Here is a 123,684-nt window from a genome sequence, read left to right on the forward strand (position 1 = left end):
GAAAGGGCTTGGTGACAGAAAGGGCTTAGAATGTTCTTGCCCCATTACACGTTTCCCAGTTGCCATCCCGAGCTGGCTCTCCATCCTTTGGTTTTTGTGTGTGTGTGTTTTTAAGCTGGATCAGTTCCCTGAACTGGATGACAGACTGATTTCACAACTAGATGGGCCAGCACAGGAAGGACTGCGGTGCATGGAAGAACCAACGTGGAGGGAGTCCTGGATTGCTGGAAACCACGGTTGCCTCAAAACTCGCCATAACGTGAAGCCGCAGATAAGGTTAGTCATAGCCTGGGACGTGCAGCTGATGACCGACCCCATGGGAGAATCGCTTCCCAGCAGCGTTGTGCAAGGGGCTGATACTCTGTCTTCCTAAATCCTGGAGGGCTGAAGCTTATTTGTACAACAAACAAGGCCCGGTTGGAGTTTACCATGCAGAATTGCCCCTCTCTAATATAATTCAGCTGTGTATGTATTTCATTGCAAAGAAAATATAGCTATGACTTCTACCAGGTTCCTTCATTAGCGGCCATTATATTAGTGCTAAATGTTCGTTTGTCTTATATGTGTTAAAAGAAGTGCATTGGGCAGGATTCTGAATAAATGCAAATCAGAGGTGAATCATCTAAAATATTTGGAGTTACAGGCACAAGTGGGATCCGAGTCAAGCCACTTGTCCTAGTTTCTGTCACACAAACACTAACCCTTTATAAATCATTAATTTCCAGACTGTTTATTATCGGGGGAAGTAACAAAACAGTAGTATCACATAACACATCCTAAGAATGCCTTGTTCATTTTAAGAGCAAATAAAACTAAATAGCACCAAGTTGTTAGTGATGCAGCCTACGAGACCAAGCCGAAACACAAAAAGGGGACCTTAATCAGGCTGAGGCCACAAAATAAACAGGGGAATGGGTAAAAAAAGAAAAAAAAAAAAGAGGTTGGAGAAGAGTGACTTCACACAGACTATCTTCACATAGATATTCTTTGTTTACTACCACGTGGAAATTGTCTCTGCTCATTACATGGCGGGGCTTTCACCGGGAATGCCGCAGCAGTGCTATTAGAGTGCGAATGGTTTCCACAGCTGCTGCTGCTGTTACCCTTAGCTGCCTTTCTCACAGGAATAATTTAACACCTATCCATAGGCAGAGAACAGAGCAGAGCCACCGTTTCAAAAAATAATCATCAAAATTAATTACTCCGTCGAGAAAGCAAACTTTTTGTTGTTTTGTTAGCACGGCCCCTCCTCTAATGGGTTTGTCATATGTTGCCCAGGAGCTGCTTGTGATGAGGTAACGACATTAATTCCCATCTAAAGATGAGGCAGAGAAGGAGCAAGAGCGATGTTTATCTTTGCTACAACTTCACTGAAGTTCACCTTTCCCTGCAGCACTGGCTCCAGGGGAGCGGAGCAGCTCCCACCGTGGGGAGAGGATGCTACAAGCCACAGACGCTGCCAAGGCACGAACGTTCAATCGTGCGCCTTGTTCCAAAGTACCGTGACAGAGTTGCAAGTAGGAAGACGAGAGACAGATAAAATGGGTGGAAATTCCAATTTATTTTGTAACCTTTCAATGGACAGCGCTGACAGCTGAGAAATGCACAGTTATGTATTCCTTGCAGGTTTGCTAATGCAGCAATGCCAGAAACCGGACTGTTTCAGTACTGTCGAAACTCACCAGCACAAAACATACTGGCTTTTTGTCAGTTTGGCTTAAATCACTTCCCACTTTCACTAGTAAAAAGTCCTTTTCTGGCCAATACTACTGAGCTTATATTGAGCTGGCTTTTTTGCTGGCCTTATTTGTCAGTGAAGCACTGTACTTCTAAACGTGATGTTAGCAAAACTGTAATCCAGGCCTCACGCATTATTTTGGTCCAGATGTTATTTATTTTAGTCTCTTAAGGTTCCAAAATACTATATATTTACAGTTGCCTTTAAAGTTATCGTTAGTTACAAAATATTAGAAACATAGTTTCATCTATAAAGTGCATAATTAAATTAATCTTTACCATACTTTTTTTACATCACACAGGAAACGTTTTAGTCTGATGAATACCATGGACATATAATTAGTACTTTATACCATAAACTAGATTATAACTTACACTGTCCACCCTGGCTCCAAAAATCCTTGCAGATTTTAATTCAATTGCTGCACTTTATCTGGATGAAAGCATTTGAATTCAATTATTATTATTCAGTGTGGATTTGTGCCTTTATATAGGTTAGATGTGGTAGTAGTTTTAAAACAGGAGTTTAGTGGAAGTCTCAAATTAGGCATTTGCATCTATATTTAGGCATCTACCAGATTTTAAATGCCGAACATCTGATTTTCCTAGCTGAGGTTTTCTTAAGTTAGGGTTTAATGGGAATCAAGACTGGGAGATAAAAGTAAAGGGAAAATAATTTTGAGGTATTTCTGAATTTCTATGGGAACTGGGCACCTGACCTGCTTGGACTCTTTTGAGAGCCCTCTTACATGCCTATCTGTACCTTTCAATGCCTAAATACCTTTCAAAATCTGGCAAGACACTTTGAATAAATGTTTAACAGTAAACTCAATAAAACCTTCTTGTTCTCTTTGATTTGTTCTTTCCACCGCCTAAGAAACTTTTAGATATTTTTGGCACTGAGACATCCCTTGAGGTAGATCTGCCCTTTTTAATTTTAGCTGAAGATAAGTTAGATGTGGTTGCAATTTAAAGACATTTTAAAAATGGGATCCTGGAATTAGCCATGTGCTTCTATATTTAGGCGCCTCCCAGATTTAAACACCGAACGCCTGGTTGGGGGGATTGATCCTCCGCGGTCCCCGCTCCAGCCGAGGGCTCCGCCGGGCGCGCAGCCTCCGCAGGGGCTGCTGCAGGAAGCAGAGCCAGGCCATTTATTCTCCTATTACAGGGCCATTCCTGTGTTTATACCATCTTGTTTAGCTTACTCCTAATGCACATCCTAAGATGTACCTCTAATACACATCCTAAGACATGTTTATGAAAATTCTTTATAAGCAAAATATTTTACTTCCATTGAGTAAGTTCAGATACAGAACAGCCTCAGCGCTATAGGCCAGTTCAACTGCACTCTTGCTCTCTCCCTGTGCATCTTTTATTTAAAAACTCAGCCTTCAGCCCACCCACATTACCGCAGCAAGACCCAATAATTGTAACATACGGATTCTCGGCCAATCTTGTGCTGTTCTTGCTAACATGCTTGCAAGCAGTAATTATTCTTCAGAAGATTAAATACTACTTAGAGCTGCAGAAGGTAAGCTGTTAGCTGGAGAAGCAGCAACTGGGGTTTGGACCCATTTCGGGGTTTAATTCTTTAAATGCTTCTTCAGAGCAGATACTGTATCCCTTTATGAAGCACGTATTCCCAAGGTGTGATCCTCCGCTGTCTGCTAATTGGGAAGTCCATTACATCAAATGGGCTCGAATCAATGGCATCATTGAACTGGCTGAGCATCAAAACCATGCCTTGATCTTAAAAAGATCTTGAACATTTACAGAGCCCACTGACTCCGTTTGTGGGTGCTCAGCACTTCTGAAAATCAGGCAAGAAGCTTTTAAAGATTAAACAATAGCCTGACTCCAGCAGGAAGAAAAATCATTTAAAATTTGAAGAGAGACACATAAAAAGGGGACGTGACATTCAAGAGATATTTTATTATATAAGACAGCAAATTCATAGGAAATGCTTTTTCAGTGAACTGATTTATTGCACTGTGGGACTCCTGGCCACCAATACAAGGATTTTAAAAGTTTCGTGCACAGACCAGATGACAGAACTATCTTTATTTAACTCTTATTGCTAATGGTATTTCTGCAAGGGTTGTTTAACCTCAGGCATCAGGGTCTAATCTATACTCTGATTTTCAGGTCAAGATGACACCTAATGTGGTGGCTGATTATCTTGCCTTGTCTTTTACACCGTCTTGCCTGAGCATCAAATGATGTCCAGCATCAAAAGCGGTTATTGAATGAGATGATAGGCACCTTCCCATTCCCCTGGTTTAGTACCACACAGTAATTTCTACTGTCCTAAAAGCAAGTTTTGGTATTCAGACGCTGCAGGAAAAGTACTATGCAAGTGCCCTGCAGAGGGATTCTGTCTCTAGAAGATAGAGACGATGAGCTCTACAAGCACAGCAATAACCAGCTACTTAGATAAAAGTTTTCTTCCCTGGATGCCATGATTTGTCCCCAGACTCTTACTCCGCACACACCCAATCCCACATGCCCAAATCTCAGATGCATCAGGATTCAGGTGGGTGCTGCTTCCACACCACTGAACTCAGCTTTCTCCTGCATTATTTATGTTTATTCTTTCCGGGGGCTGGGGGGGGGAAGTAAAGTAAAAACATTTTACATGCTTTTTAAACTCATAAATACAATGAATCAAAGGCAATTTGGCAAATCTGTTTTATGGCTAGAGGCCCACTGTGGATCTGCCCACTTAGTTAAACTCAGTCTTGCTGAGGCATCTTTCTGCCTCCAAAGGATCTGTCACTTGGAGCCAATCGATCACGGTGACGTCCCGCCCCGTCCTTCCCCAGCATTAGAATGTGTGTTTCTTTTTATTTGCCCATTACTTCAGTTCCTGCCATCTATCTCCCTTGAGGTTTCTTTTCCTTATTTTTAATACCTCTTCCAAGTTGTATCTCCACAATCTATTTACCTGCTGTGATCATCAGACTAAAACCAGAAAGAGATTGAAGCTCGTGTTCCCAGCAGGCTGGGATCTGATTTCCTGCGCCTGTTTTATTCGCATATCATTGACAGTATCTGGACAACTGAATATACATTGGGTTTGGATGAATAAATTTCACATAAGAGTGAGCTAAACATGGCATTATGCCTCACAGGTATTCAGAGAAAAAAAAAAGAAAAAAGAAAAAAAAAACACCACAGAAAAAACAGATATTAGCTTCAATTACCCCAAAAGCTCCAAAATTATCTTAAAGTCCTGTGAGATTTATACATATATATACACACACACACACACACACAGGATATATATAAATACTGCAAAGATATATATACTGGAAATATATATATACTTTTATTTTTTTAACATATATATAAATACTGGAGAGATATATACTGGAAATGTTCTGTTTACTTTCTGGGGGTTTGTGACCTTAGGGTGAACCCCACAGAGACCCCACATTTTCAAGCTTTTCTTTATTATCACGTTTTAAGATTACCTTACAGATCCACAGAAGGCAGGCTTCTCTTACAACCATTTGTTTCTCTAGGAACTTCAGTTCTAAATGAAACACCAAATATCATGGGAGTTAGTAACCCGAAACCAAACAGTTTGTATCAAGAAACTGCTTGATATGAACATTGAGTGCTCTGAATAGCAGTCATTCATTTTCAGAAGTGCCGTCAGCTGGCCATGTAATAGTAGGTTCCCAAAATTATGGAAGTTTGCATAAATATCTCCTCAGACAGGCACTAGTGAATTAAAACTTTTTTTTCTCTTTTCTTGTGTATGCATGGATGGAATTTCCATACTATTTCACACATAATTACATGTAAGGCTTGATTAAATAAAATCAGTTGTTCTTGAATAAATGTTGAATGTAGGGGGTAAGACAGAAGAGAAGCTGATGGGGCAGCAGGGGCCAGAGCCTCAGCTGTTACCCGTTACGCTGCTGCTGTTGGAGCCCATTTATACCCACCCCATCACCCCTGAGCTCCTGGCCGTGTCTGAGGAACAAACCAAAGGCTTGGAGGATGCGTGTGGGAGAAGATGCTGTTCTCTGGCTATGGAGTAATGGTACAAAGGAAGAGCTGGACACCCCACTCCTTAGGGTTTTTATGAAGACTAAACAGGTGAATTTATGGATGAATTTATGGTCCTTCCCCTCCTGTATTACAGTAGTGTGCTTTGGCTAGGCTGACTGCTAGTGAGCTAGTAAATCAGCACCTTCAGGATTTCTCACTGGTGCAAATTCATTGCAGAGCCATGGCAGAAATTGGAGGGGAGGCTGCAACACCCCCCTGGGACAAGCAAACCTGGTGTCTGTGCTGTGACATGATCAAGCCTTTCCTTGTTTCATGAAATTTCAAATCCTTCAGTCTTTATCTACATGAAGTCTTATTTTGGAGTCACTGCTCCTGATTAATGCTCTGTAGATACCCAAATATTTGAAAAAGCTGCTTAACACCTCTGCAAAGAGGGGGAGCAGGGTATTTTAAGAAGAAAAAAGTTATGCCCATACTATGCAACTCCATGACTTGAGGTAAACCCAGCCTAGCCCAGGAAACTGTATCCTGGGTTACTCATTCAGAGTATTTCTTCCAAGAGGCTGTTTGTTTGTGTATGGCTGCCCCGGGCTATTGCAGCAAAATTCCTTGTGCTGAAGCAACTTCATTCATACAGGCAGGACCTGCAATAACGCACAGTGAGGCAATGTGCAGCTCATCAGTATTAGTCAGTAGCTGCAGATGTAAACCCTAACTGATCTGAATTCAATTCTCTGTACATACATCTTATTAATGGAACTTGAAATACAGAGAAACAAAGCTGGAGGGAGAAATTCCCATCGTTTATATTTACACCATGCAACCAACAGACCTCCCTCTTTTCTGGAAGAGTTACAGAACGCATTAACTGAGCTTCAGGGTGGCTGATAATGACTTAATTACAGACTAATTTCCCCTTTTCTAGAGGTGAAGTTACATTGATGGCAAAAAACCTGCACAGCCTTCTCAAAAGCAGAAATGCTCTGGCGTATGTGAGACCTGATCCTGCTCTGTCCAGGGCTATATTGGTGAGAACCTAATAAAAGGGAGAGAACTAGGTGGTGTGGCTGGCAGGAGGCTGCAGCCCATGGCTGGTGTGGTCCAGCCCCACGTGCCTCCCCTCCTCACTGCATGGACCCACAAGCAATTTGTGTGGCTGTGGTCTGAGGACATGATCCAGCTGAGATAGCAACTTTTTTTTGTACTGGGTTATTTTTCAGCCAGTGCAGCATAAAAAGAACAAAAGAGAGGTGGGAGCACAGGCTGGTTTAGCCACGATGCTGTTTAGTGCTGATACTCAATGTCGTCAAACTAAACTGGGAGGCTTTGGCTCTGTGAACATGAAAACCCTGTCTAAAGACTTGGTGCTACCATCCTTCCTCTTCCCATCCCTGGTTGGAAACAGGGATGGCAGCAAGTAGGTATTCTGGCTCACCCCAAACTGTAACTTCACCCTGAGAGAAAACACCAGGTCTCCTGATGGTAAACCATTTGGGCTTTGTCATCTTCTGTGTTTAAACAGTTCTGAGCACACTGGCTGCCCAAAATAAATAGCAGGGGTGAATGAGGGTGATGGACTGCTCCCTGATTCTTGTGGGTGGTGATACCATTTCTGAGAGCTGCATTAGCATTCAAAATTCAAGCTATTCAGCCTTGATTTCACCATTACTCCCACTGAGTTCAGACAACCACTCTCTTATAAAGCCTGCCTGGGAGAACCGGCATTCAGTATTTTGTATACGGTGGGTGAGGATGTGCCACCTCGGCACTGAGTTTTTCTTTACCTCTTTACGGAGGTAACGCCCTGCATGATGACACATGATCAGGTCCTTCAACCCTCAGGCAGTAACTTTATACCTTCTTTGACATGGCTGTAGGGATGATAAATATGCGTGTGTTTCTTAAGATTACTTCAGGTGGTCTCTGAAGGCCTGAGTTCTTCCTACTCTTTTGCTTTTCCCAAAATAATAAGAAAGATTTCTCAGCCATCTTAAAACCTATCGGGAGGCCTAGAGCTTCAGACTCAAACTGCAACTTCAAAAGGTTTGTAGCAAACAAGTCTGCAAATGTATTTAGTGTATGAAAAATGATTTTCTAAAAAACATACAAGATGTTCTATTTCACCTAATTCTCTGTATTGATTTCTGTGGCATCATCTTCTTCCTTCTCTTTTTCTTCTTTTAATGCATTTCTATTTCTTCAAACACACAAAACCCTGTTTCTTTTACAAAAGAGAACAAAGAAGTTTTCCTTCCCAATCAGTAATTTCGTTTTCTTTTGTAATTGTAAAAAGAAACTCCTGAAAAATCAATATATTGTTGCCAAGTCATACACAATTGGGGATGGAGCAAGCTTAGTAAATAAAGGGAATTGCAATTTTTTGCTGTCTTTGGTCACCCTTTAGCACGCTCAAGGTGACTGCAATCTCTTTGGTGCTTCTGGTTTGCTCCCCCACCCAATCTATCCTCCCCTCCTCGCGGAAAATTTAAAAGTTAATCTCGGAGATGAAAAGAGAAGTTTGAAAAGAATTGTTCTTGGAGTCAAAATGCCTGATGTCCTAAATTACAGCAACCCCCACCCCGAAGTGATTGGCTCCTGAAGGTAATCTGACCCCTCTCAATTAACTAGCCCAGAGATAAAGATTGCTCATGCTAAAGTTGTCACATAACACCAGGCTTAGAAATTGGAAAACCTCAAGGAAAAGAAAGATACCTGTTTGGCTGTATCAATAGTTTCAACATATATCAATATTTGGATACGATTTACTCTCTTGATGTGCAAAATTGAGGGAATTTATGCACCTAACCTAACAAGAAGGGCTTCTTGTTGAATAACCGCTTTAATTAAAATGTGTAAGAGACCATTTACTAGCTGAAGCTTTGAGAGAGCTAGGATCTGCGTTGCTTTTTTCAAGGCACAACTGTCATCTGCAAAATATACACGTGGAGTTTTGAAGCTCAGATGTGAGCTGCTTACAGATCCAAGGGGGGCAGAAAAAGATGTTTTACTGACTTGATTTGCACCTGCAATTAAACAGATACACAAGCTAGGCTAATTTACACTGAAACTTAATTGCAAGCATAAATCTTGTGTATACAAATGACATATAAATAAAACCTCTCCTAGATATCCACGATCTGTTACACAAAGGAGCCAAGAGTCCCATATCTCCTTTTTTTCACGGCTATAGGTCTCACTTTGGGACACGGAATTACTTTAAAGCATTTGTCTTCTTCCCTGAAAATACCTAACTGTGGGATGTCAAAAAAATAAATCAGGATCCAATTTGTCCTGGACTACCTTTAAACAGAGATGCTGTTAACAATTAATCAGCAAAAAGAGTGTGGGGAAACACAAGCATGAGGGTTACAATTTATTAACTGTAATTCCAGCTTGTTTGAGAGTCCTGCAAAGGTGCTTTGCTGCTCACGTTTTTGTGGAGGGAGCCAGGGCTGAGTGGCATAAGGAATGGGTCAAGGGATTATAGATTTGCTGAGGCCATTTTTATCTTCTAACCAATATTTCAGTGTAGAAGGCACTTTGAGACACCAGGGGTGAGCAGTATATGGTTAGACCAGCGTTCTTTACGTGAGTGGCAAGTTTTTGATGAAGCCTAAAGGAGAAGCTAAAAAAGGGAACATGCAAAAAAGAACAAAAAGCAACCCCAGTTGGATGTTTCTCCTGGAAATACCTCTCACATAACAACTTATTCCCATATAAACTTGAATGTTTGGGGGCTTTTGATGTGCCTGGGTAAGGAGATCGAATGAGGCTAAGATGTAGAAGGCTCAAGAGACCTAAAGTAATTTAATGCCTGGACCAGAATGGAGCACCCTCTCAATAATGTTGATATCTTTATGGAGGCTTATGTTAAAATACGACTAGATATTTTGAGGGTTGAATTTTAATTTCAGTTTGTCACATGGCTGATCAGTTAAAAGGCTGCTAGAGTTGTTCTGTTTCTCTTCCACAAAATGTATTCTCCAGGTTTTTCCTACTTGAGTTATGAGCCTGCTGTTACTCTGATAAGCCTGTTTATGGTGTGACCTACTTAACCAGAGCTCTGGTGACTGGAGGCTCACAGTAGTGCAAAGACTAAAGGCCACAAACAGGAAAAGATATCATATGAAAAAAAAAAGTTTTCAGGCTTTTGTCCTTTACATGCTGCAAGGTGTCAAGCACTGAACTAGGGCTGAGACCATTGTTCAACCAACTGCTCTTTTCAGATGGAAATGTCTGCAAAAGCCATGTCAGCAAAAGGAATTCTTTGCTTAAACTGTGGCTCCTAGCTTATATCCTACAATAAAACCTGAGGCCTATTAGTCCATACTTAGGACTTGTTACTAGGTTTTAAAGCTCCTTTCAGGCACAGTTTTAGCCTAATCTGGCTGTATCACTAGCACGGGCAAGATTATCAAGCTGCAAGGTTATGTTGCCTTTGACTTGCGAATGTATGTCAAAAGTCTGGTTTATAGTTTCCACCAGTGCCATTGTCTTTTAAAAAATATCTTTCTGCAGAAGGCACGGGAGCGACACAGGACTAGCTACGTCCACGCAGGAAACAGGATCAAGGATTTCCAAAGGTCTGTTGATTTTTCAGCTTTCAAGCTCTGAAGATATATTTCCTTTGAAGTGTCTCAAATAGGGTAGTATCCAATTATATTTGTAATCCCAATCTAATTCAATCAGGGACTCCAATTATAGCTGGTCTGTCTCTTAATCTAGTTAAAGTCTGTAGAGTAGACTGCACCTTAGCTAACATAACTAAATTAAAATTCAAGCTGTTGAATGCTTGTAATCAGGGATAACCAAGTTACAGCCAGAACTAGCTGAAAAGTGGGAGGTTTGCAGGGGAAACGGGCTGATCTTCATTTAATGTCCAAACCCTGCATCAGTTCTACTTGCAGCTAACTCCCTGCCAAGCTTCTAATTATAAAGGGCCTTAAAAAGTACTTTTGGGCTGAGCCAAATACAACAATTTTAGCTTTGTCTAGTTGTTTTCTTCCTCTCGAATGCTTCATCCCAGCTTCCCCAGCAGTGGGCTCAGGGACACTAATGCGGTGCCACTTGCACAAGTGCATCACCTTGCAACTCCGTGGAGCATGTGGCCCAGCAGCTGCTTGGCATCTTACCTGCTTATTGTGTGGCCATGGCATCTGGAGTAACCAGGCAGACACCCAGGTCTCATAAATCCACCCTCACCTGCACACCTCCATGAAAAAGCCTCACCCGGAGAGCCTCCGTGCTCTTGAGCGGACAGCGTGCATTGAGGGAGAGCAGGTAGATGATCTGACGTACATCGGTGACGTGCTATGGTTATGGTGCAAAATTTACACTACTACAGGGAATAATCAGACAGCGTTAGGGGTCTTGTAGGTATAAAAGCAGACAGATTGTAAAAAAGCTCTCGGGGGAACTTTACAGACAGCGATAGCCCTGCTAGCCAGTCATGCTGCATCAGTGTGACTTCAGAAAACACATCACTCTAGTTAACTAACCAATGTTAAAACCAGCAGGTCCTAAAACAGTTTGATGAGCCAGTGCGGATGGGGTTACAATGAAACAACTGAGCTTCATAGGTGGGAATACTTTAGGGTTGCGGGTTTTTGTTTTGGTTGTTTGGGTTTTTTTTAATTTATACCAGAATTGGCTGGCTGAAGTGACTTTGGCCAACAAAACAGCAAAGATGTCCTATTGTGTTTAATCATACTTGGGGGCAGCTATTAAATTTAATTAGTTCTGTCCCAACTGCCAGTTGCTCAGTTTCAATGTATTTACCCACCAATTCCAGGCTTTCTCAGTTTTAAGGGCTGTGTTTAAGCTGCCTTGATGAAGACTAAAGTCTGTTTCAACCATTTTGGGAGACAAGGTATGAACTAACACTCAACAATCATTTCCTTTGTTTGAAGAGAAAATTGCGTAGCAATACTGTCTTTTGCTGAAAGCGGGGTCTGACAGCAGGAACACCTTGCAGAAAATGTCAGTCTGCCCCAGTTTGGCCTGAACTTTCTGAGCTAAGACTCGTTTAGAAAGCCATATACATTCTCTTAAATACAATAATACAGCTACATGCCTATACAGCATCCAGACTGAATAAACACTCCAGGATTTATAGCATTATACCTGTAGTTTGAATTTTGGTGATGAATCTTCTTGTGCAAAAAAATTCAAATGTAATTTTTTAGTTGTCCAATCTAAGTAGAGATACTGAATGATATCAAAAGTGTAGTCTTAACTTTGGTAGGCTCATTCTGCTGTGGGGCTTCAGCATCTGCATGAAAAGCTAGACAAAATCCCTTTAATCATTCATTTAAAAGAATGGTATTGGAAATTTCATCAAAACTGGAGATACGAATTTAAATCAGAGTTTTCTTGAAATAGTATTACTTATGGCAGACGGGACATACTACCATCTTCAAGTCTTGCTCAAGAATTGATCTGTAAGAAAGCTGGAACAAGGAGAAGGAAGGGATGAGCTTCTTCCATACTTTATTCAGTACAAGATCCATAAATTGTGAAAATAGGGTACTGCTCACAGTAAATTGTGCAGATGTTCAAGAGCGATCGTACTATTATATGCCCTCCATTCCCCCCCACCCCCCCAATTCTTGGCATAAAGAGTAGAGTACTAAGCTTGATCATTTTAGATATTTAATTCATCATTCTGCAACTAAGCTGACATTTCACCAAAAAAAGTGCAATTCATAGATTTTTGTCCTTTTTTTCTTTCAGGCTGTCATTGGGATAATTTTTTGTTGACTTAATTCTATTCATGGTTTTAAGTGTTAATGTTTTGGTTTGTTTTTTTCCTATTGCCTTCCAACCATAACAGTTGAAGACAGGGGGCTTGGGGATTTTTCACTTGTTAATTTTTGTTATTTTTTAACTCAAAGCTGAGCTATCAAAGACCAGATAGCACCTCCAAAATCTGCTAATGCTCTGAATCTCCACTAAGAATTGGTTGCTAGTCCTTCATTAGGCATGGCATGAACCAAATTAATCTACATGGAAACTAGCCGAACTTTAGGACTGGGATATAACTGATAAAAGTAATTGGAAAAACTGCTGTAGCAAAAGAAATGGAATTAGGTCTACAATGTAAAAAAAAAAAAAAAAATCTTACTAATCATAGTCATAAAAGCAGAAAATGAGAGCTAATTTTACTAAGTAAAAGACCCCTGCTAAGTGGTATTTTGACATCTGAAAATAATTCAGTTTCGATCTTAGTGCTTCACTGACACGAACAGGGAAATTCATAATTCTCTCTGCGAGCTGTTGTTTCAAGCCGTCTCTGCAGACGATCTCAGACCACTCGAGCCCAGCTAGCAGATTTTCTTTGCAACCGTCAGGAACACAGACCTGGGAAGAGACCTTTTAGAACCAAGCTCAGTCCTTTACTAGGACAGGCAACGTGTTCCATGTGTCTTTCATGAGCTGCTTTTTAGGATAACATAATGGCATAATGTATCGACAAATTGATTATGAAGCAATACTACATGCGGTTCAATCATGGTTATCTGAGATGATAAGGATACAGGGGGAGGTTGTCCTAATTTGTTACCTACTAAGTTGTATTTAGTATTGCCATCCGATTAAATATTTCACCATCACATTCAGATATGGTTTGGTATTCACTGAAAAATTATACCTCATAATCAAAACCTATTAGCCTAGTTCCTAATTATGAAGGGGATTTGCCACAGGCAAATGGCAGCCCTGATGCACTGAAGGCAGGGACTGCCAGCTCACAGAGGTTACTCCAAGAACCTTACACCACTGCTGGCCCTACAATCCCCCATAAAAAGGGATAATAATTAGACATCTCCAAAGGCTCCATTACAGCTTAGTGCTAAAACAAGGTTTGTGTACCTTGTCTGGAAGGAAATGATCTCACAGGATTCCTGCTACTATCTGCAATGTGTCGTCGGGTCATGAAATTCAGTGAAGACAGCACCACAACAACAAGTTACACTTACCTCTGGTCTTATGTTTATTCAGAAGCAAGTAAGTGTTTGAAAAATGAACAAATATTGCACAGTAGGGGGAATGCTATTCACTTAACACACAGTTAATCCATTCCTTGAAATACTTGGTTTGTATTCTTGGGCAAAGCTGGATCTCTCGTTCTCCAGGTTGCATCTGCCATCTAATACAAGATATTACACGAGGACACTTTTCATGCTGTGAGAAATAGAGCTGATAATGTTTACTCTTGCCTAGATGAAACGCTTGGACATTTTAACAAACATCCAGAGATTTGTTTGTTTACCTGCCTAGCCCACATGCCTCTCATTCCTCCTGGCTGGGGAGCCAGTTGGTCGTTCTTTCAAAAAGTTACCATTCCTATATTGCTCCTTCACTTGCTTGGGAGAGATAAGGTTTGAAATTAAGTTGTTTCCCGCATCTTCGGTCAGATGCATCTTTGGTCAAATGCATTTTAGATGTAACAGCCTAGAACCTATGGGAATCAGCAGTCAATTAGTTGCATTAGGAATACTATTACGAAGGTGGTATTTCTTTAGTGTTTATAAAATCCCAGAATTGGCAGCTTTGTCAGCCTCAGTACAAGAGACTGTGTTTACAAGAGGGAGGGCAACTATGATTTTTACTTGTTACACTCCCATATTGTTTCTGTCTCTTTCACCTTCCCGTGCTGTAATGGAGGTGTGAAGATCTTGCCACCTCAGAACTCCTCCTCCCCTCTTTAGTCTCATCATCAATGGCTAAATATTATTCCTAAAACATAATAATGCAAAATAATGTAATCTCTTCACAGTAATCCCAGCTAACGGAGCTGGAATGAACAGTGGGAATGGGGCAATCAGATGACTAAGCAGAGTCACAACCACTAAAGCAAGAGGGCTTGCTGCTATCAGAAAGTTTCAAAACAATACTAATGGCTGCTCACACTTAACAACTAGTTAGTAACTAATAACAGTTCTGTGGTGCTGTTACATGGACACTGTGCTTGTATAGTGATGGGAGGAAAATATGAAGCTCTGTTAATACCTTTGTTGCAGCTCTTCATTGCTGTTTTACTTAATATTGGGGCTCTTAAATATTTAGGACTGAGTGTCCAAGGGAATTCAGTGCCTAAATCCCTTTAGGATGTTCAAAGGAATTAGCATCAAAGATTTTACCACAGTGATAAAAAAACTGGAAGCAAATTCAGGAGAGTTTCTAAATTTAACCTAAAGCTTATTCGTGAACAGGTCTGCCCCTTAATTATATTGGCCTGCAAGTACATATAAAGTAGGAGCATTGCTCTAGTGAGGGCAGGTGTATTTGTATTAACAATTCCCACACGGAAGGTACGTAAGCTGTATTGTGGCTGTGTTTAACTGCAGCTGTACTGAAAGCACCACTAGGTCAAGAAGCAAGTTGTTCCCTGAGTAGTGGGCTAAGGAAGCCTCTTTCTAAAGGTTTGTGCTGCATCATTCTCCCACTCCTTGGTGTTTTCCTTGCTCAGTCCAATACCCAGAACCCGTGTGGGTGGTTGGTGCCAGTGCGTGTGCAGATCTGGAGCAACAATTTGGCTGATTGATAGCACACACGCATTGCTGGCCCATCTGGCTCGCTGGCTGCCATGCGGGTAAGGTTTGAACCATGATTCTTCCTTTCAGTGAGAACATTAATTTGGATCTTTCTTCCCTATCCAGATGCTGATTGTCTCACAGCTTGCAAGAACTCATGTCTTCGAAACCACGAACTGTACTACCAGTTTTGACTGAAGTGGGCAGCAGGTTCAGCAGTCGTTTGGAAGATGGATGGATGTACAGACCATGGAAAAATGTAACCTTTATTTTCTTATAAAGTAGGAAAAAATATGTCCCTTAATCACCATAGTTATAATGGTATAAAAAACTGTTTAAAGAGAGCGTCTCCTGGTTTTGGATTCAGTTAGTCTAGTCTGGAGGAGTCATAAGTACTTACCAACATGTAATTTAACGTACTTATTAACCACTTCAGAATTTGAATGTCTGGGTGTCTGCATTCAATCTTGATTAACTGGCCCAACAGTGAACATTAATTACCCTGATTTACATTGCCTACAGAGCTATGGTCAACTTGATATCAGCAAACTTGAGGCTTCCTGAACATGTTCCAACAGGGTGACATTCGAGTCGTCTTCCATGCAGTGGAGATAAGCCCTGAGAGCCTACGCTGGGAGATCTACCTTGCGATGAGCTGCAGTAAGGTACAGGGGGAAGAATATGGGAGGAAAGTGAACTGGTGTGCCTCAAAGTATATTAAGACTCTTTTTTTTTTCTCCCTCTCCAAGCTATAAAGATGTAGGTAATAAATAGTGCAATTTAGGAAAAGGCATTTTTATTTACATTTAGATTCTGAATATCGAAAAAAATATTAACTAAGTTTTAAATGTGTGTGTTCTTCCCAGCAATAAACTGAGCTGATCAGAGTAGGACAGCACAGGATTTAAGACAATGTTCTTTACCTTGGTGGGAGTTAGTAAGCGTGCGTATGGAGATATGTACATACACACGTGTATATCTATATATATAATGTATATACATCTCCCCACAACCATACTTATCAGATTTTCCATAGTCCTAATCATTTTGCAGTGGCATTCCTGAAGGCAGGAATTTCCCGGGCTGGGCAGAGCTGTGGTTCCCTGCCGCTGGCAACAGTTTCTTGTGGCAATGAGTTCCACGTGCTCGTACCGCATGGTGTTAAAAAAGCTTCCTTTTATCAGCTTCGAGGGTGGGGCTGGGCTGCTGTTGGAAGTATGCCTATCAAGAATGATGCCTCAGCTCTGTTGGTGGTAGAAGATTGTTCCTCTGGACTTTTCTTAAAAAAATAAATAAATGTCAAGCCAGAAAAGGAAGCCTGCTATTTTTCAAATCCAGAAGCTGTAATCATGCTAATCCGTATGATCGTGCTAAAGCCAAGCAACATGCCTTTTGCATATGATGTAATCATTCAGCGTAGCCTATTTATAATCACCACTGGCTGGGAACACCTTCCTAGAAAAATATAATCAGGAGAGATTTCCCTTGGTCACATTCCTCCTCTTCCTCCCAGTCAATTGTGCTCTTTCTCCTGCTTTTGCTGTCTTCCCAGCCTTATATACAGCAACGTCCCCTGCTTTTTTATTTTTCATTTTAAACTAACACTTTCCACGTCTTCTATTCTTTCAGTGTGTTAGAGCCATACTGAGCGAAATCCCAGTCCTCTGAAATCAATACCAAAACTTCCATTGATTTCATGTAATATATTCTTTTAAATTCAGTACAAATGCTCCACATGTCATCTATTTTAAATATGGATCTACTGTACAGTGCTGTCTGTCTCTCAGCTTGATACATAAAACAGCGCATTTAATAAATTCGCTGGTGTGGGTTGGTAGCATTATGTGTAATAAATGAAAATCTGTTGGTTATACCGAGCATATCAAGTGTAAAAGGAGAAAATTCGTCAATGTAAATATCTATCTGTGGATCAATTGGTATCAATCTTGTTTAACAGTCTGTTTCCTCAGGACACACTTTGGAAACAAAGAGCATTTCAAACTGCTGGTTAAACAAACAAATATATAGAAGCTCTTTGGGCAACATGGGGGTGGAGTAATCACCAGATAAAAATGGTCAGCAATTATGTACCCATGAATCTCTTCTATTTTATATTAGTAAATACAGAGTTTCTCTTGATGTAACACGTCCATTAAAGTGCATCACAAGTAGGGGTTTATAAAACCATTATTTGCTTGCAGAGGAAAGGGCAAGGAAAGTGGTCTGAAAACCAAAATTTGTCCCCTGACCTCCATGTTCAATAATTGTCCAAAGAGGAGGGTGATACCTTTGGCTCTGAAAGACTTTTTTCTAGGGTTTGTATTATCTTTAGCTAAATAAAACCCCTTAAGAGGCACTGTAAAAACAAAACCAAACCCCAAGAGGATATATAACTAATTAGATCATGATGCGCTGTTTACCTTGGTCTACAATGTTAAGATCTTTTCACGGCTGTCCCGTGCAAACTACAGCTCCCCCCTTCTCAAGCATCACAAACAACAAAAAAAAAGACGTAATCCTGAGCAGTGCCATGGACACTTGGCATGACTGCACGCAGAGGCACAAAGTATATATAATAAATGTTGTACAAACCCCAGGGTTTTTGCAAGGTAAAAATGACGGTAAAGTAACCGGTAAAGTGAGACTGTGGTGTTGTGCAATGTTCTGTGGCAACTGCGTGGTGGCCTCATTAGGTACCATTGCTTCCTCTCTCCGCCTTCCTGCTGTATGGCAAGATTTGGGTTTTCCACCTTACATCACCCTTCTGAATCCCACGTAACCTCAGGTGGATGTTTATCCTCACAGCAGCTTGCAGCTGGGGAAACGTCCTCCTCAGTTCACCAGTGGGAAACTGAGGCACGGACCCTGGTAAATTGTTTGCTGATGAATGCAATGGCAAGTGCCTATTGATTCCGACTTCGACTGAACCTAGATCTTCTGAACCCTTACCCAGCGCCCTGCTCTTCCAAACCAACAAAATCATCTCTTCACCAAATCAGTCTTCTCTCCGACGTCTTTTAGCAATCCATTTCATTTTTCATAGACAGATCCGGGCGGGGGGGGGGGGCAGGGGTGTTCTACATGAAAACAAAAAGAAATCATGTCTCCCACAAAGATTTTGCAACCCACGGCTCCATAGACTGGAGGATCCTCCCGGTTGTGCTGACGCAAGGTCCAGCTGGCTTCAGCGGGGTCGGAGGGGGCGCGGTGCTGCCCTGGGACCCTCGGGGTTTCCCAGCGGAGCAAACCCCAGCCGCGGCTGAGCGGGGCCCGCAAGCGCGCCCAGCCGCCGGGGCTCTGCCCCCGGGTGCCACCAAGGCAGGGGCCACCCAGCGGGGGCCGGGGGGGTTAAACGTGGAGCATTTTCAGGTGGAAGCCAACGGCAGAAGAGGGGGGTAAAAATGAAAATGATTCCGCTGTGTGCTCACACAGCCAACTTAGTACAGGCAAACGCTTTCAAAGTGGTGTTTTTTCACTTGCTTCAAGTTTTTCGCATGAACCTTTTACATGTCTAACGTTTTTATTTGCTGTTAAAAATACAGTGGCTCAATTTTGTCGGCTTCCCAGAAAGCGAGACTTAAAAGACGTCTTTAAACAAATGCACCAACGCCAAGCGTAATCACGCGCCGTCTGGATCCGCTTTTAAAGCCCCTTAACTGGCCCACACCACCAGGAGACCCCGGGCTCGTCCATTCGGACAATCAGTGCTCCTTCCTTTCCCACCTTATCTAACGACAAAGGGAAGAATTAGCATTGTCCCGGGCTTCTGCTTGCTTTGGGGGAGGGAAAAAAAAAAAGGCGAAAAAGAAAAAAAGTCTTTAAAGCACAATATAAAAAGCGCAGGTGAGATAACAAAGGTATTGTCCCTCGCCAGCCTGGAAAGCCGGGCTGCCGGCTTGTTTGTTTACTCTCCAAGCGGGCCCCTGCCCCCCCGCTGCCCGGGGGCGCTGCCCGGGGCGGCCCCGGCCCCCGGCCCGGCTCACGCCTTTGTCGCCCGCCCGGCCGGGCCGGGCCGGGCAGGGACTACATCGCCCAGCGTGCCCCGCTGCGCCCTGATCAATGGACCTTATTTGAATAATCTGTGAGCCCTTGGACTCAGGCCAATCAGCTGTCAGGGACCCATGATAAATCGCAATGCATTATTGATAATCATAATTACTCTGACATGCGCATTCCGCCCAATGGGGGTAATTTCCCAACTCTAGGAATTTGTTGTGAAGAGGAAAATAATTGCTACTATTTTGCTCCCGATGCTGGTGCACCATGTCGCGACGGAAGCAGGCGAAGCCCCAGCACATCAACTCCGAGGAGCAGCCCCCAGATGCTGCAAGTGGTGAGGCGCAGGGGAGGGCGCGGAGCCGCCGCGCGTCCCAACTTTCCTGATGCGCGGAGGGGGCGGCCGGGGCGGCGAGGGGCGCTTGCCGGGGGGCTTTTTCCACCCTCGTGTTTCACCCCCCGCTCTTTTCCCCCCTCGAGCTCTGCCCCCAGCTCCCCGCAGGCTTTTGGGGGCATTTAAATCCCTGCGGAGCCCCAGCGCGGTGTTGTTCCGCGGGGCTGAGCGGGGCACCGGCCCCTCGGTATTTCCCGGAGGGGGGGGCTCGGCTTTGGACCGGAGCGCGGTGCTGCCCGAGGGGTCCCTCGCCCTGCCCGGCTGGCGGCCCCCCATTGCCCCGCACCCCCCCCCCCCCGCCCCGGGTCCCGCGGAGCCTGCGCTGGCCCCAGCGTGGGGGGAGCGGGGCTGCGCCGGCCCCGCTGCCGCCGCGCCCGGGGTGCAGCCTCATGGGAGGTGAACCCCAAAGCCTCCCTAAGGCGGAGGGGATGGGGGGGGCAAACGGAGGGGGGGGAGAGGATGGAATTGCGAACAATCTTCTCAGGGGTAGGAAACGGCTCGAGTTTGGTTTCCCCGATCTCTATTTAACACTTTATCGGTAGTTATATGAGAATTTTTGTGGGGCTTAAAAAAAAAAAAAAAAGGCGCTGGGACTATTTTTGTTGGAGATCACAATCGCCCTGGACCTTTTGTAGCTTGACCTCCAGCCATCTTTGATTTCCGACTTCCTAAAATAACTCCGGTGAGCTAATGTGGGGTGTGCGTGAGCGCTTTGTATTCGGGCGGTGTGGGGGATTTGGCTACCGCGAATCGCTGTCCCTCCTTTTAGGGGAGCTCGCAGCCCTTTGCCTCGCTAAGGGAAGAGGAAAGTATAAATTTGCGCTCGAATTAACCCTGAGCTCCCGGTGGGGGTGGGCGCGCAGGGGAAGGGGTGGAGGGGGCACTCGATTGCCGCTGTCCCCCGCCGGAGCGGGGAAGGGTCGGGGCTGCCGGAGGGTGCCCGGCTTTCCTCGACGGAGCAGCATCTTCCCGCGGGGGGGGGCGGCGGCTCCCTGGGCTCCCCGCGGGCTCTGCCCCCGCTGCGAGCGCCCGTGGTGCCGCGGGGGTGGGGGAGCTCCCGCCGTGCCCGTCCCGCGGCGAGCGGGAGCGGGGCCGGGAGGGCACGGCCCGGGCGGGGACCCGGAGCCCGGCGCTGAGCTGACGGGGGCTGCGTTTGTTAGGAGTTGGTGCGGCCGTTGTGCCCAAACACTTCTGTATGTCCCCCGAGAACTTTCTTTGGGTTCTCTGCCTTCCTAAGGGACTGGTTTTGTGGGGGGGGGGGGGTTCCATCCCTAGAACTGATCAGTACCACTGCACGTTACAGGAGCTGCTTATTCCCAGCCCGCGGGAGGTTCGGGCTCTTAATTTTTTCCTCCTCCCCCCCTCTCTTCTTTGAGTCGAAATGTGCAATTGTTGGGTCCGGTTAATGGTGACTTAAGAAACAGCAAGCTGGCCAGAAGGCAATAAATCCCATGTTTAATGCATGACTGTTTTCCTTTGTGCATATGGTTAGGTTGGGGGATGGAGGTGATGTTTCCACATGTAAATCTCTGCCCACTGCTGGAAAGCCACCTCCGGGGCTGCGCTGAAACAAAAGGGTTAATAACTCCTGATGCGGCCCGCTTGGGGCGGGGGAGGTGTGCAGGAGGGGAGAATCGCTACACACCGTGCTCTCTGGGGCAATGGCCAGCTGCTTTTTTGTTGTTGTTGTTGGGGCTTCCCCCCCCCCCTTTTTTTTTTTAACAACAAAACCCTGGATGAAAATCCCTCCGGGAGCCGGGGCAGCGATTGCAGGGGCCGGGGGGGACGTGGCGAAGCTCTCGCCCCGCCGGAGGGGGCTTCTCCTGCCGCCTCGGATGGGGCCGGGGGCTGCGGGGGGCCGGGGTCGGGGCCGCCGTGCGCCGCCCCGCGGCCGCGCTCCGCCGGGACCCTCCGCTCCGGCCCGGGGGCAGCGGCCGGGGCGGGTCCCCCACTGGAACCCCGTCCTGCGTGATCTCCGTTTGTGCTTTCGGAAATAAAACTTGCGGCTCCGGTGCCTCTTATCGCCCGCAAATCTCCAAAACAGTCCTGCTATTCCCCGCTCCAGGTGTGCCCGTAAATAACAAGTGATGAAGCTGCATAACAAAGTCGAAATACCGCAGGGATTTGTCTGGGACATTATCGAGTGTATACATAATCGTAATAATAAAATCAAGCCCTTATCTCCTCTTTTGCAAGTGTTCCTTTTTTTGCAAAGCGATTTGGGACCCACCTCTGTGAACAATGCAGCGTGTTAAGAAACGGCTCTGCTAACCTGGTGATCAATTAACAGGTCAAAAAATCAGCAGGTGGTCACTGGAGAATAATACTACATACTGAAAATTAGCATTTTCACAAAGGGGTTGAAAATGCCCATTGTGCTGGATTGCTGCCATTAAAAATCTGATTCATTCTTAAAAATACAGTATCAAACTGCAACTTTTTCTCAGGGTAAAATTGGAGATCTCCTTTCTTCAAATCCCCGGTTCGTGCTTCGAGCTCCGCTGAAGTGGAGAAGGCGGGGGTGTTTAACGAGGAAAGCCAACTTTTGTGGTGGTTTTCTTGTATTTACCTCTAACTGTAGGTCGCCCGGGGCTCGGCCGGCGGGGCAGGCTGGCCGGGCCGGCGGGGTGGGTAGCGGCCCCCGGCCGTGCGGCGGGCTGCGCCCCCGGGCTGTTGCGGCGCTGCGAAGGGTGAGAGGGTGCCTGGGAGCCGGGGGCGGGGGGGCGATGCCCGGCTTGTTTTTCCTTTTACGTAAGTGAAACATTATATTGGTTGTAGTGATGAAGCCCTTTTGCTGGGCTCGGCGGCATGTGACGTTTTGACAGAGCTGCTGCTCTAACCTTTGCCTCCTCCTGCTTGCTGTGGGTGGTAAGTTGATGTCAGGCTTACAATTAGGACTCTCATGCAATTGACCTTGGCAGCGGGGTTTGTGCCGTTTAGCTCGGTCTTAAACACTGTACTAGTGTTAAGTGTGGTCCGGGGCCGCGCCGGTGGGAGGACCGGCCGCCGCGGAGGCACCGCCGCCGAGCAGGTAGGGCCGAGGGCCTCTGCTGCTGCTTCTGGGGTGAAAGCGCTGCTTTTGGGTTATTTCTTCTCGAACCAGGTTCGGGAATCGCCCTTGGCTTAAAAAAAAAAAAAAAAAGTCATTCTAGGTGATGTCTGGGTTGCCGTTTGGGCTCAGGTGGCTGCTGGGGGGGGAGGCTGAGCGGGGCCTGCCCCGTCCGCGCTCCCCGGGGCGGCCCCGCCTGGCAGCACCGCCCGGGGGCGGCCGGTTCCCGGGCCGGGCCCCGGGGCCGGGGCGGGCAGCGCAGGGCGTGAGTGCCCTCCACCGACCGGCGCCGGGACGCGTGTGTGTGTGTGTGCCTGGGTGCCAAAGGCTTCGGGGTGCGCCTCGGCAGGTAACGCGCAGACATTTTATAAAGGGGTTTGTCAGGGCGTCCTGCAGCTCGGGGCTCTCTGAAGCCCTTTGAAACGACTTGGGGGGGCGATGGTGCGGGGAGCGGGGCTGCGGGGGCCTGCTCCGAGGGCTGCAGCCAGCGCCCTGCCCGCCCTCTGAAGCCAGCGCCTCTGATCTTAACTTTTCCTGCGTGTTTTAACGCTTTTTGCTCTTCAGGTGGGTTTGCTCACAATATTCTGGCCCTTCTCTTTGGTGGGTGGATAATCGAAATCAAAAGGGTGAATCAGGAGGTAGATAATAATCATAATAAAGAAAAAAAGCCTTGAGAGAACCTGAAAGCATGTGAAAGCCTAATTGTTAGGTGTAACACGTTTCTGGCTCATCCTTGGGTGGAAAAATGCTGCTGATAAATTTGGTGTAGAAAACATCAAGGGCTTTTAAATATTTCTCTAAGTAGTCGGTCGTGTATTTTGCTTACCTCGAGGAAGTGATTTTTCATCGTTAACGTTTTAAGTGGCGTTTTATAGTGGAGGAAGAAGGGAAATTTTGGACAGTTTAAAGTTCTTGGAAGTCCTAGCTTTTCAGCTGGGAACAGGAAAAAAAAAAATCAGGGAAGCACGCTGCCTGGGAGCCGCAGGGAGCTGATGGCAGAGGTTTTCACGTCTAGGACTGGAGTGGATACTTGCTAATCCTGCATGAGTTAATTTTAACCGTGGAAGTGCATGGTTATGTTAATGTTAAAGTAAAAGTAGCTGATCAAATGTAGTCTGTGAAAAAGTAAGCTCACCAAAGGTATTAAACTCTTGAGGGGAAAAAAAAAAGCATAAGGGGGAAAAGCTTGAGCTCTGACCATTTCCTCCCAATTCAAGTCAGATATAATTTTATCACAGTAGAAAAAAAAAATAAATAGGTCACTAATTGCTCAGATGAGTGGTAGACCAGCAGCACCCTTTCTGAAATCACATGAAACCAGACAAGACTTATTTCACTCCTCTTTCACTGGTTCCTTCAAAAAAAAAAAAATTAATTCGAGCTGTGTGGATTTTATCAGCCTTCCTTGTCGATGACCGCCTCGTCCTACACAATAGTGGATTTTTTCCATCCATTTGCCAGTGATTCAATCTAACCCCCCTGCTGGGTTTACTGCATTCTTCTAACTTATTGGATAACTAGATGCTGAGAGATAACATTCCTGAAATTCGGGGGTGGGGAGATAAAAAAACCCAGTAGAAGTCCTATCCCTGGGAAGCCTTTGGAGAGGGTTAAGTGAAGTGCACGAGCAATTGTTGTGGCAGGGCTCCCTGCTCCCCGGCAAGCCCCGGTACAGTGCGAGGACAGGGCCGGCTACGGGGAGGCTTCTCTGCGGAGAAAGCCCACGTTTTCAGACCGTTAAGTTCGTGTCAGTGCTCACCCCTGCGGGGGGAGGGCCGGGGTAAATGAGGTGCTCTGATTGCAGGCGCTGGGTGCTCCTTCTAGGCTGGGGAGAGGATGTAGCGAGAAATCAAGATGAAGAGTTTCACAGAAGCTGTTGGGTTTTTTTAAAGAAACAGTAAATTGCTCCTTTGTTATTCCAGCTACTACAAAATAACCAAGCGTCCTGCTTCTACTGACTGTACCTCAAACCCTTTTTCATAGAATCATAGAATGGCTTGGGCTGGAAGGGACCTTAAAGATCATCCAATTCCAGCCCCCCTGCCATGGGCAGGGATGCCACCCACCAGGCCAGGTTGCTCAGGGCCCTGTCCAGCCTGGCCTTGAACACTGCCAGGGACGCAGCGTCCACAGCCTCTGGGCAGCCTGTTCCAGTGCCTCGCCATCCTCTGAGTAAAGAATTTTTTCCTAACATCTAATCTAAATTTCCCCTCTTTCAGTTTGAAACTGTTCCCCCTTGTCCTATCGCTATCTGCCCTTATAAAGAGTCTCTCCCTTCCTTTTTGAGATAGGGGAAGCTATTATACTCACTTTTTCTAAGGTAGAAGGGAAAATAAGGCATAACTCTTCCCTACTTGGCATGTGGCAAGTCGGTACAAGCTGGGAATTCAATTTACTTGTCCTGAGCTAGTGCCTTACTGTCAGATGGGAACTGGAAACTAAAACTGCGCGAGCGTGGCAGCGGGCAGGGGCAGGGCTGCCAGCCTGCCTGCTGCTGCCGAGCACAGGTGCCTTCCGTTTACTGGAGTTTCTCTCTCTGAGGTGGCAACTGGTGCTTAGGACCAGAAAAGTTACCTCTGGAGCTCCTCAGAATTGTGAAAATTAGGAGCATAGGTTGTGCTGGAGTTTGGAAAAGGAGGCTTTGAGTTTAGCGTGGTCTTATCAATGGGAAAAAAAACCTGAAGGGACTATCAAGGGAAGGGAGATGATTAGATGCTTTGAAACAGTTAAAGTTTGAGAGCTTGTCTAGACATAGTTATCCTGGAATATCTCCTTGGGGGTGAGCAACAGTCTTTCATGTGGACGTTTCTACTCCACTTGAAACATTTTGCATGGCCACTGCAGAGGTGCAAACTGCAGGGTGAAATGCATGCGCTCAGGGAGGAGAGAGTGTGGAAGGAAGAGCTTTGTGCCTTCTAAAGCAAAACCTAAGGTTATTTTGCAACACGGGGAGACTGTATACTTGGGCCTGGGAAACTGGACTGTTAAAGCCCTAAATACTAAAGCATTTGGGAAAGAGGTTTTGATGTTTTAGCCTATGCTGTGAGATACCCGTTGGATGGATGGAAACAGGAAAGTAGTCAAGTAAAGTCCTCTGAGTCAGTGTACGGAGTAGTTATGGAAGCTTCTTGTCTTTTTTCAACACTAGTCTTTTCTTTCCCATTATATCTGCTCAGACTCTTGCAAAGATGAGTTTAAAAACATCCATTCTTGACCTCAGTTGACTCTATTTATTGACTGAGTTCTGAATTGTGTACTACTTGTCTGCAGACTAGATTTCTCTGTATATTTTTCCATAGAGTTAAATCAACTTGAGAGGCATCAATTTAATGATATTTGGGGTGGGAAATGTGTGCTAAAACTATGCTTTTACTCTTGTTTCCTTCACTTGTGGAAGTTGCTTGGGCTGAAGAAGCGGGGGGGGGGGGGGAGGGAAGTATTTAACTTTCCTTCTTTAGATATGAGGGATCCAAATGGTTCTGATCATAGCTGTGCTGAGAACACCTTTCCTCCTTGTTCAGGGACTTGTAACCCCGAAGTGTACGTGATAAACAGAATTGCATACATACAGATTTACATTTCTTGCTCTGCAGACCATGGCATAACAGGCCTCTGATACTTGCATTTTTTAATTGATCAAGTTGTTTGTTTTTTAAAAATAAACTTTCACGTGCACTTTCTGTCACTCAACATTAAACAGTTGAAGTCTGATTTGTTGAATATGCGTATAACACCCTTGTTAACCTAGCAAATGTGAAAGTTTGCAATATCCTCCCTTACAGAGCTTTTACACTACCCCGAAACAGTAAGTCAATGTGCTTGAGTTGTTGCTTGGACATGCTTCCCCTCCACCCTGCCATGTACAGGATATACACGTGTATCAGATGTGTGGTTCAGTTACACCTTTAAAATGAAAGCCGCAAGTAGGTCCTGTGCTTGCAGAGTCTTCGGTTCCACTTGTAAAACAGTGTGGGCTAGTAACGTGGAACCGGAGCTGAGCCCCGAGATGAATTACTGAAGATGCAAGACCTGAATAGAAGAGATCTTGTAATATAAATTCTCAGTTGTGGCTGAGGTCTGCAGCGTGCCCCGCTGGGTGTGTGGGAGGTGAAGTACTTGGTTGTTGTGCCCTTGGCACCCATCAGAATTGGACCAGTTGATGTCAGTTACAGGACATTTCACCTGATGGGGGCTGTAATACATCTGCAGTCCGTCCCGCTCCCCCCTCAGCTGTACGAGCCTCAAGTTCTGCCTCCTGAATACTCCTGCCTCCCATGCCCCATGTGCTCGCCCGCCTCAAGCTGGTTTGTTGTTTGAAGGATGGCTAGACTGAGCAAAAACATCCTGTTTTGCTTTAGAATTTCTCTTAACCTCTCTTCCCGTTCTGATAATTTCCCTGAATTATTTTTTTTTTTGGTCCGTGTGCAAATTATGCCCTGTCTAATCTGTGGGGCAGTGGTGGAGGAAGGGCAGGAGCGGACTTGCAGGCCAGCTTCGCTTTATCTCCCCCTTCCTAAAAGCGGGTGATTTGCGGATGCAGCTGAACACCCTGTCCTGAGCGGGTCTGAAACGACTTCGCGTGTTTTGCAAGCAGGACTTGTTGCGTCGCTCTCTAGTAATCATCAGTATCAATGTAGACTCATACCTCCGTGTGGGGTTCTGTAAGTTCATCATCTCTTCTTTACTACTGTGGCTTTTTAGAGGTTGTTTTTTATGTGAGTGTGCTTTTGAAGTATTTAAAAACTAATATTGGACTTACTTTTGCTTTGTCAGCCCTCTTTGGTAGTAATTACTTCCATAATGGTGGAGTGAATGTCCTTTAATAGATCAGTGTACAATTAAGAACTGCTCTGAAGTTCTTCTTTTAACAATCTTACATGAATTTCTGTGAGATGGGTAACTAAGGATTACAAACTGAGGTACAGACACAAAATAAGCTTATGTGATGCTATGCTCAGTGTTACGATGCCTTCTCTGTCTGCCTTGGGTCGTGTTCCTTTTAAGCTGTTTTGCAGGTGCTAGTTGACTTGCTGCACTGTGCCCTTTTTACCTGTATAAAGGGATTTGCAATAAACGTCTTTCCATCATGCCTTGTGAGATTCCTTTTCTATTATTGGTTTTATTGAGAACAGAACCGAGATGCACGTTTCTTTGGGGCTGCAAATGAATTAGTAGGAAAAGAAAAAGCAGGACTTAAAATTGATCTGCAAACTTGATTCCAGTGTCTTGTATCTTTAACTTGAAATTCAGGTGAAGTCAGTGGCCTTAAGAATAGGAAATAGTCTAAATCTAGCTATTACTAATGTGACTTTCTTTTATTTTAAGGGAGTCCACGAGACGTCCCAGGTGACGGAGATGGTGAAATGAGTTCCAAAAGGTGCCGCACGGAGGAAACTAAAATCTGTGAGAAATGCTGTGCAGAATTCTTTGATCTCTCTGAATTCCTTGAGCATAAGAAAAATTGCACTAAAAATCCACCTGTTCTAATCATGAATGACAGTGAGGGAACAGTACCCCCTGAAAGCTTCTCTGAAGCTTCTCTAGGGAGCTTTCCCAGCGATCGAATGGATAGCAGGACACGCAAGGACATTCAGGCAAAGGGCTGCACTGGTTCTATGGAAAAGAGAGAAGGAAAAATGGATGCTGAGTCGGTAGGAGGAATGTACCTTAAAATAGAACCCCCCGTCACGCCTGCAGCTCCTGGGCTAAGCTATCTACCAAAATCCAAAGTACCAAACACTAATGTGACTTTGCAGACGATACGTGGCACTAAAGTGGCTGTGAACCAGCGGACCTCTGATGCCATCTCTTCTTCAGCAGCCAGTTTTAATGCTATCCCCATGATCCTGGAGCAGCTCGTGTGTTTGCAGCAGCAGCAACTTCAGCAAATTCAGTTGACGGAGCAAATTCGCATTCAGATTGCCATGATGGCTCCCCATGCCCTGCATCCTTCTATAGCAGCTGCTACTGATCCACTAAAAGCTCTGGGCGCTCACATGTCTCAGCAGCTGTCGGCTGCTGTTGCTTTAATCGGACAAAAAGCTGGAAGCCAGAGCCTATCACTGGAATCCTTGAAACAAGGAAAACTACCTCATTCTAACACTGGCGTTGCGGCCGCCAGCTCGCTGGCTGCTGGGCTCTCCTCCTCCTTCCCCTTGAAGCCAGAGGGAAGCAGAAGCCTCCCCGGCTCCATTTCTCGGTTCCCAAATCCTTTGCTACCTCAGTCCTCCAACTCCGTCATCTTCCAAAATCCGCTTTCGGCCGTTTCTTCTGTAATAGATTCCTCAAAGAAGGGGAAGGGAAAACCTCCCAACATCAGCGTGTCTGAAAGCAAACCGAATGCAGAAGAGCCGTTCTTCAAACACAAGTGTAAATTCTGCGGCAAGGTCTTTGGCAATGACAGTGCTCTGCAGATTCACCTCCGTTCCCACACCGGTGAAAGACCCTACAAGTGTAACATTTGTGGTAACCGCTTTACAACCAAAGGAAACCTTAAAGTGCATTTTCAGCGTCACAAAGACAAATACCCCCACATAAAGATGAATCCTTACCCAGTTCCTGAGCACCTGGACAATGTACCCACTAGCACTGGAATCCCGTATGGGATGTCTGTGCCACTGGATGAGTCTAACCTAATTGTGGATAGCAAACCTGTCCTAACAACTCTGCCTACCTCTGCAGCCACCAGTGCACCTCAGACCGTCTCCAACCTAGCAGGCATTAAGGAGTCTCTGCCTGGTACGTTCTCAAGCGACCTGCAGTCAAGGCCTTCTCCAGAAAGTGAGGGTGGCTCTTCCTCATCAGGGGCGGTCGGTCATGAATCGGGAACAGAGCAGAGCTTGAGTTCACCACAAGCTGCCTGCAGCGTGAGCATCTTCCATGTAAGTGGGTCAAATGAGCAAGGCTCAGAAACATCGAAGCTTCAGCAACTGGTTGAAAATATCGACAAATCCACTGCTGACCCCAACGAGTGCCTCATCTGTCACAGAGTGCTGAGCTGCCAGAGTTCACTCAAAATGCATTATCGTACTCACACTGGAGAGAGGCCATTCAAGTGTAAAATCTGCGGCCGTGCCTTCTCCACTAAAGGGAACCTTAAAACTCATTATGGTGTCCACCGGGCCAATACTCCTTTGAAGATGCAACATTCGTGTCCTATTTGCCAGAAGAAGTTTACAAATGCAGTTGTGTTGCAGCAGCATATCCGCATGCATATGGGGGGACAAATACCCAATACACCAATGCCGGAAAACACCTGCGACAATACTGATGTGGATCCTGCTGTAGCTGAGAAGAATGGAGATATCAGTCGCCCAGATGAGACTGTGGAAAGCATAGAGATGGAAGAGGACCTGGACTCTCAGGATGGCCCTAGGAGTTCTTCAAAACCTCCTACTCCGTACGATGCACAGTCAGAATCGCCAGCCACAGCAGCTACCTTCTCTGGTATTGCAGCACTGGAGAATCAAATGAAGATCGTCAACTCTGCTTTGAACTTGCAGCGGCAAAGCAGCTTGAAGTCCAGTGACAATGGCTCTGCAGAAAGTGATGGCATGACAAATGATTCGTCTTCTGTGGCAGGAGATCCAGATTATCAGAACGGCAGGAGTCCTGCTGCCTCCGAGTCTGCATCGCTCCAGGCTCTGTCCCCAGCCAACAGTCAAGCTGAGAGCGTAAGGTCAAAGTCGCCTAACTTCAACAATCAAGAAGATACAGGCACGGGAAATAAATCGGAGGGTCCTGAGAACGCTTCTGCAGAAATGGAAGGGGTTGTTGGTGCTTTGGATTTAACTTATGGCAATATTGGTCGAAAGGTCATTAAAGAAGAACCTGGGTTACACTTTGCAAATGGAGAATATGGTAAGTAATATGAAATGCTGACAATAACTTGGGGTGGGGTAGTAGGACTGGAGGAAATCTGTCTCTAAAAGGACCAACAGGAGTCAAAACCTCCTCAGCCTTCCCCTCTTCCTTCTCCTCTATTAGGATAGGAGCATATGTCCTGTAATGTTTTCCTGACTCAGTCAGACTCAAAATTCAGCAAAATTCAAAGACTTAAGTGCTGTCATCTCCTGCAAGGGGTAGCGTAAAAGTTCTTAAAATAAATAGAGGTTATGCACTTACTATCATGGGCTCACCTGATACCTCCCTATAGCTCTCTAAAGATACGCATTTGTGTTTCATGGAAAACTGCTTAACCCAAGAATGTGACATGAAAACTCTGGAATCTTTTGTGGGGTTTTTGAGCTCTTTAGCATTGAGGCTCATGTTGATCTAAATTTGACCTGAAAGCGAGGCTTTCGAACTCCTAAGCTCACCAACAAAAATAGGCATGAACTGATTTCTTTCAGAGCATCCTAGCAAGTGTAATAGCAGCCCTACCCTGTGTCTTTGGAGGGCTTTGCAGGCATGCTCTTCAGGCACGCGCAGCTCCAAAGGCAGGGCCTCTGGTATCTTAGCCGGATTGAAGCTTGGAAGCAGCAGGTTGGGATAAATGTTATCTTTGCTTTCTTTCCAGGTCGAAGTAGTATTCCAGCTGCTTTTGTTAGAGCCCCACCAGCCCTCATAAAAATGGAGATGCCCAGCGAGCGTCCCATTAGCACTAGCCATTTCATTGGCCCACCAGCTCTCTCCCCTGGTGTTGCCCCTCTCCTCGTGCCACGACCGAAATTCTGCCGTCCCGCCAAACAGCACATCTGCACTACGTGTGGGAAGAACTTCTCCTCTGCCAGCGCCCTTCAGATTCATGAACGGACCCATACTGGTGAAAAGCCATTTGCCTGCACCATCTGTGGGAGAGCCTTTACAACGAAAGGAAACCTGAAGGTAAGTTGTCTCTTATGTTGTGGTCTCCTTTGTCAGGGAAAGTCATACCAGAGACAGAAAGACCGTTGCTAATATTTGTCCTGCCTTTGGGGACAACTTTGATTTTCTGTTACTTCCTCAAATGGTTCTCTTTGACCTTTGTCTCCTTCCTGAGTTTCTTCTCACAACTTGCTAAACAGTGTACTGAGATCAGCCACAGAAGTCTTTGTTGCTGTCCTTGACTTTCCTTTTTGGATGGTAGGGACGGCTTAGCCCTTGCTAAGCAGATTGCTTTATTTTCATTTGGATTTGGATGTGTCAAGACATAAACATTTCATAGACTGAATGCTACAAAATGATGCCTACAGAACACATGCATTACACTGCACTGCTCGAAACGCCATGCAGGACGAGGAGGGATAAGACTGAGAGCGTAATCCTGAGATGGCACAAAGTACTTGGGGATTGTGTCTAAGCACTTGCTGAAGAAGCGCTGCAAGTCTGTCCTTATTGTCAGATTAAGCCATTTGCCCTGTAAGGGACTCGCAGCTCCCTCACTCACACAGGGGCTTCTCGCTTCCCATGAGAACCTCTTCAGGCTCTTCAGTCCTCTTGCATAAATGCTGATGGGGAGGGAAAACACTCTGCAGTTTGTGAGCAGTCACTTGCTGGAAGCACTAGCAGTATGTTTGTGGTGTGGAAGATTTTAGTTTAGGTGTAACCTCTCCTCCAAACACCTTGGTGAGGGTTTTTGGTGTTAACTAGTATTTTTTCAATGTAGTCTGTTCACAGCAAATAATGTGGCTTTTATTTTTTTGGTGGGAGAGGGGCATCTTTGCCAACGCCACTTATGCTAAGTGTAAAAACACAGTCCCACAAGCACTTCAGCAGTAAACTCCAGAGAGCCATGGTGATGTCGGGCAGTAGAATGACTGTATCTTAGACATGCCAGGAAGAGAGCAAAGACAAGAACTAGCCAGCTTAAATACTTACCTGAGTGCAAATGCAACATACGTGACATCTTTTGAGCAACTTGGCTGTAAGCAAAGTAGAACTTGGGTATACCATAAAAGAACTGCAGTTCTTTTTAACGATTCTCTTTACTTTTTTCCCCTCTGGAAGGTCCATGTAGGAACTCACATGTGGAATAACTCTGCCAGGCGGGGAAGAAGGCTTTCGATTGATAACCCCATGGCTCTGCTGGGGAATGATCCCAAGAAGGTATCTGAAATGTTTCCAAAGGATATAATGCCTCCTTCAGTGAGCATTGACCCCACAGTATGGAATCAGTATGCAGCGGTACTCAGCAATGGCATAGCAATGAAGACTAACGAGATCTCGGTGATCCAGAGCGGTGGCTTACCTACCCTTCCAGTCACCATCGGGGGTGGTTCGGCAATAAATACTGCTACGGTCTCCAAAATAGATGGGACCCAGTCTGGGACTGGTTCTGATACGGAGAAGGCCAGTGGTGCTGCTGCAGACAATGTGCCAAAACACCAGTTCCCTCACTTCATGGAGGAGAACAAAATTGCTGTTAGTTAAAATTTCTAGTGAAGTTGACGTACAGAAAGAACAAATATATATATATACGCAAACATATATTTTTAAGAGATTCCACTTCAGCCTCCTATTTTCCTATTGACGTGCAAATGATTTTATGGTTGTCTTTGTAAGAGTTGCCCAGAGTACAATCATGATATTGCTTTGCAAATAGTAAATAATAAAGAATAGGATTTCCTTCTATTTGGAAAGATGCGGGTCTTGCAAAGTAGTTCTTACGTGTGACTTTAATGTGTACAGCCTTACAGAAGTTTCTACAACTTGAAATTCCAAAGGTTAGAATATTTACCTCTTTGTTTAGAGTGAAATACTTGGGGGTTTTGAATAGAGTGGAAACAACCTACTGTTGATGGAAAAGCTTCTATTTACTGATGAGAAATGAAAACTATTAATGCGGGTAAATAGCCTAGAATGTCTGCCACCCTCTTAGAAATAGTTTTTCTGTTTGGATTTTTGGCTCTGTGTGGTTTCTGAATGTACTTTTTACTATAATGGCTATAAAAACTACAGATTTTTTTTTAATTCCTTTTTTGCCTCAGAAGTTCTATGAAAGAAAGTTGCTGTTTTTCTTTAATCACTGCTCTTAAGGAATTAATTCTCTGTATTGTTGACTGCTGCTTATTTAATACTACTACTAGGACAGTCCTTCAAGTATAGTGCCAAAACTCCTACTTCCAAAGATGTGCAGTTTTTCCTAGATGTTTTGTTTCAATACCGAGAGCCCCAAACAAGCATGGGTGGGTATGTATATACTTTTTTTTTTTTTTTTTTTCCTCCTCTCTTGAAAGGGAAGACTTGCCTTGGGAAGTCAGGTCTAAAAGCTCTGCAAGGAATCTCAGGTGACTGTTGCAATTAGGCATGGGAACTGGTTTCCTTAGCAAGAGACTTTTTTATTTTTATTTTTTTTCATTTGGGTAATTTAGAAGATCAGTCTGTGTAAACCTGTATTTAAATATGAAGTATTCATGCTTAGGTTAAATGTTTTGTGGGTTTTTGGATGGCATTCCTACTCTGGTCATTAAGTTTCTTGGTGGTCTGTGAATTTGCATTCTACCAAAATGGTAATTAATGATCTATGTGTATTGTATGAAGGTTGCTGGGATAGTCATCTGGATTCTAAGTTATCTACCTCATTTTTTCCTTTTGTAGTTGTAGTGTCTATTTTTCTATTAATGACCACTGTAATGAACTGAGATTCAAGCAGATGCTTCCATGCACTATCTGAAACCAAAACCTGATGTATTAGTGGAAGCACCTGAAGACTTAGTGGACTGACCTTTCACTATTCCTCCAACGTCTGCTGGAACTGTATGTGTAATGGGATCTAAACCAGACTGGAAAGTGAGCATTTGGTATGGAAGGACTAAACGATGGAAAGAAGTCTAGCTGTGGACTGCAGGAAATCTTCAAGTCCAGTCTCCGTTGTGGAAGGCTCCAAAAATGCAGATTACCAAAAGTTTGTGTAATGTTGTTGCACCTGATTCTTGCTTATGATCTCTGTATGCCGAGTTGTGCCTTTCCTGCTGGACTTGTAAGTAAGAACATACCAGTACCTGTTTACACTGTAAAATGGATATTGTTACATAGACCATGCAAAAGGCATCCCAATTGTCAAGTTTCTGCGTTGTGAATGTATGACTTTTAAGAACTCTGTAGTTTTGAGTATCTACTGATGCGTTTCTGTTGACATTTTGAGAATAAATTTTGGGATGGCTTTTTCACACCTAGTGCTTAAATTTTTCTGGCAAAGCATTTGTCTCCTGAAGAGCAAGTTCAATAGGCAGCATGCTGTCTCACTCCAGTGACTTTTTAAATCCATGAGTTTGTTACTTAAAACAACAGAAACTAGGTAGCAGCGGAGGAGTCTCTAGATTGGTTTCTTGGGAACAGTTGGGGTTTGACACAGGGATTGGTACTTGCCAGGGACGTTGATTCCCACACTAAAATAGAATGACAGTAATATGTGCAGTAATTCCTGTACTGTGATCACCCTAGAAAGGGAGCGGAATACTAAGTTATCAAATTGCCAGTGCCTGAAGGTGCTGGCTGCATAGAAAAATGATAAATAGCTTTCCCTAAAGAGCAAAGGAAACCAGAGTTTTGAAAACAGCCCTGATATAGTGGAAAAGCGTTGAGATTCTGATACTCACAACCTAAACTAGCAAATGTGTTTTGCGCTTGGGAGGTAACAGTGGGGAAAAATGGGGCAGAACCAGTGCACCCTTAAGGTGCACCCTTCCAACATTGGTGCTGCCTGATCATGGTGCCCCTTGCACAAGGCTCATACTTGGGAGTGGGGAAAAAAGGCAGAAGGGAAACTTGCTCTTTAGGCTCTACCACAAGCTCTGGAGGAATGAATAAAAGGAGTGGGGAGGACAGGACCAGGTGTGAGGTGGTCCAGGAAGGTGGGAAAAATAAACATAGGAGCAGACGGAAAGGTAACAACACATGGTGGATGTGCAGGGAAGGTAGAAAGCATGCAACACCTAACTAGTCTACGTGGACCATGCAGTTCTTCAAAAGTGGAGCTATAGTTCCAGGAGGCAAAGTATTTGGTGCAAGAGAAGACATGACCCTTCTCTGCTCAGGAAAACCAAGGGATTATAATGGGAAGCACAATGGACGAGGAGTATAGCAAGAGGCTTCTAAGTGGTGATAAGTAAAAAATAAACCGTACGCTCATGCTAGCGTGGATACTGTTCTTGACCGCTGAGCTTATAACTTGCTGAGAGAGTTGCTCTGGGTGCCTGGGTGGGCTTGTTGCCAGAGCTGCTGCTGTGTCCCTTCAAACTCAGGGCTGGATTTCTGGCTGGTTCCTTATACTGGTGGTGCTGGGCGCCCCATGCAGAAGGTGCTGCCTGTGCAGGACTGACTGCAGCAGCACTAGGAGCAATGTGGTGTGAAAGAGGAGGTGTTGGGTGTACAGGAAAGGTGGATCACATCTGAAGACATGCCCTAACTGGGAAATCTGCTCTCCAGCATGGGCCAGTTGTGGATATTGTGAAAAATTGGCCTGTCTTCAAATGAACCTGCGATAACAAGCCCGCTTTCCGCCGATAGCCTGATACCAAGTGGTATCACGATGATGAAAATATGTCAGCAGCAGGAGGAAACGAGCAGTTTTGCCAGCAGGAAGCCAACAAAACTTGCTGTCCTGGGGCTTTGTACCTTGGTAGTAGCTGTTGATGTTTCCTCATCCAAACAGCTCCTGAGGATTGGGGGTCTCTTTCTTAAATGTAGATTCTGAGCCTGTCCCATGAGGGCCGAGCTCACATTACAACTTCACCTCAAAAGGTGCCAAGCTGTGGGCCTCTGATGGCCTTTTCATGACCATCTATAAGAACGTAATTATGTATTTAGACCTCTGCCACCTTTAACTTTATTGGTCAACAGGTTGGAAATTTAGGAGAGATGAGGAGGGAGGAGGAGTTTATTAAAGCATGAGCTCTGGTCTAGAAATAAAATGCCAGGAAACTGCTGGAAAACCAGGACAAGAAGAGGTTTTGGCAAATAGTTGTACGATACCCTGCAGCATAGGGTTGCTCAGGAATCTGGGAGATGCAGCTAGGGCCTGCCATGGCCGGGCAGACAGCAGTGAAAATGAAACGACGTGACTTGGCACAGAGTCACTGCAAGGCTTTACTCTCCAGCCATGGTAAAGTGGGCTCTCGCTGTGCCCAAAGCTGTATCTCACAGCTCAGTGACAAGGCAGCTCCAGGCTGGAGCGTAGCAGGAGCCCTAGCTAAGCCACTGTGGGCAAGTCAAGGATCTTATCACAAAGCCTGAAGAATGGGTAGGACCTATCTGACCACTGTCCCCACAGCAGAAAGCGGGCTGTGCCATAGGGGTATTTCTGCTGGAGGCAGCTGCTGGGGGAGACTGTTTCCGAAGCAAGCAGGACTGGGAATTAGCTGATGTCCTGTGCACAAGAGCTGAACCAACACCTTCTGAAACTCAGCATGGTGGAGCTCACTGCGCTGGCAAGTGTGTACAGTTTACAGTAACGTTGCATCTTAACAATTAAAAAAGATGGCTGATTCTCTTCCTCCCTATGCTGATGTAAATTAGGAACAAGTTTACTGAAGCTAATATAGCTACGTCGGTGTGAGAGCAGAAGAGAGCATGGTATGTGCGCTGTCTCTGCTCATTAGCCTCTCTTCTTGCCTAAAGGACTCTCCTGTTCTTATTTGTTATTTCTTACGTTGCTCATCGCATAGAGGATTTACCCAGGCTGTTGCTTTTGTGTAAGTAGCATATTTACTTGCACGAGCTAAGGTAAAGGCTGGCTTACTTAAAATGTTAAATTTGAACTTAAAAGTTGCATTGGTTTAAAAAAAAAAAAAAGTGCATTGGGTTTACCTTAATGTATTAGCTCTGTTCCTCTGAAGAATCATTTCTCTTGACCTACCCTTTCTGTTCAAAACTTTCCAAAAACTCAATGGGAACTTTGAGGAGTGAGTTTGTCTGAAAATCATGCAGATAATCAGCTCTCTGGGCTGAGCTCAGCGAGGCTGATCGCCTTTCCAACAGCTGGCAGCAAGGAGGTGGGACCCTTCCCGGGGCTGCTGATAAATACAATGTGGAGCAAAGTGCAAATGACCATTGAGCTTGCATCTGCAGAGGGGAAAGGCCCTGGCTGAGGTGCTTGAGCTGATGGGATGGCAGAGAGAGGCTGGAACAAAGGAAAAGGGATGAGTATTGCATTATTTTTTTATTTTTCCTGTTGAAAGCCATTATGCTCACTGCAGAGTTTGCAGTACATTTGGTATCACGAAAGATGATGGCTTTTGTTTGCAAAATAACAGCTTGGGCAGAAAGCCTTCTTGGTGTCTGTGTGATCCCATGAGGTTACTGCTACGGCCTGAGGCTTTCTCGGTCTCTTTTTGTGTTGTGTGGTCAGATGAGGAGGCTCTTTGCGTGCACTTTCCATCGCCTCCCCGCTCACGCTCACTGGCGAGTGCTCTACGTTAGCGTGGTGTGGGCGAGCACTGGACTCGTGTGTGTTTGACTTCAGCTCACATTCATCACTGACCTAGAAAAGCATCTGTTGTTGCACAGCCACAGCAGGACAGGAAACGTAACTCAGAAGCAGAGAAAAGAACCGGCAATTACACACTCCTGCCTATTATCATATTATCTGTTTCATTATCATATCTTCTATTTTCTGCACTTCGAGTTAATTGCTTATAAAGGGCAGTGGGTTTTGCAACCTTTTGATTGCTGTTAATACCACTGATACTTGAAGCTGTCTGATTTACTGGAAAACATGCTTTTTTTAATGCCTATTATAACTGAATGATGTGCTGGCTGTCCCAGCTGATCTAAAGTAGCATCCCTCTCCTTTCGAACTTCTTTATTAGCCTCTCTGGTTGTCACCTCTTGCAGTCCAAAGGTTAACTTCTCTGATTCAATTACTTCATGCAGAAAATGTCTCGATTCAGAATGAGAACAGGTGGATCTCATCGTGTGCCTTATTTTCCAATACTTCATTTAGGCAAAATCCAGGCATTAGAGAGATACTTTTACACAAGCCTTTAGTAAAGAAAACTAAAAAAACCAAATCAAGTAAAATTCACAGTACTTAGCGCTATTTTTTATACATATATAGTTGGTTTTTTTAGTCAAACGTAGAATCTAAATATATGGAGGAAAAGCAGAGGTACTGTCCATAATGTCAACACAATACTACAAGAGCCAAAGAGAAGAACAGGGTGAAATACAAAGACCACAACCTCGAGCAGCAATGGGCATCGGTGCAGAGTCAGGAATACAAAGCCACTCGTGCAGTATTTGAATCCCTTTAACAGTGCGGTCACAGTTTCTAGAGGCTTGGAAGCGTGAAAGCCATCTCTGCTGAAAATAGGCTGTCAGACTGATGGTGGCTAAGGGACTGCCGGAGCAGGAGGGAAGGCTGAAGAAGCTGAGGCCTGTCTGCCGGCAGGGAGGTGCTCCCCGGCTCCTCAGCGATGCCAGCGGCTGGCTTCAGTGGGCTGATACCGCACCTGAGCACTCCTGGTAGGTCAGGACCCCTCTGTGTTCCTCCTTAGTCTGGTTAAGCAGGACACATTGAACAGCATGAACAAAGTCATTTTAAAAACAGTTTGATAATTGTTGTGTAGAGATGTTTCTAAGCTTCTGCTTACATAGGTTTAGGGGCAAATATGATTCAAAGCATAAATAAGATACCGTTTTTATTAATAATGATTTTGTTTATACTTCAATAAGCTCATTTAAGCTTTCAAATAAAAAAAAAAATCCAACAAAAACCCAAACAATAAAAAGCGAAACAGTGAGCTGACCAAAAGTCAAAGCACCCAGCTTATGAAACCATGAGAACGTGAGGGCCAGGTGCACAAACCATGGTGTGTTGTGAACAGAAAGGTGATGCAGGAGGAATATATGCGGTAAATAACTACTTGACAAATAACCTGTATTCTTATTGTAGTAATATAGAATCTGTCCTGAAACCTTTTATGCACATTACTTTCCTAGATCCTCAATGGCTTTGCAGTCCTATGTACATGATGACAGAGGATGCTTTTAAATCAAGTTAACTGAATCGGCCTAACAGCCCTTTACAGTCCTGTAGAGCCACTTTGTGAAGTTTGTTTTAGAAAATTTATCTCCATGCAGTCTAGATGTTCAGAATACCAAACTTTTTTTTTTTTTTTTTTTTTCCCCACACACTGGTTGTTTCCATGAAACCAGTTTGATTACTTAGGTCCTTCAAGTTCAGCACACATTCAGGTGATTTGCTGCTTTGGGGTAGCTAAATCTCTGTACATATTAAAAGTACTCCAACCCTCTCAACTCATGATGTCCGGATTTGGAAAAAGTCAAATTTCCTCATTGCCTATTCTTCTGTTCCCCCATCAATTCTTTCAGTCTTAACTGGCAAAATAACCACTTTATGTAGGGGTTTTTTTTGATAAAATTTTCAAATATAAAATGTGTAACAAATACCAATTTATTCTCAGTTTATAGCTTTACATTTTTTATCTCACCCTCAGGATGTGTAACACAAAAATCAGTATGGTGAGAATTCACAGAACAGCTACGGCTAATAGCAAAATCATTTCAAGAGCTAACGTAATAAAAATGTGAGTTTATTTGTCTAGAAAGCTGCACCTTTTTCTTTCTTATTTCTTATATTTGACAGCTGTCCCAGATGAATGACAGTTTGACTATTACTGTTTTGAAAATTAGGTACTGAAGGGTTGTTTTCTTCTTGTTCCACAACATACAATTGTGCAAGAAAGAAAAAGATCCTATACAAATAGTACACTTCCTCAGATCAACATGAGAAGTATCTGCTCTGAAACTTCATTACGAGAATGCCAAATGTTCTCTCGATAACAGAGCCTATGGCAGTATGAGCTTTATTGTAGTTTCCCTTAGCAAGTGTTGATGGATTTATGGAGGGCTTCATTAAATATAGGCTTAAAGGATATCCGCTATCGCCCACTTGTCAAAAGAAAAAATAATATCAAAGCCATCCGTGCAGATCAGAGATGCAGGTGTTAACAGTGCATTATAATCTGGTAGTGTTTAACTTGCCAATTAATTGCAGTAGCCTTGTCTGAGTTCAGACCTTTAAAAGATAAATTTAAAAGATGAATGCATCTTGTGTAGGCTTAGGGCACGCGTACAATGATACCATATTGCTAATGATTCTTGCTTCGGCATCCCAGATCGTGTTTGCGTTTCTCTTCCTGAAATGCTCCTTCCTAGCAATGACTGTGTGCGTGCGGACGCTAAGCCCCAGGAATGGGCAGCTTTGGCACATTTGCTCTTATTTTGAGGGACTGAATGTCACAGCCCGAGCCTATTTCAGTATTGCCTTGAGAAAGAGCGATGTTTCACCACACCAAACCCACCTCTTTCCTTGTCATTTGCAGGAGTGAGTCAGTAGCATGGGGAAATAACGCAGCGTACGAGGCTGCCTGCTGCACAGTTACTGCATGACTGCAAGTTTTTAAGCCCTTAGCAACCAAATCCCTGCTCCTGCATGCTCGTCTTCCTTACAAATGGTGCAGCTGCAAACACAGCTCTGAAACAAAGCTCAAAATACCATGTGCAGTGGGCTACATTTTCAGACAAAGAAGATGCACCCTGGTATTTGTAGAATGTGCACTTCTGAAATCAGATAATAACAGGTACAAAGAATAACGTCACAACCTGAATTGCCTGTGGAATCATAAACATTTTGTGCAACCAGTTACACACTTATAGTCTGAGCCATCTCCTTAGATGTCGGAATTACCTATAATTTGATACTCATGTTTTGGGGAAAAAAAGAAATAAATGACATACGCTAAAGCAAATGTAGTTCCAAAATTGAATTAATCTTCCAGCATATAAAAAGTCAAACAGAATATTATTATTCTGACCTTCTACAGTGTTCATCAGGCAAAAACACTGGAGTCCTATGCATAAAAAAACAACTCATTTATTTAGTAGCACAACTAAAATGGAAGAAAATTTATAGCATATTGTGCTAAATAGGTAATGAGTACAATTTGCAAGTGCATTGTCAAAACCACCATCCATTGTTTGAGTGGGAACCTGGCACTAGGACTTGCTCCTTGGAGGAATATAGGCACACCCCCAAACTAATATTTACATGTTCTTTAATCGGTGGAGCTTAGAGACCTGGATGCGTTTGAGGATCGGTGAAACACATAGGAAGGCATCACCTGGGGGTGAGAGGCGGTGTCACAGGCAGAGAGAGGCAGAGAGGAGGTGGCAAAGCCGTGGGGACAGGAGGTCGTGGTGCTCTGTAACACAAAGGTGCAAGGGCGAAGTGGGGGAGAAAGGCAAAAAAGGCAGGAAGGCTTGCTGCCAGAACCCTGGGAACCACTGCGGTAAAGGCTCACGGACACAGAAGTTTCTGGTTTGATTTAGGCGCACCCAGGCAGCCAGTCGTGTCCGCAGGCTGTGCTTTGCCAGACTGAACTTTCACTTCTCTTTGCAAGCTTGAATGGCAGACCGCAAGAGACTTAGGACTACTCAGTGCATAAAATAGTCCTACTTGCAAAACAAGTGTGCTTGCGCTGCCTGCTCTGGGAAAAGATATTAAATCATTCCAATCAACAACCTGGTAGTTTTGTACAACCCTTCGTATTAGAAATGGGGGCTCAACCTTGGACTTGCCTATAAACAATTTCTGGTTTTGAAATGGGATCTATAACGTGCAGTGATGAAAACACTGGCAGCATCTGATAAACTCTCCCTACAGGACAGCCTCGGGGAGGCCAAGTGGTCCAGAATTGGTTCTATGGCAAATCGTATCGGGGAGGGGGGGAGAATAATACACTGTTTACTGTGGTGTTAATTTAATCATCTGGGCAAAAAAAGTCCTGGGAGAAAAAACATAGATAAAGATTTAAAATTATGAAAAATAAATCAGCTCCTTTTAATTAGCAGTTGTGCAGTATGAATTCTGCAGCTTGCAGGGCTCTTTTCTGAGCCTCAAGTTCTGTGCTTACAGAAACTGAGCATCAGAAGAACAAGCCACTGGCATCAGAAAACCCCAAATAGGTTTTATTTCACTTGATTTAACAAATCTAGCATCTCAGTCTAAGGCTGGAGGTTTTCCTTTGGGCATTCCTTCTCAACAGGCAAATGAAAATCAAAGGCTTGGAGCTCAGGGGAGCACATACCTGCTGTGAGCGGTGAGATCAGATGTAAAATCTTTACAGCAAAGCTAATGCTATGCAAGAAATACGTCAAGGAGTGGGTTTAGCCTATGGGGCTACAGCCTAGTCTAAATAGTTCATAGTGATTTTCTAAGTAAAAATCAAAAGCGTTACAGTACAAGGCAGAAAATCAGAGTGCCTGTAAGGGAGGCTTTGAAAGTTTGTCTGAACCCTGAGATGCTGCGGGAGTAAGTCTGCAGGCTGCAGTGTCACTGTCACTTGATTTCGTTATCGCTGATTATGCAGACACATGGAAACCTGGCTGTGCATCCCTTTGCTCCTCTTTCAGGATTATTGGAATTGAGAGTCACTGTACGACAGGCAGGTGTTTCTCCTCCCATGTTCTTGGATGGCGGAATTGGGTAATGTGCAGAACTGATGTGAAGGAAGTTTAGCTGCTCTATATAAAGGAAGGATGTCATTCATTTCTGTCTGAAACACAAAGATACCAAGGGCCAAAATGTGGTGTTTAAAAGAACGTTGGCTGTGTTAAAATTTAGTGCCATTTCCACCTCAAAGCAAATAACAGTGACATTTGATAAGTTTGATTTTAGTTGCAGGTAGAGCCTCAAGGCTGGAGGCTAGGATTATCATTTCAGCCCGTTACAGCATCAGGCCAGTGAGTTTGTGGCCATGGTGTTATCACTTGTGACAGTTTTGGTCAAGCACAACATCCTGGTTAGGTTCTTCAGTTGCTCCTTTTATTAAATCATCATTTGAAGTGAGTTCTATCACCACATCTTTTCTCTCATTTAAAAAAAAAAATTATTTCTGCAGTTGAATATGAGGAAAAAATTGAGAAAATATGTTTCATGAGCTGAAATATTTGTGGGAAGAGAAGGGATTTCTATTTCTACTTCAGTTGTCCCCAGGAGTGGATAAGAACAGTAGATTGAGAAGTAAGAAATTAAAACATGGTATTACTATATTGAAATATAGTCTAAAAGTCAGTTCTGCAAACAGTCGAAGTAATAAGGCTGCCCTAGTTAGAATGGCACTGAGAATATCTGCCAAAACATTCTCAGTACTGGTGCCTGAAACTGGTGGAACTATTAATTATGTTGCTGAAATGTCCTCATTACAAAATGTCAGGATGACTCTGCTTCAACTGTAAAGAAAAAAATTAAATGACAATTGCAGTTTTAGTGCTGGTGTAATCCACAGTGTAACCTGAGCCAGAACGCAGCGAGGGCAGGAAAGAGCGAGCTACCCAGAAACTCTGATACGACTCGCTATTCTTTGCTTTTCTTTTTTTACAGATATTCTTTGGTTTTCTTTTTTTAATAGTTCTCATTGTTCACTGAGAAAATGCTAACTATTATTTAAGATTACCTGGAGCTCATTTTAAGATACATGCAAACATATCTCATTTTAAAAAAAGCAGTTTGGTATATGCTACTTTTTAGTATGCTAAAACAAAGTCAGTGATTTTGATCTTACGCTCGGGCTTACCCACTCGTTCTCTGCTCTTGGTCACTGGGATTGTGGTATTTCAGCTCTGCAGAACCATGAGCAGTTTAGATTGACGGTGCAGGCAGGTGAGATCTGGCAGCCCAGGATAGCAGGCAGCTGTAGGGAGTAGCTACAACAACTGAGACACACGTTGTAAGTGGTCTAAATATGGCTGCACGCGTAAGCAGGCATGGTGAGTCTTTGCTTCGTGAACATTTCCGAGCAGGTTATTTGTTAAATGAAGGATTTTGCAGACTGTTTGCAAAGGCATGAGAAATAACCTGGCCGTGCGCTAGAAAGAGGTTCAGATTTTGTGGTGACCGGGCCTGCAGTGTAAGATGCTGAGATGGATATGTAGATCTGACTATTTCATACGATCCTTATCTGCACTGGGCATTTCCTTCATCTGTAGAGGTGCGCTGGCGTAAATCTTGGTGGTTTCAAACAGGAAGAAGCTACGCTGGCACGAACGACAGCCTGCAGCAGGCCTGCTGCCCTCACTGGTGTGCCTGTGCAGGTGGCCGGAGCAAACCTGGACAGGCAATGCCCACGGCGGCTAGCGCACTCTTACCCAAACGCTGACCCTGTTGGCTGGATACTACCAGCACCCACGGGCGCCTGCCTGCAACAGCCACAGCCGCAGCTACTGCTCAGTACAGGCAAGGCTTCGGTTACAGAAAACGTCTAACACCCACGTTATGATTTCCCTCGAGGCGAATCCAGCTGAAGAAGCCCCGGGCCCAAGCCCGTGCCCTCCCGAGGCTGCGGCACGCTGGCTGGCGCTGCTTGGCTGCTCGCAGGCTGCGTTCAGCATCCAGCTCCTAATGGGATTTGATTGAAATAAATAAATAAATAAAGGAACTCTGCCAGACAGATGATTTTTGTCAAACCTGTGCCCTTGCAGCGCTGACTTAGCGCACAGCCACGCAGAGGGGGAAGCGTTACAGGGGCAGGACGAAGTGGGAGGAAGTCATTTGAAAGGGGTGGGGGCTGGATCCGCGTCGGCCAGCTGTGACACCGTGACACCGGGCCATCGCCTAACTCGTTACACAATCTGCAGCAATTTTTTTCTTTTTTACTATTACTGACATTTTCTCAATCGCTTGTTGGTTTTCTACGCTAATTTTAACCGAGCTTCCACTGGGCTATCAGCACAGCTTCTCGTGGCTCACCCGATACCATTAACCCTGTTAGACTTCCCTATTTGTGGTTTTCTAGATGTCATTTAACATTCCACATTTTAAGAAGGATATGTTACATGAATATTTGTCTTGACCAATTTTTTTCATGATAGTGTCACTAGAAAAGTGTACTTCATTTGAATAGGACCATTGCAGTACCAGTGTCTAATCCTCCTGATGAAATACATCTTTGCCACTGGGAATTTTGTTTTTCGTGTTTGAATGAAGAATAAGGTCAACAGCATGAAAGGTACACGGGCTGGAGGTGAGCAGGGTGTGCGGTTCTTAGAGGATTCCTTTGTTTTCTTGTTTATGGCAAAGAAGAACATGAAGATACGGAGGCAGCGGGAGGAAAACGCAGTGGAGGTAGAAGAGCTGGAGCGAAGCAAGATGAGTGGATGGAGAATATAGAGCAGGCGTCAAAGCAGCATTAGGCACAGTTTAGCTGGGGCAGGAATATGAAGCAACTGGTGGGAAAGACTATCGTGGCATCCAGGAACCCTGCCTGAGAAAATACAAAGTTTATCACCAGGCCAAGCATGTCTCAGCTTCTGTAGCCCAGTGCTTTATTGGAATCTGATTTGTATACTTAGTTTTAACGAAGATTGTCACCGTGATTGTAAAGAAAAGCTTGAAGTTATAAACAGAACAGAAATGCTGGGGCAATTTGTGCCTAAATTTGCAGAGGAAATCTGAATCAGGATCCAGAAATGAGCATTGCCAGAAGTGGCTGAAGGTCCCAAGCAAGAAGGGTCCAAGCAGCAGCACTGTAGCGCACGGCCCTGTACCGTGGCCGGTGGGATGGTATAAAGAAAGGGAGATATAACTTATACCGCTGCGCTGGCTGCAGAAGGCTGAGGACACAGGGGATGTGGCGTGGGCCTTTTGCCTGAGGTGAAACGCAGGAGGGCCCAGGTGTGGAGGTGGTGGGTGTAGGCAGCCAACGGTGCGGGTACGGCGCTGCTGAGCCCCCAGCAGCGACCCGGGTGGGAAACGGAGACGGGGTGCGGGGCACCGAGGGGAAGGGGCAGGCTGGAGCACGGGGAGGGCAGGGGCGCGGGCAGCCCGGCAGGACTCGGCGCGGCGCCCCAGGTGCGGGGCAGAGAAGAGGCGGAGCAGGTGCCGGCCGGCCGGGGCGCGGGCGGCGGGGCCGGGCTGCCCGGGGCGGGGCGGGGCGGGCGGAGCAGAGAGGTGCGGAGCGGGGCAGGAGGCGCGAAGGGAACCGGGCCGGGAGGGCGGAGCGGGCGCGGCACCTGCGTGCTGGGAGCCCGGCGGCGCCGAGCCCGGCCCCCTCGGCGGCGCCGCCAGACAGCGGCGGGCCGGGCCGAGCCGAGCCGAGCCGAGGCGAGGCGCTGCTGGGAAGCGCATCCCGCCCCGCTCCGCCCCGGCAGCCGCGGCCATGACCGACAACATCCCGCTGCAGCCGGTCCGGCAGAAGAAGCGGATGGACAGCAAGCACCGCAGCGGGTGAGCCGCTCCGCGGGGCGGCAGCGGCCGCTGCCCGCCGGCCCGGGGCCCCGCTCCTCTCCCGGCCGCTGCCTGTGTTGCGGGAGACGGGCGGGCGGCGCGACCCTCGGCCCCCTCGCCTCGGGGCGGCGGCGGGGACCCCGCTCGGGGGCCGCTGTGGGATGCCCGCGGCCGGCGGGGCGCGGAAGCGCAGCGGAGGGCAGGCGGGAGCCGCGTCGTCCTGCGCTGCGCGGCCGCGGTCCGAGCCCGGGAGGAGGAGGAGGAGGAGGGGGAGGCAGGCAGGCGCGCGCTGACAGGTTGTTCCTGACGCCATTGCCGTGGCACGCCCGGGCGGAGGGCAGGATCCTGCCGGGCGGTGCTGAGCTGCGGCCGGGGGCGCCGGGGCTGGGGAGAAAGGGGCCAGCCGTCAGCCGCCCGTCAGCAGCCCCTTGCGTGGGGAAAAATCACCCCGGCCGGCCCTTATCCTCATCGCCTTCTCCATTAGAGCCCTCCAGACAAAGCGGAGCCTGGGCGGCAGCGAGGGCGGCCCGGAGAAGTGGGGCGACAAACGGCCGCGGGAATAGGAATGGCCACGGCCGGGCTGGCCCGGGCGAGGGGCGGTTGTGTCACTGCCTGCCCCGCACCAGCCCTGCTGCCGGGCCTGGTTGTCATCCCTGCCGCCGCGCTTGGCGCGGGGCTGGAGAATTACAGGCTGGCGCTGGGGCGAGCGCTCGGCCTTTGCCGAGGACGAGCGTTGGACCAGAAATGGTGTTGGTAGATCTGTAACAAAGGTCTCTGCCTAAATGCAGAAGGCTCTGTTTAAATGTATCAGTTAAAGCAATACAATATCCTTAGTGTGGGATGTTGCAAAATCCTGGGTGTGGGATGTGTTCCTAAAGGAGATGTATGTATATATTCATCCCGATATTCTCATGCAGGAAGTTAAATAAGAAGAATGATCCTTTAATACTGTTTTGGTAGGAAATTGCACCACTATCCAGACAGGTTGGTTTGTACACAGTGGGGTGTACAGGGTATCCAAGTTACCTGGCTGTCGGTTATTGCAGTGCTTCTTTTGTCTCTGGATAATTTGTTTTTTTAAAATGTGGTGAGTGATATTATCAAAATAAACCAAAACATCAAAGGAAATCCTGACTATTAGAACAAGAAGAAATTGATACTTCGTCCCTTGTCTGATATGTTTTTGGTTTATGGCTTTGATTCAGATTCCTATAACTGAAATTGTTCTACGTAGTGTATTCATTATTGGAATTATTCCTTATTATCAACACTGTTTCTAATAATTGATGTAGCGGTATCCGTGCCAGCTGATACTGAGCTGGGAGATGCGTGTGATGCAGCAAGTAATTGCCCAGCGCCTGTGTCACACGCGTCACTGGGCGAGTTCCACGAGGTGCAGCCACCGTGGCATTAAATTTGGTGACGTGATTGAAAGGGATCAGGGAGAGGTGGAGGCCTGAGAAATTTCTCAAAGCTTCTTGAATGATTTCTTTTCCTGAAGTTCTCTAATCTCCACCAAGACCCTCTTGGGTATTACGATGTGGTTAGTAGCATCTAACAGAAATTGTCCTTGTCTAACCTAGGCTATGGGTTGTTGGCTGGGGACTCTACCTGATTAGCAGTCACAGAGATGACGCTTCCTGTGTTAGCAAGAAGTTGTGAAGGAAGATTGCTTTGGATTTTTCTCAATAACGGTCTGAATAACTTGGATTTAGGATTTCTATTTGGTGCATTAACTCTGGGGATGGGACTTATGGTATGTTGGGAACTCTTGTTTTACTGATAAGTAGCCTGTGATATGTTAGTAATTTGATCAAATGATAGTGTGGATAACAAACCATTGAAGTCCAGCAAATCCAACAAAGTATTATAAACCAAAGGAGAAATCAGCCAGCAAATCATGGAGGGTCCCTGGTGTCACGTCCAGGATGGAGTCCTGGGAATCCTAAGCCGTAATCAAGACCTTCTTTCTTCTGTTCCCTCTGAGAAAAACCCGAACAAAAGCACTTCCAAGTCATCTTCCTTGGTATATATGAAAACCCAAGGATAAGCAAGTCTTGGAAGACTTCACCTTAGCATAGCCCTGACTGCAATTTCTACTGTGGGAGTTTCCCCCCACCAGCGGGGGGGCAAGTTCTCAGACAGATTTTTGTCAGTGTGGTCTTCTGGAGCAGGGGACAGATTTCTGTTCATGTACTGAATGACTTCGTAGAAATCTTCATCTATGTTAACAAAAAAGTAAGAAATGCCTAATTCTTATGTAGGCAGCAAAGGGCAGGTGTCATCCAAGCAAGGCTTTCGTTACAGCCTTAGCCTGTAGCGTACTTTGAAGAGAAGCCGGGGAGGAACTCGCGCAGTAGCCTTGCAGAGATAAATGATGGTACAGACAGCTGAGATCTGTGTCGAAGAGAAACCGTGTGCTTAATAAACCAGTGGGAGAAGTGGTTATCTGTTCCTGAGCATAACTTTAACGTGGATCTTCCTTGCTGCAATCAAAGGCTAAGCTCTAAATTCTGCAGCTGTATGCCTTGAATTCAGCCATATTCTTCCAAATGCTTTGCAGCACTCTGAAAACCACTATGAGATATGTGCCAATTAGGAGGGAAGGATAGCATTAGCTGCAGCGGGGCTGTTGGTGGGATGGCAAGCGAGTCTGAGCTTCCCAGGGGCTGAGCTCTGCCGAGAAGGGAGCTCCTGAAGCACCCCAGATGCTCCGTTCAGTGCATGACACCAGTTTTTCCTTAAATAGCTTATGGGCTCAGTCCACAATCCTGCAAGGCGTTTTTTTGAAACTGGCAGACTGCTGTGCTCTTGCTGCCTCTGCAATGTAGAAAGGCCTTGATCCAGAAATGCGGGGGGAAGAATGGGGAATGAGACGGGGAAGGAGGAGCTTTACAGTAACATTTCATGCGGCCATTCCCTTGTACGTGTGTGTGTACTCTTTGGCTCTATTTAAAATGTCAACAGAGAGAGATGGGAGCTCCTGCCCTCCGTCTGCCTGCGTGTGGGTGTGCCTCGGCGCGTGCAGAGCTGGGCTGGTTTCCCAGAGGGGAGCTCTTCTGCACCGCGGCCCTTGGTGGATGGGCAGGGGTGGGCTGCAGGAATAGCAGCGTTCCTGGCCCCTTCCTGAGCCACCCCACGTGCGCCGTCACACAGTCTGAAACAGGAATATTTGGATCATGTGGAGGTGCATAAAAAGGCTAGGTTTGGCTCTGTTTTTTTTTTATCAATGGAAAATTCTTTATATGCTTTTAAAATAATGAAATGTGGAAGGTTGGTTTGTATATTAAAGGTGCCAAGGACTTAACAGCACAGCCTGTGAGAAACATGGAAACATCATCTGAGAAATGTACTTGTTGTAGAAGTGATTAAATATGTTGATGAACTTCAGCACTATTTGACAAATACTACCCAAGCATTAGACAAATGCGACACTTTTTTTCCATTAGGTTTGTTTTACGTGAAAAATGCTTATGAAAGCATTTTTCATTTGCTCTCTCAAATACTTCATCAAACATGCTCATATATAAATAAAACCTGCTTCTTGGTAATGGCTGTTAATCTGGCATCTGACAGTCAATCAGTCATATTGCTGCTGCTTACATCATCACTAAGAATGCGGTTTTGTAAACAAATATCATCCCAAGTGAAGTACACAGCAGACCTGCTCTTCCACACCTTCCTTTCATTTAGATCCCTGTGCAGGTTAAGGGCCACGTCACTTATAGGACTCAAAGTTTCAGATACAGTTCACATTGAAAGAGATGCTTTTGAGTGGTTGTAATTTTATTTGGGGATTCGTGAGTTTGGTTTTATTATTATTTTTGCCAGGTTATGATTTAAAATGTGAATAACAATGCTGTATAGGCTGCACCATATAAGCTGTCTTCATATATTTTTCATGTTCTTTCTGTAAGATAATGATTTTAAAAAGTTCAAGGTGTACGGTGACTTGCTAGTTTACGGTACTTCAGGGGCTATTGCAATGCTGTTCTTCAATGCTTCGGTTGCAAAACAGAGAAGGAGAAATATTTAGGAGTATCTATTCCTAAACTTTTATAGAAAACTGCTCACACTTCTGTAACTTTGTGATTCCCATTCCTGGAAAGTGTATGCTAATTTTATCAGCATCTCTAAGCAGCAATGTAAACTTCCAGCTTTTTTTCTAAACAATCTGTCTTTCCCTTTCAAGGACATCGTCTTCTGATTTCCTGATGGAAAGTATTTTATTATTCCTAATAATGCCAATAGTTCTCTCCTGCCAGAAACAGCCAGCTTTCTCCAGTGACACTGACCTTGCCCTGAGCAGAAAACTGGAGTAATGTGATGGCCTGAGCAGCCCCTTCCCTCCTCATCCATGTCTTTAAGCTTAATACCCAAAAACAGGGATGGTACCCAAAGAAACAGTAGATCACAGAACTGTGCAATGCCTGTAAAATTCTTTCAGGGAGGAACAAGTAAGTTAACTGGGAAAGCCCCAGTCAGAAGGACTTTTTACTTAATGAGCACTAGGATAATCTGAAAACACGTTTGTGTACGTGTTTGTATGTGCTCCGAGTGCTTTCTTGCTGGTACCCAACTAAATGGATTTGCCAGAATGGTTTTTTTTCAAGGTTGAGATTATTCAGTTTGAATGTTCCTTGTTAGGTTCACCACCCATCCTTCTGCGTCTTCTTTCCCTTTTGCTCTCAGTATGAATTGCGTTTTGTCATCCCAGCACGTGGGCATCCCAAGTCGGATATTTAGCAGCATGGCCCAGGACTTTGCGCCCTAAGCGTGGCCGTCTCTCCCCGCTGTACAAGTCCTTGGCAGCTCTGGGGGCTTTTTCTTTGGCTCCTGCGAGTACGCAGCAGCCGTGCAGTGCCGGCGAGTGCCGGGCTTTCACCAGTGTCGCACCATGCCAACACAACCTGGTGCAGTAATAAGAGCGGTTGTGGAGACCGGTGTTTACTCACGTGACAACATCGGCATGGGTAAGACAGAGAGGGTTCAGGTAGTGAACCCGTCCTGTCTGCATGTGACCCTGGGTAGGTTAATGAAACCTGCCTTGAGTCTATTAAAACACGATCTGCCATTGCAGCCACTCGTGTTTGTGTAAGGCACTTTGTAAGGATCGCAGATGTCATATAGAGGATTTTAAAGCAGAAGTAATGAGCTTAGTAATGTATTCTTCCTTAATGAAGTTTAAGACATCATTGAAAAGTTTAAAAAAATAAAAATTATGGCAATGCAATATCTTTGCACGGGGTGAGAAACACCTGCCTATAAGAACGAGCACATGGTTCTGTGCTTGAGAAATGTCTGTGTTCTTACCAAAAGCTCCTTTTCTAACTTATTTCAACAAGCCATGGGCTGACACTTGCGCAATTAATGTGCAGAGATAACTGTCGCCGCTTAACATTCACGTTAGCCCGGGGTTTGGATTGTGGGGGTCTGGATTGTGGGCTTCTGCTCTGGGCCCGCCCGGCAAAGCACAGGCAGCTGCTGGGTGGTTTGTGGAGGAAAAAACAAGGTCACAGAATAGGTAAGAGTTAAATGCCAGCACTGGGGTTGACTAGGTGCCTTCATAACAAAAACTCTGGGGATCTTTGAATGTATGTGGGATAAAGATCAGCATTTGCTGATTTTTCAGGATTTCCTTGCTCAGCATTGCACGTTCTGGAGGAGGCTTCGAGACAATGACGTAATGGGATTCCTGAGCGCTGATAAACCTCCCCAGCTGAAGTGTTGCAACGTGGGACTCTGTTATTGCTGGTTGTAGTATTGTGTTCATTGGTTGGACTTTTTTTTTTTTTTTAAAAAAAACAAATTCCTTTACGTTGCATAGAAACCTTGTGCTAAAAGGCTATGGAGGGGACTCCTTAGTAGAAATGCTGGATATTCTTTACTTGAGCATTGATACTACTGATAATTGCCTTCAAAAACTTGCTCGGCAGGAAGTTTTTCTTTTGTTTGTCTAATTGTGTTTTCAGTTTGCTTTCCCTGTAATTCAGGGGGTTGTGAAAACTGTGACTCTAGCCAGGCAGGAATTTCACAAAACTGTTATTTTTACACAGCAGATTCTCCCATGCTCGCTCTTGCTTATGCTTGGAACTGCGTTATTTTTGGATTGATTCTCAAACCTTACAGTAACACAGCGTTTGTAAATTAAAATTGTTACAGCAACAAGTATCTTTGTGGTGGGAATGCTACGAGAGGTCATGGCTTTGATTGCAGAACAAGTACTAAATTCTGGGTAATGTCACTCTTGTGCAATTGCCCTCTACTTCCCTGCCTTTGTAGGTGCTGTCAGTACTGGGGGCTGCTGTCTCATTTAGAACTAGGCAAGCATAAGCAATTTTGTAGTGCTAGGTGTTAGCATTCACAGACTAGTGCGTTCATAGTAATTTGGAAAAGAAAATACTAAAAGCAATATAATTGTATGTAAACAGTTGGGCAGAGCGCACTCTTCTTTCGATTAGTTTGTGGGGTTCATTTGCCGTTTTCTTACATGTTCATCAAGAAAATGATGATAAGTTGTTGAACTTATTCAAATGTCTGGAAGTCTGCTTTGGAGATTTAGGTATTGGTTTGAAGATCTGCCCAGATATTTGGAAAGTTCTTTGGAGCACATCAGTGAATTTTACCTTGTAAAAACAGTTCCTGGCACAAGTAAAAAATATATTAAATTATAGTAGTACCATCTTTGAGCCTTATCCTATTGTAAATATTATGATATAGGTGCATAGGTATTTTTGCTATTGAGTACAATCCCTAGAAGAGGCCCAGCCTAAAAAATAAACAAAGGTAACTGGTTTCAGATGTCTGATTACAAGGCCCAACTGACTCTCTCTCTAACTGGGAAGCACGTTGTGATGAAACGGGGTGTGTGGACACCAGGTTTGCTCCCTTGGGCAAAGCCTCTTATTTGGAGCTTTATCATAGAGGTCATTCTGAATTCACAGTCATTAAAACATGGAATCAAGGCTAACCTTGTGTGGTTTTCACCATCGTGAAAGAAGGAAAACAACTTTCTTTTTTCTTTTTTTCTTTTTCCTTTTTTTTTTTTTTCTTTCCATAGAGCATATCTATTTTCTGTTGTGAAGCAAATACTACGATTTTCACTATTTTCCACTAAAATATATTTGGGATACAAGTGACTATTTGTCTTAGGTCTTCATCTGCAAACACAAAAGAAAACTGCAATTAAAAGGTATCAACCTAATAAAATATACTTCTGAAGTAGAGTTTATGAATTTGGGTGTTTAACACCAACTTTACTGTTTGTCTCATGTTGGTAATCGCCTTTCAGATGTGGGTATTATACACAATCGTGTGGGGAAGAAAGATCTACTAGTTAGTTTTTCTTAACAAGAAAAATGTTTGTTTATTTGACAAAAATTGATAGTTTCAGGGGCAAGTGTAACTTTTGAAGTGAGTTACATTTAGGGTACTTATGTTAATTATGGTTTTATGGTACTACCTAGGGAATAGTTAAAGATGGAAGTCCATTGTCTTAGAAATGTTAAAAATGCAGAATAACAGGCAATGTCCCTGTCTAAAGGTAAGCAGAGATGGCAGTGGTGGTGCTGCAAGTCTGTAGGAAATCTGATGCTTCTTGTATATACTGGAACAGTAAAGCATCTCCAATTATTTTATTCTAGTAATTTGCTTTAGGTGTGCATTGCTATCAGGGTTTTGAACTGTTCACATTACCCACTGTGTTTATTTCTGTCAGATTTTCCTGCATTCTCCTAATTTTCTCTTCTTCAGCAAATGAACAATTTGCAAGTCAGAGTTGACAACTGCAGAGGCTTTGATATCGCTGACCATGTAGAGGGCAGCTTTAAATGTGCGTAGGTGAAAGCAATGGGATCGTTATTGAAACTGGGGGACCTTACAAGTACTCTGGTTTTGGAATGGAGACTTTGACTTGCATGGAGCTGGTAAGAAACTATTTGGCACCATCTAAAACTTGTGATTTCATGTTCCTTCAGTAGCGATGCGTGGGTGCTATGTAGTGCTCTGCTGTCTTGTCAGCATTTCGGGCTGAAAGCTGCTTTGAGCGAGAAAACCTTCTCTTCTGTGTTTGGGTGGGCACCTGTATGCTTACGGCTTAGGCTGTTCTTGAGCACAGACTAGAGAAAATCCACCTTTTCAGGGTTCCTCTGCCACTCTTCATGGAATATAATAATGTTAAAGTAATTTGATTATGCAAAACCCTTCTTGTCTAGTTTTAAGAGCTTGTGAGAAATTATCTTGCGAGTCAGCCTTGTGAAGTTAATGTCTATGCCTGCTCATGGGGCACTGAATCACGTGGCGACACCTTTTCTTTACTTCTGGAAGCAAAGTTGACTTTTATTCGTCTTGTCTACTGAAGGAACTGACCTAACTGGTAACACGTCCTTCTGTTTATTTGCATCCAGCAGGGCATAAAACGTTAAAAAAAATGCTGTCTTTGTAGGAAATCACCTTCTGTGTGGTGAGTTGTAAACTCTGTTCATCATGCTGCATGTATCTTCTGGCAAGACAGTGACTTCAAGAGCAGAATGCTTTGTGTACTTCCTTAAATAGTTATTTCTTTCAGTTAGGCGTGTATTTAACTGAACTTTTGTGGCAGAATGCCATGATTCAAGAACAGATCTTAGAGGTGGTTTCTGGAAAGATGTTTGTAAGAGCTCTGAAGCTTTTGGTTATCAGTCCGGCTGATACTGACTTTCCCAAATGTCAATGAAATTCAATAGGGCTGGTTTTAAAGGAACAAGGGGGATTGGGAAGAGATTGGCTTTCAGTACGAAGCAGTGACAACAGAAAAATAACCCTTTTGGGGTTTGGGAGGGTACAATGCTGCAATTTTGAACAGAGAGGCTTTTTCAAGGTACAAGAGGGATCACTGATAAGTCCTTGTATCTCCCATGAAGTAACCGACGCTCTGTTTGATTCATTGCCTCAAGTAAGGATTCATTACATCGAGCAGTGCATGGTTTTATTTGCTAAAATTTGTGAGAGAGCTGAGTTTTTGGTGGCCACGGCAGCCAGGGTGAAGGCCCCGCGAGGTGACTTGAGCTGGTGGCGGGTGGGCTGGGGCGGCCTGGGGGCTGCGGCAGGCGGGCTCCGGCCTGTGCGAGGAAAGTTGCAGCTCTCTGATGTTACCATTGCTTAATAAATTATGTGTTAATCCTCCACGTTTTTCTAGAGAATAAGTGTTTCCTGTCACCTCATCCCAGGGTCTTTTAGTTGAGAAAGCAGCATCTAGCCTGAAGTTTGTAGGCAGCGCAACGGTTTCCAAAACAGGGAATATGGTTTTGTTATGTATGACACCCAGCTGTGTGCTGGATGAGATTTTAACTTGGATAATTTCAAATATAGGTACCACATGCCATCGCAGGGATTTATGTTGGCTGAGGCCAACTGTATGAGGTTCAACAAGGCTCAGTGCCGGGTCCTGCACTTGGGGTACAACAACCCCAGGCAACGCTACAGACTGGGGAGGAGTGGCTGGAGAGCTGCCTGGGGGAAAAGGACCTGGGGGTGCTGGTCAACAGCTGGCTGAACGTGAGCCAGCAGTGTGCCCAGGTGGCCAAAAAGGCCAACGGCATCCTGGCTTGCATCAGGAATAGTGTGGCCAGTGGGACTAGGGCAGTGATCGTCCCCCTGTACTTGGCACTGGTGAGGCTGCACCTCAAGTACTGTGTTCAGTGTTGGGCCCCTCACCACAAGAAGGACATGGAGGTGCTGGAGTGTGGCCAGAGAAGGGCAGCGAGGCTGGGGAAGGGTCTGGAGCACAAGGCTGGTGAGGAGCGGCTGGCGGAGCTGGGGTTGTTTAGCCTGCAGAAAAGGAGGCTGAGGGGAGACCTTATCGCTCTCTACAACTGCCTGAAAGGAGCTGTAGCGAGGTGGGGGTCGGTCTCTTTTCCCAAGCAACAAGCGAGAGGACAAGAGGAAATGGGCTCAAGTTGCGTCAGGGGAAGTTTAGGTTGGACATTAGGAAAAATTTCTTCACCAAAAGGGCTATCAAGCTTTGGAACAGGCTGCCCAGGGGAGTGGTTGTGTTCCCATCCCTGAAGGTATTTAGAAGACGTGTAGATGTGGTGCTTAGGGACATGGTTTAGTGGTGGACTTGGCAGTGATAGGTTAATGATTGGACTTGATGATCTTAAAGATCTTTTCCAACCTAAAGGATTCCATGATTTATAGACTGCAGAGCTCCCCGACAGCAGCAGGGAGAGGTCGGGGTGCCCGCCGGGCTGGGGCTGCTGAGGGGACTCTCGGTGAGGTGTTGTGTACTGGTGCTCGGAGTACACAACAACACAAATACACAACAACAACAACAACAACAACAAAGTGCTCGGAGAGCCAGCTTAGCTCACGTCTCATAGCCTGGATTTTAACTGTCTGCCCCGGAGAGAAGAGGGAATCCTTTAGTAACCATATCAGTTTTAGTGAAGTTGATTTGGCTTTCCTGAATTCCCATGTAACTTTTAGCAAAGGCCAGAAATGATGTTAAATAAATGGCTTTAACATAAACCTGAGTTGAAAAAGTAAAAAAATCAGCATGCCAACGTGTTCATATTTTATTTATTTTGAACAATTTTTGGAAAACTGGCGTTGCAAGATATAAAAAGTAATTGTGCTGGATAATTGAAACATGACAATATTTAATGGAACAAGAACAGATACTTCTGACAAAGTAGACAAAAATGCAGGAAAAAAAATTAGATCAGAGGTTGTATTGAACTAATTGATTGAAAATAGGATGAACTTCAATCCCTGCAGCCGTTTCTCTGGCAGTTCGGGTTTGTGGTGCTGGGTCCAGGCGTGGGTGTGGGCTGCCCAGACTCACAGCCTCCCCTGTGGTGCTGCAGTGGGACTGTCGCCTGACGAGCTGAAAATACGAACTACTACAGCTAAAGTAACAAACTGAGACTGCGTAGCTGTATCTACAGTGCGTGTTCTCAGCCAATGCGAATGTGCGTTATTCATTAGTAGTTAGCATACAATTTTGCTGTTAACATAAACAGACCTAATGACTGTAATGCTGTGTAAAAATAAAATCAGTAATAATTTTTTATCTATTTTCAGATTCCTCTTAAGGTTTCATTTTTAGAGGATTGTAGATTATTATTCCTTGGCAAGACTTTTTAAAGTGCAAAAATATGCAAATATTAAACCCTTCTATTAAAAAGGTATGAATTACTATGAAGTAGGAGCTGCAGGGAAGGAGGAAAATCGCCGTCTGTCTCCATCTCTTCTTTTCTTTAGGACATATAAGGTCACTTTACATACATGGATTCCTGTTTAAGTTCAGTTTGTAAATGGGAAAGCCCCCTTTTGTTTGAGGGAGTTTCCATACACCAACAAGGAAACAGAAGAAATAATAGAAAGCACCTATTACTATTGTTTTTCATGGGAGCTTTCTGGCATAAAACCTGCAATCCAGGATCAGTGCAAGGGGACCTTTCTGCCTGTACCCCACACCTCCTTGCTTCCTGAAGCCCTTCCATTCACAGGAGGCAGAAGCTCTCCCAGCAGCTGGCACTGGCTTGGTGTAGTGATGAGCTCGGTCCGCACTTCTCCATGCATCGTTTTCTTGAAAGCAAAGCGAGGAGCTTCCCCACCCCTCGTTGCAGCAGGCATGTTTCTAGCACTGCCGCAGGCCTGCCCAGCTTTGAACACGTGGTTGCGTGAGGTTTTAGTAACAGCTCCAACACGTTACAAGATGTTTGCTCATAGCTCGGCAGACTGCGGGGCAGGCCCGTAGTAGCTGTAGCAGGTGGAGTGTCTGTATTTGGTAGAAAGTCAAGCTCTGGGTTTTAAGATGCTCGTAATACAGTGGATAATTGACAGATGAGAGGTGGTGAGTGACAGATTAAGAAGTGATGCTCAGCTGTTCTGCCTGGCTGGTGGAGAGGGTCTGGGGTGCATACGTGAGTCATAGAAACGTGTTAAAAATTAACCCATTAATTAATTAATGTTCGTTCTGTAGGTGTTGTGAGTGCTTAAGATGCTGTGGGAGGAGAGACCCAAGGCCTCGTACTGTTTGGCTTGGCCATCCAGAGAAGAGAGACCAGAGATACCCTCGCAATGTGATCAACAATCAGAAATACAACTTTTTCACATTTCTTCCTGGGGTAAGTGTGAAGAAAGTTGCTTTTCATCATCCCGCCCCAATGCTTTCCCCAATTTTAGTGGTTTTACAGTAGACAGGTGCAGAACCTGGAGCTGGAGGGCATAATTAATGTTTGGGTTGTGTTTGGTGGGCCTCCTGCAAAGGCTGCCTTAAGGCAGCAGCAAACCAGACACAAATCTGTCCTGAGTGTCCAGGACTACTGTAAGACTGCCCTAAGTTAGCATTTAGACACTAGAAGAGCACGCAAAAATGTTTCTGGTGGTTAGTTCAATATGCATAACTTCTGAACTCCGTTAATCTCTTCCCTCCTCTTTTTTTCCTTTTTTTAGGTGTTGTTTAACCAGTTCAAATACTTCTTCAACCTTTATTTCTTGCTTTTGGCCTGCTCTCAATTTGTTGTTGAAATGAGGCTTGGCGCACTTTACACATACTGGGTTCCTCTGGTAAGTCATTTACGGCTTATTTATTCAAGAAAGTTTCAGTGTTTGACAAAATTCCTTGTGCTGCCTTTTCTCTAGGATGTAAGTTTGCACCTTAAATCATTTTGTTAGCTTACTTCTTCAGGCCTGCTCCATACATGTAGTGTAGATGCCTGTTCTGGCCTTCAGCTTTACTTTGTAGAAGTTTGACAGGGATGTGCGAGGAGTCTGCCCCCAGCTCGTTCACCATCACAGGCACAGAGCTGTCGCCACTGGCCACGGTGACGGCGAGGGCAGCGGGGCTTCGTGAGTAGCATGCGAAAATGAATGGAGACCAGAGCAAATATATTTCCCTGGCAATGTGTGTGTTGTTCACAGCTGCATCCGAACATAGGGTGTGATCATGGAGGGTCTGCGTGGGTTGTTGCGCCCTCCCAGGGTGATCACGCAAGGGCCAGCGCTTGTGGGAGCTCAGACCAGCCTGTCAACTGCAGTGAAGGACTGAAGGGCACCTTTCAAAAGTGACCTTAATGAGTGGCCATATGCGCAATGACAGCAAATTGTGCTCCCCTGCCAAACAGTTTGACCTGTGCCCTTGGGATAGGTCAACAGGCTGCTTCATAGTTTAACCACATTGTAAAAAACAAATGAAAAAGCTGAGAAACACCCCTCCACAAACCTCCCACATATAAAAATAAATATACAGAGACATAGTCATACTCACTCAAGGTGCAGGTACTCTTTCCTTCCTGTAAACTATTTGCCCTTTTCTTTTGATAGCCATGTGTTTCACCCGCAATCAAAGGAAATCGCTAATAATCAGTTTTGAGGCAGAAACTCCAGTGCTGTCAAAGGACAGAAATAGGAATAATTGCATAGAATGGGCTTCTTAAATCTCTAAAATGCACTGCATGAACCAGTTGCAACTGCTTAAATGCTTAAATATAGGTACCTATATATTTTTTTCTTTTATCCCAGTAAAACTATTATTTTTCTTTCTATGTGAATAACTTCTCTGCTGCACTTCAGCTCATAGCATTGTAGAATAGTTTTGGTTCAGAGGGACGTCTGGTCCAATTGTCTGCTCAAAGCACGGCTGTCTTTAAACTTAGGTTGGTTTAACTCATCTGCCTGAGTTTTGAAAATCTCCAAGGATAGACATGCTTTTTACTTTAAAGAAATGACACAAAACCAACTGAAAAATGATTAAAAAAGCAGAGGGCTCTTTCTAAGACACTACTTGTGCACTGATTTGAGAAATAGTGGTGGTAAAAATTTGTGGCTCTATTCAGGGAGCTGAGGAGGGGCAAAGGAAATTTTTCCTGCCTTTTAGACTTCCAGTACAGTGAAACCCCTGGTAAAAGCCAGAAAGAAGTGAAGGGGAAGCTTTGGGACATTGCTGCTAAAATTTTGTTTGTGGTAAAGCCTGGATCTTGCTGAATTCTCTCTCGAGTGTGTGCTGTATTGCATTTGCTGTATGAATCTAAGGCTAGTTTCATAAGATCCTGTCCTATAAAGTATACATGCACACAGAGGATCTCTCTTTCTGGGTTTTGTATAGGCAGTTCTGACTTGTCTGTGCCAGGTGAGCAATTAGAATTTGGCATATGAACTGCCAGAAAGCAGGATAAGAAAGGTCTTTGTTCGTTACTGGTTGCTAATACGAGTGTTGGGGATGGAATGACATATGAGATGACACAGTCAGTTGACACATGTGGGAATATTTTGGGGCAATTATTTGAAGACTCTTCAAACAGCTGAAACATAAGTTGAAAATAACTGGTGCTTTTTATTTTATTTTGGAAAGCAGATAGGAATTTCTAGATAAATGCACAAATGCAACTTGTAAATAGAAGAGAAATGTTCATTCTTTTCTTGATTTGTTGGTTATGGGAACGAGAGGTCTTCCACGGTGGTGCAAAACTGGTGGTCATGGTCCTGAACAGCAGCGGGATGAAACCCTTTTCTGAAAATATTGTATTAATGGCTTCTTACTTTCAATGTTTATAATTACAGGATTGAATACAGGCATTTTTTAAAAAAGTAAATGCCCGTCCTTGGGTCTCTTTATGTGTCTGCATTTTTAAATACTGCAGAAACATACTATATTGCATTTCAAGACTGTTATTAATTAATCTAGGTCATGCATTTAGATGCATATGCGTGTACTAGAATTAGGGACTATTTAGGCTTATTATAGGATTGTGAGAGCCAGCAGGTGAAGCGTACCTCAGTATTATAATAATTAAAGAAACTGCTCTCCTTCAGTCTTAGTAGCTCTTAGGTCATTCTTCATCATTTTTCTTTGTTTAAAAAGAATGTGAGAATTTGAATTACTATTGTGTTGGGTAGTGTTAGCAATGCCCCACAGCAAGACTTCCCTGAGGTGGCTGTGGAGTCCAGGTTCACAAGTTCTTTGTGCCTGGCTTAACAACTCGTACACATGGTTTTTGGAGGTGTGTGCACAGCCGTTCTTTCTAAAAATGAAATTACTTAGGTTGGAAACTGCAACCCACTGGCAAAATCTGTTTGGGTAGGTGGGTATTTACAGACATTTTCATGTGTTTTTCATGTAACCCTCAGTTTCTAACATCACCCTGCCCCCTTCGTAAAATAAAAAAGTTTCATTGACAGAGAGAATCTGTACATGGGTGCAATTTTCAAGAACACAGGTTGTAAAAAGTTCATTTTTCTTCTGTAACGGATGAGGAATGGTTTAACTGTTAGTGAGTTTGAGCTGAATAGTGCCTAACAAAATAATGACTTTGTGATACCAGCCCCACAAAGAATTGTTTTGCATTAATTTAGTTATTTTTTACATAGTGAAGGATGTGATGTGGGCATTTTCTTCCTGTCATGAGGGAATTAAATGACTGCTCATATTCACAGAAAAGTAGGACTGAAACCATAATCAGACAAATGTGTAATTATACTATGAGTAATTCACATTAATAAGTTTAGAGTGCTTATTTGTGTAGGTTGAGTGTGTATACATAGACATGGATACGCACGCATCTGTATATATAAAAAGGGGTTATAGAAATTTCTATATAGATTTCTATATAAAGAAATCTCCTAGATTAGGTGAGCTAACTTCGATGGCTCGGTGGTGGAGAGAGTACTGAGATTTGAGGGATCCTGTCTTACATTGGATTTTTGTGCAGCCCCTCTCAGTCTTGGGTACTCACCTGGGAAGTGAGATGAAGTATATTATTTACACTCTTCAGATAAACTTTACAAAGATTTGCTTGGGGGGTACTGGCAGAGCGTCACGGTAAAGCTAAGAAATGCAACCATAGTTTTTTAAGCGACAAGTCTGTTGTCAGTTTGCTGTTGGGAGTTCTGGACAGCAATGCATAATATTCCTATAATGATTTAGTGAGAGAAAATAGAATAAGGAAACGCAGATTGTTGGCATTGGTACTGATAAATATTGCTCTTATTAGAGGCAGATGTGATTTTTCCTGACCTTTTCATCCATTCTGTTCTCCCCCCCCCCCCCGCCCCGGCTCCATTTAGGGATTTGTGCTTGCTGTTACCATCATCCGAGAGGCTGCGGAGGAGATCAGATGTTACATGCGCGACAAGGAAGTGAACTCGCAGATCTACAGCAAGCTCACAGCGAGAGGTCGGCTCGGCGGCTCCAGCGTGCCCGCTGCATCCTGGCGCGGCTGCGGCAGCGCCGGGGGTTGCAGCAGCATTTGATTGAGTTGACAGTCAGAGAAGCAGAGTTCAAGGAATGGGGAGGGGGTTATGGGCTCGCAGGCACGTGGCTTCGCGGCCACGCCGCCGCTCCTGCCGCTGTGGGGGCCTTGGGGGTCCGGGTGGCTTCTCGTGGATGGCTCCTCAGTGGGCTGCAGTGGATGCTGGGCTTTGCTGAGGGTTTCCCAGGGAGATGCACAGCTAATGTGAGGAGCGTGTGTGTGTTAATTGCTTCAGATAACTTCAGAGCATCATCTCGGTGACTCGAGGCATGGGCAGCGGGCAGCCAGTGCGTTTGCACACGCAGGAGCCTGCTCGGTGGGCTGGGAGTTCACCGCAGCCAGCACCAGGCAGGGGTGAACTTCCAAGCTGCTGATGTGATATTTTTAAACTCTGCTTGCTCCTAACTGCGGTGTAGGCCAGAACTTCTTTCCCAATTTTTGTCCCTTCTTGGTGGGTTGGAATCACCAAAGAAAATGAATCTGGATCTGAATTGCTATAGGTTGTGGAGGTGGATGTTTCCAGAAGGGAAATGTGTTTTCTTTCCTGCAAAGCTGTGACATGAGAGAAGAGCTCTGTAATGTTGCATGGATGAAGGGGGGGAGAGGCAAATGCAGCAAACAGCATAGTAGGAAGAAAACAAGAATGGAGCTATGGCAGATGTGATATGTTGTTGTTGTGGGGTTTTTTGTTTGTTTTTCTTCCAATTTTGGTAATAGTGCATCTGTCTTCCCCATGCATGTGTTTTTTTGCTTGTTCACCCTGTTGGTGAGACAGATGTAAGAAGGCTTCCTATAAGCTACCAATCCATATTCTTTAATGGAAACAACAAATGTGTGCTTAAAAAAGGGAGGAGGATCCACATAGGCAGATAATTTGCAAAAGCACTTTACTAGAAGAATTAAATCTAGGTCTGTGAAATTGTCAGAAGATGGTTATGCAGAGGTAGACTCAACTAATGAGGGTGAAGGTAGGCTGTGTTCTAGTGTCTAGGACTGGGGACCCTTTCAGCACAGGCACCGCAAATCATAGTTAAGTACAAGTACTCTGTACTGAAGGAGCTTGTGAGGGCATGCGTTAAATTTAAGGTGACTTGCTTGACATACCGACATGTTCCATCACTTATTGAACATGCAATACCAGTCGAGTTTCATCGTTTTTTCTGGGTTGTACCAGACAGGGACTTGCATCACGCAAGTCCTTTGCTAAAAGAGACTGTATGATATGTTACCACATCTTTTGTGTGTTTCTGTCGGCAGCGACTGATGTAGTTCCTCAATATTGGCAATGTCTTCTCTTGTATTTTTTTGTATACATCATCTTTAGCCCCTTCCTCCAACTGTGAGGAGTTTGGAGACCTCGTTTGTAAGGGAGCCTAGGCTGCAGCTCAGCTGTGTCTGATCCCTGGCTCTGGCCATTGTTTACAGCTGTGCCGTACCTAACAAAGACATTTAAATTCTCATTTGAAAAATCGAATGCTGCCTCACTGTGGAATCACTCCTAATACCATGACAATGATGGTGAGGCCAGGGTTTTGTTTCTAAAAAGAGAACGAACTGAATTGAAGCAATGTCTTTTTTTTTTCATTTCCAGTTTCTTTGTTACAAAAGTTTCTACCCCTGAATTAAGATGCAGAGAACTAGGTATAGTAAAAATATGCTGCTTTCAACACTTGTGCTTTTAAGAATAAAGTTGCTTTTAAAATGTAATTGCTTAAGGCTGTATATATTTCACATGCTGGGAATTATGAGGCAACTCTGAACTAGGGAGTTTGAGTTTCTGAATATTAAATCCCCTTTTAATAACGTGTTCTTACTACAACACTTAAAATGCTTGGCAACCAACAAAAGCCTCATCCAAGAGGGGTGTACTACATCTATTTAAAGATATAAAAGAGTTGCCTTCTGGATTCTATTCAATGATCTATAAGGGGCCTGACCTCTCCTTTAGTTCTTTTCATATTGCTATTACGTTTCCCATGAATGATTTCCCTCCCCCCAGTCCTTTAACTTTTCCAATTTTGTGAAAGAAACCAAGGAGGATTGGCAGCTGGGCACTAGCTGAAAATCTTAAGCCACTTTATTTAACATGAATTTGGTGCAGGAACAGGAATGAGACTCTCTAGCAGTATAGTTTAGAGTAGGAAAAACACAGAAAATTATTTATGATTGTCCCGTGGTTTGGGGAGAAAAGTAATTTTCTGTCTCTCACTGAATATCAGTACTCAAGCTTTTCAGGAGACCTGAACATCTACTTTTCCACTGATTAAAATGCTAGCACCTCTGAGGATCACCTAGGAGTAGGGAAGTACCTTGTGAGGCCACCACGGCTTGGGGGGTGGAAGTGCGTTGGGTTTGTTTTATTCTGTCTGTTAGTACAGTTAGAAAAAGTAGGCAAGCTTCCAAGGAAGCCCTTCCTCAGGTCAGAAGTAGAAGCAGCAAATAGCAAAATATGTTGAAAACAGCTGATCTTAATAATTAATTTTCAGTGTAGCTGACAAAACTCCAGGTAGAAATTGCCTTGGACTGTTTACAGGCTGTTTCTTTTATTTTTTTTTCTTGAATAGCATGGTTCATGCTTCAGGATATTGGCGCAGCCCTGCACTGAAAAGGGGCAGTGCAGAAGGGTACTGATGCACAAAAGTCCTCTGAAATGTTGCTATATAACTTTTTCAAAACTTGACAATAGTTTCACCTCTAAAGCCAGTGTTTTGGGGGAGGGGGATTAGGTGAGGCTCGACACTGAGCACTGCTGTCTTGAAGATTGGCTATAATGGATCTAATGGAGCGCTGTAGCTTTCTCCAAGCTATTTTTATTTCTCCTGAGTATTTGCACTAAGCTGCAGTTAAGGTGGCTGGAGAATAGTTTTTCCCATCTCCAACCTGAGCCTCCCAGTGCAACCCCACGGATGTAAATACATACTTAGATCTGAATGAAGTCAGGGAGACTTAAGCACATGCTTATATGCAGTTTTGAATAGGGATAGAAGTAAGCAGAGATTTAAGTGCTTTCCTGAATTGGGATCCTCTTGTCCTCTTTGTGTGCGGTTCCTCACGCCCTGTGCAGAGCCGTGGCTGCAGCGTGGCCAGGCACAGCTCCAGGCACAGCTCCGGGCACGGCTCCTGCCACCGGCCGGGAGCTCTCCAGCTCCAGCCCACCCGCCAGCCTGGTCCCCCACCCCTGAGGGGTTATTTTGGATTTGCAGCTTTGCTCCTGTACGTGAAGCTTTTTTCATGCACTCTTCTTGTTAAGCTTTTTAAGATTCACTAAGCTGCTTGCTTTGTAGAGAAAAAGGGAGAATCCTCTTTGGATCATATTTTATTTTGAATATGGTTGCTGAATTCCAGGGACTAATCTTTTTGGAGGGCAGCGTGAGGCAGAGTAGACAGTAGTATATTATTTTCTGTGTTACTTTATTTTACGTAACATCAAAAAAACCTCCACCCTGAACCTCTTTTTCTCTTTCCACCGATATGATCCATTTATGTTCCAAAATGATGAAACCAGCAGACTTCTGGAAAGCATTTTTTTTAATAGAAAGCTCTCCATTTAAAGGACAGTTGTTTGGATTGTAATAAAAAATAATCAAATTTCAATCCCCTATTCATAAACCTACAAGCTGCCTTGTGTTCAGAAGTCTGTGTGCTGACTTTCTGCTTGATAGAAAGCTAGAACTGTGCTTGCAAATTCTTGGTTTGTTTTTCTTCTCTCACAGCCCCCCTCCCCGGGTAACACTGCATAATAGAGAGAAACTCCACAGAAAGAAATGGGAAGAGACCTCCTACTGCGGGGTGCTACTTAAGATACAGATCATTGGCATTTACCAGCCATATAAAAACAATATTTTCCCAAACCCTCTGAGTCCTGCTCCACAGTTTATATAGCATAAGGCTGCAAAAGCCAAAAGTTTGGTGCAGCACATCCAAACAACCCTTTTTTTTTTTTTCCTCAGATGTATTTGACTCATTTTAATAAACCTCTGGCTTCATCTTTAATGCCAAATTAAGTGGTTTGATCTGTACCTCAGTGAAGCTCTGCAGATCTATTGTGAAGTCTTGACTTAAGTGCTCGCATGGTAGAAAAAGGCATCTCTTCTGGCTAATATATTTAAGACTTTAGATAATCTGCTTTATTGTACATCCATCATGCCGCAGATTTGGTGATAATTCCAAAGGCCATAGCTGAAGCTGCAGCAAACCATTTGCATTTTATTGTGTTTACTTTTTTGTCTTTAAAAAATATATAAATCAGGGTACAGTACAGAATGAAACAAATATCAATCAAATATTAAGAACTGATTTTTTTTTTTTTTAAATCAGAGATCAAGACTAGTTGCTTTTTTAAATTGTGTTAATCACTGACTTGTATTCTGGTTAACTTCTGAAAACATAAACTGGAAACATTGTAAATGCTAAATAAAGCTGTGTGTATTTAGAGAAAGCATTTATGAAAGCAGTAATTTATTATTACAAAAATACTTTAATAGCAGAGCAATATTGGGAAATGAAGCAGTTGTGTTATTAGCTAGTTTCTTAAACATGCGTGAGAAAACATCTAATGTTTAGGAGGTAGTTTCCCCACAGAAAGAAAAAGGAATTACAGAATTCCCAAGATCAAAATAAAACTAATTCAAGTAAGTTGCTTTATGGGAGTCCTGAGTCAAAGGAAACATCTGGTCCCGCGCCTTCTTAGCAGGACATATGGTACATGCTGCAGAGATGTCATCCATGAGAGGCCAGGAGCATGGCTGGAAAAGCAGAATTAGCTTTGCTACCTAAAAAGGGCATCTCATTTATACAGGAGTTATAAAAATGTGTAGTGGTTAGAAAGGTCCTCTCTTTTACCTTGAAACAGCTGAGGCTGGGAGGGTTATTGAACAAGACAAATCTGCTCCAGCTGCTTTGATTTTTCTTGTATTGGAAAAATTCTAAAGCAGATGATATTGTTTTCAGAATAATGGTCCAAAAAGCCTTTTGTGTGCATAATGGTAGGAAATCATCATGTCGTAGCTTTGTCCAGGTGTTAATTTTTCTTTTCCAGCATGCATTTACATCATTAGGGAAAGCGCTACAAAAATAAGTTTCCATTCTTGAACCCTGCAGGTAGTGCTTCCTATACTGACAGTTAGCAAATAAATCCTTGTGGTCTTTAAGAGAAATACATGAAATATGGTTAAACAAATCCACCTCTCCTTCCAAGAGCTCTTTTGCACAGTGGTTGAGGAATTGCTGTGCCTGTGTGGGGAGAGCACACAGGGGTTTTTTTTTCCTCCTTTGCACAGGAGAATATTCAAAAGCGCTTTTTGTTGTTTCGTGAATAACCGTATTAAAAGGGGAGGAAGAGATGTTATCTGTCAGACCCTTTTAGTGTCATAGTACCTAACTTTGTATAGCCCATACAGAAGACTGCCAGGGATGCTTTTTTGGATCCTCTTGGAGTGCGGCTTTTCTTTTCAAGCCTCTGCGTAATGGACTCTTAATCCCGGTATGCTTCCTGCCCGGCAGAGATGTCTTTAGCCCAGCATTTGTTTTGTTTACCCTTTTTTTTTTTTTTTCCAACTAAAAATCTCGCAAGGCAAAACCCAGAATCCGCGAAAGACCTATGAGATATTTGTGAAATGGGCCATGACTGCTTATAATTTGTAGGAATAATTACAGCATGTAAGGAAGTCTGCATTTATTAGCAGCAGTGATGAAGCATGTTGTTAAGCACACAGTGTGTCACCAAAGCAGCAGGCTGCCGGGAGCCCAGAATGGCTTTCATTGTTAATTTGGAGCAGAAACACTGAAGCATATCCTGAGAAGGATGCTAATGAAGGGACTGCCAGTAGTAAAATTCTAGTGACCTTTGTGCTTTGTGCTAATTTCTGTTCCCCCTCCCTTCCCCCTTCTCCTTTCCCCCTGAGCTGCTATCTGGCCAGTTAGCCCCTGAATTTCGAGGTACAGTAGGAGTGTTGTCTGTGCCGGGGTGAGCTCCACGTGCCTCCCCCACTTCCACTCAAATCACAGCAGATTAAAGAGGCTTTTGTTGAAATATAACAGACAGACACATAGAGGCAGGGTTCAAATTAGCTGATTATAAATCACTGGTTAGTCTGAGAAGCCAAATCTAGAGCTGGCTAATGATTTGAAATTACTAGCCAATTGTTAAATTAATCCCCTGTTTTAAAGCAACTGGGAAATGTTTGACAGCTGCAAAGAAATAAATATTTACGTGTTTTCTGTAGGGCCTGTACTCTGCAGGGCTTGTTCAGGCTGTGTCTGCCGAGAGGCAAAGGAGAGGTGGTAGAGCCGAGCCAGATACAAGAGCTGCAGCACGGGAGGAAACGAGCCTGGCTTTTAAGATGGGCCCATTTTACTTATGGCTTCCAGCTCTTGGCTTGAGAGTTGAGCTTTGAATTTTCAGCCACCTAGGGAAGAGGAGTCAGGAGCTGGTGGTTCCCTATTGTAATTTTTCCTGTTCTTGCTCTGTTGTCTGCCTAACGCCAAAAGTATTTTCAAATTCCTCAATTAAGCAGTATGCAAAGAAGTTTAAGAGCTTGTTTCAGAGCTGTCACTGGAGAGTGACCGGGGTTTCTGACTCCAGGGCTGAGGTCTGGGGCTGTTGGAGGGGAGGTTTTCAGCCCTTTTCACAGGCTGAAACCTACTGCTTTACCCAGTGGGAGCAGTAGGCTTGGTAAATCTTTACAGGGCAGCGTTGCCTAATGCCTGTGATAGAAACGCTACCCATTTTCTCCAGAATAGTGAAGTGGAAGGAAGAGTAAAGAGCATCGCACAGCACCCACAACCCCTGTCCCGCTGCTGCTCTAATGCACTGATACCTTTCCTTTGCAGGGACTGTGAAGGTGAAGAGCTCTAATATACAAGTAGGCGACCTCATCATTGTTGAAAAGGTTAGCCTTTATGTGTATCTTTTCTTTGTAAAGTACTTTTTTTGCAAGACCATAGAAAATAAAGTATTTTGAAGTCACATTTGTTTTACAGTAAGCTCAGAATATCAAGTGCTGAACACTAGTTATAATATTTAATCACTTTTCAGGGTTTCTCCCTCTCCCCTCCCACCCCCTTTTTCACACATTCTCTGTGCAAGCAGCTCTGTCCCCTAAAACGATTAGACTGAAAATATGCAGTACAAAAAAAGACAAATGGTAGCTGGAGACTCCAGATACATGCTTTCTTCTAGCATGGGACTTCTTGAAAGGAAAGCAGCAGTAGTTTAAAATTTCTTCATACTTCTAGAGTTACTCACTAGCTCTTTTGTAAACCTAGCTGTTGGCTGGTCTGGTCAGTGGGAGCTGGCACCAGTTATTATTTTGCACTTGGAATTCTGCAGGGAAGCGAGTTTAGGATTCAAAGCAAAATGAATGCCAAGCTTCAGTTTGACAAAGAAATCCTCTTTCTCTTCCATACCCCCTTTGCTTGTCACGGTGGGGCTGTGGAAGGCGGCTGCACACGCGTGCAGGGGTGTATGCACAATAATGGCCTTTCTTCTCCTAACAGAACCAGCGGGTCCCTGCTGACATGATCTTCCTGAGGACATCGGAGAAGAATGGTAAACATCTGGAACCAATTGTCAAAATAGCCATTAACCTTTCACTGGTTGTTTAGAGAAAATTATCTTTTGGAAATGTGAAAGAAATAGATAATAGTAAAATTTTAGAGAGACAGAGGGTTCAAATGCTTTTATGGACCACCACTTCTCAGGATGTTATACTCCGTTTTCATTTGCTAAGCAAAGAATGTAGGTAGTTGAATCCGGGGTAAATGAATCAGGTTGCACAATGGTTTGCATTAAAGATGTAAATCATTTTACTTGCCATTCAGGTTTGTTTTGTTAAGTGTGGGATAAGGAAATGTTTGATCAGAAGCATTAAAAAACATAGAGACTAATGAGAACATTTCAAATGTCTTAAAGATACAGTGCAGAGTCTCACTGTGTTCTGGACTAGTGAAAGGAAATGAATGTGTGATGTATGAATATCATTCTTACGTTATTAACAAATGTTACTTGAAATCAGATACTGTTGCCAAAGAAAGAAGGGTGTCCTAGGTGTACAGCTCATTTCATGAGCTATAAGGGTACGTAGGACAGATCTGGAAAGGGCACTGACTGGTGTTGAAAATCCGCAGGGTCTTGCTTCCTTCGCACTGACCAGCTGGATGGTGAGACAGACTGGAAATTGCGGCTGCCTGTTACCTGTACTCAGAGACTGCCAACTGCTTCTGTAAGCTGCCTTCATACAAAATATTCCACTTGGTAAACACGTGTTATCTCTTTTACCTGAAAAACGTTCAGGTGCTTCAGTTAATGGGCTGTTTTGAGAAACAGGTTAATGCAGCATTGTTCTGCACAGGGCTCAGTGCATGTTACAGATTAGCATTGGCAACAAGAATACAGGGGTGAGCCAGCTCTTCCCGAGCTCCGGGCAAGAGTTCAGGTGAGGTGAAGCTAGGTGTGTCTGTGCCGCATGGCTGTCGCCGCAGCAAGAGAATGACCTTGCAGCAGGAGGTGGATAATGGTAAGATGCTCCTATATTCTTTTTCCTCTCCATAGACCATTGCAGTAACTGACTGCAGGATAGGTCTTGTTGCAGGATAGGTACCCTTGTTGTGGTACTTCTCAGGTGCTCCCATTCATTCCTCAAACTGCAGTATGTTCAGAGGCACAATTCATGCATTTTCATGAAATGGCTTCAGAGGCAGTTAAGTTTTCATTGCTTGCCTTTATGAAAGGAGGAGTGTCACCAGGGAAGCTCCACTGTGTGATCTGAAATAAGCATATAACCTCCATCAAACATGCTGTTTCCCAAAATGTCTAGCTAAAGTAGTTCGTGTGGGTTTTTTGTTTTTGTTTTTAAAAAGGCAGGGGAGGAGAGGAATCTAAGTACCTGTGTTATTGATGTTCTAGCTGTAAAAAGTGCAAGAAGTTTATTTTACACAAAGGCTTTGAAGCAAGGCATTCTCTCCATGGAGCAAATAGTTCATGCATGTGTAGGAGTCAGCAGTGAAAACACTGCGCAGAATTGGCATATCTTCTTGTCACCACAGAACTGTTCCTAGTGACACTGGCATCTTGAACTAAATATTGAGTGATAGGGTGTTCCTTGGTTGCCTTGGAAGACTAGTCCAAACCTTCTTTTCTACGAAGTAATAAGTGTCTTAGGCTGTCTTAATTATTCAGGCTGAAATTTCTTTTATGGAGCACCGACATCTAAGTAACTCCTAGGAGTCTCTTAAGTATCGGTTCAAGAAATAGTCTTCAGTGAAACTGGTACAACAGTTGTATTTTCTCTTCGACAGTTGGGCTCCAGTAAGTAATATAATTTAGTAATTATCTTAACTTGATAAATAACTCTTGCTCAAAGTATTTGGTAGAAACATTTGTACATTATTAAAATGTCGTCTAACTGTCTGCCAAAACATGTCTGTTTTATAGGACCTACTGCAAATTCGATCCTATGTGTATGCAGAAGAACCCAATATCGATATACATAATTTCGTGGGGACCTTCACAAGGGTGAGTCTTGCTGACATATGCTTGAAATCATATATGTAGTGTTTGCTATGCAAACCTGCTGAATGCTACAGGATGCCAGAGTTTTTCAGGAGAAATAGTGAAGTCTCTCTTGCCATTCCTTGTCTCTTCTTTATTTTTTTCCTTTTTTTTGCTTTTTTTCCTCTTTTTTCTTTTTTTTTTCTTTTTTTTCCCCTTCATAAAACTAATGAAATAAATCTGAAACAAAAATGTGGTTTTTGAAGCTTTGACTTGGAGACAATGTCATAGGCTGTTTGGGATTAAGGACGTTACTCTGAAGGTATTTGACCTGAACATTGGGACAGAGATTGGTAGCTACGTATTCGTGGTGCCTGTTTAGAAGGACATCTGGATCACCATGGATTCCATAGGATTAAATTCCTTTAACTGTGAAAAGACAGGGGATCTTAGCTACATCAGGCAATAGCAGTCTTAATTCTGAGTCAGTTGGGTTTTTGCCTTCAATTGCATGCAGCCTATGTGAACTGAGTTATATCTGCCCCCTATTTCAGAGGGCAGCAGCTCAGAGCCAGTGTGAAATATCACCATTAAAAATATATATCTTTTGACTTGTTGTGAAGTTGTGAACTTTGGCTACTTGGGGCCAAAGTTTGGTTTTTTTCCCCTCTCACTGGGATTATGAAAGTTTTGAGAGATTCATCTAATACCCTTGGGGAGCTTTCAGAGGACAAATGGTTTTGTAACAATTAGGAGACAGTTACAGCTTTTTAGAAGTTGTTTGCTCGTATTTGAGTTCAAAATTGTAGGTTTTGCCTTTTTGTTTTTATGTGGCATGGTTTAATCTGTTTTTTATGTGGCACGGTTTAATCTGGTTTAATAGTGCTGGCATGGGCGAGTGGCTTGGGGAGGCAGTTCTTGTATAAAACCTGCCCAGACATTAATTTACTTTCTCATGCAAAGGTACAGTTGTGTAGAATTAATCTTTTGGTGCCTAAGACGAATCGCTCTTTCTTGTAACTGTTCTCCGGTGCGTATCAGACAACTTTCCAGGCATCACTGAGCAGTCCAAACAGGTTCTCAGCGAGATCTTACAGTAGCAGGTGACATGATATTAATCTGCATGAGCTAAGTGAGGGAACGTTTTCCTGTAGTCCCTGGAGAGCTGCTGCCAAATCTCTTTCTCATTTATGATTCCCAGGGACCTTCAGCAGGCAGAGGTATCTTAATAGATTTTTTTTTTTTTCTTTCCCTCCCCCAATCCGTCTGTTCTACTGAAACAAAGTTCTCATGTTTTTAACCCAACCAGAGATTTACCTGGGTTTATGGAAATCCTCCATCCTATCAAGAAGCCCTCTACCAACTCTCCCAGCATCCCTCTCCAAACACCTCTGTGTGACTCTTGGCATCCACTGGTCTTTTGCATTACTGACAAGTTTGCTTATTTTTCTTTTTATGCTGTTGTAGGAGGACAGTGACCCTCCAGTAAACGAAAGTTTAAGCATAGAAAACACCCTATGGGCCAGCACAGTGATTGCATCAGGTAAGATGGAGGCATGTGTAAATTTTTTTTAAGGGAATATGTTAACAATTTTTAAAGGTCTTTTTGTAATGGAGTAATAATCTCTGTCAGTTGGAGAAATTAGCAGTTGGAATGAGGTTTCCCACTTGTCCTAACACCTCTGGGGAGCTGAGCTGACATCTAATTGCCTCTTGGACATTCCTAGATGAGAAAGAATTGGAGTGGCCTTTGGGCACTTCTTTAGCATCTAGGACCAGAATAGCACTTAATTGCTCTCCACATTGACATCCTAATCTGTAACAGAAATGGTGTCAAATAGATTCTGGTAACAGAAGCTAAGATGAAAGATTCCCAGGTAAGTGCTTCCATTGAGTTCATCTTCTATACTTTTTAAAAAGGAAAAAAATAAATTCCTTGACAGATTTTGGCTTATATATACGATAAGCTCCCAAGGCCTGAAATGAATCAATGCCCTCTTGTAGAGGCTTGTCAAAGTAAAAGCCCTGTTCCTCTCCTGTCCAGCATGTTTGCGAAGTTTGCAGGGTGGTAGCTGGAGGAGAGTGAAATTCTGTAGTGCAGTTCTGGAATTAAAGTTGTTGAATGGAGAGACTTGACAGTGCGGTACCAAGGTGTACATGAAATTAATAATAATAGGAAGGAACATGAACTTCAAAAGATTTTTTGAAGCACTGAAAAGATTTTGATTTGCTCTTTTAAAAGCAGAAAGCAGTGAATAAATTTTATTCCTGTATGTTTCTACCTAATCCTGCTCTGGCTCTGCTTTGAAATGTATTACAGTGTTGTCACAGTGCTGTGACCAACGGATTGTGGAAAAACCTAGTTGTCCAAATACAATTTAATTAAGGTCCGAATAAAATTTAATCAAGTAAATTATGTTCATAGGTTAGTAATTGCCATGCAGTAGGTAACTTACCTTCCTCCCCTCTGAGTGTAGACACATGTAGTCAGCCTGGCAGCTTCAAATACCCATCAGGCTCCTTAATGCATAAGTCTCAGCTCATCCTGCTTTTGAACAAAATAGGCGGAGAAATGGAAAACCACTTTTCTTGTGATTCTGTCCTGTACGGCTCCTCTCCCTGCATCTCCTTTCCCAGGGGGCCCTTCTTGCCGCTTGTATGGAAGCTTTAATTTGTACCAGCTCTTGAACCGTTGCAGATCTCACACTGCCATGGCTGAGCCTAACACGGGGGGGTGTTACAGTGAATAGTCCTGCTGAAGTCAGAGAGGAATGCGCTCCTGCCCTCAGCACGCTCACAGCCCGTGCCTGCTGGGGGTAAAAGCTCTTCCTCTGCTGTGCACTGAGCTGTGTGTAGTATACAGGTGGGTGCAGACATTTTTCCCCTAAGGAGGGCACCGCGCACGCTCTGCTCCACCTGGTTGCTACTTCAGTGCTGTTTAGAAGTCTCGGGTGGTCTTGGTGGCTGTATCAAGGCATGCAACGACCTCCTCTCTGCCCAAATGAACTTATTGTTTGAATCTAATCGTCCTTTCTGAATAAGTTATTTGTAGAGAGACGTCTTTGTGAGTTCAGTGAATAGGAATAACATTTGCAAATATTTTCATCATTTCAAATGGTTTATGCAGTTCAGTCTGTTTTGAATGGCCGTAGAACAACTAGAAACACTCTTTTTATACATACCAGTGTGTCTTCAAGCTGTTTGCTACTCCTGGCAGGTTTTTCTTCTCATTTTGACTGACTTGATCAATATAATACTCAGTTTTGTTTCTCCTATGGTAATAATAAATAGCATGTTGTAGGTTATTTCTGTTAGGAAAAAAAGTGTGGATGATATTTTTCTTCTTCTGTAAGTGAAAGCTGTCAAGTTGTGGAGATGCCATCTCACTGGGGCAGCCTTTGCTTGTAAGACGAAGCAGAGCTATGTGGCTTTCTCCATCTGCTGTAGTAGGAATGGGTCTGACTCTGTTTGTGGTTGATTTGGAGTAGCTGTGCCATCTGCTGATTTGAATTGTGATGATCTTACCACCACCTGCCATCTGGCTCCAGTGATTTGTTGTTGTTTTTCGGGTTTTTTTTAAAGGAATGTTTCCCAGCATATTTTTAGAAACCACCTCTTTTGAATCAGCCTTATTTAAAAATAATTCACTTGCAGCTTGTTAAAACTTTGATCATTAATGGGAGCAGGGGAATAGCAGAGTATAAAATGGCAATGTATTTGCCAAAAAAGCAGTGCTTTTTTTTCGGTGTTGTTTTTCTCCATTTTTACAGACCCCTAAAATTTTCTAGTAAAAAATTTAGACTTTGGCAATTGCAGCTTTTAAACTCTTGACAGTAGATAGCTTTTTCTTTATGGCTTTTTGCAAAGTCTGTAGGAGAAATCTGTAGAAACCCAGTCATTTATGGTGCTAAACTGTATTATGTTTCTGCAAGAAGAAAAGGGAGAACTTTGTTGCTCTCAGCTCTTTAGCAACCGTGGGACATAGCATTAAAATACACTGATAGGCTCCCAGAAGCTCCATCTGTTACAGTAAGGTAGCAGTTGGTATGATTCGCCTTTCCATGGGAACAGCAATTAGACAAATACTTAAATTGTAGATTTTAAAATAAGGTACTTCTGTCTTTGAAAGCTGTTGGAATTCATTGATTTTACTCTGATTATGGCAATCTTCACCAATAAAGAAGAACTGTAGCCAAGAGCACTGATTTAATTTTGACACACAATGGAGGACCACTATCTGGTGCAAGGCAAACTTACCCACGCCTAAGTGGGATTCAAAGTGGTAGGCAACTTTTATTTATAGTGGGGAGAGATAACTGACATCAAAAGGGGATCAGGGAAAGTCGAGAGAGCAAAGCAGGTGACTTCTCTTTCCATGCACATTAGTTGATGCAGCCTGTGATGCTGCACCAAGTCCAACCATATGGGCAGTGCGGTTGAAGCCTTACTGACTTTTCGTAGGATGTCTTCTGTTCAAAGTCCGTGTTCTCATAGGTTTTATATTTCAGGTACCAGCTTTTTTTAATTTCTTGTTGCTATTGCTTCTGAAATTAACCTGCTAAAAATCCTTTCCAACTGTCAAGCCTTTGGATCCAACAAGTATTTTTCTAAAGAAAACAAACAGAGGTTGTTTTTCTTCTGTTGATGCGTGCTCTGTTTTGTTTAGGTACTGTTGTGGGAGTTGTCCTCTACACTGGAAGGGAGCTGCGCAGTGTGATGAATACTTCAAACCCAAGAAGTAAGGTATGGTAAGGAAACAGTCTTATAATAAAAAGGGGCAGAAATTTGTCATTTTTTAAAAGAAAATCCTGCCAAATGCTATACGTACACATTATAGGGACAACCCCATGGGAATAATGATTCATATCTTCCAGCCTATGATTTAAGATAGCTACCATAGCAGAACCTATTTTTCCTCATTTTTCTGATACTATTATACACATGCCTTCTCACTTTAAGATTGATAAAACCATGGTTTTATATGGTTATAGTGAGATAGTCCCAGTTAGAATAGGAAAGCTTATTTTGCTGCATTCTTCTATTATAGCAAAGCTAAGACAAGGTGCAGGGATGTTGATACAGTCTGGAGCTTTTGGCAGCATGAGTCTTCTCACACCTCTTCATGCATTGCTTAGCTTCCAAAGGATGGAAGTCTTTAGTAAGCTGGCAGCAATATTGCTTATAAATTTAAATATGTTTGTAGTGTTTTAGAAGAGAAGAAGTTGGCTAGTGGAGAATGGCTCTTTGAATATGGCAGTTCATTCCCTTTGTGAATATTACATTGAGCTAACGTCTTCTCTTGTGTGTTTGAAATGTCTTTATTTTATTTTTTTAGATTGGTCTTTTTGATTTGGAAGTGAACTGTCTTACCAAGATCCTGTTTGGGGCTCTTGTGGTGGTCTCGCTTGTCATGGTGGCCCTTCAGCACTTTGCTGGCCGTTGGTATCTTCAGATCATAAGATTTCTCCTTCTGTTCTCAAACATCATTCCCATTAGGTAAGGCAATTGCTAATTCTTCCCAGCAAAATGCTGTTTCCTTTGCATCCTCTTCCATGCTTCTAGTATGAACAAGCATGTAAACTCTTATCTGTTCCTCATTTGACAAGTAAGCAACTCTAGAAATAGAAATCAACTTACTGTTCAAATATAAGAATTGCTTTGTTGTTTCTGCTGAATTTGTTTAGCATATTCACCCATTCACTGACTACCTCAGGCTGTGGATTAGTCATTTGAGGCCCCTTCTCTCAGTGTTTGGGCTTCCTGGTTACTTTGATAAAAGCAGAGCAAAAAATGGAAAAGAAGACGTATTTATGCATGTAGTCTAATAGGACCCAATTGCCTTTTAGAGGGGACTGAAACTTAAATATTTAATTGCACTACATTAATAAGGAGATTGTTGCTTTCGGTGTAGGTCTGGGATTCATTTTGGTTCCATTTTTAACCTGCTGTCTGTGTATCAATCACGCTGTCCTTACTTGTCTCTGGCCATCTTCCCCTCAAATTATATCTGTTCTTCTCAAGATACTTATATCACCCACCTTTGAATTACAGTACCACTGCAGCAATGCACAGCCCTTCTCCCCGTTTGCCACCTATTTGCCAACTGACCACTGACTTTGACTATACTTCTCCCAAAACACCCTCTTTGGCAGCTCAAATTCAGCATGGAAGACATGTCCTTTCATTGCACTGGGCAGTTCACAATGATTTTTTCCAAAGTGTAACTGGAGATACATTTTCTTTTTCTTTTTCCCTTCCTCCTGCATAGTTTACGTGTGAACCTGGACATGGGTAAAATTGTCTACAGCTGGGTAATCCGCAGAGATTCCAAAATCCCTGGGACTGTGGTTCGGTCCAGCACTATTCCTGAGCAGCTGGGGAGGATATCCTATTTGCTTACAGACAAAACAGGTATCTGTGTAGAAAATGCAGTTTTGAGTCATGGTATGTTGTTGTTTGGATTTTGTTACATTTTTGGCCAACCAGAGAGTATAATGTAAGATTTCTTTGGACTAGAAGAAATAGCATTTCCTGTCACTTTGACAATATGATTTATTCAGTTTTTGGAAAAAAAAATTTGCATTTTTTTGTTCTGAACTCACTATGAGTAAAATAGGACAGGAATATTATGCTACTTCAAAGAACGCTTAAAGTGTGCTATTAAACCAAAAGCTGAGGGTAAAAATAAAATTAAAAGCAACTTTTTCGAGTTAGTTTTCAAAGCCAGATGAAGATCGCTTACACGTGTAGGCAGAAACGTACCATCAGTCTGTCTGCTGCAGTCCTTACACTTTTAATGTTGAGCTTGAATTCAGAAGACCTAAGCTGTAATGAAAAACTTGGTCCGACATAAAATCCTGGTCCCATTGAAGTTGTTTCCAGAACTTTTCTTTGGTTGCAACAGGACCAGAATTATGCCTGCAGCTCTTGCTGGCATTGACTTTGGGGTAAATCTCATTCTTACTTACTGGCACAGTGATGTGCACCACTACTTCCTGGGAGAATCATCCCTCAGGTTTGTTAATATTGTCTTTTTTGCTGGCCTCAGCCTGCACTGAGAGCCCGGAGCAGTGACTGATTCAGCTTCTGGCCCAGTTTCTCTTGAATTTGGGGTACAGCAAGGATGAGAACGTGTGCTGGGGAATAGGCGTGTTGGTTCCCACTCCATGTCTGGTGCTCCTTCTGTTACAGGAACTCTTACACAGAATGAGATGGTCTTCAAGCGACTTCACCTGGGAACCGTAGCTTACGGCCTGGATTCCATGGATGAAGTGCAGAGCCACATATTCAGTATATACACGCAGGTAGAATTAAATTGCATTACTTCACTCTTTGTTCACAAAACAGTTTTCCAGGTCACAGGGCTAATGGTGAATTAATATGGCAGGGATCTGCCTATTAACTATTACTTTTTGGAAAAGTCTGAAGGGCATTGGATGCTTAATACATAAGTATTATCATGATTGCTTATTACATTTGTAGATTGTTTCACATCCACCAGTCTTTAACTGCCACAACACGTGCACGGATCTGTGAGTGTGTGTGAGTGTACGTGCCTGTGTCTTGCTACCGAGGTCTGATTGTAAAATAGCATACTTTTATTTAGATATTCACCACTTACAGCAACTACAGTGTTTGCTTTGTTGAAAAATTGGCTCTGGGTAATATTTGGTGGATTAAGTTGCTGTTTGAAATGGCGTGTACTGGGGCAGTAATAAAGGAAGAGGAACCAGTGGTAGTCAGTAAGCAGCAACAGAGAACAGTGTGCCAGTATCGCTGCTTTAGGCCTGATGGTTAAAAAAGAAAATGGTAAAAGTGGGATTCTTTCACTAATGCGTCAATGATCTTATATGGTGCATAACTGACATCTGCTTTGAGAAATATCTACGGCTAAAGAAGGCAGCAAAGTCAACATGTAAAGTACAGAACAGGAAAATCCTGTTTTGGGAAGTCTCTCCCTTGCATTCCTCTTTCAGTGTCACTGGGTGAGCCAGCATCTAAAAAGCCTTCATCTCTATTCTTAGACTTTTATTTCAGCTTTGTATGATAACCAGGTAATGTCATGTGACTTGTCTGGGTCAGCAAACTGTATTCCTTAGCATGTTACAGCAGACAAGATGCTTATCAATTGAAACTTCATATAGATACACGCACTTCCTTCTTAAAACAAGGGATGAGGTTTTACTTAAGAATATTGCTACCTTTTAAAAAAATAATCAGCTGTCAGTGGCTGATGTTCCAGCCACTGGTACTTATAAAAGACTTAAGAATTGCCACTAATTATGTAATCATGGAAGCATTATTTTTTATTTTCTGCTAATAACTGTTCTTTCAACTGCAGCTAGAAATAACTTTTTTTTGTGACTTACTGACAATTAGGTTTTCTCTTTTGTAAAATGTGATTCCACAGACACAATCTGCACATGTTAGTGATGAGTTACTACTCCCATGTCGTAGGTCAAGCATTTTCATTTCTCAATAGTTGTGGAATTGCTTCATTCCTACAGAAACCGCACAAGTTGCTGTCAAAGTGCCTGTGCTTTTCCGTGGGCATGCACACCCAATGCAAGGAACTGAGTTTTTCATGTCACATTGTTTTTGCGTTGCTCGAGAGATTTTTAGACTGAAGTGCACTTTCTATACCCCCCACAAAGTGAAACATGAAGCCAGCATTCTTGCCTGGAAAAAGGCACTATGTGCTTACTGTAAATGGAATTTTTATTTTTGGATTTTGTTCATGGTGGTAAAGACACACAGCAGGTTTCCTTGACCTCAGTGATCTGTTTGATGGCATAGCTTTGCCCTAAGCAGACTGTCAGGCTACAATGTGCTTTTAACTAAGCATGTGATAGTTGATAAATACCCGGTATTTTGAGTAATTGTCTTTTTCACTGCCATGCGTCTCAGGTAACTTGTAACTCCTAGCTCGTTCTCTTTTTCCCTCCTCTGCTTTCACAGCCGCCTTAGAATCTGGTCCTTCTCTTGGTTTTGAGACTCTTAAATGACTGAACTGTACTTAAAAAAAGACCCAAGCCAACCAAAACCAAAAAACAGACTTCAGATCTATTTGCCCTCATTTTGTACTCAATCTCCAGAGAAAACTTGACTGCTGGTTAATTATTTGCCAAAGTATTCAATATTTGTCAAGCATCTTTTGATGAGCGTGACTAGTTCAGTATTTGACTAGTGCTACGTGTCAATCTAAATGCACTTCAGCTGAGGGTTTGCTGTTGTTTGGTTGGGTAAAGCCTGTTGCAACAGTGCTGATGAGCAGCAATATTCAAGTTGAAGATCTTGCGTGTCCTAATCACTAGAGTGTGGAAAATAGCATGTGGAATTACACTCATAAAGGATGTGTCTCATAAAACGTTTATCATTACCGAGTGAGATTCCTTTTAATGAGAAGCATTTGCTGGCAATGATTCATTTTGAACTGTAGTTCTTATTCTTTGCTCTTATTTTTACCATGTTGTGGCCTTTGACCTGGAAGTGAAACTTTTGTCCTCTTGACACTAAAGGTTAACAGAGCAGGAAACTAGATCACTGTGTGTCCCTTCTTCAACCAGGATAATTTAGTAATTGTGCAATTATCTGAAAACTCCCATTCTGATACTAAAAATAGTATTAAAAATTAAATGAATGTAATTAAGATTTTCTAGGTCCATACGAGTCATCTGTTTTCTGTTTTCAGCAATTATATTCTCTTGCACGTGAAACCGAATGGACTCTAAATTTTCAGAGCCACTGGTCTTTTGTGGAGCAAAAAGTGGTTTCACCGAGTCTTCTGACTTTGGTCTTTCACCAATCAGTGTTTGGTGGTTCTGCAACAGAGGGTCTTTTTCTCAGTGTACTGTTCCAAAAACTTAGGTAAATCTTTTGGGGCACTTTACTCCATCAGTAACAATGATAAAGAAGTGGCATTATGCTGGGGTGAGTTCCCAGTGATGGTCTGAATTAAGGTGTATGAAGAGTGCATCTCATTCCTGGGGACATAGGAGTCTGCACGGCTGCTGCATATACGTCTTCACTGAAGTAAAAACTTAAATATTTTTTTTTCTGCAATAAGACTTTATTTTGCTTTCCTTTTTTATAAGCAATCTCAGGACCCACCTGCCGTGAAGGGCCTTACCTTAGCCACCAAGGTGCGTAAAACCATGAGCAGCCGAGTGCATGAGGCGGTGAAGGCAATCGCGCTGTGCCACAACGTGACACCGGTGTACGAGTCCAACGGGGTGACAGACCAGGCTGAAGCCGAGAGACATTATGAGGACTCCTGCAGGGTGTACCAGGCCTCCAGTCCTGATGAGGTCAGTATCCATTTGGGTGTATGAAAATATAAATATGACCTTGCTGAAAAAAAGAATTATGTGGTGAAAGTGTTCCAGTCTAGTGAAGGGGATAATATTTTAATGCATTTATTGCACTGATAACTCATGAATAGACCATAAGTGGTCTCTCAGGTGATATACTTCAGCCAAATCTGCCTCTCTGCCTGAAGCTACAGAGCTACATGGTGACTAGTATCTAGCTGTTTTGTCAGCCCCTGCATTGCAGAGTTTTTTGCTCATGTTTCTGCACCTTTTGTCCAGGGTATATTTTTGCAGTTCAACGCCATGGGTCCCTTTGACCACATTTGGTAAATTATAGGCAATCTTGTCTTGTTTGGGGGGGGATGACTTGTGGGAGGGGGTTAGAGCACTCCCACGAGTCAGCGTGTCCCTGATCTGCAAAGTGTTCAAACTTCCAGACCAAGTGAAAAGTTGTAAATCACTCTGGGTAGCACTGCTAACCCAGGACACATCCCTTCCCATGCGGACGGGACAGACCCGGAGCCCGAATTAATTCTGCAGAGTAACTGAAGTGCACAAGAGTTTCTCTGAGCAAAGCTGTGCCCTGCCAGTTCTCTGCCAGCACCCAGTCCAGCCAGGGCTACACAGGGTGGTACAGGAGAGAGAAACTTTACAGCTCTCCAGAGACTCGCTGGAGACTTTTACTGAACACTTGAGAGATCAAGTTCAATACAGGATTTACGATTAAAGCGCTCTTTGCCACCCTCTGCAAAATCTGGAAAATCTAATTAAAGTGTTGTTTCCTTCTGTGACGAAGACAGGAGGAATAAAATATGGTTTCATGTATTGGTTATGCTTCTTGGATACATCATCTTTAGTGCAACCGAGGTAAAACAATTTGTTTTCTATTAATTTTTACAATTACACTTGCTCTATGCCATTGAAAGAGATGGAAGTTTGAAACTTCCCATAAGAATCCTACTGATGGTATGAGATCATATCGCCCATTTGACTACATTGGAAGGGTTCTTCCATTTATTGCCCCAAATAAAACAGATTTGCCTCTGATAATAACCTTTTCACCTTTGACATCGAAAGAGAAGCTGGCTTTCCTCATTGTTAGAGGTAAGAAATTGTTTGCATAGAAATAAGTTTATTCGCTAGCCCCACTATGTGAGGATTTTGAAATTGTTGCATGTATTAATGAAAGACTGGCACACAGAGTTAGTTTCCACATTTCATGTACATTCAAAATATTCCCTGTAGTGTTTTTCTTCCCAAGTAGGCAATTCATTCATTTCATATAATGTGTTCTTGTCTGTATTGTACAAAAGCTGCATCTTTGCTTTTTTTCCCCCCTCCTCCATTGATGTGCCTACAGTGACAAGCCCTTACTCCTCCCTGGCTTTGGAGCTGGTGAGCAGTGTGTGTGTGTGTGTGTGTGTGTGTGTGCCCATGTGTCCTCTCCCACCGCATAACCTAGGTTGGTGTTTTGCTTACCTGCTTTTCTCCTTTAATGTGTTGCTCTCCCATGTAAAGACAGCTTACAGAAATCAACTGCCTTTGGATTGAAACAAGTTCTGAATGATTTCCAGATGGTAATTTTTGTGATCTGCATTTAAGGTTTTTTTTCCTAAAGCATTTACTGGCTATTTTTGCACAGATCCTCTGTTTATTTACATATATACTGTGATATATAGTGAAGTCAGTGATTTTTCGTTTCCTTTTTTGCTTTATACAGTTCTGTCTTTAAAATATTTATGCAGCGATTTGTCTCAAATACCCAAGGGACTGCTGTTTGTTTGTTTTACTATAGCATGATAACTAATCCTTCCAAGATTATTGTTTAAATTCTTTTTTCCTTGCTTGTGGTGTCTTAAGTAGAGAATTACAGTGGGTTGAGAAATCAGATATGCTTTGCTGCACTGAGGAGATCTTGTCTGTAGGTCTTCGATATACAAATATTGTTTAGATATGCTCTGCGTATGTCATACTAGATGGTACAAAACACAGGATCAGCACAAGCCGAGTCCTTGAGAAGAGAGCGATGCTGTTAAATAACATTCCCTGTAGGGGAATGGCTTTGGACTGCTGTTAAAGCCAGCCTTTGAAATCCTATATCAATAAAATATTGCCATGGCAGGGAAGGTCAGTTTATGAAATGAGTACAAAAACTTGTATTCTCTTTACTTTAACAGCAAGAGTAATTTCTACCAGTTGGCATAGGATTCATTTCCTGTAACAGAAAGCAGGATTTCCTAAATTTGTTTCCTGTGCATGCTGCCATTTAGAAGTCTTGAAGTATCTTTATTCAGATATCGGTTACAGCCTTGGGGCTCTGCAAGCATGTCAGTTGTAGCCATACAGTAACTAACAGGGGAAATGAAATAGATATAATCTGATCAGAGATAAGAGCGCCTGGGATTCCTGGGCAAACAGTCTTTAACCCTGACAACCCGCCGCAGCTGCCAGGACATGAAAGGGTGCACCAATCAATTGGTTTCTGCCTGTTGTCTGTCTGTCTGCCTAGGCAACCCTAAATGGGACATTTGTAGAGCAACTCATGGCACAGAAGGATCAATTTGTCTCTTTAGAATGAAATTTATTAGTCGATATCCACTTCAGTGGTGGCTTGGGTAATTTAATTGTCAGAAAGAGCAAAGTTTGGGGGATAGTATGCTGAGCTGCTGTAGCTGCTCTGCTTTGTAATGCTTGGCTCTGTATCTGACTTGGCCTGGACGGAGCTGCAAACTCCTGGAGTGTGGTCAGGGACTTCACTGATTTCCCCTCAGGAGTGAGCATGGGCTCTCTTGAAGATGTTTGAGGGGTTTCATGTCTGCTTTTAAATCTCAGTTTAAGCTGTAAACATATTTTTGCATCTTGAATGTTTCTCATCTTTTCACTGTGACTGAGAGCACCTCTAGTTATCTGGTTGCATGGTGCAGAGTAAACCTCTTCTGTCTCGCACTGAGCTGGGAACGTGCTCCCCGTCCCAGGGTGCCCAGGCCCTACCAGAAGAGCCACCGGCGCTTTTGTTGCTGTTGGTGTTGTCCACTGGTGCTGCGGCACTTCCCAGAGGCCGGGCCCATTGTGTTGCCTGGTGAATGAGGATGGTAATTTCAATGCTTTTAGTACATGTGATAGGAACACTTCAAAATTCTATCACTTTCTCTCTCAGTAATTATTCATTAAGTACTATGGAGGCTGGGAAGTGGCATGTTCAAAGGGGTCAGCCCCACTTCCCTTCCCGTGCTGAATGCAGTTCACCTGGAGGGCCATTAAGGGCTGACAGGACCCACGTCTGCTTGGGAGCAGCAGGGAAAAGGGGGATTTCTTTCATTATTCTTCCCCTTCCATTGTCGTACCTTTTTGTGGTCTCAGGGCCATCCGAAATGACTGGTGTTGCGCAATGCAGTGCAGTTAGTTTGAAGCATGTCATGTGCACGACGTAGCACCTCTGACGTGTTGCTCATCCATTTGTTCCTCTGCACAAGGCTTTTCTTTCAGGAGGTTTAAATGCTTCCTGACATAGGACTTAAATGAGACACTGGCAGGGAAGGAGAGAGGAGGTGTCTGTGAAAGAAAGTAGCAAAGGAGATGTTTTAATGGGCTGAGCTGGGAGCAGAGATTTGTCTCTCCAGACGTTTGCAGCTTACCAGCATGGGCAAATTAACAGCCGGTGCCATGCACGCTGAACATCACGTAACGTCATGCTGTGAAAAATTCTCAATAATTATTTATTAACCAGAGTATTAGAAGCCCAAGCTCCACCTCTGCTCTGGGAGACTGTTAGGAAGAGTATCTAACTGCACACTTTAATATGCCAAGGATGGCTTGAAGAAACTTTTGAAAAACATAAGCCTGAAAGAGCCTTTGATTTGTTGTAATCTTTGTGAATATGGCTGCAAAAACTTGCTAATATTAAAACAAATATTGATTCAAATTGGTTTAAAGGTCTTTTAAGGCAAAGCCAACTCAACTGATTTTTTTTATCTGATGATTTAAGATTACTTTATGAAAGGAAAAGTTTATTTTAGGTTGTCTTTTAAGCCTAATTGTGGATGAAAGGGAGCTGAGTTCACAAAAGATTCTCCAATTAGACCCAATTATATCAATTCATCTAGTAAAATCTTGACTCAATGCAAGAATTTATAGATTTCATTTTTATCTGTATCTCATGTATGTGATTTCCCAAAATAAATTCTATTTTTGTCTAAGGTATTTGTGGTCACTTAAGGCAGTAAAGGCAGAACCTGAAAGGCACAAGGGATAATTAACCTTCAAGTCAGCAGCAACCGTGTGCCCAGCCTTCTCATGCCTTTGAAAATGTCACTGCAAAATACTTCCAGTATTTCATGTCTGTTTGGAGAAAGTACCCCTTGATCCTTTCTGGAGGCCAGTGATATATGGGCTCACGTCAGCTGCTGCTCCCATCCGTTACTGCCAAGACAGCTTCTAGAGGTAAACCCCCGTATCTCAGCAGGCTCAATCTTAGATGGATGTGTCAGCTGAGGTGAGGATTCTGTGGGGGATCATCATAAAGGCTTTGCTCTTCTGTCATGACTCTGGTTGTAATCTAGTGAAAGCTGGTAAAGAATTCAGTGTTGTATGTCCTTAAATATTAGAAGCTGCAATCAGAATGGTACCCACATAAGCTCAATTAAATGAGTTCTGGTGTGTGCCTTGAAAAATCTGGGGTTTGTTTTGGGTTGTTTGTTTGTTTATTTTTTAATGTTTAGGGAGAAGGGGTTCTCTGCTAAGAAGTGTCTGTGAGCCAGCTTTCAGCTGTCTTGCTGATCAGTACAGAGGCTAAAAGTTGTGATGAATTGTTACTACCAAACAGATAGAGTATAACACAGGGCTCATTTTGTTTGTTTGCTTTTCTAATATGAATTTTTAACGTGCTCTGCGTTAGTGTTTCTGGCTTTGATATTTTAAATCCAGGGTGAATGCATTGTTTTGAATTCTTGATTTCATAAATGGCAAGCTGGGAAATAGCACATTCAAAAAGTAAGTGTTTGTACAGAGATTTACCTGATGAGCCCAAGCAGAGGTTTGGGCACCCCGGGCCTGGGTGGAGGGTACCTGTGCCTGCCTGTGCTGAAGGGTTGTCCTTCAGGATGTGGCAGTCGAAGGCAGGGAGCTGACCACCTCCTGCTGAGAGCCGAGGACAGCCTGGCAGCTGAATCGGACAGCAGCTGGGCTGCCCAAACCCCGAAAATACTGTTAGTAAGCTTCTAACTTCAGGAAAAGCCCACTAGAAAGAGCAATGTAGGAGCACGTGCATATATGAACAGATCCACTCCATAGCACCATTGATGAGTGACGGACTTCTTTGCAGCCCCTACCCGCTGTCCCCTCAGGGGAGGTGTGGTGTGGGCCGGCCACCCTCACCATGCCCTTCTCCTCTCAGGTGGCCCTGGTACAGTGGACAGAGAGCGTGGGTTTAACGCTGGTGGGCAGAGACCAGTCCTCCGTGCAGCTGAGGACACCGGGTGGCCACATCCTGAACTTCACCATCCTCCAGATCTTCCCCTTCACTTACGAGAGCAAGCGCATGGGGATAATTGTTCGGGTAAGTGGCTTCGGGTAAGCTCTTGTGTCTTTGTGAATCTCCTGCTAACACAACATGAAACATATAAAACATTTGCTCTCAGCTGTGCTGGCCTTCCTGGCTGAGTTTTGCAGTCTCTCCTACCTCAGGCTGGTTCTCTGCTTTGAGCTAATAGCATCTCATTGCTGGGTTTGTTTAGCTTGGCCGTATTTGGCAGTAAGTGCTATATTGCCCTGAGACATCTTTAGTTTATTGATCTTTGGTCCCTTGTTCAAAATAAGAAGGAGCCTAAGCTTCCAGCTTCCCCCAACTGCTCCTTCTCACTCACATTTTTAATTCATCATGTACTCTGGGGTGGGTTTCAGCCGTACAGCTCCCCCGTCTGCACACATCGGTTCCTGTAGGGTGCCGCTGGGGGCAAGGTCAGGCTGGGGATGGGTGTCCAGCCAGTCCGTCAGCCAGCACTGCCGCCAACCGTGAAAGCCTGTCTTTGGCACTGCAATGGAGCCTCCAGGATGGCGCTGGGAAGGAAGAGGGAGCTTGAGCATTTCCCTCCGACTGTGAAACCCAAGGGCCCTGGGGATGCTGGAAAATGCTCGGAGAGGAATTTTGCTACAAGTGCAGGGAGGAAGGAGAAATAGGAGCGACTGCTGGCGTAGAAGAGCTAAAATCTGAATGTTTTGGCTGTCTGTGTGCTGAACCAAGACTTAACAGCTTTGATAATCAGCAGAGATGCCATGTTATCTCCCAGGTAAGGCTGTTGTTTCAGGAAAGCTTGAAGCCAGCACTGCCAGCAAAAGAAATAGTCACAGTTACCCTGTCTCCTGGGACCCAAATTCTGTGTCCCCTCCCACAGTGGCTGACACAGCGAGGAGGAAGAGGAGCCTGGGAGGGGCAGGACTGCTCTCTCCAGGGGAGCAGGCACCAGCAGCATCTCAGGGAAGCTTGAGCTGCCTTTGAAGCCTTGCTCTGTGTCCCTGGGGTTGTCTTTTCATCTGTTCAAAAGCTCCTGCCCTTCCTGTCGTGTCCATGCTGCGGTCATGCTGGCAGAGCTGGGCAGGCTATACAATGGACTGGGGTTGTGAGTTGACCCAGGTCACAAGTGCTTTCCCCCCTCGGGGTCAGCCAGGAGCAGGGACCCGAGCAGGTTCACCGGTCCAGCTTACGCTGTGTCTCCAAAGCACTTGTGGTGGTACAACAGGAGGTGATGGAGATGGCAGCAAGTGGGAAGGAGGGGGGGATCCTGGACCAATGCCACAACAAATAACTTTAGGATACTGTTAGAGGTGTTGTGGAAGTGCTCCCCAGATCCCTGCCAAGCATGGAAACCCCGCAGAAGTTAGACACTGCAGGTGGAGGTACTTGTAGCTGCAGGGAACTGTGGAGATTTCTTTTGAGCTGTTTAACAGAGCCCGCAGCCATGCTGAGAACATGCTGTCATGAGCAGGGTTTGAAAATAGCTGATTTAAGGTAAAAGGGTGCATTTGTGCAAATACCGTTATCAGCAGCAGCAGGCACTGTGTGCGCTAAATACGTGCCCAGCTGAAATTGTATGCATAACTTTGTGGTTTTATATACAAATACAATATAAGATCGGACTCTTAGAAAAAAATTACCTTGAAAAGAAAGAAGAAGAAGAAAGTGTGGGTGTTAAAAACAGTTGAGATCAGTTGTCACCATTATCATCATTAGTTTTCAGGATAGTGCTAGAGAATCAATGTTAATCAGATAAACAAAGCCTGCTCTGGTAAGGCATTTCCATTTGCCTGCGAAGCAAACAAGTGAAGCAGTTTGAATATTTCTTTTGGAGATAATTAAAACATCTTTGTTGTTTTTTTACTGAGAGTACAGACAGATAATTGGTACCAGGAATCTGAAACATGAATATGAAACCTATAATCCAGGGTAAGATATGATTTGTTGTATCATTTCATGTGATCTTCAGCTTTGTTATTTAGGGTGAGGAGAATAGGTAAAATTGGTGGGTTTTTTCTTTTTCTTTTCTTTTTTCTTCTTTTTCCCTCTCTGTTTACTTTGTGGTAAAGCTGGGTTGCTGCATGTTTATTTTGGGGTATCTGGAAATAGGATGTAAAAATATCTTCTGCCTCATGTATTTTAAGTTGCAACGGTAGGAGGAGTAGCCTTTGGTTTTAGTTAGAAACATTTGGGATCAGTTGCACACGTGGGCCTCATCGATAGCAGATTAATTTGGTCTGCTTTATTGGGTGATGTTTGGTAGCTTCACAAATCTCAACTTCTCTGGACCCCTGGAAGAGCACAGCCCCTGTCAGAAACGGCACCATGAAGGGATGGTGTGAAATGGAGCAATGCAGTGGTTGTATTCAGCAACAACAAATATTACGGAGAACTTCAGTATTCCTGTTACCAAGAGATTTGGTGGTAAAGATGGAACTGTAATATATGCATATAATTATTTTTGCAAACCCATGAAGGACAAGCTGTATTTAGTGAAGACTGAAAATCGTTAAAGCTCGTACAAATGGCTGCATTTGGGTTATCCTACCTGAGTATTTTGGACCTGGATCTCCTGTTGCTCAAGGAACTGCTTTTAAGTTCTGGATCACACACCACAGTACAGTGTAGGGGCGGGGGACAAATTTGCATTTCAAGTTGTTCCAGGCTTTGGAATACTAAAACATGCCCAAGGGCAGGAATGCTAGTTGAAGTGGGCTGATAGGCTGAGCTTGTACAAAGTAATCAGTGTGTTAAATCTGTGAATCTAGAGGTCCGACTAAATGTGTTTGAACATACACAGTCATCAGTGTTCCCATGAATGTCTTGTGCTCTGTGGCATAGCTGCAACAAGTGTAGTGCATATCTGTTTAAATACAGCAAGTGTAAATTCTTCAGATTATTATTTTTATAGTGAAAATGATGTGGAGACTTCAGGCAACCTTTTCAAGACCTAGAATAAAAATATTAGCAATAAAAGAGGGAGGACTAAACAACCTCCCTCCCCATTGCTTACTGTAAGTGCAAACTTTTGATGAGGTGCTGTTTTATCCAGGGTGTAAGAAGTGGGCTAACCATCGAAGCCAGGGTATGCTTCATTAAATTGTGTTTATATGCTCAGCAGAGAATTGGATGCCCTTAAATTTTTCTCATCTAAGTGGAAAGGAGTCCTCTTTTTTTCCCCTCTTTGATTTGAGGCTTATTCCTTTTAAATTATCTATGATCTGTATTCTCCCCCTTTAGGAAGGAAAAGGTTTCTATTTTGCATTTCTGTATTTATAATATTACTGTTGCCAAAACCAGCAAAACTCCCACTTCTGGTCAGTGGGAGCAAGATCAGGCCTAGATCCTGACTGTAAATACTGTTGATAGAAGCACTGGCCCCGCTGTGTTGTGCCTGTTAATTCTGTGTCTTTATTTTGCAGCCATTGAGCTGCTGCTAAGCCACTAAAATCAGGTCCCTGTATACCCTATGCAGAAATAGATTTTGAGTGGCAGATGCTGGCTGCCTGGGTATTACTTTGCCACATTCCTGTATACTCCAAAATTATATCTTCAAGCAGGGTTTTCATTTTTATTAAAAAAAAAAAAAAAAAAGAAAAAGAAAACAAAAAGAAAAAAAGAAGAGTTTATAAATAGGTAGTTGTCAAGTAAAATTTTCTTTTATTAAACATACATGTATGCATGTGTAGGCAGTCCATTTGGTTTTGATTCACAACTTGCAAGGTGTTTACCTCTTCAGTGTATCTTCTAAAACTGTGCTGTTTGCTTAAATAGAAATAAGGGGAGGGAAAGTAGCGTGAAGTATCCAGAAGACAGCAGATGTAGTGAGCAGCTGGGGAGGGGAGGGAGGGGGAAGCTGCAGAATAAAACCGCACTCGGGATTGTAGTGAGTAGAATTCACATGGTAATATTTTCTGCTCAGCTATACAGATATTGCCCGTTCTTATAAACTGCAGTTTTTTCAGCTAGCGGGAGCCATTGCAATCGTCTTGCCAGGCTTCCTGTACAATCTGGGTATAGAGTTTCAGCAAGAAATTCATGCGTCCAGCCCAGTAATGCTGTTACTGAAATCCTTGGCAGAGACGCCCGTCTCCCCTGCTGGTCCTGTGCGCTCTGGCTCCTATAAAAAGATCTGCTTCAACACATAACTTTTAGTAAATAAAGTAGTAGTTAATATTGAAAACAAGTAGCAGATGTTGCCGCGTTTGGGATATTTTTGCAATATCTGCTTGTTCACTTGTGATCAACTGTCATTTCTGTAGCTGATTATTTCGGTTCTAAGAAGTCTTGCTCTACCCAAGCAGCCACTCTTCACCGTACTGTTTACTGACTTATCTTCTTGAAAGAAGGCCTGTTTGTTTGACCACAATATTTTCCATTCTTCTTTTTCTTTGCATTATTTTTCCCCTTACCCATGTGGAATGATCTTTGTTGTAAAGCAAAGATAGTGCTATTGTCATATCTGGAATTGAAAGAAGCCTTTGAACTGTGGCCAGAGTCAGACCACGGTGGAAAAAGATGCCTCTCCAAAACAATATAACTGGCAAATCTCTGTGTAGATTTATAGTGTGATCTTACCATAATATGAGAACGCACTAACCTCCTATTGAACTCAGTGAGAGGAAATGACTAATGCAAGGAGATAGCTGATACAGTATTTATATTGGACAAAAAATCTAAACTATCTTAAGCCAGTTCTGCAGCACGGGAAGTGGAGTCTTTATTTGGTTTCCTACAGAGTTGTTGTTAGACACTTTTTAATCAAATAATTTAATAGATAAACCTTTACCTTTGGTTAGTGCCAAAAGCGTTGTGTTTTATTTAAGAAGATTCCAGTTGTTTTGGTAGAGTGACACGCATTTTGCTTTGGGCATGTGTGATGTGTGGGTATTGGTATATGAAGGCTGGGTGTTTCAGAACACTGAAAACCATGCTTAAGCTTAATTATAAGAATCTTCCTTGTGAATATCTCTATGAGCTTGGCAAAAATGCTCAGTAAAGGAGCTGCGTTATCCTTGGCTACATCTCAATATCCCTAGCAAAGACACTTACTTCTCTTCTTTGTGTTTTTGGTATCCACATCAGGTGCTGCTTTTTTTTTTTTTTTTTTTCCTGTGGATGTAAACTCTGTTTTGCCAGTGCCACAGAACGTTAGGCTTTCACCTACCAACTCAAATTCTTCATGTGTGAGAACCTTCACCACTAGTTTCTGTAATGGCGCGACAGACTGACACATATATTAAATAGTGTGAGAATGAAAGAGTGTCCACTGTGCTTTTCTTTCATTTCTTTTTTTCCTAAAGTACTTTTCCCCCTTCGTTCACAGCTGTCTATTTCTGACCTTCCTGGGCTCTTTGGTTTTGCCTGTTAGGTTTATTTTCTTCCTATCCCTGGTGACTATCTTGGTTTACAGGGCAGTTTGTTCCTTACTCATTGTTTTGTCTCCTTTGAGGAAATTGCCAGGGTTTCCATTAGCTTGTAATACTAATAGCTGTGACCTCCTTAGGTATCTGCCTGGTTAGAAGGGATTTTTTAATTTGTGGTAATGTAAATATGCTTTGCTTGCAGCCTACAAATTACTTGGATCAGATAAGGCAGGCGGCAATCTAACCTTTCTGCGGCAAGCATAAACTTTAATTATGCTTGTGCCATATAATGTAACAGAGGGGGTAAATTAGGGTGATTTTTACTCTGTTAAGCTTCGTGCATCTGTTCTATTGTTGCAGGTAAGTATGAAATAAATGTTCAGGGTGAGGGCTAGAAGTTATTCCAAAGGCACATGCAGTCAGAATTGTGTCTGCATGGAAATCACGTGTTGCTGATTAAAAATCTGATCGTCCTTGTCTAAAGCATTAATTCCTGCTGCGAGTAACCAAGTTGCAATTGAATAGGCATCTCCTTTTGGCCTCGAGACAAGATGCTGAGCCAGATGGACCTTCAGCCTGACACAGTGCAGACATTTTTGTGACTGATGTGCAGAAAATTCATCACTTAGCTTGCTGAGGCCACTCCAAATATGCTGATATTGGCCCAACTTAGACTCTTCTGTTTCTTACCTGCAGGATGAATCAACAGGAGAGATCACCTTCTACATGAAGGGGGCTGATGTGGTGATGGCTGGCATCGTGCAGTACAACGACTGGCTGGAAGAAGAGGTATGGGGCCGTCTCTCCTATGTAGGGAGGGTTTCTCATGCGAGTGCCTTTCTCCTTCCAGGGCAATGCATGACAAAGCTTGTCAGTGTGGCAGAGTGGACATAACTTAAAACATCTGTGAAACAGAAGGTCACCGATCTTGGCAATTCATTGGATTAGTCTTCAGCCAAATATGTACGCAGTAACAAGGAAGTCAGGTGGCAAGTTCAACATATTTAGTGCAGAAGAAGTCCTGTAAATAAAATGGATTTTGCTCAAAACTGATTGCCACTCAACATCACCAAATTTGTCCTGGGCTTGATCCTATGTTTGGATTTATTTTGGACTGAAAGGTCTAATTTCAAAACTACATTTGGCAGCTTTGTACTGGAATATGTTTGTCAGGTTAGTGGTAATGTTGACATAGAGTTCATAGCAGTAGCTTCAGTTACTGATTCTCCACACCCCCAAACCCTGGTGTTCAAAGAAATAATACTACCTTGGTCTTATTTTAAAGAGTTTATGGCCAAAGATGTGAAGTCTACAAATCAAAGGCTTGTGTTCTTTTACTTAGAGACAGAGAAAATGAAATCTATGGGGTTGTTTTCGCCACACTGGTATAGCAGAGAGGACATTTTTGTCTCTGATCACTGGGATAGATTACAAACCATTGCAGATCTCCTTTTTTCCTCTCGGGTTTATCATGCACTTTATCAGATGTTATAGACTCACTGGGGTTGCTCAAATGGGACGGTTATTTTCTTAACCTGCTATCTTACATTGCCATCTCTGCAGTGCTGTGCATAAATCATCTTACTTGAGATGCAGTTTATGGTTTACAATGTGATACTTCTTTCCAGTGTGGTAACATGGCTCGGGAAGGCCTGAGGGTTCTTGTCGTAGCCAAGAAGTCTCTGACGGAAGAGCAGTATCAAGACTTTGAAGTAAGATTTTATTTGTTTTTTTTCTTTGTTTTTAAACAAACAATCCCTGAAGTGATTCTCACAGACCTCTCATGATAATGCCGCCTCTCATCTCCCTACTCCTTCTGCTAGAATTGTCATTCTTCAATATCTTGCTGTTCTTTTAATCAAAGTGGCTTTTTAAGTGATATGTATGAAACTGGATCCCAGCCAGAACCCTCCAAAACAGTTCCTGAATCCTGCCTTACAATCATTTGTGGTTATAAATTCTGCAAATATTCATCATTTGTTAGACAGGTTGCCTTTGTGTGAGGAAATGTGTTGGCTTTTAATTTTCATTGTTGCATTCCGACATCCAGGGAAACTACAAACAACCAGAATATTACCCAGCTGGGCTTCATGGAAACACAGGCTTCATCCGTGGAGTTTGTTAGATGAGTCTCTACACACAGCACTAAGTTGCTTACCCCAGGCAGGCAAAACATGAAGGAGAACTGTTCAGTTAAATGCAGAGATGAGACGGTGGAAATGTTTAGGATTCTCTCTTGCCCTCGTTTATTCGTCGGAGAAGCCGTGGTTAGACCTGTGGTGCGAGGGAGTCGCTTCCAGGCTTTCTGCAGGTGTCACTTCAGCAGCTGCTGCGCATTTGTGTGTGCCAGGACGCGCTGTGCACCGTGCTGCCTGGCCGGCCCAGGCAGGACAACATGACAAAAACTTCCTGAAATATTTTCCGCCTTACTCTGTAACGCGCTCCTCGTGTTCGCCAGCCGTTACAGGGGGCATCCCTGAATGGCAGTTAGCAGAGGGAGGTGAACTCCTTAACCCTCACACTGGTTAACCCTGTATTCCACAAAAATGCAGGCTGGCTGCGTGAGTGACTGTGGCTGTGTCTGCTCTGTCCTCAGGCACGCTACGTCCAGGCGAAGCTAAGCGTGCACGACCGCTCCCTGAAGGTAGCCACAGTCATTGAGAGCCTGGAAATGGAGATGGAGCTGCTCTGTCTCACCGGCGTGGAGGATCAGCTGCAGACGGACGTCAGACCCACTCTGGAGACGCTGAGAAATGCTGGCATTAAGGTCTGCCTAACCTAATGTTACCTAGCAGGAACACCTAGATGCTCTGCAGTACGTGGCACTGTCCTACAAACAGTAAATTAAGACAGTTTGGGGGCCCTGTCAAGGTAAATGTTTCACCAGGTGCCCTTTGCAAGTGGGAACAGTGGGGCTGGCCGACGCATTTTAAATATCACTTTGGGAACAGAACATGCTGGAAGTAGTAAACGTTAACTTTTAATGTGAAAGCTCGTCACCTTTTGTACTTTTCTTCCTCTAAGATGCTCTGGCTCCTTCTGCAGAGGAATGGAGTGTGTAGGCGGGAGGGTAGCCACAGGAGAGTTTTGGGCAATAGTTTCTTTCAGATGGTTGCATGAAACAAGACCGGTTTGGATGTGCTTGGTCTCTGGTGCACAAACTCCCGGGCTGGTGTTGAAGCCTTGGCCTGTGAATATACGTGTTTTCAGTAGCCACTAGAGGGGGTCTGAGCCAAGAGAATCAGGGACTGGACATTTTATTTTTTTTTTTCCCCTCAACTTTCTGGGCTCTGGCATCTGAGACTCAGACACCTACGGCCTGAGCTCTGCTCAGCGGTGAGGGAAGCGGCGTGATGCCTGCTTAGTTTCTCTCTCTGAAAACTCGTCGGTCAGATCCTGGACTTGCAAAAGGAAAAAAAAATGGACTAAACATTCAGATTCGGGCAAGAGAAGTAGGTAAAAGGTTGTGGTTGTGGTTTCTCTGCTTTAAGTAACAAAGTGAGCAAAAATCTTGAGCCATGCTGTGACTCCAAAGCAGGGCTGTGTGTTTGGGATTTAGGTAGGAGGTGAAATTCGAGGCTTGGGACAGGCTTCCAAAAGTGCTTTCTGTTTGGAGCCGTCCCTGTAAACGACAGGGACTTCAGCAGAGAAGAGAGATGAGCAGAATCAGACAAAGCTCGGCAGCAGCGTTGTGGCTTTCTCCCCCCGCGGCAGAGGCCAGGCCAGTTATTCCAAAGCAGTTTCATTTTTTTCTCTTCACCTTGGCTGGAGTCGGTGTCGGGGTGTGGGGCGTGTTGTCGCACAGCGAGTGCAGCACTTCTGAGCACTCCTTGCAATGGTATGTTCATTAGGGTATTGCATGCAAGAAGTAAATCAAGAGCGAAGGCAGTCTTGTAATTCATTACAGGGACCATCTTGTTAAGATCAAATCTTTTTCCAACCTCAGCTTATTAAACAAATAAGTGAGTCTTTGTGTGTTTTCTGGGTTTCGGGTTTTTTTTAAAGTTTTGTTAAATATTCTTGGGTGGTGTCTTCAAAGACTAAAAACAGCAGTGGAAAAAACAAAACAAACTCCGATATATTTGCACTGTTGAGGGAATTCCCTGCCAGATTATAACAGGGTATTGCTGATGAGTATCGCTGCTGACATGGCTTTCTAATGCCCCCCCCCCCCCAGCACAAAATAAAAGGAGCAGTGTATATTTAAAAAAAAAAATCTTAAAAAAAAAAAAAAACAACTTAGTCTGTTCCAGACGCACACATCAGCAGTGAGCTAACCCCAGTTGCATCATCCACATTTCAGGCAGGGCCATGAGGGATCTTTCTGCAGCAAGGCCCGCTTATTTCAGCGTACGAGAAATAGCTGGGGTGGGACACATTAACACACGCATACACATTCTTTAGCTTGCATTTTGTGGGTTTATCAGCAGAATCTTGAAATATTGCAGGTGGGAAAAGTGTTATATGTGGTTTGTAACTTCTTTTGCATTTCAGCCTCTTTAAAAGTTTTGCTTTCATCTGTGAGAATTTTCTTGTATGTTTTAAAATAGGGCTTTTTTAGAAAAGTGATTTGTATATATATTCTAACAGTTCTTTTATATGCCTAAACTGGCAGGTGGTACTTCTAGATGACCTGCAGACGTGGTTGTTAAGTTTTGTATTTAATACATTAAATATTTGGATTTTAGGTGTGGATGCTGACAGGGGATAAGTTAGAGACAGCCACGTGTACAGCCAAGAATGCACATTTGGTGACACGGACACAGGACGTCCATATATTCAGACTAGTGAGTAACACCCACCTTCCCCTCTCTCAAGACTTGTTTGGGACCCCAAATTCTGGAACAGGAGGGGTGCTGAGATCACGACTGTTGTCCAGCAGTAGACCCACAATATTTTTATTCTTTTGACCCAGGTTTCTATCCCCTGAGCTTTTGTTTATCTGACTGTGTGCTCTGAATAACTCAGTGTGCTGCCTGCATATATTACTTTTGCTGCCTCTGAGACCTGACTGTTTGTTTTTTCACGCCAGTGAAGCAAACCCTTCCTCAGTTGCCATCTTTTTCCCCAGGTGACGAACCGTGGAGAAGCCCATCTAGAGCTGAACGCCTTCCGCCGGAAACACGACTGCGCTCTTGTTATTTCTGGCGACTCGCTGGAGGTAGGCTCCAAATGCCTTGGGCTGTTCAGGAACAGCCCCAAAACGCTGTGCCTGGATTAGGATTTTTTTTCTTTTCTTTTTTTTTTTTTTAAAGAAACTTTCATAGCACAAATATCGGTGACACTTCTGATCTCTGTAAATTAGGTGTGTCTGAAATACTATGAGTATGAGTTCATGGAGCTGGCTTGCCAGTGCCCTGCCGTCGTGTGCTGCAGATGCGCTCCGACACAGAAGGCCCAGATTGTGCGATTGCTCCAGGAAAGGACCGGCAAACTCACCTGTGCAGTAGGTAAGGGGCTAGTTAGGGAGGAGTGACCATGTAGGGTGCTGTCTTTATTTTTTTTTTTTTTCTTCTTTTGAGTGAACAGTCTTAAGTAATCTCATAATACCTGGAAATGCTGAGTTAGGGAACAGTGGTTTTGTGGGACGATTGAGAAGATGAAATTTTGCATATGGAAACTTCAATGACAGACTACTTATAAATATTTGGGGTGGTATCTTTGCAAAGCAGCTTGCACATGATCAGATAAAGTGCCATTGTTAACCTGTGAGCTTTATTTCAGCATTGTATGTATCACGGTACACCTACAAGTCAGATAAAGTGATCAGTGGCCTTGAATTACTGTGCGTCTATAAAAAGCTTCTTAAAGAATTTAAACTCCCAGTTTCTATTTAAAATCCTGCTTTTGTTCATAGGGTTCAGTGTTTCTTCTAGCACTACAGTCTGGTGCAGATGCCTTTGGTGGGGTTGCAAGTTGCTTTTGTTGCTTAACTACCAATGTCGTTTGTCTGTGCTCTGACCTGCAGGTGATGGAGGGAATGATGTTAGCATGATTCAGGAGGCTGACTGTGGTGTTGGAGTTGAAGGAAAGGTGAGATTACCTCATGTTTCATAAGACTTCCTATGGCAATTCAGAAGCTAGTTTGCAACTAACTCATAAATGAATCCTCAGAAATTTGTGCAAGAAAGTGAGAAGCTTCCACAAGAATAATCATCAGACTGGTAGCCTTATCATGCAAAATAATTTGGCTGGAAAGGAGACTACTGTTTAACAGAGTTCAAGTTCATTATTTGGTTTTTGGCAGATTCCCTGAATTTGGACTATTGTGGTGAGTTTTGGTGTGTTTAATCATGCATAGATGCTCCAAATGCTGGAGCTGTAATTAGTCTGATAACATACACCTTACATGTACAATTAAAAAGTGGTTATGTTAGTTTAGAAAGCAAACTGGGTTAGAGCTCTGGTTCCTGCATATGGAGCTGCTTGGAGCAACAAGACTGGATTTGGCCGCAGTGGAAATGCTCTGCTTGCAGTGAGCCAAAACATTAAAATTGAGTGAACTTTTGAGACTGAAAATTTGTGTTCGAAACTGACTTGATATGAGTGTCATGTTAACACGTGTGTTGTGAATCATAAGCCAGAGGGTTGCTTAGAATTGGAGGCCAGGGTTCAAATGGGAATTCTCCTCATTTTTTTGCTCTTCGCTTAAAAGCCACGGTGGAAGGCAGAAGTGCTGAGGTAATATTCTCCCCCACCTAATGTATTGCAAATTTTGTTGGAAATTCTGTCAGTGATAACTAAATAATAATACAATATTTCTTTGTTTCCACTAATGAAATGATCTCACTATGCTTTTACTTGCTGTTGTACACAGGAAGGAAAGCAGGCATCCCTTGCAGCTGATTTCTCTATCACTCAGTTCAAACATCTGGGTCGTTTGCTAATGGTACATGGAAGGAACAGTTACAAACGGTCTGCAGCTCTCAGTCAGTTTGTAATCCATAGGAGCTTGTGCATCAGTACAATGCAGGTAAATGGACTGTCATGAGGGCTTTTCCAATGGAGAGGTGAAAAAGCAAAATCAAAAAGTAAAGGTTCTGCATTTCATTTTGGATGCAACTATTTTTTTCTCCTGATAATTTTCATGGGTTGGAATTTGAGGTTGTTACTTCAGTATGAAAACATGTAAGAAAGTTCCTGGTATTGGACAAACATCAGCAACTTCTCCAAAATTGGACAAACAATATTCTGTCGTAGAAAACAGTGCTGTGATGTAGCATGTATTTGCTGTCATTTAGTAATGCTAGGAAATACTGAAAATCTGAAGCGGGGCATCGCACTTAAGGAAGGTCTCTACGGAGCAAGTGCGCTTGTTGTCAGGTATGTTTTAAGTAAGGCCTTCAAATAGTGAGACCAAAGTTGAGCAGCTGAGGAGGACCTGGCTCAAACCCTGATGAGGTTACCAAAAGCTTGGTCTGGCGTGCTGTGGAGTGTTCGCAGGAGCCGTGCCGCAAAGGCTGCTGAAGCACGTATTAACCTTCCCAAGTGCTCAGCAGCTTGCTGCAGCAACATGGAGTCGGTCTGTTGCTCTCCATTTCAAAGGGAACCTTAGAAACAGATTTGGTATTCACAAAATTTACATTGTCATCTGTGCTGAGCCTTAGTGTAACAAAAATGCAATTGCCAGTTGGCAGGGAGAGTTGAAAGATATTTTAAGAGTTCATGTGCCAAATTCTGTTCTTAGCTGTGGTGACTTAAGTGAAAGTTACCGTTAAGGACAGAGGTTATTCTTTGGGAGTTGCATTTCCACGCCGTAGTGTACTGATACATTCCTTAAAAATACTATTTTTTTTTTAAATAAAATACTTGATATTTTTGAGAAGGCTAGTTCCACCCTTTCCCCGTCTTAGAATAAACACGTTGGAGAGGGATGCATAGAGATAAAAGGTTCAAACTCGGGGGACAGTCTAGCTTGCTCTGCAGCTAAAAACAAGAACAGAAAACAAACCCATAACTTCTGACAAAAGAAAAGAGAAGAAAAATTAATCTTGAACTCTCTGGACTTTGTATTAGTGCATGTTACCTCTTTACGTTGTGAAGGCATCATCCAGGCATAAATAAGTACACACCTGTCCTTCACAGCATCTGGACGGCTTTGATCAAACCAGTGGGCTTTGGAGGAAACACTTTATGTTCTTTTCTGTGGAACCACATTACAAAAAGTTTTCCAAGTCCAGCTCTCCAATGTTTGCTATTAAACATAACTCTCATCCAAGGTTTGCGTAGGAATAAAAAGGGTTGATATTACATTCTTCTGTCTTCATTTCAGGAATTTGGAGAACCCACTGTTTGAACAGAGTATATTTTTAAGCTGTTACTTTTACTGCAGTATCTAACGCCTGAAAAGCTTATTTCTTTTCTTTTCTAGGCTGTTTTCTCATCAGTATTTTACTTTGCTTCAGTTCCTCTCTACCAAGGCTTTCTCATCATTGGGTAAGAGCTCACTTTTTACTAATAGTGTGGCAAACATGTGCATAATGAATAGATTTGGGCTAATTAACATGCAAGGCATGCACATCTCCACTCTGCATGTTTCACAACACTGCTTCAGAAGATGGATGTGATCCTTGTCCCCTTTCTGCTCCTCTGCACTGAGCAAAGCCACCGAGGCAGCACAAGTACTTCTAGAAGCCTTTCCAAAAGGACAGTTTGTCACATTCAGAACATGAGAAGCAAGCCATCCTCCAGGAAGCACTCCTTCAATCCTGGTAAAAAGCAGAGGGACAGTTGTTGTGCTCTGGTGCCTGTGCAGCAGTGAGAGCCAGTGCCCAGCTCCTGACCGTGTCAGAAAGCGGGGACCAGCCACTCTCCTTAACAGGAAGAATCAGTTCCTGTCTAAAATATACTGGGATTACACTTGTAATCCCATGACTTTATAGACTTCCGAGTACATAATTAAAAGACAAACAGCAAATTGATCTCCATTGCCTTCTGATGCAAACAGGATCAAGCCCGAACTGTAAAGCAGACCTTGGGGTGGGGACAGGTCTGTCCTTGGCTCCATTAATAACCCTGTAATGCCAGTTGCAATACTTGAGCCAGTCATCTGTGTATGAGTGTTTCTAATCAAAAGCCATTCAAAAAGCAAATCTTGCAGGTTTTCCCTACATGCAAAACTCTGCTGTGTTCCATTGGCAAGTTTTTATAATATGTATGTCGTTTGGCACTTCAAGAATACTATATCTCCTTTCTGAAGACTAGCATTTCTGTTTGCTCATCTACATCTTAGATAATTTACTGGTCTTCTACCTTCTTCCCAGGTACTCCACAATTTACACGATGTTTCCAGTGTTTTCTCTAGTCCTGGACAAGGATGTTAAATCTGAAGTTGCAATGTTGTATCCAGAGCTCTACAAAGATCTTCTTAAGGTGTGGGAGACTCTTGTTTATCTGTTTTGGTTTAAGGCAAGATCCCTGTCTTGATTTGAAGCTCTCTAAATGTGTAAAGTCAAATATATTATCGGTAGATACAGAAGTTTATCATGCGTTTTCAAGCAAAATTGTTTTAAAGGCAAATTTGAATTAACAGATACCACCAGATTTCCTGGCAGTTTGTTATTGAATGCTACATGAAATGCAGCTTATTAAAAACGGCTGGGAAAATAGAAGTTCCATTCTGTGGGAAATTCTAAGGATTTAATATTACCAATTTGTTCCAAAATACAGGGGAAAGAGAAATTGTCGGGGATTTGGCACTATCCTGAAGCCAGAAAAAGGGATGGGGGGAAGGGATATGCTAATTTGATGGAGGGAGGGGGTTATCAAATAGTTTAGTGAATAGAAATTTGCCTTGAGGATGATCAAAAGGGACCTAAAGGTTTGGTTGCTGTGCCATTTTTGTAGCTTTAGCATGGAAGTCAGGTCCTTCTCCTTAGACAAAGAAAACTTCATTTGATATTTACCATAGAAATATCAGGAAGGTAAATCTTGTCTTAGTTTCCTTCTTTTTTTTATCCCCTGGAAAGTTTTTTTGAATAACTGGGGTATGCAGACTGGGAACATCTTTCTTAATTGAAGGAAAGGGTGGACTGAGTCTTCAACAGATCCTTTCCCTCAAGGATTTCTGTTAAACAGATACTCTCAGAAGCAAAGCCTGTTTTTCCAACAGCCTGAATAAGTCTCCATCTGGTTTCACTTGTATGTTGTCTCTTATGTCATAAACCACTAATTCTCCAACCATCCTTAGGCCTGGTCTAAACATAGGGGTTTTTTTGTACTGGTATAGCTGTGTTGGCTGGAGGTGCTTTTTTTAAAAACCTATCTGCCTTCAATATGATGGTGATTTGTGTGTTTGTGTGTCTAGAAATATAATATTAATATATTCATATATATATGTGTATACACACATCTTATATTTCACAGTACAGTGACTAAACTCATGAGACATCTTTGCATTGCATTAATCGTGTGTGCAGTAAGGAAGAGGTTGTACTGTACTGCGCAAGCAGTGAGCTTCCGCAGTCCCAGGCCTCCTTCGTGCATCATGAAAAATGAGAATAAAGAGACAGTACCTGAGGGTTGGTTGATTTGTTTTGTTTTCTTTCCAAATCGCCTTCAAATTCTCTTTTATTAATTGCTGGGTTGATCTGTAAGTGGATGTTCATAAAAGAAAATCCAATGGAGCTTTGTCTTTTTTCTTTTTTTCTTTCCCCTGCCTAGGGACGACCGTTATCATACAAAACATTTTTAATATGGGTCTTAATAAGCATCTATCAAGGTAAGAAATCAACTTCTGCTTGCGCCCTTAGATGTTTTAATGAGTACAGAATATCTAATTTTTTGTATTGCAGGAAGTTAAGTAAGGCATAAAGTGAATTTAGAAATGCATCCTTGGGATAATTAATAAATAATTTTTTTTTGTCTCAGAAAATGTTGGCAGCATTACCAACGGAAGAAATTATCTAAAACTAAATATCGGCAGCAACTGGTCAACCCTGTTGTAGGCAGTGACGTAGAAGTTCAAAGAGTTGTGCCTCTTCCCATTGGGACCATCCTTTGTAATTTTGTGCAAGTTCCTTTCAGTGCTTTAATTGCTCCATCTGTAAAGTAGAGTTTGTAACTCTTCCCTTCTTTTGAAAAAGGTTTTTAAACCTATGGACTATACAGGTTATTAAGTCAGCATGCAAAATACAGAATCTGTAGCTTTGTGTATTTTATCTAAACCCTGCCTATTAGAAGTGGCCATAGCTCTGGTTACGTCACAGCCATCTGTAATGAAGGACTAGAGTAGAGCTCAGGTTCTTGGTCATATCCCATACACTTTAATTAGGCTGCTAAAACAGTTAAGCAAATGCCTTAATTACAATGCATTTATTTTCCACAAGTGGATGTAGTAATTGGGTTATATGTCTAAGAAGGTCTTTTCTTTCAGTTTGTCTCTTTTTATCAAGTAACCTCAAACTCAAATACTTTCTATAAGTGTTAATCAGGGAATCATGGAAACTATGTCAATAACATGGAGCTACAAAGCTAAAATGGCAGTATGATTCTGTGACAAAATTTCTTGTTTTCCAAAACTTCTTTATCAACAAGAGTCAGAATAAATGTGCCAAAACAAGCAGCTAATTCTTACTGATTTAATTGATATTACCATCCTCAGGAGGGAGTGAAACCAAGTATATAAAAGCTCCCTTGGCATTATCTTCTGAAGTCTAATACAGTAGAACCCTACAACAAGGATAATGGGCTTCTGATGCTGTACAAATATGATAACAAAGCCAAGGCATTTATAGAAAACTCACAAGTGGTGGAAAGCTAAAGCCAGAGGGTGATGCATTGAGGGAAAGATTTCTTCTTGAGCTAAGACCACTATCTGGTTACAATATTTGGTTAAAGTGACTTCACTTCTGATGTGCTAAATAACTAGAAAACAGCAGGCCAAACAATTGGGCTAGTTGCTAGCAGAGATGAGCCTGACTGAAAACTTGAGCAGTCCTAAATTTTGGAAAGTTCGCAGCTGGATTTGAACTTTGTGGCTCGAGCTCTAGTCACTTGCAGGTTTTCCCTTCCGAAACTAGCCTAGTGTGATGGATGTTGGTGCGGATTACTCATGCTGCTAACATGAGTTATTTGTGCAGGTGGCTGTGCGGGGTGTTGTGAGCGTTCCCTGGCTAGCCAGAATAGGAGCACGAAACAATGCATCATTAACAGTGTTTTAATGTGTACTCCTTTTAGGGGGAAGTGTAAAGGGGAGAGATCTTGGCCAAAGTAGTGCAAAAAATTCAGTATCCACTGAACTTTTCAACACCTTGCTTCCATCTGGGCACTGAGGCAATGCAGTAGGTTTTAGAAGTATTTGATATCTTTTAGCTTCTGAGTAGTGACCAACTGCTTTTCTGGGAGGATAGAGTTTCGTGATGTTAGAAATCTCCAGTTGCCAAAATAGCGTGTATTAATTTCCTATCTCCATGTGTCTATGAATATGATAGACTGTTATAAAAGTCTGGGCACCTCTGCTGTAACTTTTCCCTGTCTTCTCATCAGTTCTGTCTCCTAAATAGTAACTGATTCATTGTCATTACATTCATCAGGTTTCATGAAAAACAGTCTCAAGACATGACTATGTTTCAGCCTTTCCAAGACCTAGCAGTGGGTTTTAGAGCTTAGACTGGTGTTTGAATAAAATACCCAAATGTTCCGTTCCCTTGCAGGTAGCATCATCATGTATGGAGCACTCCTCCTCTTTGAATCTGAATTTGTCCACATCGTTGCTATTTCCTTCACGTCCTTGATTCTCACCGAGTTACTGATGGTGGCGTTGACGATCCAGACGTGGCACTGGCTCATGATAGTGGCTGAGCTGCTTAGCCTTTCCTGCTACATAGCTTCTCTGGTCTTCTTACATGAGTTTATTGGTAAGGTTAAATGCCTTTTCTCCAATCAGTTGGTTTATGATCTCCATAGTAACTGGACTGTAAGGACATAAATCGAGTTTAAAGGCTGTTGATGAAGCCAACATAATTACAGTGTCAGTGGTTCTGACCAGAATAAGCTCTATTTGATTTGAAGGCACCTGAAAGACATTTTATGGTTCCTTCTCATAGCAAAATGCTAGAGGGGATAAAGGTGGTCAGTAAACTGTGTGCTGCTGCACAGTCAATCTAATCTTTTCAAAGCTTCACCACGTGTCGGCTCATTAATAATGGTGGTCTTCATTTCCATATGAGAACTGAACTTGAGACTAAAAATTTGAGCTTCTGTTGTTGAGTTGAAAGATTTCATCTTTTAACTGGGTGAAGTAGCTGCCTCTTATAACTTACCTTATTTTATCTGCTTCATTGGGGCCCTCCTCTTGTGGGTTTGGGGTTTTTTTTTGGTTGGGTTTTTGTTGTTGTTGTTGTTGGTTGGGGGGGGGGGGTGTTCTTCTTTTTCCTGGCTAAAGGAAAAAGGGTGAGGAATTCCAGATTCCCCCAGTAGCTGTCTAGTTGCAAATATCAGATCCATAGGGTTTGTTCCAGTGTTTGTTCGGGAACCACAAGATGTCACTACTTCTTCCATAAAGCTCTTTGCTAACTCTGAAGACAATATAAGGATAACTTCCCAATGGGCTAGATCTGTATCTCTTGCATATGGGTATACCAGCTCCATTTTGAACGATACTTCAACTGTTTTTGCAATGATTCTGAGGTATTATAACTGAGTCAAGAAATGTGTTTGCTGGACTACCAGCAAAGTACCAGAGGGCGACTTCCAGAGTCAGAAGACAAGTAGCCCGTTTAAAGGAAGTATAGTATTGCCAGGAGATGGATAGCCCTGTTTCAGCTGGGGTGTGTATGGGCACTTGCCTGTGAGGAGTTGGCTGCTTTACTGAAATGTGCTGTGCAGAAAGCTGTATCTTCTGTGGAACAGAAGGGAGGGAAGAGTGAAGAACCAGGGATCGTATGAGCTTTGAACTTGCATGTGGAGAAGGTGAGGCTGTTTAAGAAGCGTTGGTAGATTGAATTGCTTTTCTGCACCTCTTCCCAGAGCATACTTCCCATCTTTATTGACTCTGTGCTCTTTTCTTTCTACAGATGTTTACTTCATTGCAACTTTGTCGTTCTTGTGGAAAGTCACCGTCATCACTCTGGTGAGCTGCCTTCCCCTCTACGTCCTGAAGTACCTGAGGCGAAGGTTTTCTCCCCCAAGCTATTCGAAGCTCACATCCTAGGGCTGTTCTCCTTGCACACCAGAGACAAATATTGCACATAGCTGAGAGACAAAGTCATGTAGTTGTTACTATAACGAATACGTCCGATATTTGCATAAGGATCATGTGGTAATCTCTTACATGCTGCTTTATTGAAAAAAGACTTCACAACTACCGTGAACAGAAACCTAACGATAAAAGGGAATTTTTTTGAGAGTGGAGGCACTTGTTAGTTCATCCAGTTCTTTTCACTTTTGTTCAACTTAACTGGGGTCAAATGCGCATAACTGCAACGATGATGGGTTTCTCATGCATGGTTAAAAGCATCTGAAAGCTGCTAACTGACCTTGGAATTTGCATTTGACAAATTTAAGTTACTTTTTAAGTATTTGTGCTGTTCCTTGCATTGTGTTATGTTGTTTTATATTATTTATCATTTTGATTCAAGTAGTTACATTCTTTTTACATCTTGGAAATCCCTTAACGTAGGTGATGCACTGTACTGGTGACAGCTGATTCCTGATTTATGGCATGCTGTTTCCATAATGGGGCTCCAGCATGTCGGATCTACACACACTTGAGAATCTGAGCGTGTTTGAGACTTTCCTTCAGTTGAAATGTGGTCACCCCAGTGATTTTGGAGGTATCCAGCTGCTGATAAATACGGAGAAATGTACTCCAAAATGAAGAAATTCAGTTTTGTTTAGCTTTTCTGCTTCCTGTTAAAAGGAGCTGTTGACATAATGGCTTTACTCTGTATTTATTTGTATAGGAGAAAATTATCTAAACTAAAGCAAATCCTCTTTGGAAAAGAAATTTGCAGTTGATCAGACTTGAAATGTGTCGACAACGTGAGAAGAGACTCGTACTGTTCTGCAGACAATGTGGCAGACGTGTCTTGAATCCTTGGAGACTCAAAGGAAAGGTCACAGAGCTGCTGCTCCTCACAGCTACACGAAATCTGTTTCCTGTTAGGGCGAAACTGCGAAGATGAGCTGCAAATAAGCTGAGGCACTCCTAGGTGGGTGTTGTTCATGACACGCTCCCTGCAGAGAGGCAGTTTTTGAGAACCTTGCACTTGCTTTGCTCTAAAAACCAAACTTGAATCGCAGAGGCAGGGGTGGGGTTTGTACGAAGGCATTAGGCTCGTGTGCAGAGCAAATTTACTTACTGATTTTTAATTTTCAAAAATGAAACTCAATGAGTTCTGTTTTTATAATAAGCATTGGCCCACACTATAACACTATGAGGAGAGCAACACATACTTAGGCTGCTCAGGAGAATGACAGAGTTATGGGAACCTTTTACAGTTGGGTCCGTGCATCAAACATGGATGAGCTTTTAGTGGCAGCCATCCTCATCTGATGGCTGTTTAGTCTGTGCTAAATTAGTTGCTTGCTGTCTCATTCTCACATCATAAAAAACACCGTTGGAGCTGGCAGTGCTTGGTGCCGTTGTTGGTCGGCTGCACGGAGCAACCAGGAATGGTAGAGCCCAGAGCCTGAGCTCCCTTCTCCTCTCTCAAGGCAGCCCTTCGAGGTCAGGGCAGCCGCACTGGTGTGAGGAGCAGAAGCTCCCCGGTTGTCTCTGTGCCATGCTGAACCTCTTTAATGGACTGCCAGCTTCTGTTGCCATTGCTACAGGCATTCCACTGTCGCAAGCAGCACAATGCTGCATTAAAAGGTCTGGTGTGAAAATCAGTGGAAAATGGGAGCGTTGTTTTAAAAGAGCTGGAGTCTCTGTTGACCCATAGTGGTACGTCTTGAATTTTCAGATCTAAGATAGCCGTGGCTTGTGTGGTCGATGTGTGGTAATTGCTCAGGGGAATGTTTTGCATAACCTGACCTGCCTTCCTTGCTCTCAGTTCCTGTGAGTAAATATCAAAGAGGAGGGGAAGCAAGTTCCAGAAGATATAAGGAAAAACTGGATGTGCTTCATAATGCATGTGGATCAGGGCGAGTGGAACGTGCAAGTTCGTATGGCCTTGTCGTTACTTCATGTGGGGGAAGCTTTTTTGATTTAGAAAATTATGTTTCAAAATGCTTCAGGAGTAAGAACAGCAAACGCTCTTTAATCTAACACACTGTTTTGTCTTTTGTGCCGGTCTTCTGATTAGGCTCTTGTCTGAAGTCTTGATAAACTTTAGAAACATCCTACAGACTAAGGAAAGATAATTCTTAGTATTTACCTTTTCATAATGTTTTGAAAATTTGCCTTTCTTTCCTTATCTTCTAATTTTTTTTCCTAAAATAATAATAATTATATATATTTCTGCCCATTTGACACGCATGTTCATGTTGGGAAAGGCCCTACAAGTCCAACGCTTCTCAGTGATTTGTCTCGCAGAGGAAAAGCAGTGCCTGAACAGCCCATTTGTGGGGGAGTTGGGCAGCAGCCTTTTGTGAGTTATGCGACTTTGCCAAAAAGGTATTTAATGTTGTCTTTATCATGACTTGCTACAGCTCCGGGGTAGTGTCGGCCATGCAGGTGTTCTGGAGTCCCCAGTCAGCATTTGAGTTAAGTAGATTTAAAGTCAAGAATCAAGAATTTCTTTTGTGCAACTTCTTGTGACTGAGAAGTCAAGTCCCTCTTGTCCGTTGGCAAACACGTCACAGTACACGTCTTTGTAAAGCCCTGTCGCTATCTAGTGTGTATTAGTAGTTAAATGTCCTGCAAGAATAACAGTGCCATGCTACTGTATGTAAATATCTGAGATGTATATATGGTAGAATTCACTGTTTCCTGAAGTCAATACAGTTTACACTGAGTGGACCATATTTGCAAAATACTAGCTTACACCAAGACAGGGAGTGAATTGTGATTTCGGTTGTATTTATTGAATCATAACTTCAATAAGGAACGCATATTTAGTGGAATTGATAGTAATCTGTAGCTGTGTTTTGGGGTGCGAATTATATTCCTTTGCAGCTAGTTTTTTTTTGCGCAAGGTTGTAAATCCAGGAAGTAATTTCTGTCTGGGTATGCGCTGCATTTTTTTTAAAGCAATCAGAAAATTAAAACTGCCATCTAACAAACAGCAGGAAAGAGGAATGATTGTCGTATTTTTCAAGTTTAGCACTTTATGTCTGCAATCTATTTCTCTTAAGTTATTTAAAAGATGTTTTTAAAAGTGAAGTTTAATACCTATGTTCATACTTACTGTACATTTGAATAAATGGATTCTCTGCTGGAAATCTAATCATTTTCCTCTAGTATGCTCATAATTTGTGCTTATTGGGAGTGAAGCATTGTTTTCTTCTGTGCAGTATCTTGTTTGTAGCCTTACTTAGTGTTCTTCCTATTCCTTTTTTGTTCTGGTTTACGTACTGTAGCAGTTCATATAACTTGTGTGCTTTGGGACTGTGCTCCACGTGATGCTGTAGGGTAGCGCTGTCCGTCTCCCAGTGTGCTCTTGCTTCCCACGGCTGCTTTAGGGAAGCCAACGCTCGGTGCTGTGCTGCTGCGGTGGTTACTTGACGTGGAGGGTTTGTGACACGCACTGTTCTCTTCTTGCATCTCTGCCGTAATTTCAGGTGTGTCGCAACCCTCTTCATTATTTTTTTTTTCTTTAACTCTATATTTGTTTCCTCCGTAGAGCTTGTCCTGTTTATCTTTGCAAGCACTTGTTTTGCTCAGCTTATAGTGCAATTGAAATGCAACATTCTGTATTCAACAGCAGCAGCTTAAATCTGTGCAGGGTCTTATCCGAACTGGGCTGGGGAGCGGCGAGTGACATCCCTGGTGTCCCCTCGGTGTTCAGAACTGTGTGCTGAGAGCTACAGCTGTGGCTGGACGAAACTGAGCAGCACCAAAGGCGTTGTTTTCCTGTGGTCTCCTCGGCTGTCACAATTAAACGCTGTGATGACCTCTCTCGTCCTCTGCAACTGCTGAGGAAAATTTTGCTATAGTTGAGCTGCGTCAGGGAGCCCCAGAGAGTTAGATAGGTGAAGCCCTAAAGCTTGTCTTTTGGCTTTATCTTTTGAAGAAAGCTGCTGCACCATCTGATGCATCATAAATCCTTGGTTTGCACAAGCCGTGCTCTAAACCAGGTGTGTGAGCTACTACTGCATGCAGCTCACCGTCACAAGTTCTTTGCGCACAACTGTTCGGATGGGGTTTGACTCATCTCCGCAGTTGCTGGGGCCAGTCCAGTGCCTGCTAAAATCTTCAGCGTGAGCTGGATGGGCTCTTTTATTTATTATTAGTTATTTCATAATTAATAAACTCTTTGATTTGCATGAAATCCTGGGTTCTACAGCTTTGCCAGTATGGTCCGTTACTACTGCCTACTACAACTTGTGTACTTATATGCCTTTGAGAACATTTTTAATTGTTAAAATTGTTAAAAAATAAATGTTAAGTTAATTTAATTTTTAATTGAGAAATGGATTCTGGTGTCAAAATGATATTTACTGTGATGCCGATGTTTTGTACCTGTCATCTAGTTACAACAACATGTAAATACTCTTGATTCAAGAGAAATATGAATGCCAATTATTTATTGTTCTGTGGAGTTATATGTTGCAGATGTGTAAAAACTTAAAAGGGAATGTTGTAAAACAAGGTGGAAAAATAAATTTTATGCAACTTCTTTACTTCATCCATATACACCATGTACGATGCACCTGAGTTAGTCCTGGCGTGATCAGCCCAAGATGTGTTTTGGCAGAATTGTAAGTATATAGGTTAAGTTGCATTGTGGCCCTTTAACTTGGCTACGTGGGAGGTGCACATCTGAGAAACGGTCAGTGCTTTCTGCTCAGCAGTGTAGACCTGCTTCATTAATTTCTTTGTTATAAACAGTTTCTAACAGGAAAGGAGGTTTTTTGGGGGGGGGGCGGTGATTGTTGATTTTTTTTTTTAATTTTTTTTTTTAAGTATTGGTGTAAGCTTTTGCCGCCCTTCACTTCATTAGTGACTTCTTGCAAGATTGCTTTCTGCAAGTCGTCCGAGCAATGTAAGGGTGTGGATTAGCTCTGTGAGGAGCCCAGGAGCTGCTGCTGGCCCCGCTGCCGTCCTGCCACCGCCCCGGCGAGAGGGCCTGGCCGCTGTCACCACCAGGTGGAACTTCAGCCCCGGGCTGCGCTTCGCTGCTGCCTCTCCTACAACCAGTTAGTCCCAGAGTACCCAACTGTCCCGAGGATTTTAAACAAGCCCTGTCATGTGTAAGTTCAATTTCAAGAGACTCCGCTCGTCCAGGAAGTTTTTGGTCAAATCGTCCTCGCAATTTTTGGCGCAACCCCAGTTAGGGAGAAGGTGGTCGTTCCTGCTGGTACCCACTGCTGCGAATTAGGAGAAAGTCTTTCGTTTGAAAGATATATATGCTGCTCTTGGAAAAGCAATGATGCAATAGCATTGGGAACAGCTATTTCTGGAATGTTCTCATCACTTGAACGTTAGATTAAGTAACTGTCTCGGCACAGCAGCAGTCCCACGGCTGGGGCTGGCTGCCCCGCTTCTGGGTCAGAAACGGGGGGAGAGGCAGGAGTTTAACACTGAATATTCCCCACAGGGGAAGCTTCAGTGGCATTGATTAAGAACACAGTACGACAGTTTTCTACCAAAAATGTAACAGAGCATAAATGCTCTCAAAAAAAAAAAAAAAAAAAGAAAAAGTTTTTTGAATAAAGTAAATCTATAACTTGGGAGACTATTTTACTAAAGCAGTGATAAACTATCCCTCAGATCATTAAACATTTAGTAAAGATTTTCTTTTAGATTCTATAGGATGCAATTGCCAGCATCTTAACCTTTTTCATTATTAACTTTTTTTTCTGTAAAATAGTTAATGCAAATATTAAATAAACAATTTTTGTGATGTTTGCACACATCAAATGAATGCTGTAGACTCCAGAAATTACAGTAACAGACTTCACTCCCAAGTGTTACCAATTTCCCACTCTAAATGGGTTACATAAGCCCTAGTTAGTGGTTCTTTTAATTTATGGACGGTTTCTTTTTAATGGTGAAATGTGTAATTAAAAAAAGCTAGAAATAGTTTTTCTAAACTCACTCTGGAAAGGGAAGGAGAATTTCTGCAATTTTTTTTTTCACCCAAACATTGCATAATAGTAGAAATGTCAAAGATTTCCATGGGGCTTAATTTCATTCTTCATGTGGCTGTGGTCATACAAGAAGTTTGAACACTGCAGGGGTTGGCAGATTTTTGGAAGATCACGCATCCTGGGATAAGTTTTCAGCCTGGGTTTTACCAAAGAATGCCTGGCCTTATTTTTCAAATTGTGGTTGTATTATACACTAGTGTGTCTTTTTTTTTTTTCCTAAAAAAAAAAAAAAAAAAAAGGTGCTGGCTGGTAATTGGGTATCTCGCTACGGTCCTGAGCCTTACATGTTGTATGAAGATGTAGAGAAGCTTCCCTTTACCTTAAACCATTTGGAGAGAAGAAAACCTTGTCGATACGCCCTGTCTTTGCCTTCTGGTGGCTCAGGTGATGGCAGCTGTGCACCTTCTCCGCCTCTTTTCCGTTGTATTAAATGTCGTCGTCATGATAAATCTTCACTAGCGGAAGGTAACTGCTCCTGTTCCCGTTGCACAGGCAGGAGATGGGGGCAGAGAGAACCTGCGGTCTCCAGGCTGTGCCCAAAGCCCATGGCAGAGCATGGAGTGCAGAACAATATTCTTTTGATTATTAGACTTTCTCCCCACCTTAAACGTTGGAGTCAATCCTATAGGAAAGTTACTTATTCCACAGAGTACTCAGATGTCTGTTTTTAAATTAGGAATGTGATTGCAGCCTTCAAAAAAAACATCTTTATGATACGGAGTGTTGATAAACCCCAATCCAAAAATTTTGCCGGGTTCTTCTATCTTAAACCTGGAACCGCAGATCCAAATTCCATCTGTGCTAAATGTTTTGCAATGCCTGTGAAAGCAATGCGTTTCAGAGAGCGTGAGCAGCAGCTGGCTGCAGAAATAGCATCGCTGCAACTGCAAAAAGGTAATGCAAGGAAAAACTTTGCGGAGTGTGACGGCAGTTACCAGCGGCACTAAGTCCTGGTCCAGCACCTATTTAAGGTCAGCATCAAAACTGACGCTGTGGTCTCCTTGGGCCGTGAGCTGGCATTTCCTGGCCTTAAAACTCTCTGGGTGGTGTGGGGCTCTCTAGGTTACGTGGGGAATCTCTGAATTTATGCTGCTCGTAATTAAAGTTATAGATGATCGGCATCTTGCAGGATCTGGCCTTCAGAAGAATGTCCTTCCCTCTGCTGCTCTCCCTCCCTTTGTGGCCTAAGACCTAACTGCTAGTGAGTGAGTGGGTTACAAAAAAAGGGCTTTAAAATAATTGCATTCCCACTTTAAAGCCTCCCTCTCTTGGCTCGCTGTAATTGCGCACGTAAGGAGGAATACTGTGTGCTGTTCGGATTCTCTCACAGAAAGAAGTAGTAACAAGAACAATCTGTGCGAAAGAATTTAGCGCATTAAAGATGGGGGTAATAGTCATTCTCATTTGTCCTTTTATGTGAAACAGATTTTATTTTAAATGTACACTCTGAGTAGCTTAACCATATCCAGAAACTTGTTTACCAGGGTAAAAGTAGAATTACCCACAATATAAATTAAGAGCATGAGTAGAGGTGAATTGATTATCCTGCCTGATTCTGCTTAGTCGGCTCAGAAGTGGTCCCGGAGCACACACCTTGGTGGGCACGTGGAAGCGGGTGCCTCCTGTGCTTGAGATTTCACCGGACAGCATATTTACTCATGTGTTTCACATCTGCTCCAGAAAAGCTGTGTTGTAGCTCTGCTGTAGGCGTTGTATTTCTGTGCCGTTAGACACGGATCTGTCCTGTGCTGGCTCTTCTGTTTTTAAGACATGTCACTTCGGATTCATGTTGCACAGCGGCAGATTGCGCCGACGTGTGACGTGTCAAAAAGTGATGCAAATTGCTATTGATCGGGATTTCTATTTAAAATGAGAACAAACCATTTGTCGGGGATAGCGTTATACAAAATGCCATGTAATGGTCTTGATGAAGCATGTTACCTGCTCCAGCAGCAGTGGTGTAACTGCCACGGAAAGAAACGCCGCTTGGCACTGAGCCCATGGGAAAGGCGAGGGATGCTGCCCGCAGAGGCAGAATTCCTCTGCACCCTTTATAAATTTGAGATTAAGGTTTTGAATAAAAGGCACATTTATGAGGATCGGCATTCCCTCTGTCAGTGGTTTCCAGTGAATCGCTGCGTCCTGCCTCTGCCGTTGCTGTGACTGCCGGCCTGGACCAGCGCAGGCAGAGCCATCGCCGTCACTCTGGAGAGGAAGGTCCCGCGTGTGAATCAGCTCTCCTGGGCAGGTCAGGGTGCTGATTTGGAACTGGGAGCTTGAATGGGTTGTGCTTACCGTGTTTTATTACCTTCAGCTTTGATCTTGTTCCGAGAGTTAAAGGATAGGACCCTTGAGGAGGGAACTCTGGACCGCAGCAGACACTGAAGCGGCTCGTCGTCTTGCTGCGAGGGCAGGGGCACCGCCAGCCGTCCTCTCGGCCCCTGTGAGGTGGGATCTTTGCCCTGGAGACGTTGCTGGAAATGTTTATTGCTCTTCAGCTGCACCTCTATTAGGCTCCATCCTGTTGTCCTCATGTTTGACAACCAGCACACCATGAGCTGTAACGTTTCGGAGCCCTAGTGAAGAGCAGCCAGCGTTTTAAGCTCTCTCTAGCCAGCATTTTAACCTCTCTCTTGCCAAGGCTTCCTTGGCGCGAGCCTGCACCGCGAGCGAGGCAAGCTCTCGCTGCTGGAGCTGCGCTGGTGCTCAGCAAGCCCGGGGAAACCCCAGCACCACCCTGCCCGGCCGGGGTTCGCCTCCCAAATTCCCCCTGGGCAGCATCGTGGGTGTCAGCCCTCGCAGTGCTCGTGCCTGATTTCCATGTGTGCGTACACATTGCCTTTGCGTGTAGATGTAATTACAGATCACTTGATTTGCACATAAGATCCTTAATTTAATTTTTAACTGTAACTGGAGCAGTTACATCCTGCTGTTTATTAACGTAGCTTTAATTATTTAGTATGCCATCTTGGCTTCATTCTAGCCTGGAACAATTACTTCAAGCCCAATGACAAGCAGAAGAATCATTTTAACACTGAAGGTGAATAAAATTAAACGAGCAATGAAATGTTTTCACCTAAAATGTGAGCTGGAAACTAACACTGCTTCTTCCCTTTATCCATAGTTCTGTGTCCAAGGTAAATAAAATCCCTGGAGAAGGGGAAGAGCAGTTTTAAACAGGGTCTACGCTATTGTTGGCTGCTGTGAGCTGCTCCGAAGAAGCATTTATCAATCATGCACAGTGTGGCATAGGGACTTGGACCTCCTCCACCCTGACAGCTGGGCTGTAAAATGAAGAAGAAATGTCTAAAAGACCAAGGTTAGGTGTTATCAACCCCTCATCTATCTTGCTTTCTCCAGGTATGCCTCTTTCCAGTCTCTGGTATCCTTTTATTTATTTGTCAAGATGCATTGCTGCCTTTTAGCTGGATCAAGATAAATTAACCAAAGTGACAGTTGAAACTAGTGCCAGAATTTCTCAGGCAACTGTCCATAGACTAAAGTTTGATTCAAAGCTGCCCAGTTTTGCTTTTAGGACGTTTCAACCCTCCTGCTGATCAGATTTTGATTTCTGATCTTTCCTGTATACAAGGAGAAATAATCCAGAAAACAAATTTTCTAAGTGAAATTGGTATTTGCAACACTGATCCATAAGGAGAAAATCCTTCCGAAATCAGGTGGAAAGCAGCGCGTTGTGGTGGTATCTTGGTGGAGGATCCACGGCTGGTGTAAGCTGTCAGGTCACGCTCATCTACGCCCGCACACAATCCTCAGGGTTTGTTCAAGTCCGAGTTTAATTCTTGCGAGTCCTCATTACTGAAGTGCGGAACTAATTTTTACAGGTGCTGTGTTCACCATAAATAGCCTTCGCAGAAAGAAACATCTTGTATTTCACATGTGAACGACAGCTATTTCCTTCAGCAGCCTAGGTGTCTTTTGTGATCTTTCACCGTCAGGATACCGTGCAGGGCGGTGATTTATACGGGTTCCCACTCTTCTTTCTTTCAGCTCCCGTTGCCATTCCGGCTCCGAAGAACATAATGCCACAAAGCCTTCAGTAACCCAGAGCCTGGAGGAAATATCAGGTGTTAACATCCAATAAAAAGCTAACACGCTTGAATGAACTGGAATTGCAAGGTACCTCTTGTACGGCCCAGGCAAGGCCTGACCTAATGCAGGGTTTTATGATGGTGGCAGGTAAGGACTAATTATGGACCCTGGACTCCATCATGAGCTGGCTTGTCAAGTTAACTTACCGACTGGAGGACCTACGATTACATTGTGGGGGCTTTCTGCTCCTTTGTATAACTGAATGCAGTTGCTCCTGAAGAAACATAGTGAGTAAATCTGAGGTGCTGAAAGAAATACTGCACGAGAAATTATGCTGTAGGGAATGTTTTCTATGCTTTGGGGTAAATTAATGACCGGGTTTGGATTTTTTAGGGGGGAAAAAAAAAACACAACAAACTTTGTGCACAAATACATACTTTAAAATATATTTTCTTTCAAACACCAACTATTTTAACAACAGTGTAAATCAGATTTTACAGACCACATATTTCAAGTATGAAGTTCATTAAATGTGTGAAATTCTAGATTAGCTGCCGGGTGTGGCCAGAGCCCCAGTAATGAATCGTAAATTGTATTCAGGTTGTAATATCAGATTCCCTTGCCCTGGCGGTGATATTAAGGGGATAAACCTACCTTTTCAAAACAGTCATAACCTTTCTTTATTATCTTTATTTAGTTTAGCCATCATATGATATAGTGAAGGACTGCATCAGTGTTTCCATCCTGAACCTAACGTACAGGTGTCTAATTGGATTAGTTCGTTGTTGTTATTATTAATAAACCAATTTATGTCCTAATGTAACTGAAACTAATGCTATCTATTTATACATGCATTTTTGCCAGTGCCCTGATAGCAGGTGGTAGGCTGTCTGTAGATACAAGAACATTGCTCTAAACTGCCATTTACTCTGCCCTTGCATGAAAGAATCACTTTATGTCGTGAGAAAGCAGCGTGACTTTGATTTGCTGTGTTTTGGAGTTATCCACCAGCATAGCTGTATTCACCAGCTGAGCCAGGAGTGAAGAGGTGTGGGCATTTGAGTCCAGGTGTTCTGTGAGCGTGGTGGGTTTCATAGTCATCTTCTGGGTCTAGGTTTGCTAAGTCCTTCTGGGACTAGCTTTCAACCATGAACGCTTTCCTTTTCTGAAGGCTTGGCAAACCCAGCCCCGCTGGCGAGGCGCTTGCTGCTGTGTGGTACCTGGAGAAAGGTCCGTGCTGAGACCTGTGAAGCCCCTGGTGCGTGGACATGTGTCCCTAGGCGATGTCAAACCCATGCCTGAAAGGAACAGCTGGGGAAAAATGCTCATAATCGCCTGCAATCAGAAGGACCTCTTCAAATTCCTACCTTGGTTTTCTACAGTAACTCCTTGGAAGGAGAAGGGGAGTTGAATAGCTGGGAATAACAATTAATTAATGATGCCGTTCTCATTCCACAAACTCTTCTGTGAGCTGGCAGCAATGTGCAAAAGTGACCAGCTCTTCCTTGGTACTGTTGTAACAACTACCGTTTCGGGGACAGGATCCCTGTTGTGTCCCGCTTCACCGGACCCAGCAGGCAGGAAAGGATGCCCCGCGCGCGTCTGCCCCAGGCAGGGCCCGGGACGGAGCGGCCCAAGGGCTGCTGCAGGCTGAGCCAGGCGCCTGTGACCCCGCGGCCTGCTGCCAGCCAGCCCCCCCCGGTTCCTCCTCTCCCTTTTTTCCTCTGCTACGCAAAGGGAAGGAGGTTCACAAGCCACTTCTAATCCCGGCATGACTAATAATGGGAATTTCCCAGGTAACAAATTTTGATGGGGCTAAAAATCCAGGGTTAAGGAGTTAAAGAATTGGCGTTTCTCCTGCATGGCTGTTTGTTGGAGGTGTGTTCCTGAAGCGTGGCCTGCTGGCTGCAGGCTGACACTGGCTTAAGCTCTGCAAGAAACAGGTAAATGGTAGCGTGTGGTTTACCTGCCTTGCCCACACAGAGAAGCACCTCCCCAGCTCCCAATGTGACTAATGTTCCTCCGCATTACTCCAGCGAGTAATTGCTCTATTTGGCTGTCTCTTCTCTTTTTTTTTTTTTCCCCTGAACCTTAGCTTAAAATCTTGGAAAACAAAACAAAACACTGTGGTTTTATAAGCTTAAAGAGAAAATATCTTTGGCAAGAAACTAACGTATTTACAGCCTCATCCAGAGTTCTTATTTGTTTAATTAGTCTTGCTTTTAAAACAAGGTTATAGTTCAATTTTATCCTACGTGCTCCTCTGCAAAAAGCCTCGGAGCTGCTAACCTAGTCATTGGTAGTAGTTTGTAAGGCTGTGCCAGTCTGGAGGGCTTAAGTGTTCCCTGAAAACAATGTTTGATGTTTGGGTAAAAGCGCAGATCATAGCGTATAAACACCCTGCTTTGCACAAGTTTGCTAAATCAGGGCTCACCGAGCGAACTGCAGGTTTGCAGTAGACCTCGCGCCATTTACGGTCCAATAAACCAACGTCTTGCTTTTTGTTCCGAGCTGTCACGTCTGAATCCTGCTTGCAGTGTTCCCGATCCGCCTGCACCGTCCCTGCACCTCGCTGTTCCCGGCTGCTCCCCACGATCCCGCCGGGAGCAGCCCCCCCCCCCCCCCCCCCCCCGGCGGGGGGCGGGCGGGGGGCCCCAGTGGTTTCATCCCCCATATGGATGTGGGGAATATAGGTAAACTCTCGGATTTTCAGCTGAAAGATCGGGTTTGCCTTCTGCCCGGGCGTGAAAAAAGCCTCCCGGGAAGACTGACCCCCTCCGTGGTACCTAGCGGGCCATCCCGCCCCGTTTTCTGTCTCCCAGGCAAATGAATTTCCGTGCCTCTAAAGTTCCCTAGCCGAGAATCAGTGCGGACTCTTGGCAAATCGAAGGAACCAGGGTAGATCTGAGCGGTGATTTCGGTCCCAGAGGCGAGGTGGGAGTCGCGGTGGGACGCTGGGCCACTGCAGGGGGGGTTGGGGCCGCTGCGGGGCCGGGGGCTGCTGCGGGGCCGGGGGCTGCTGCGGGGCCGGGGGCTGCTGCGGGGCCGGGGGCTGCTGCGGGCCGGGGGCCGCTGCGGGCCGGGCAGGTCCCGGGCAGCCTCCCCCAGCTGCGCGGCAGGCTGAGCCATGCGGCTTTTCCTTGGGGAGAGGGAAAAAAACCCAAAACAAGTCGGGTTTTTCAGGCTGCTGAGGCTCAGGATCGGTTTTCCTACAGCTGCAGGTGCAGATCTGGTACTTCTTTCACAGGCAACCTGACATGAGGGTGTCGGGCATTTCCATATACAAGTGGTTATGAACCTGTGCGACTGCTTTGCAAGCGTGCTTCGCTGTCTGCAGTCCTACACATCTCTAGGAGACGGACACGGTAATAGGTAAAACGGGAAATTACAGCCTAGGATGGTACTGTATCAGGCCAGCTGAATTAATTACATCCCCCTGGTCCCCTAAGAGGACACCAATTCAAGAGCTGCCTGACTAAAGACAGCGAGAGTGGGTTCAATGAACAGTGATGTTCAATGGGTGAGTTGAAAGACATCTATTTTTTCCTTTACAGGAAATTTTCGAGGGGAGGAGGAAGAGAAAGAATGTTCTCTACACTTTCTTCAATATCTTTTTTAATTTGTGGTTTTGTTTTCTGAGGTTGCCTTTGTTGAGGAAAAAATAAAATAAAAAAGATGTCACTCTTCACTTATAAAAATTATTTTTAATGTTCACAAACACAATCCGTTTACCAGAAGCCAGTTCTTAGGGAAAAAAACCACCACCACCAAAACAACAAAACTACCTTAGCTCAAAAAATAGCCTTTCAGTTTATTGAGTTTTGTTGAAAAAACAGAAAATTTCAACCAATTTTCATTTTAGATGAAAAGCTATTTCTCATTTGGAAAAAATGTTTTGATGGGAAAAATTCAAGCAGTTTAGTTCCAATCTCGGAGAGCTGTATGTGGGTGGATTCCCCGGGCCACGTGGAGCTCATTACAAGATCAGACACTTCGTTTGTAACTTGATTAAGTGAGTGAATATGTTATTTAGACAAGTGCATTGTCAGAAATAAGCTTGAGCTGGTAACACGTACTCGTGGTGCTCCAGGACCGTTACGAAGAGGGAGGGAGATGCCAGTTTGCATTACTCAAGCAGGCCGAGCTGCAGATGTTGAACTGTTTGGTGCTTGCTGGGGAGCCCTGGTTAGGTGCAGCGCGGGCACGGCCCGAGTGCGTGAATCTGGTGCTTGGGCAGGGCTCTGCTTAACGTCTGGGCCAAGTCGAGGTTGCGCTGGGGAGTGCGCTGGATGTGACGGCGGATTCGGGGGGAACAGTATTTACTTTGGAAGGGCGAGGAGCTTTTGTCAAAAATCCTTATTGTTGCTGTCAGCCTGAAATACCTTTTGCAAGTGGAAAACAGAGATGTCTCCATGAAGTCTCCATGATAAACTCCGGGTAGCTGCCCCGATGGCCTGAGGGCACAGCCTCAGGAAGCCTTGATGTGTTATCTCCTGGAGAGCATAAGAAAATAAAAAACAAACCAAACCCCAACAAGCTATTTGGCTTTTATTGCCGATTAACAGCGCGGAGCCGGCCGGGGAGCGCTCACTCTCCGGCGGGGGGTGCGGCCGCCCTGCCCGGCGGCGGGGCGATGCTGCGGGCAGCTGCCGGGGGAAGGCAGGGACCCCCCGGAGCCCCCCGGGCCAGCTGCCGGCTCGCCCCAGCCGCCCGTAGCTCTCCTCTCCGGGCAGGGAGCTCCGTGCTCAGCCTCCTCGGCTGGGAGCCCGGCGCTGAGGAGGGGCTGGGCTGCTCACCCGGTTTCCAACCCTACCCCCTGGGCCAGGAGATGCACCCCCTCCCCGTCCCCAAAAGCCGGGCGTCCTCCTGGCAAATCCCGGGGGGTGCCATGGGCATGGTGGGGAGGTGGGTCTGCTATTGGGGGTTAGGGATGCTGTCCAGAATGCGCCCCTGAAAGGAAGAGGAAGTATTCTCCTAAAGAGGGAATAAATAGCTAAAAATATTAGCTATTAATAGCTCCTTACCTCCAAAAATAAAATCCCTTAGTGATACCAAAATAAGAAAGCAAAGGAAAGTCGGAGGTATTTGGCCTTCCTTTGAAAAAGGCAGCTAAAAATAACTATATATATATATAAAAATCTCTCGTTTCTAGGGAAAGTCTCTGCCCCCGCATCCAGCTTGCACAGTTATATAAGACTTGAACTACATCCCCTTCTCCTCCGCGGCCGCTCGCAGCGCGCTGGGAGCCGGAGCCAGATGGAGAAAGGTTCCGTCAGGAAAGTTTAACTCAGCGGGGAAGCTGCAGCCAGGGGAGGACACGATTCTCTCGCTGAACTCTCCAAAAGCCTTGGAAATCTTACAGTTGTGTCATATGCTGGTTTGGGGAATGCTAGCAGTCCGGAGGCAGCCGCCAGCCCTCTTTCACTTCTTTCTTTATTTATTTTTTTTTTTCGCTTTGCACTGAGTTTAATTTGGGTAGCAGGATTCAGCATTTTTAAGTTGGAAAAAACTTGGTGGAAGAAGATATTTTAGGAAAACCCTGTCATGTGAACTAGCGGGAGCCGATCAAACTGAGCTATTAAAAGAAAGACATTGTATTTTTAAACGGTCCAGACTAGGGAAGCCAACCTGTG

The 123,684-nt window shown here is 43.7% G+C and overlaps 2 protein-coding genes across 2 annotated transcripts; both read left to right on the top strand.

Moving 5' to 3' along the window:
• Positions 1-19,466: 19,466 nt before the first annotated feature.
• SALL4 (spalt like transcription factor 4) lies at positions 19,467-34,821 on the top strand. The gene is made up of 4 exons (XM_087750361.1): positions 19,467-19,626; positions 28,058-30,592; positions 31,251-31,558; positions 32,660-34,821. The coding sequence occupies exons 1-4, from the start codon at positions 19,557-19,559 to the stop codon at positions 33,080-33,082; spliced, it is 3,336 nt and encodes a 1,111-aa protein (XP_087606487.1). The 5' UTR covers positions 19,467-19,556; the 3' UTR covers positions 33,083-34,821.
• Positions 34,822-46,682: 11,861 nt separating this feature from the next.
• On the top strand, positions 46,683-112,536 carry ATP9A (ATPase phospholipid transporting 9A). The gene is made up of 28 exons (XM_087749984.1): positions 46,683-46,898; positions 58,864-59,008; positions 59,337-59,450; positions 62,946-63,054; positions 69,962-70,020; positions 70,628-70,679; positions 71,258-71,352; positions 72,564-72,644; positions 74,088-74,163; positions 77,287-77,363; positions 77,956-78,116; positions 78,889-79,031; positions 79,812-79,924; positions 82,715-82,927; positions 88,323-88,484; positions 94,502-94,594; positions 95,434-95,517; positions 96,402-96,572; positions 98,494-98,592; positions 98,877-98,966; positions 99,111-99,255; positions 99,774-99,838; positions 100,623-100,778; positions 102,177-102,241; positions 103,069-103,177; positions 104,468-104,525; positions 106,459-106,662; positions 107,821-112,536. Exons 1-28 carry the CDS (start codon positions 46,831-46,833, stop codon positions 107,955-107,957), a joined length of 3,144 nt encoding a protein of 1,047 aa, XP_087606110.1. The 5' UTR covers positions 46,683-46,830; the 3' UTR covers positions 107,958-112,536.
• The last annotated feature ends 11,148 nt before the right edge of the window (positions 112,537-123,684 follow it).

Source organism: Nipponia nippon, unplaced genomic scaffold (assembly GCF_047370975.1).
Source record: "Nipponia nippon isolate SJK-2023a ecotype South Korea unplaced genomic scaffold, ASM4737097v1 scaffold_13, whole genome shotgun sequence".
In the NCBI taxonomy this organism is placed as follows: domain Eukaryota; kingdom Metazoa; phylum Chordata; class Aves; order Pelecaniformes; family Threskiornithidae; genus Nipponia; species Nipponia nippon.

What these genes read in the sequence shown, in the direction of transcription:
- SALL4 (XM_087750361.1), top strand. Translation starts at nt 19,557, where the DNA reads ATGTCGCGACGGAAGCAGGCGAAGCCCCAGCACATCAACTCCGAGGAG. An exon ending in CTTTGCAAATGGAGAATATG is followed by an intron (nt 30,593 to 31,250) that starts GTAAGTAATATG and finishes CTTTCTTTCCAG; the next exon opens with GTCGAAGTAGTATTCCAGCT. An exon ending in CAACGAAAGGAAACCTGAAG is followed by an intron (nt 31,559 to 32,659) that starts GTAAGTTGTCTC and finishes CCCCTCTGGAAG; the next exon opens with GTCCATGTAGGAACTCACAT.
- ATP9A (XM_087749984.1), top strand. Translation starts at nt 46,831, where the DNA reads ATGACCGACAACATCCCGCTGCAGCCGGTCCGGCAGAAGAAGCGGATG. An exon ending in TATTCAGTATATACACGCAG is followed by an intron (nt 79,925 to 82,714) that starts GTAGAATTAAAT and finishes CTTTTTTATAAG; the next exon opens with CAATCTCAGGACCCACCTGC. An exon ending in CTTCTTACATGAGTTTATTG is followed by an intron (nt 106,663 to 107,820) that starts GTAAGGTTAAAT and finishes TTCTTTCTACAG; the next exon opens with ATGTTTACTTCATTGCAACT.